Source organism: Dermacentor albipictus, chromosome 7 (genome assembly GCF_038994185.2).
Source record: "Dermacentor albipictus isolate Rhodes 1998 colony chromosome 7, USDA_Dalb.pri_finalv2, whole genome shotgun sequence".
Lineage (NCBI taxonomy): Eukaryota > Metazoa > Arthropoda > Arachnida > Ixodida > Ixodidae > Dermacentor > Dermacentor albipictus.
Window position 1 is genome coordinate 60575673 of NC_091827.1, and position 120945 is coordinate 60696617.

Genomic DNA, 120945 nt, shown 5'->3' on the forward strand with positions numbered 1-120945 from the left:
TGTTTACATACCCAGTGCCAAATGTCCAATCGCGCAAACCTAGTTGCCCCAAGGTTCAGGCATGTAGCTGATACTGATTAGCTGATGTAGCTGATGCTGATTCAGGCATGTAGAGATACTCAGCGGAATTTATTCAGTGATACATAGCCAGTAACCCAAGTTTTATATTCGGCAAGAAACTCTGCACAGTAACGCACGCCCAACCCCGGGTCGGTAGGAATTGGCGATGCAACTTTCGGTTTACAAAAAAAAACGAAATAATTGTTTTGTCTCAGGTTGCTCAGGCCAGAGAAGAACGTGCCTGCGTTTCGTCTTCCCAGGCCACGACCCTACTGTCGCAGTCCAAAGTGTGGAAGAAGCTTACCTGGTTGCTGCTCAACGCCGACTTGACGGACTCCACGAAACGCTGTCTCAAGTCGGGGCCCTTTGAACGCGTCAAAGAATTCAGCTCCTTTCACTACCTGCACACGCAGATGACTAAGCATTAGCCACACGCGCTGCTGATGCGACAAATGCGCAATGACGTTCTGGTGTCGCACTTATTGCGCACGGTCATGAAACCTGACCATGGGACGGAGTTCATTTGCTTGCCCCATGGAACCAGGTCGAACAATAAAAACGTTTTGTTATTTTTACCTAGGTTGCAGTCCTCTCACGCATGCGATAAAAAAAAGGAAAACATTTGCGGTCAAACTGTTTTTACCTTTCTGTTCATACATTTAACACCTTTTTTCTGTTGGCCTTGTTAAAAACTTCCTCGAAAAAACCATCAGTTTGTCAGCCTAAAACTAAACATCCACCTAATCAACGAAAGCCTCAGTAAAATGCTCTCAAACACGTGATCTTTTACTCGGGTGCAAACCTTGTCCTGCAATCCTGGTCGCAATCTCACGTTATTTTGTGAAGGCGCTCATTATGGCTAGGTGTCGTTAAACATCCACAACGATGACGTTAGGCACACTTGATGCTTGTGAGCTTTTCAAGGGACATGACAGCGCATCGGTCGCTGTGGCAGCTGTGTTTGCAACACCTAACACTGTGCGCTAGTTATTTGTCGCGATTTGTCTCCACGTTTTGGTACTTTGAAGCATTAGTGTTGTCAATACCGAGATACCATGATGCCTCTGAAAATACAAACAGCGAAAGTAAGCACCTAGTTCACAGTTAAGAATGCCACCTTTGGTGGCACAAGCCATTAAGACCGCTGGAAGAATTGCCCCATCCTTAAAAACAACGAAATGTACTCCCGTCTACTCCGAAAGGTTCTCGAACTGAAGACAGCAATAATTCTGAATTCTGAACAGGAGCTCACATTCACGTCTTTAGTGCCTATTTGATAAAATAATCGCATTGACAAGTAAGCATGGAGGAGCGCTGGGGTGTCCACGCTGCAAACATGAGTGTGAGCTCCAGCAGCCAACTGTAGCTGGGCTCGCCGCCGCATTGTTTGCGGAGGAATTTGCGGTTCGGTAAGCGAGGTAAGACATGCGAGAAAATAGGCAGCGGAAAAATGATAGGCGTTGCGTTAAGGGAGCGCGTTTTGTAGCTGATACTCCTACTCTCTTTAGGGGAAATGGGCACCCGTCGGCGACAGCTCGGTGGCTATGGCATTGCGCTGCTGAGTTGGAGATTGATGGTTCAATTCCGGACATGGTGGGGGCATTCAGATTGCAAAAAGAAAAGAAAATGCTCGCGTATTGAGATAATTATGATGATGATAGCCTTCAAGCTTTTAGTACGTACCTGCTCACGCTGGGAGATTGGCGAAGAATTGGGCTGATTTCAGAAATCAGTTAGGGCTATACATTTGACTATTTAACAATTAAGATATGTGAAACGCGAATAAAGTATCGAGATCATTTTGTAAACTTCCGCTGCAATTGAAAACACACCTGCTGGTCAAAATTAATCCGGAGTCTCCACTACGGCATTCTTCTAAATTAGATTGGGTTACTGGCACGTTAACCTTCAGACTTTAACTTAATTTTAAAATCTGAAGGTTAGGTTGCTTTGAAACCAAGTATGTCGTCAAATACAATTCTAATAGTATTTACTGTTTTTCTATGGGAATGATCTCGCCTATCTGAACTTTTAATGGCTCTAGTTGTGCTTGGACGAAAAGAACCTGCAGATTGTATCAACGGGACCATGTTTCTTCAAAGAACGCAGGTTTTTCCGTAATAAACACGCGCTGCCATCGTCTCAATGAAGATGCGTAAATGTTTAAGTCGTTGTTTACTGTAAGCATGCGGAATCTGCAAACAAGTTTCGGCGACGGGGTTTCTCGATAGAATACATTATAAGTGACTAATTTGGAATAATTTGGGATAGACAAATCTGGAATGCTTCTGGCTCAAGAAGAACAACGGGGTTATTATTTTGTGCTGGCCCACCAGACAATTAAACGAACTCAAATTCCAATATGGGTCGAACATACACGCGATAAATAATAACGAGAATGTGCCTGCGTAGCCCAGAGTTTTTGGTTATCCAGTTTGCGCATCATGCCAACAGCGCGCACTGCCTTAGGCGTCACGTGTTCAATGTGGTTGCACCATCTAAGTTTTGGATCATTTATAACGCCTAGATACTTAATAAAGTCACGCTGAGGGATTATTTCTTCATGGTATTGAAAGAAGACTTTAACGGGTATAGTTAAGGGAAATCCAAGAAAGGCACTCTTGGTGACGTTTAATGACATACGAAGATCCTCAAGCCACTCTGCAAGCATGGATAAATATGATTGTAATATTATCTGCAATGAGTGAATATCACTCGCTGACGGGAATAATGCAACGTCGTCCGCGTAAACATACACTTGTACATCATCGCACAGTGTAATTGAACTCATTACAACATTAAAGAAAATAGGTGAAAGAACGGAGCCTTGTGGAACTTATCTGGACTGATTATCTTTTCTGGACGTCGAAACACTGCCTTGGGAGCATTAGAATTTGCTATCTCTTAGGAATTCATCAATCCCCTTTGTAATACATGGAGGAAAATTCATGCCATTTAGGATATTCAGGAGAATGGCCTGCTCTTCACTGTTGTGTGGCTTAGCATTATCAATAGCCACCGACGCTGCGTACAGCTGCCTATGTCGAGCAAGCTTAATGAGCCCATCCAAATCAGCATACGCGCACAAAATCGAGCATCCCGGTCGAAATCCGGTCGGACATGAGCTCAGTATTGTGTTATTAGTTTAGAACCTCAGTATATGGATATATAACACTCTTTCTGTTGGTTTCATAAATTAGATATTGATGCAAAGGGCCTTATGGTCTTCATATGCAATCCCGCTCCTTGATTCGTGAACAGGGGGAGAATCTTGGCAAGCCTCTAGTCTGGAGAAATTCTTATGTTCTGAAGGGAGTAGTTGACGGTATTAAGTAGCTCCTGTGGAGATACGTCAAGTAATATTTTTGTCATGCTCGTTGTGATACCATTTCGACCTGCAACTGAGGCATGTAGGTGTTGTTTGTTGTTTTTGCCTTAAACCATGACTCTTACCCACGAGGGGGATTTTCCACACAGGATGGACTGAAACGTGCACTTAACCACTTAGCAAAAGGGGCAAAGGCGAAAATTTAGAATGAATCAGTGGCCATTTAAGTGGTAAAACATCTTTTTAGAGTACCTATACATAAACAACATACATAAAAATAAAATTAAACTGAAAAACTAAATAATAATAATACTAAAATAACATTTCCCACGGTTGGTACTCTATCAGAGTAACCTTCCGGACGCTTCAATGAACATGTGCAGGCACTATGGCTTGTGCCTAATTGACAGGCACCAAAAGACAAAATGTTTTTTGTTGTAAGTGCTAAACCCAGTTTACTAGTTGGAAAAGTGAGGAGCATTCAGCGGGTGGAGGTAGCAGTCTCGCAGCGTGCGCAAGCACTTCGTTACATTTTAATAATTTATCCCAGGATGCAAGTCTGACAAAATACAATTGTAACTGAGCTGTAAAACGCTCATATATTCCAGTGGAATTTTTCTCCAATGATTCTCATAATTCCTGAAGCGATAGCATTACCGAATCAATATTTACGGGAGTTGGCATAGCCTTGCGAAAGCGAAGAAATGCCTGCAACGAGCGTCACCGGGCCGAAAATTTTCTGGAACTTCATTTACTTCTGCCATTGCTTGCCACATGACATGTCTGCTGTACCTGCTGCGAAGGGTGCTAGAAAAAAATTACGAAGGTTACCACAGCATTGACTGGTCAGGTTGTTTTACTCCACATACACAGCGCGCTGCAGTAAATTCTGTGCAATGTTGAGCTATGCGGTAAGGAATTAAAGGTTACCTGTGGTGTGTGAAATTGAGTACTACATGTGAATGTATACAAACTTGCCAATATTCATGTTTTCTAGTGGAACAATTTTATATTTGGCATAGAGGCTCAAACACTCTTGAATCGAAAATTTTGTTGTTTCTTTCAGAGTTCTTGTGGCGCTACCGTTTGTTTCGTTACTCGTGTAGCGACTAGACGATCATATGAATCGTAGGGCAGCAGTGTTAGGCTGAACACATTGCGCATTAGTTACAGAGCTGCACCCAAGGAGCTATCCTTTGGCTTGTTATGAAAAAAAATGGCAACAAATATTTTGTAACTTTCGTTCAATGCTCTGTCTTGCGCCGTATGAGCCTGGGTTTCACTTCATTGTGATGTGGTGGTTAAAGCAGCTACAAATTTATAAAGGCAAAGAACAAACAACTTGCATCAACCTTTCCGCACAACATGAGATGGCTGAGCTCCTTGCGAAGCGCAGTCCGTTGATAATCTTGGGTTTTTTTTTCAGAAAAATACAGGTAGTGGACACTTTTTTATGTTATGCTATGCACATTCCTTAAATGTAAGCTGCGCGTTCACTAGCAAGGTAATCATCATCATCGTTAGTACATGAACACTGAGCCCATTGCCCGAATCAGTCAAAGAACCTGAGTAGAGCTTACAATAGTTCGCTGGTCATGCGCATCCTGTGCAAGCATATTGTTTATATAGCGGAAATTAATCAAATAAGTACACGCATGGATGCAGCTCACCACACCAAATGGCCTCAAGTCAATGATTCATATTGCTTGTCACCATGGCTGAGAGAAGGAGCACGCCTGCTGAGTACTGCTTAATTTTTGTGCACTTCAGTAATGTGTCGTATATTACTTAAGTACTGAATAAGGTTCGCCTAAGTAGTGAAGGGGCAGCAGATTGGCCACCAAGGCTAGCAAAAAAGAATATAAGAGGTTTCGAAATAAGTTGTATTGTCAGCAGTATAATTTATGCACTTTGAAATACTCTCCTTGAAAACATCTGATGAGTATTTCCGCATTAGGTACCCATTATAAACACATATTGCTTTTATGTGAGTCATAACACTCACACTGCTTGACCGTCACTTCCTCACTGCATCAATTTAACTACTTTCGCGCAACATTTTAACACACTGTGTGGGAACTTCAGCTATGGCTGAGCACTGCTCTTCATTTCCTACTTAAGTTGAGGTTTCATACTACTTGGAAAGTTTACAAGCAGGAAGCATTAAATTTCTAAAAGGCCGGTTTCATGCCTCACTTCATCTTTGGTGCTCTCATATATATATAGGCAAAAAGAAAACAAAGGCAGTTCACGCATCAAAGTATGTTCTGTACTCTTAAAATTGGCATACTAAAAAATCATGATCAAAGCACTGCAAGCAAATCAGCAAACTGTATACTCGCACCCGCCGTGGTTGCTCAGTGGCTATGGTGTTGGGCTACTGAGCACGAGATCGCGGCACCGAATCGCGGCCATGGCGGCCACATTTCGATCGGGGCGAAATGCGAAAACACGCGTGTGCTTAGATTTAGGTGCACGTTAAAGAACCTCAGGTGGTCTAAATTTCCGGAGTCCTCCACTACGGCGTGAGTGAGTGAGTGAGTGAAACAACTTCATTTTGTCCACTATAGGTGTAAGTAAACTCCACGCCACCAGGCTAGGCCCACTCGGGGACCATCAGGTGGAACCTGACGGCCCTGTCGCGAGCCCTCTGGACTGCCAGGATTTGAGAGGTCGGATCCTGGGCCATAATTAGCTTCATAATTTCCTCGTGAGTGAAAGGGGGACCGGCAGAGGCGCAGCCCCACAGGACATGTTCGAAGTCCGCATAATCACCACACAGACGGCAGTCCGGGCTTGGGAACTGTTCGGGGTAAATTGTGTGCAGCGCCGCGGGGCTCGGGTAAGTGCTTGTTTGTAGAAGTCTGAGAGTGACTGCCTGGGCCCGGCACAGCGAGGAGTGCGGCGAAGGTAGGTAGGACTCTTCTTGACAGATAATTGTATTTGCAGATTTCGTTGTACGAGCAGAGAGGCTCGGGTCGCCCAGGAGAGGACGCGTTGCCCGGCGCACGGTCAGTCAAACCTCGTGCAGCCGAGTGCGCCTCCTCTACGGCGTGCCTAATAATCAGAAAGCGGTTTTGGCACGTAAAAGTCCATAATATTTAAGCTGTATACTCGAAGCTGCACACGCGTGCTCAGAAATAAATAGGGATGACTTGTCACGCAATAAAGCTGTACTCCGCGACAGTTCTGCGTGCAGACGTGTGTGGCGTGCTCTTGCGAAATTGCAGTAGCATTTATTACATAAAGTGCGTCATCGTGCCGAAAATAGCCGAGCGTAGAGAGCCCTAAATGGGTCGGCATTCTCTGACGAATCCCTTGCGGCGTTGCCATCGCTTTCACGTGGCGTTGTACGCCACACACATTGAACGATGCGAGAGGTTCCGCTCAACGAGCCAATTCAGCGCGCACTGAAAGTGATCGTCCGAGAATGCGTACCATGCCGCGAACATGATGCGATTGCAATACATATTTTTTCTTGCAAAGGTAACGCTTTCAAAAGTGTTTCAAAAGCAGGTAAGATGAATATGCAGACCTTCGAACGGGGATGAACCGCGTCAATGCAACAGATTCGTTGCAACACATTTCGGTTCACACTGGGCCCGCAGATGCAGCGTAAACCATGATCTGCGCACCAGTGCGTGACGTGTGCAGTTTTTTCCGCACGGCGAAGAGGCGTGTGGCTCGAGCCCAAATGTGCCACGAGAACAGCGTTTTCACCGTGACGCGATTACTGGAACTCGAATCGAAAAAAAAAAAATGCCCGTGTCGTTCGCTGTTGGCCATAGTTGCCAACCTCGAACACGCTTACTCCGCCGAACTATGCTCGGCTCTCAACAGATCGCGCCATCCTATTGGAGATTGCGCGCGATCCGCTCGTGCGGGGTCGGCGTGTACACCAAATTTTAAGGCACGACACCACCTTGAAGGCGTACGCAGCCATTTGCACCCATCCGCACGCAGGAACGCAGGGCGGATTCCCGAAGTTCAGGCCGTAATGGCGTCGCGCAGTGGCTACTACGCTGCGCGCAAAGAACCGTGCCAGCAAAATCCCGTCATTGTTTTCGGGTTTCATCACTGATTATTGTTGTGCACGATTAACATTCAGGCAGTCTAACAGTATTTAATATAAAAGGCTTACGCTGTGAATGTTATTTTTCGCAGCTTTTCTTGTGCGCAGCTGTTCTCGGAATCCTGAGGAATAATTTAGTCAATACCGTAAGACATGGTTTGAGCAACTTTGATGGCTGAATAGTTTAGCAACATAACCCGCAAGCACCTCGTGGTTAAACAAATATTCTTCTTGGTACGCAGCTTTGTCGACGGCAAAAATTTGCTTGGTGTTTGCATATAATTACTGTCGCAGTAAAAGTAATGGGTGCGAGATAACGATGAGCCTCGTTTGGTCCATTCCCCAATTGAGTAGTGGAGATTGTTTGAACATCGACTAGCACGTATTAACACTAAAGCGTTAAAGGACCTCCGTGATTCGGTGGATTAAAGTTGATGGGGTATGAGTGGTTCGAAATCCGAACCACGGATACTCAAACCACTTCTCTACCACCAAAGTTGCTCTCACCTTGTCTTTCATTCTTTGCAACGCTATTCCTCGGAATCTTCAGAACGGCAACGTGCAAACAAATGTGTTGAAAAATAAACACAGACAGCGCATATCCTTTATGTTAGCTCTTCTCAGACTCAAATATTAAAAGTGCTAAACAATAGCAGGAGGTCGACCCACGCAAGAGGCCGCGTTTCTAGCAGAAAGCTTGCCTTCGTGCATAGCGTTCGCAGGCAGCGTATCCCGGTAAACGTCACGGTTACATACGCTGCAGTTGCCGGGTAGGGTCGTTGAATGCTATCGCGTTCCACTCTTAAAGGCGAAGCGTAAGCGTCCTCAAAATGGTTGGTTTCCCTATGTGATGAATAAGTTATAATTACTTACTCTGAACAACGCACAAAAAAAAAACAGAGGCATCCCCCTATACATATAATGGAGCAGGTGGAGCGACACATTGGTAATAATTTAACGGAGTATGCACCCCTCCTATCCCGGAGTTTGGTCTCGTTTCGCTCTCCGGTTCTCCTCCCTACAAGACGCGTCCTTTAGCTGCTTAGGACTGGAAGTGTTTCACTTGACGTCGGGCTGCATAAGTTTCTAGCTAACTTGTGACTCACCTGGAAGCACGTCCTTCTCGGAGATGGCTTTCAGACTGCTTTGTCTGCAAACATTCTAAGCCTACATAATAGGTACGGTCCGAGTAAATGATTGCCAACCCTATTTCTCAGCCCCCTCGTTCCTTACCTTCAATATTCTGGTTTCCATAGACAACATAGACAACATTCCTCTGCGGCAAAGTGACCTGACCGTAAATGCTATTTTCCGGTTATCTTAAGGGAGCATTCACTTTTGGGACACACACATCCACAAGCGTCTATACTATGCTGGTATACAAGTACATACAAGTAAAACATCTTTATAAATATAAGCTAACACTAGTCTTCCAACGCTAAGTACTTGAAAATGGAATGTTTCTACGCGACTTATCATCCCTAAAAGAGAATATTTCCGTACACATTACCCGTCACAAACAAAAATGGAATGTCATAACTCCTCGGGCTAGCTACTTCACAGAGAAACTGTCCTTCACCCTGCCACCTCTCCTGAATAATTATAACAGAAAGTACCACTCACATTTTAAGAATAACTAATGCTGAAATACGACAACACTATGTATAAGGTATCTAGTGTTTCTGATTGGATTATTTTTGTGTTCATTCCTTGTGTCCGTTTCGGTGCCTACGTATGTTTTCGGCGTTCCTTCCTGTAACCTTTTTCACTGCCACCTTGTAGAGTGGGCTGCGGACCCATGTCAACTGCTGTTTGTTCGTGCAGCTTTTACCTGCAGCCTCCTCCATCTTTCTTGATTGGAAATCATCATCATCATCATCATTATTATTATTATTATTATTATTATTATTATTATTATTATTATTATTATTATTATTATTATTATTATTATTATTATTATTATTATTATTATTATTATTATTATTATTATTATCACGAATATTCTTTGTACCTTCCACTGGCTAATATCATCAAATTTATTGTTCACTAATACATTTATTTATTGTCTCACTTGGGTAGTTTTCTTAATTGCATTATTTTCAAAGGGAAAAGCTTGGCAAACTAGCTAACTAGCCCACTTGTAATATGTCGCTCTAGAATGCAAAAAAAAAACAGTGCTCTTTAACTTCATAGCCAATGCTGGGCTGAATCGATCCTACGTCACCCGGGTTCCTCAAGGACAGCAATTTGATGTTTTAGCAGACTGGGTCAGAAATGGACTGGGTAAAGGCCGCTTTTCAATGAACGCCTGTCATGCCACCGCTTTAGCGGGCTACGCTACGAATGCGTTAGGTATGTGCTGCTCTTAAATGAACCTCTCGCCTAGTTGGTTTAGTGAGTATGTGCTACTGAGTGTACAGCAAGCCAGGGAGCAATTCTACGCTTTAGCACGCAACCGTGCACCAGGCTCCTCATCTAGGGGGCCATACGCAGACTCGTCCAGAAAGAAGCGCAATGGTTGCTACACCACGCGTTTCTCGGGGGCCATGTATTCCGGAGACCACGTGCAGGCTTCGAGAGGACGGCGGTAGATGGTGCCGTGGGTTCTTAGAGAAGTGTGCAAGAGGATCCCCGCTGTAGTACACACCGCATACATACCTCGTTTTTACTGTGGCAGTGCGTCGTGTCCCTGTATTCATTCTATGCTAACACATTACCGTCGGAAGTGATCGTAAAATGGGTCCTGTCACAAGTTTACTGTACTCATCTCGTCACCCCACTAAAGTCGGCTATTATTAATCTGCTGCACATTCGGCAAAAATTGTTTTTCAATATGCCCATCCTGAAGGATAATTCTGACCTCCGCACTTGCAATATGGTGTAAATATTTGATACAACGTGAACGGGTTCGGCTTACCACGTTGGTCGTAACCACGTGGAAAGGAAAGGGAACGTTGAGAACGTTATTTAGAACTACACAAATGAAGACGTCTCCAAGACCTATAGCACTAGGAGAAAGTTCAGGATTCTCTTTCTTCGCACAGACAACCTTCTCATCCCATAAGTCTCAGTGCATGCTGGGGACTTCTGAGAATGATGGATGCGTGTAGCCTGCATATTTTCTTGCGCTGGTGCTTGGTCAATCCTACGCCCTCTAACACCAGATGAAAGAAATATGCTCCCTTAAAATTTTCAGTCGTTCACTTCGAACAGCTTGGTGCAGGTGTCTCTTAATTATTCAGTAGAACCAGACATCTTCCGCCTTGGAAAGCAGTGCCAGCCTCGCAGATGTGAGAACCGTGCCCGTCCTTACCACCCACTCATTGACCGTCTTGGAAGTCGAGGCATACTCCATCTTTATCACTACATAGCAGGCCTCACACATTCGGTGAATGGCTGACAGACGACCTACGTGAGCACGAAAGCGGATCATGGATGGATGAATTAACGGATGGGTGGTTGTATGTAAGTATCTTTCCCAGTGAGCAGAAATTTTCCTGGCTGATGGGTGACTGCCCCAGGTGCTGGACCATGCCTGTAGCGCCGGTGGCTGTATAACGACACGGTCTTTGTGTTTTCGTGTAGTGACCTGTTCGTATGTTCTGTACTAGTTGATATATTTTGCTTGCTTTTTTAGAGCGCAGCTCTTTGGCGTCCGTTCCTGGGTTTCGCGTCGTCGTCGGCGTTGTCGTCGGCCTCGTAACCAGCTCCGCCCCCCTTTCATCCCCCCAGCGCTAGCAGCGACCGACTGATACCGCTGGATGCCGCTGAAGCCGCTAGAGAGTCAAGATAACGTGACTGCATAGAACACCGTCGCCGCCATGCAGAAAGAGGAGGAAAGGGTCCCCCCTCCCTGTTCTTGTGTGGCGGATAGGGTGCTCTTCAGTTGCCGACGCGCCGGTTATTTCACGTAGGCCCCGGCACGTCGACGAATACGTGACCACCTTCCCACGGCTAGACCTGGTTCTTAGCGCTGCGGAAGCGAGGGTATCATATTGTTTGTGTCGGCATCGGCGGCGTTGTCCCTGAAACCAACTCCGCAGCTGGGGTTGACTCACTATCGGCGTCAGCGGCATCAGTCAGTCGCTCCTATCTCTTCCCTCCTCCCTTTATCGTGTTGTCCGCTTGCTGCGCGCACTTCTGCCCCCATCGTTTGCCGCTGGGGGTACACGTCGCCCCTCTCCCCCCTCTTCCTGCGAGTCTCCGGTTGTCAAAGCGCCGGCTCGAACTTAATTCCTTTCATCGCTCCTCCTCCAATGCAACCCCTGTGCGGTGGCAATCAGAGAGCCAGATCGGTGGTGGCGGATCTGTATATGTGCACCGCCCGAGCAGAAATTGCCGCTGCCATTCGCCACTGCGAAATTATCTGCCAGTTCTTTCTGAGCCATGAGCGGGACGACCGATGGAAGTCCTCCGTCTGCTGCTGCTGCTGCTGCTGCTAAACGAGCTGCCAGAGCAGAGGCCCAGCGCCGTCGCCGTCAGAATCCAGAGGTGCGTGCCGCCGAAGCAGAAGCTTACCGTCGCCGCCGTCGAGATGATCCAGGAGTACGCGTCGCCGAAGCAGAGGCTAAGCGCCGCCGCCGAGAAGACCCTGCCGTTCGCACCGCCGAAGCGGAGGCTCATCGCCGCCGTCGAGAGCAACCAGCAGTAAGCGAGGCTGAAGCAGAAGCTCATCGCCGCCGCCGAGAAGACCCTGCAGTTCGCGCCGCCGAAGCGGAGGCTTATCGCCGCCGTCGAGAGCAACCAGCAGTAAGCGAGGCTGAAGCAGAAGCTCATCGCCGCCGCCGAGAAGACCCTGCCGTTCGCACCGCCGAAGCGGAGGCTCATCGCCGCCGTCGAGAGCAACCAGCAGTAAGCGAGGCTGAAGCAGAAGCTCATCGCCGTCGCAGAGAAGACTCTACCGTTCGCGCGGCCGAGGCCGAGGCCAAACGCAAACAAAGGCTCGCAAACAGTCAGGGTGCAACAAATGCTTTCCGGCGACAGTTTACAGACAATCCGTTTGGAAGTTTGTGTTCAGTGTGTGATCGGCTCTGGTTCCAAAATGACGTGAAACCGCTTCCGAATACGTGCCGTGAGAATCTCCGGTGTGCGTTTCCCAACTCGGACTTGTGTCAATTCAGACTGTGTTCTTCATGCATGCATTATTTGCTGCGCTCAAATTTCGCATTAGGAAGTAACGTAATCGTCGGTAAATTTTTTAATGTATTGTGTATTCTTGTCTGAGCAATGCATTTTGGACATTGGAGTAACCTTCTCTAAAGAAGTCATACTTCCCATTGCTTGTTGTTATGGCTCATGCCATTAAGATCTGGCACATACTCAGGAGTGCGGTTCGGCCGAGGTTGACAAGGTCATCATAACGCAAGTGCTTGCGTCCTGTTACCTTCCTGGTCGATGCTACCCATATTTATCTAAGAATGGTTATAAACTCAAAACAAAATGTACTTGAAAATCATCATGATAATTTTTGACATTTCACTAAGTAGAAAAAATCACGTGTAGTCATCGTCGTCGTCACCGTCGTCGTTGTCATCATAGTGATCATCACCATCATTATCGTTTATACTGCTAGAAAACGACATCTCGCAGCAATCTGGAATTACCCTTGCCATGCACCAGCTGACAACATCTTCTGTCTGCAAATTTCCTCATTTCTTCACACCACCTAATCCTCTGATGCACTCGATTGCGCTTTCCTTCCATTGGAACCCATTCTGTAGCTGCAACAGACCACCGGTTATCTTCTCTACGCACTACTTGCTGCAACGGTGTACTCAATAACAAAGGAAGGAACCGAGCTACATTTGCTCCTCAGTATAGTTCCAAATGTTTTGCAAAATTTTCAGCAGACCTTACATTCTTCGCTTTAATAATTTTATCTGCACTCTTCTATTTAACGGCCGCCTTCATTTTCGATACTCGGTAGTGGGTAAGCGCTATGGTTTGGGGCTCAAGCACCTCTCGTGCTTCACGAGACGCGTGCAAATTCCAAAATAAAAAGGCCACCACCGGATTCCTTTCAGTGTCCGCGACGGTTGACCCCCATCGAGTTCGACAGAGACCTTTGCCCGTCTGATTCATCAAGAAACCCGAGAACATGGGTAAGCATGCAAACGCGTTCACGCGTTCCTCGCTCTTGTGTAGCATTTTTTCCGTCCAATGTCGGGTAGAAATGCGTACACGATTCTAGGATGGACAATGGTTCGCCGTCTTGGACTACAGCGGCATCAATTGGTCTCGTGTCGTGCACTAACGACTTTAATTGGTGACTTAGGACTTTAAAAAAAAGAAACGAATTTTTCCCGATGTAACATCACCCAGCACATATATTAGAGGAGCTACACGATTCCCTCGCCTATTGTTTTCTATGCTTAACCAAATGAAGATCTTTACATAAGGAGCACAAATTGTTAGACACTGGCAATAAGGCTGATTGTGTATTTGCTCAAAATTAGTAAAATCTCCTCTTTTGACAACATAAAGGCTGGAAGAGGGGGTCCCGAAGTGCTCAATTGCATTGGCTATCTAAAAAGAAGTAAATTAGGAAAACTACGTTTATTACATTTTTAATCTCAAACCGCATTCAGAAGTTATCAGTCTGCTTGCACAATTAGCAATATTGAGCGCAGTCCGATGTATATTTCGCCATACTAAACAACAATGTGGGCCGATGAAGCGTAAAACTATTGCAATCTGCTTTTATCCCAAATCAGCCCTTAGACCTCCGTGATACGTCAGAATGATTCGAGTCGAGCCCATATGTGCGAGCGCCACTTCCATATGGGGAGAGCGCATAAAATTGTCGCCTATCACAGAGGGCTAATGGCCGGTTTGGGATAAAAACAGATTCGAATAGTTTTGCGTTAAAGAGGCTATGGTCAAGTCAAGGACGAACTCTGCAGAATGACATTGAATTGGGAGGCCCTGGCACGACGTTTTATTGTGTATGTGCTGGAAATATTTAAAATTTCAAAATTTTAAAAGTGTGGTAAAAGAACTTGGAAATGCTCAAATCGATTGAATATCTAGGAACAAGAAATTATTTTAGATAACTGCATTATTTACGTGCATTGTTACGAAACGTGCTCGTTACCTAGAGACTATGAATGTGCGTACTCAATTACCAAGCATAAGGTCAGCCCGATATAGGTGAAGATGTGTCGCTGTCTGTCAGACTCCTGTAGAAATACCATTCGGGTGGGCATTGCTCGTGGCCACGTCTGCCCGCTAGTAGTGTGTGGACGTGCGTGTATGACCTACGAGTCTTCACGTTGTCTGTTTATTCCTTCGTTCCAGTGCGCCCATACTTAGCTTGTCTGTCTTCTTCAGCATTGAGCAGAAGCAGCGAGTCTTTTAATAATTTCTCCGATTTTCTTCGCCGAGTGCAACTCGTGTTATATCTTGGCATCATCCGTTGGTCACAGACTATACAGATTTATTGCGATTAGCATCCTTTGGGAAATCCGCTCATTCTTCTACATACGTACGTACCTGACCGCTTTCATGCCAGGTTGGGTCACTGGGTCTGAATGGGTAGAGTGTCCAGCTGCTGTGCTGAGAAAAATTGAACTGGTCTGCAAACCAACCGGTCGACCAGCTTTGGTAACTGGGTATGCTCCGCTCTTCAACGACTCACAATGACGCCAACTTCGGTCACTGGATATGTGTCGCTGGGTAGGTAGTTGCTCTTCAATGAACACTTTGACGGCAGCCTGGGTTATGCGTAAGTGCCACCGGGTATGTGATACTCTTCAATGAACCTCTTCGAGGATGTACTTAAGCATTCTTATGCTTAGGCTTTTATAGTGCCGGGCCCTAAATCTTAGCTGCATATTGATCTCAAGATTATTGTTCATAATAGTTACGCGTCCAGCTTTAACTGTGTCTGACCCATTCTGTAGATGTGCCGGATGCAAGCTATAGAATTCGGTTGTGATGTCGCAGTAGATGATGTATTTTGTCTTGAGAAATTACTATAAGTGATTAGGCACGTTTGAAAAACTCACACAAGCCTGAAAAATGTGCATACGGAACATTCTTTCTTTTCCGCAGCATAATTTTCCTGTTTCCTAATAGTTCTTCAGAACATTATGCTTTCTTAATTGGAACATCTCACGATGGGGTGCACTATTTTACCATTTTACAACAGTCAGCCCGCTTCATTAGTGGAGTACCTGTCTAAATCACTAACAGCCAAACGTACGCCATCTTTAGATTGCCGCGCGTATACAGCGGTTCACCGTTGGAAATAATTTCAGCGATGGCGTTGCAGCATATTCTAGATCGCTCGAGGGCCTAACAGTGCCAACACACACACACACACACAAACACAAACACACACACACGCACACGCACACGCACACGCACACACACACACACGCAGAAACACACACACACAGTTGCGTTAAAGTCATTTTGGCAAGCGTCCCCACAGGTTATCGGGTATTGACCCAATTTGGTTGCGTCGTAAGTTTATCGGTAAGCTGGAGAAAGGCAGCTATGTATTTTAATGATCGCCGCATTGGTCCAAAGAACATGGACTAGCGGAAACCAGTTTCTGGTCGCTTCAGATCTATCAAATAGAAAAGATATGGTGCCATCGACTTTCTACCGTGCAGACCCCATATCCGTTTCCAGCGGCACTGAGCCTTCTCAAGAGTGAAGCCCGAGTGGGAGAGAGAGAGAGAGAGATTGCGCAAGCCAAGCGTTCAGCTGCTCCCAGATGAATCTGAGTACCCAAGTGGTCGAGATTCTATCGGACCTCGCTAGCGCTCCCAGATCGAGAGTGAGAGCGCCCACCGAGCGGCTTCCAGTTGGAGCACGGCGCTTTGGATGAACCGGACGAAATGTGTATATTCGAGTGCTCGATTTTGACCTGCCGAATGTAAGCAGCACAGCAAAAGTGCTCTGGAGCTCTGGAAACAGACCACTGCTCCATCTTTGCTTTGTACGCACTCGCGCTAACAACGTCTTTGCCTTCACTAAACTGTTTCTTTTTTGAGGAACCATGATGCTGTTCACTGAAGCAGCTGGTACCATTTGTAGTAACGCTATTCTTCGTACTCACAGCCTATTACCCAGAACAAGCGTACCCGGAAGCGTCGGCGTATCCGGAGTACTCTGCATTCCAGGAGTTTTCGGAGGTCGACGACCAGTACGGTAAGCGAGAAGTTAGGCGTTCGGAGGATCAGGCGCCGTATTAACAAAGCTCTTCATTGGGGAGCGCTTTCTGCCGCTGGCCTACTGCCTTTACCAGTAATATGTCTAGCCATCAGGATTCGGTGGAATTTTGTCTTACGAACATTATGAACGTAAGAACTTTTCCTGCGAGTACGGGCACGCAGCCTGTATTCACAGAATTCCGCGAGTCAACCAACCCCTTGGCGGCCCGTTGAGAGAACTTTCCTACACGCTTGATCTGTGCAACCAGCTAGCTTTTATATGAAACTGACTCGAACCAACTCTACTGGGTTCATCTAAACGTAACCAGGATGTTACAGACTTTTGTTCCGCTTCCATTTCGCCATCAGTGGTCCTTCAGCTGGCAAAGATTTTGTTTAGTGAACATTTCTTCGCGCAGTTCGATAATGTCGACAACTGACTTCAAAGTGCTCAATTGCATTACAGGCCTGAGTAGCTTCGTTATTTACGCGAATGTTCGTTATTTACGCATAATACTCCCTCTCTAAACGTTCACTATAATGATTGTCGATCGGTAAAAGTAACGTCACTATAATTTATTATCGTTGTGTCACTTTAATGGCTGTAATATTAGTATTTAGGTGCGGAAAGAAAAAAAAAGGGCCTCCTCTATTAGGCGCAAAGATGTATCTTACCGTTGTGCGTTTTTTACTCATCCTGCGCTTCTTCTTCTTCTTTTCTTTTTACATCAGGTGCTCCACAACTTTCGGAGTATCCCACATGTAAGGAATTAGTCTATAAATGATTGTGCAACACATTTCCGAATATTCGCTCTACATTGGGGGAAAGATACACTCACTCGATCACACGAAGAAATAAAGAAGGGCAAGGAGAAAAAAGAAAAAAAAGAGAAAACAGCCAAATTCAACAATTCCTTCGGCTCTGCACTCATTTCTGTGATAGCAGCATTGTCCCATGAAAAAAAAAGCAACACCTTATTCGTTTGTTAGTTTTTAATTGTCTGCTTCTTTGTCATAAAATAACGTCCACCGAATGTGCAACTAGAACAGATCCCAGTGGTTAGTGTGGTTTCTTAGTGCATACTATGTAAACCTATAGTTTAGGGCAACAATAAAAACCTAATATTTATTATAATATTTGAAAGGTAATCAAAATTTCTGACAATACAGAAAGGGTAGTGTGGAATAGATAATTTCTGACCTGTTCTTCTTTGTGACGCACGCATTAAGCTTCCTTTATAAGACAGTAATCCGGGTCGTTAAAAAATAGTACGTACTAGACGGACTTCGACATTCCGAGATGCCCTCGTCTACGGAGGCTATATTTATTTCAGTACAATACAAAGCCTCGTAAGAACGTTTTCTTGCACTTGTTTGGACAAATGCTTAAACCAACCTCGTTTATTTCTTTTTTTTTCTTTTTTTTGCCAAGGATGATTGGAGATTTGACAATTGAAACATTAATATCTGCTGAATGTGAGCTGCCGTACTCAATGAGATCACCTACACAGAGTGCCCCTGCCAACATTAGCCAAGCGGTTGAAAAAAAAGCAAAGGTTTAGAAAGGATGATGCAAAATAAGGTTATCACTTTTATATAAGTATTTTGGGACCTCCCTCTGTACTACCTTTCCTTTGTAATTATAGTAACGTCTAAGAATAATACGTTTAATTGACTGATTGATTGAAAACCTAGTGTGTTTGGTTTCCAGACGTTTGATGATAGAACCACCAGTCTTAAGACGTACCTTGCACCATGTTACCTCAATATTTTTTTTTTGTTTTGCATAGCTTGGATAACAGTAGCTTAGACTACGTATATATTTGGTCGGAATATTATTAACACTGTTTCTTTATTTCTGTTCCTTTTATGCAAAACAGCCAAAATTTTTTGTTTGCGTTGTGGAGTACATGCCACATGCTTGCCGTTACTGTGACATGATACTTCAGTTGACCTCCAAATTTGCAGTATAGCATTTTTTTCCATTCGTTTTTTTTTTGTGCATGACTGTGAAGGCCGCAAGCGAGAAGGCAGTTAATTTCTTAAAGGCTTCGTGCTTCTTAGGCACAATGAGTCATTTTGAATGTCCGGACTGAAACATTGAGATATAATCCGAGGCCGGGACTTCTACAGCGGACGTCAGGAGCGGAGTGAGGCAGCGCCACTTGCAAGATTTAAGTGAATTCATTTTCTCTGCACATTTGCAGTGCTATCACATAGGCACTTGGCACCTCAGAACACTGTGGGCTGTTGTGTAAATTAGGCGGGATTACCGTTGTGACGTCTTGGTTAGCATTAACGTTGCCCATGCTTTCTACGATGTTTTTCAAACAGCTCTTCTCGGCGCATTATTTATTGTGCGAATGTGCCAAGTTCGAGACTTCTCATCGTCATTGTCACGTAGACCTTATTGTGCCGCAGAAAGCTGGTTTCACGAATATCGCAAGGAATAAGTGCTCGCGAACATGCCAACATCTCGTTAAGAAGAATCGATGAGTGAGGCGATGGGCAGTGTAGCAAAAGCTACACTGGCCATGATCGTCGCAAGTGTAGTGCGACAGTGTAGACCCTAGCTAAACCGGCACTAGTAACTAGCAAAACACAACTAGGTCGTAACAGTGACCACCTCGGACACTTGCCGCACACCCAGGGAAAAGAAAAACTACACAAAGCAGGCCAAAGGCAAAAAAAAGACACAAAGAAGATAAATTAAACATTTAACATTCAAGTGAGCTTGGGATCTTTCAAGTTTCATTTCAAGGGTTTTTCAGATGAAATATTTTTACAGCAACAATGACAACCAGTTAGAGGCCTCTGGGTATAATATAAGGACGATCTTGAAGAAGCAAGCTCCATTATGCCTCGGCGATTATCTATATGCCAGTGAAGACGCGTTCAAAATATTTGTATCCTGACACTTCCTGTGCTCTGAAGGTTCCTTTTGTGCCAATAAGGCGTTCTCGCGGTCGCAAACGCAATAACAATGTGAGATAACCTGACACAGGTAAACTTAAACAAGTTAATGTTCATATTTACCGAATGGCGTTTGTTCATTTAGTGCTCTTTGGAGGCGTCATGCAGCAGCTTTATCCTCATAGATTATTCATGTAAGCCCTGAAATTATTTCGTAAACCGTCCTGAATCCAAAGATCAGGGAAGTAAGCATCATAGCAATTGTTTTCATTCTGTGTGTGAAATCTCGTAAAGGCACTAATCAATTTTACCTTTTTTCTTTCTTTCAAGCCAAACCTGAGTAAGTTCACTGCCACAATCGTATACGCAATAATATTGTTAGGCTCGTTATAGCAAAAAGATTGCGAGTGGGAATCCGTGTTTATGACTGCTTGAGAGAATTTGTAAAAGCAGCTTAAGAAAAACAGAAGCCACTCTATTTTTCCGCAACATGCTTTTAGAGGGTAGATGAATAGTAGAAAAATTTCCAAATATCGCGATTTTAACTGAAATTGGCCAAAGTACACTTATTCTTTAATTAAAAAACAGTCGTTTCTCTTTAGTTTCACCTTTTTTTCCTTTCTATGATCACCCGCACACTCCGCGGGGTTTCGTGAGATGATCAGCCACAAGAACAATCTGACAACATCTCTGATGACGTGACCATCAAATCGCTCTCGGCTTCTGAACACCGCGTTTCGAGCACCTAATATAGAAGCAAAACAAAAATAAATGTGGCATATATTGATTCATAGATTTCACCTCCTCGTCTTCAAAAAGGTAACTGAACGTTATGGCCTTTCCTCAAATTTTTGAATAATCTGCCTTCAGCTCATTGTAAATGGGAGCGCAGGACTTTGACGCGGAATACGCAAGAAATAAAATGCAAATTCATTTTCAGTTACAGTAATTGAAGAAGCAGCTACTAAATGCTTCTACATTTTGTAGCTGGAAGCAATTGCTGGCTCCCCCCCCCCCCTAGTGACGTGTGTATATGCGCGCTTCATTTTCACTCTATTTCGTTATAGCTTCCAGGACATGACGTGTAATGAGAAAGTGGTTACCGGTAGACAAGTGTGACACTAAGTGCCCGTGACACTTATCTCACTCTCTTGGTCGGTGTTCACTCGGTGCTACATGAATCAACGGGCCCGGTATTGAAGAAAAAAATCTCCAAAACTGGCGGTCACCAGTAACAGTCGGACTCATACTTGAAAAAAAAAAGAAAAGAATTTATTTGTCTCATATTTCGTTAGACCTTGAGCAAGGTGGTAATAAATTTGTAGATTGCTGAGCACTTTTGCTGAGTTATTTCTGTGAGGTTCCGTACCGCGGAACTAAAGCGCACCAACACAAGCCGACTCACGCACTTCCTTTTCCGCATTCGTGAGGGCAGTTGACATTGAACAGCGAAAGCAACAACAGCAAAAACAGAGTGAAGAAAAATACAGAAACACAGCGGGCTTGTGGGACCTTGCAGAATGGCAGCTCAACTTTGAGCGATGCTCTTTCTTTAGAGCAGCTGCATTTAAATTTACAGTTGCCTCAAATGAAACCGCATACGTTCGGACGCCGACCGCATATGGCTCGCCAATTTGGATTCTCGGGCGCATATATAACACACTTTCGAGCGATTTCTCAAGGAACTTGTTTGATGAGGCGATATCTTATCCACACTTATTTGCCATCGTAAACATGTTTCCCATTGCGTTCCCACTTTGATGGTTAAATTTGACTTCGATGACATTTATGTTTGTCTCATGATAGCGAATAAAATTGTGTGCTGCTTGTAAGGTACACCTATAACGCGCCAGATAGCTTGCATTCGTAGTTGATTTTGAAAGGCTGCGATAATCGAAAACTCTGCCTATGCAACACCCATCACCTGTCCCATATGTTTACACCAAAAGTAAACACGGTGCTTCGTTTATATATATATATATATATATATATATATATATATATATATATATATATATATATATATATATATATATATATATATATATATATAGTGTTTACTTTAGTTTTAGTTTTATTTAGTTTCAGGTTTATATTTGAGATGCTGAGTGCCAATCCCCTCTACCACGTGGCAAAAGGAAAGCAAATAAACAAAACCAAAGCACGATTCAGCAATTATTTACCGCGCTTCAATTTAAGCCCTATAAATGTTACTTTGCGAACACATTACACAACAGGTGCTCCTCATTTGCATCAAATGCAAACTCGGTGGACGTGACGCACAGGTATCTCGGGACATAGGGAAACTTATCTGATAACGCCAGTCTGGTGGTTTCAAACACTCGCTTAAGTAATAATTTGCAAAAACTGTGAATGACTGACACTCTCGACACTGGACACGTCTCCCGCATAAGATTCTCCCCATTTAAAAAAAAAGTTAAAAATTGTGGCACGATAAATTCTTTGAGAACACTGGGCAAACTTCATGCGGGGTTCCTAATAAGTGCTCCTGCATAAGTAATATTGTGCAAATAGTGTTGTTACCATTTACAATCCAAAGCCCCAATACATGTAACCCTGATATCCTCACCCCCTGACCCCGTTCTACGCAAATATGCAATTGCTACTTCCTTTGGTCCTCTAAGAACAGCGGGGAAACTGTCCAAACGTTTCATATAACACACCCAAAGAGGCAGAAATCCAAGGTTTATAAGTTTTTTCTCCCCTAATTATTGACCCCAATTCCTTGAAATTTGCCTTGCCATTGCCTTTATCATATTGCTATTATTGATGTTACGTATTGCTTATGTTGCGCTTTGTTATTGGTTCGTGTATGGGAAACGGAAAGCGTGTGGTTGATGTGCGGCCTTGGCTCCTTTGGTAAAAAATTATTTCAAAAAGTGCTCGAAAGCGTTATACGCTACTCAAGTGGCAAGCGAGTAAGTCGTATGCGGCAAAGTTTAAAAGTGTTATTTTTAAACAAAGACAACTAAACTTTCTCAAGCAGTAGCTCCGAAGAAACTGCTCCGATGGAAAGTGCGCTGCCTTAGGTCTAATAACTTTGCTGTCTTTCTCTTTTTTTTGCATTTGAAGTTTCACAACCGCGCGTACCTTGAAATTCTTACATTGAAAGGTGCAAATTATCATCCTCCAGACTTTAGCGTAAAGTTGCAATCGCTGCACGAAACTCTCTGGTTCACAACCCACCTTACGGTTTTCCGCAGAACACATTCGCCAGTCGATACTTTGTTTCGCATACCTCAGTGTGCAGCGACATCTCCCTTTCCACTCCTAGGGAAGAAGGCACGGGCATGAGGTACGTGCTCGGCGTGTGCGGCGTGATCATATTATTCGCACTCGCCACGGTTGCCGTGGTGTTCCTGTTGGCCTACCAGGGTGAGAGAAAGTATCCATGGTTCTAACTGATTTTGTGACAGCGCCAATAAAAACAGACTGTTGGAAATACATCATTCTAATGTACACACGCGTACAGAGCATTACGCCGTATAGGCAGTGCTAGAAACGTACACCTTTACTGAGAAGCTCCATTAGCCTATTAGCCTTCCATGATGTTTATTTCATTTCCTCACCCTCGATCGCTCACTACCTCTCAAAATTCACGGATCTTTGAAAACACAATGAAGTGAATATCTCTCGATAGCCCTTTATTATGTAATTTCTTGAGCCCAACTGCCACAAACCTGTGAACTGTTTGCAAAGGCCAGTTTCCGTGCCTAATTGTACGTTTGAAATTCGAGTGAATGGGTCTTGTAACGCTCGCAAAACAGACGCATTTTCTATACCAAAGCAAGAGAGAAATTGCAACGCCGCTCGCTGTTATCACTCGCCGGAAGTGACGCAATGGCCCGGAATGCGTGGCTACTCTGCATTTAGTTGGTCGCCGCCCATGGATGCCAGTGGCAACATACTGGATGCCGCGCAATAATAATAGAAAGAAAAACGGAGGTGATGTGCCGGGATGTGCGTCATATTAAGTGCATCATATTCAGTACTACAGTGAGATGGGCATATTAGGAAAAATAGACATAGGCGGTCTCTGTGGCTTTACCAAAATTGATTCAGTAGTATACACTACTCGCTTATAACCAATTTATGTAAACTACAAATTTATTGCATTTGTTCTTTAAGTGCGCCGTGACGCCATATTTTTACCAAAGAAACTCTCCATCGTGCCGCGTTCATCGTACAGAAAATGAAAACACTAGGCAAGATGAGTGAAATTCGGCGATATGCGGTCCCGAAATTTGAGACAAAATAATTTTGGCATTTTTGCTTCAATTCATGAAGGAAAAGCGTTTTCGTAAAAATGAAAGCAAACGAGACAGCGCATTTTTACGGAAGTATGAGCGCACGGTTATCTGAAAACTAGTTTTACAACTTCTAAATCCTTTCCGAATGTATGTGTGCCGAGAACTAGTTGACTTGCAGTATACACTTGTGCCTATGGCAATCTTGTGCCTTAGAATAATTAGTGAAATCAGTGATTAGTGATGTTTTGTTAATATGTCTAACAAATTGTTTTATTTTTCGTGCTAGCGATGCTTGCCTCACTGAGTAATTTAGGTTAATGAGTAGATCTGTGCTATATTTATAAGCTGATTTCTTTCAAAAATTCCGCAACCACTATAATGAAACACCAGGCATATGTGCATTTCGATTCCTAAAATTAGTCGTAAACAGACCAGGCGTTATGCGCCCATGTGTGTTTTGTGGCCGCCGTTTCGTGCTAGCAAGTTTGCTCTTAAAACGCCAAGTTGAACGGCAACGTGTCTTGAACATTGCTCAGTGAGACAAAAAACATGCTATAGTTGAGAAATATACGATAACACTCGCCGAACATGGGGTTTGCACTCAATCGAGCAGAGAGAGAGAAACAGAAAAGAAACTTTCCGGCACGTAATTAGTTCTTGGCGCGCAACCGTCATTGTTCACCTACGCCACGAACGTAAACAACGCCCAACAGTCAATACTTAACCAAGCACCTCGCAAAGATGCGGATAAGGTAACACATCGTCACGGCTGTTTTCTTTTTTTTTGTTTTTTTTTTTTCGCTAGGCTCCGAGGTGGATGACGCAGGCGGCAGCAACCGATCTGGCGGTGGTGACGCCCCGCCTCCCATGGAAGTCCCCGCCGTCGAACAGATAACTACCACTGTGAGTCATGGTGTCTACCACGAATCATACGGGACAGAACCCCGTGCTGCTGCAAGACAGCTCGCTTTAATTGTGACGCTTTCTCTGCTAACCTTAGCGGACTTTGTCGATCTCGATGGTTGCCGCTGCTACCGCTCACTGGCCGAATGTCTCGCACGTGGGACAGCGTTCATATAACAAATTCACTTAGCGTCAAGCGTGGTCGCGTGGGTCACGTGAGTGGCGTAATCCGGTTACCCGTGACATGCGACGCAGTCACATGTCATCACTGTGCTGCAAGACGCGATGCTGAAGGTGGAACAGTATTATGCATTGTATTTAGGCGTATTTAAACGCCATAATTTAGATTTAGATATTCGAATTCAGAGCTTTGAAAACTATTACGTACTGCTCTTCACTCATTTTGTCTGGAAAAGCTTTCAGCTTCCCTTTAGAGTTATCGCTTAACGCAAGACGCGCCTGCATGCACCAGAACATCGGAACATTCACGAATGTTACTGCCGTATCTACCTGCTACCCAGGTTGTCACCGACCCTTGTGTATTCTTGAGCAACGTCAGGGGTCTTGTACATTCCAGAACACACGCCTGCACCAGGAAGTATGCTGAAAGCCTCGCCGGGTCACATTATAAATAGACGACGCGCCTGACCCGAAAATCAGAGTTCGATGATCGATGCATGGGCCCGACTGTAACTAGGAAATTTGTGCGCACAAGTTCGCCCAATGAAGAGTCGCCACTGTGCCAGGGTCTGATTCTTCACCATCACGCCAACGAGAGAATATGTTGAAAAATAAAATTCAAATGAAAAAAAAAATCATTTATCCACACACACGCGCCCTCGCGACGTCACAAGTGTTTAAAGCACTTTTTGGAGTAACTTATTCGTTTTTTTTGTTCACTTTACATTCGTTTGAACTCAGAGTTCCGATTTTGCAATCGCGTACATAAGTTGTTCATTTTTACTGTTCGAGAGGGATACACGAGAGGGGTATACTGCAGGGAACTTTTCTTTTAAGAAGAATAATTACCATGTTTCCAAGGAGAAACTTGGAACTGCGACGCAGGTTGTGCTGCTGGCTGTTCTTGTGCAGTTGCAGTTCTTGTGCCAACTGCAACTGGTTGGAGCGCGTCCGTACGGGCCACATTTTCGTAGAACCAAATGCAAAAACGCTCGTTCACTTGTAGGTGCACGTTAAGGAACCTCAGGAGGTAAAACTTAATCCGGGAGTTACGGACAACCGCGTACCTCGTAGTGAGATAGTGATTCTGGCGCGAAAATTTGATGTATGTATGCATTTTTTTTTTCTTTACCAGGCACGCCACGTCACCCTGTGACGGCAAAAAAAAGGCAGTTGTAAAGGTCTCTTTAACAGCTTCGCTGTAGAAACTAGTTTCTCACAACTCCACATGTGTGCCCAAAAAAGTACCTGGCAGCGTACATTCTATTCGCCACCAGTGCCCTCACAGAGGAGTCCTGGACGGAGGCCGACTGCTCTTCAGCCCTTTCACACCCAAATTACGGAAAAAAGCACAACATTTCCCAACTCTCTTTTGTGTAGTCCCAGCTTTTTTATGTTATTTGGGTTCTCAAAATATGTTACTTGACTGACTTCCGTACAGAACTGACACAAAGATTAAAACAAGAAATGAAAGCTGCTCTCCAGGGCCGCTTTCCGTCAATGCCGACCGTAATTCGTCTTGGCAGTGGGAGCCGCACATCTGGCTAAACGATTGACTCGTGATTGGCGATACTGGTGCAACCTCCCATGGCGAATACAGTTCGATATCGGGGGGTTCCGGGGTTAATCGACTTAGCGGCAATAAGAAGCCCTTTTCTTTCTCTCTCTCTCTCTCCATTTCCAGCTTGTCCAGACTGCTCCCCTGCCCGGTACCACGCGCGCACGCACATCGCCATCGCCATCCACACCTAGACCGACGACGAGTAGGAGTACGGCGTCGAAGGCGTCGAAGGCGTTGACGGCGTCGACGACTCCCAGTACGAAGCCCGGCCCGAGTGAGTCGTTGAATCGAAAGCGCGGCTCTCTTCCACGCAGCGTCTGCGCAAAGCCACCGCTAAGGCAGCATGCCCGTGTACACCGTTAAATCGCGACATGCTGCATGCCCTGTAGTCGGTGGTCGTATTTAGCCGTTGCGTCCACGTGATAGGCAACACGCAGGAAAACATTCTCGCACCATTAGGATTGCTTGTTTGTCCCGTGGCTATAGCGTCCTTGTTCGCCAATACCCACCAACTGCAACGACATTTTTGGCCCACGTAAAAGCCATACTTTCAGATAGGGTAGATATAGTTGGGCTGCCGTGAAAAATTTCACGTTTGAATTGCAAGCGGGAGCGTCACGGAGACATCAGAGGTAATGACCGTTTTTTGATAACGAAACTCGAAAGAACGCCGCCGTTACTGCTCGTTTCGCAACTGACGCAAGACCTGAAGCGCGCGGCTTCTTGGTGTGACCTCCGAGATAACTCGGCGTTTGCGACTGCCCGCGTCGTGCTGAAAAAAAATTCGCAGGCAGCGTGCTGGGACTTAATTCGTAGCGACAACCAGCAGCTGCACGCATCGTCTGCGTATGTGCTGTTTAAATACTGCTAACAACAAAACTATATGCAATTATCAGCCATGGAGCTTCGCCAGGATTGCTTTAGTGGTACTGTCTGTACTCATCGTAATAACAAAATCAGCCAAAGTGAAAATTCGTTGCAGTTGGCTCCGCATTTGGGGAAATACTGGTCCTGGTCCAGTATTCCAACCCACGGCCTAAGCCTTTCTAGGGTGGTCATTGTACCATCTCAGCTAACCAGCGGATGGCAGATCGCACCGCGAAGGCAAATTAATTGGCCACTCGAAGCACCGGGACATTGAATATATCTAGTGGCAGAACTGATTGAACTTAATAAATATGTCTACCATCAGAAAAAAAATGGCCCTTGGACATCTCCACACTGGTACCTGCCAAAGCTAAGCGGAACGTTCTCGCTTACATTGTCACATAATGGAAAAAACATACTTCGCTGTTTTGTTGATCAGATTTAGATGTTTAACAAATTCAGAGGCAACCTCGGAAGGTGACCTAATACACCTTTTGCAATCTGGTATTTGGTGTGGCACTGACTTCAGCGTTGTAACTGCACCCAACCTGTGGTACGAAGATTGCTGTTTCATTAAAATGCAACTACCACGGCAGGAAGAAGTACGCTCGTACCAACATGAAATTGCTGAAGGTGACAACATACACTACGAGTATCATTAAGTTTGTTAGACAAAGCCATGACTAGATACATCCGCCTTTTTTGAGCGAGAAGCAAAACATATCCTACCACTTGCTTTGATTCGAATTGGTCTTATTGTGTTGGGCTGCTAAGCACGAGGTCGCAGGCTCGAATCCCGGCGACAACGGTCGCATTTCGACGGGGGCGAAATGCGAAAACGCCAGTGTACTAAGATTTAGGTGCACGTTAAAGAACGCCACGTGGTTCAAATTTCCGGAGTCTCCCACTACGGGGTGCCTCAAAGTCAGATCCTGGTTTCGGCACGTAAATCCCCATGTATTATTTTTTTTAGAATTACTCATTTCTTGTGATGGTATCCAACCCTGCTGCATTTCACGGTCATCAATAATGCGGAACTCGCTGCACCTTTTAATTCGTTTGCTATAGAAGTGCCAATGCAAAAAAAAGAAAACGTATGTGCGTGAAGTGTGAAAAGCGGGTCACGTGTTGTAGGTGTATACGACACATTGCAACTGACGGTCTTCTGCTCTGGACAACAGTCAGTTGAACTTCACTTCTCGAAGAGGTGGGACGCGTGTCGAGCGAGCATCTGAACTAAACATTGCGATTGGCACGAAAGTGGTTCAAATCTCGGATACGTCGCCTCGGAGAGGTGCGACGTAATCGTTCTGCTTGCTGCGCTACACTATTGTAGAAAAGACAAAAAATAAAACAGACGCACATGTGTGTGTCTGTGTTTTTTGTCCGTTGTATAACAGTGTAGCGCAGCAACCAGAAGGATGCCATATCAACAAGCTCCAGTCGAAGCGTTATTGCTACGTAACGCTTACGGATTTTCTCTAGCAATTACCGCTAAACCACCACCACCACCATTTTTCTCTTTCTTGTTTCAGTGACGGTGACGACCCCGCCCCCACCGCTGCTGTGCTCGGTGGGCGCGACGCCGACCGCCTTGCGGCCGCTCCTCCCGCCGGACAGAACGTGCGACATCCTCGTCTACGCGCACGTCCGGTTCTTCAACCACACGCTGCGACCGGTGATCAGCGAGATGAGCTTCCACACGTTCAGGAACGTCTGCGAATCCTACGCTCACACCACCTGCGGCGTGTCCTTCGACGCGAGGTGCGTTTTGGAGTGGCGGGCCGTGCCGTGTTATCTTTTTTATGCGAAGCATATTACTAGAGCTCAACCTAGCTCCTCAGGCGCGGCGGTGTCGCCTTCAATGACCTTTGACCCCATGCCATACCACGTGGCACCGTGATGTCACGACAGAGGAGAAACGGGGCTCCAACTCGCGCCGTCGCTCGCGGCGTCGCGGCCTTATATAAGCAGCTGCGCTTGTTTCTAGGTGGCTTTGGCTCAACTCTTGCAAGATGGGCTGGGTGGGAATCGAACCAGGGTCTCCGGAGTGTGAGACGGAGACGCTACCACGGAGCCACGAGTACGATGCTTCAAAGCGGTACAAAAGCGCCTCTTGTGAATGCGGTGTTGCCTTAGAAACGAGCTGTTTCTAAGGCTGAGGCGTGCGTCGCTTGCTCAGGCGCACATTTCGTTGCCGCGCCGAACGCTGTGTTGCTCGACCCTCACCGCGTCCAATGCGGGGCGCGTAGTCGCTGCGCCGTAGCCCATTGTCTTACACCCCTTGGCGGGTCGATGGGAACGCTGTCGCGTTCCACTCTTGAAGGCGAAGCAGAGTAATGCATGAGTTGTTTCTTCGTCTAGCCGAACCAAATATAGCCAAGCAACAGCAGTTCATCAGGCTAAACAGTGGTTCAACAACTGAAATAAAGGCTAGTATGCTTCGCATCCTGGGCTTAACCTTAGCTAAGCCACAGCCATTTTTTCCGTACGCGTAGCAGTGTTCATTTCGAAGTTGCTCGATAACGAGGCTGATACGTAGGCTCTATTCACACTTCACTTCACTTCACATTCACAACCACATTCACACTTTTAGCCGTGTTCGAACGCGCATCACCCGCAATTACAACGCGTTTGCCGAGCAGCGTGAAATGAACGCGTCCGTGCCCGCCTGGTGGCGGGGCAGAGGCTTCGGAAGAGGTATTCGGAAGTTGGGGGTGAAGAGGGGCTAATACCGGTGTCACACGTACACTTCCGATCGCGATCGGTACCGATACGGATCGAAATTCTCTACGGCTATCTCACGTATTTTGTGCAAGCGAGCCAATCACGACCGCGAAATTCGATCCGGATCGGGCTTGATCGCGATCAAAACTGCACCGTGTGACACCGCTATAAGACCCCCCCCCCCCCCCCCCCCGTTTGCAGGACAAGGAAGGGCACCTAGGAAACGAGACATCTAATTGTTCTGGGTTTAAGCGGGTGTCGTTCCTTTGTGGCGCGATCACACGAATCTTGGGGCTGAATATCGGGTTTGTCCTGCTTAAGGATGCGCTAGCTCAAACTTGGGTAAAAGGGTCTCCGCCCCCTGTTTTCGAGGAACGCGGAGGAGCGAGCGCTTAAGCCTGTTCTGGTGTCGCGCTTCCGAACCCGTTGTACCGCGTGAGGTACCGTTGAAACCACGTCGGAGATGCATCACATGTATAGTTGCAGCATGGAACAAAAGCCGTGAACGTTCGCAACTCGATTTCAGAATGTTTTCATCATCGCGTCCCTACGCGTTAGCGACGTCCATACTTACACCAGGTGTTGGCAAAAATGTTACAACAGTGATTTATCCCGCCCCGGGCGTCTCTTTAGAGAATGTCGGAACTCTAGCAAAGTCGTGTTACTGCGTGTCAGCCTATGGAGTAAATCCATGAAGACGAGGACATGAATGCCGTCGCTACTAGCGCCATCTTGTCACGGTAAATTCGACATGCATAAGCAAAACTACTGCTTAAAAAAGTTGGGCCACGCAGTTTCTCGGCTGTTGGTGTAAAGTCGTCGGCAACGAAACACGAATTGTGGCTCTTTCTGTGTTCTCGTATAAGTTTAGGTCTTTGTACATGCTGAGTTTTCTTTTTTCAAGCTGGATTTATTCCTGCAAGGATAAGCTGTTCTCATGCTTTAGTTGATACGGGTCTTCTATAGGAATTCATGCAAATATGAGTTGTTGTTGTTTTCTGTTATCTGTCAGTATATTCTCTTCCATATTTTCCATGTTGATGCTCTTTATCCGGTCAGTTGCATGTACGCGAGTTGCTATTGTATACCGGTGTTTGAAAATACCACCTTTTGTATACCTAAAAAAATAAAGCGGATCTTATTTTTTTATCCTTCGTAACATATAGGCAAAGTACAAATATTTCTAACAAGTCGTTTCTAACAAACATTTATAACAAGATATTGCTACTAGGGATGTTGCTGCCACTCGAAACTCCTGCATTCAAGTATTCCGCAAACTGTAATATGCACATGGAATGGTTGAAGCTCTATAATGCTTCGAAGGCACTCTACTCTGCATCCAATATCGGCGAACGTACGAAACAAGTTTATGCCACCATTGCAACACTGTTTCATGAACAGCGGTGCCTCAGGCGGGTGAGCACAGAGATTTATTGCACCCGTTTACACCCCTACACAATTAACGGAGCATCGAATGCCTCAGACCTAAATGGGACCAGCAGCTCTTATGACGCCGTATAATGACGCTTAGTTAAAACAGAGTTATTTGAGGAGTACACGCTGCTTGACTGCTGGCGTTAAAGAGTGTGGGCTGCAAATTATGTACAGTGGCTCTCGTCCGGGGACAGGGTAGGTCCTATTCTAGCCATGCATTTTAAGCTATGTTCGTGACCCTTTTTCTCGTGATCTGCTGGGGTTAGAAAAATAATCTTGGTGTCATTGTAATCATTAATGTTAGGTAGTGTTACTGAACCAGGATTATTTCTTTTTAGAAATATAATTTTTTGTTTTCATTTTTTTACTGGACCCACCAAATTTTAGAGCCAAAATCTGCAGTAAATAGCCTGTAAACAAAACTCCCCTGCAAGAATATTTAAACTCCTGGTTCAGTAGACTTTCTGTAATGTTTGCTCAATATCTGGAAAATGTTATCGCCCTAGCCCTTGTAGTTTCTGAAAAAAAGGGTCAAACGCAGCAAAATTCGGTGTTTTGAGATAATTGGCTTTGAAGTGGAAGAAAGAGCTTTATTGCAATATAGGACAATAGAAACAAATTCTGGCACATTTTTTCAATAGCCACCAGCCTGGTAGCCCCCTCTATCGTCAACACTTCTTTTCTGTGCTAGCTGCCTTGTTTTCCGGGCCTCTTTAGTTACCAGTCGTGTAGCCCTCTCTGCAAAGTACAGTCGCCGCCGGTCAACTTCGCGCAACCGCTGGACTGTGAACCGGTCCTGGAGAAACTCCGAATGACCTCAAAATGTCGGCTCGAGCAATGCTGCGGTCATTAAAAGTTAGCACAGCATCCATTGTCGCTATTTTCAGCGTGTTGAGGCCAAGAAAGACATTCTTCGGGGCGGCGCGCTCCCATACAATCTTGTTCAATGCCTCATCCGCGTTCTGAGTTTTTCCATGGCGACATATCTGGAGAAGCTAAGGCTTTGAGAGCTGCTGAAACACCCGCGTTCTGCTTAGAGCGTTCCGCCGAGCGCGAAAGCTTCGATGCAGACGCTCATGTGGTGGCCGCGGCGCCCACTCCTGGTTTGTGTTGCGGAGAATTGGCGTCATTGGAGGTCGACTTATGCCGGTTTCCGTGGAAGAGACGTTTTTTAAAGCACTTCTTTGGCTTCGTCATTGCATTACCGCTAAATAACCAGCACCAAAGTATAAATAAATTCGATTGTCCGCGAAAACACGCCAAAGCACGAGCAAAACGCCCCGCGTTGCCAGTAATCCAGCTGCGTCTTAGGAATCGTTTGGCTAAGTCAAATATGCTAGCTAGGTTTTCACTGTTGCCAGATGAGTGACAGCCATTCCGCCAAACGTGGCAAAAAATTGGCGGTGAAAAAAAATTTTTTTTCAGTTTAGGAGAGGCAAAGATCCAGAGCATGTGTCAAAGGGGGCGTGGCTCTATACTGCCTAGGTTTCGAAAAATGTTGATTTTGAGGTAAATATTTCGCGTACGCGCAAATGAAACACTGGGCCATGTTAAGGAAAGAATAGATATTTTAAATTACACAAAAACAAAAAATTGATTTTTTTCGGAAAATTTGCTTACCCTGTTCCCTTAACAGAAGCTTTCTTTTCCTCTTACTTCAACTTTTTGTGGTTTTAACTCACCATCGGGCACGTAATTATTTTTTTAACTATGACCTATTCGGCAAGGCCGTAGCGGCCCCCTACAGCCACGTTCAGGAAAGTGCTCACAGAAAAACATTCGCAAAAAAGGAAGTGGGCGAGAGGATAGGCGAGAACACGTGATCTGGCTTTGCAGGACAAGGGACAAAGGACAAGACTCGCGCCGCGCCCAAGGGATCACAGCCGCAGCACGCGCAGCTAGAGCAGCGCGCGGATGATTACCTTGGTTACGACGAAGGACAACGGCGAGGCCGATGGTGACGGCAACGCGCCGTCGCCGTCGCCAACAAATAGCTGCGCTCTAGAACGCCGATAGCGCCGTATTTCCTACGAAGGCGATGTGAACTATAATGCGCCCCAGGCATCATGGCGTGTGTTTTAGCCCCGGTGCAACATCTTCCACCCATCTCTCTGCCTCAACGTCATCTTCGATTCACGCCCCCATTTTCGGACGCGCCGCTCGCGCGTGCTTCATTCGACGATACCTTCACTTACTTGGAGAGTTGTAGTTAAACGTTGTTCTTCTTCGTTACCTAGCCTCGTCTGTGACTGGGCCAACTGCGCTGATTGATCATGTCAGGGTTCAGGCAGACACTCACTAGAAAGTGCTTTCTGGTTTGATAAAAAAGGCACTGCAGGACTCCTCAAGGCCTGTGCGATCTGCTGCATTCACGAGTGTTTCATTTGCTCTCCAGCGAAGGACAGTGCTGGACAGTTACACTGCGGTCAGGAGTACTTTTCTTGCCTTTATCCTCCTTTACATATTTCCCTTTACTAACAACAAATTTTTGCCCGTAAAAATCATCTTAAGTCCAAGCTTCCTCGGTCGCCATTACTTTTCATTCGCAGGCACATTCCGCCACCGACGTTTGCATCAATTGAATTCGAGGAAACCTTGGAAGAACTTAAGGGAAAGTTCCATATCGATCACTATGGTATTCTCAACATCTATGGTTCGGAAGACTTCGTCGACAGCGTATCCAAGAAAGATGCACCCAGAGTTCTAACCGTAAGTAACACTTGTACCTGTACGCGTGCCAAAGCAAGAACCATTTTCAAAAGCAGGCTTGATTAGAACGACACGGACGTGTCGTGGATACGTGTCCATTGAGACGCCTTGGTGAGGGCTTGGACATGGCAGAGCATCGTTATAATACTCCACTAAAACCTAAGCTTTGTTGTAATAAAGCTCATGCTTGATTTAAGAGGAAGCTTTAGCTCGGGCCCAACTACGACGCGGCCTTTTCAAATGCATGTAAAAACGTAAAAACGTTTTTCTGAGATAGCCACTGGACGGATTTTAACGAAAATTGTTGCGTTTGAGGAGAGAGCAAGATAAATTCTAGTGACTATTTGTCTCGGATTTTCTATTTAGGTCCTGACTTTTGTTAAAACAATTTTCAAAAATTCGAAAGTTTGAAAAAACATAGAAGCACGAAGTTTACAGATTCATAGCGCTGCATAAAAAACAGATACCTCGGGTATGTATACGGGATCCATTAGATTATTGAAAGCGGACAAATTCGGTACGTCATATTATATCTTACGCGAATTGTTTACGTTGTTTAAATTGGTTCTGCAAAAGCTATATTTCCATATTACTACATTTTTTGAAATTCATGTGTAACATATCAATTTTGTCCGCTTTAGATGTACTATTAAATGTATTTCACAGAATTGTATTATCAATTTTCCTTGCTGAGTTACGGAGTTGTAAACTTGATAGTTTCGTTTTCTGAAGATTTTCAATTTTTGCCAATTTTTAATAATAAATTGACGACCTATATTGAAAATGCGAAACCAACAGTCACTAGATTTTAAGTTTTCTTTTGAATGCGACAAATCTTGTCAAATTTCGTGCAGTGGTTGCCGAGAAAAATGAATGCCCTTTTTTTAAGTGTATTTAGACAGGAGCACCTGAGCTAAAGCTTCCTCTTAAGGCTAAATTACCTTTGCACACACGAAAACCAAACCAACGAGAGGTCTAATGAATGCCACTAATACAGATGAACGGGAAAAAAAGGCGACCGAGGAGCCCGATTTTTTATTAGTCATATCACATAAATACAACAATGATAACGAGGACAGCATAGGGGAAATTATATGCAGTTCTTGATTGAGTCAAACAACTGATGAATAAACGGAAATGAAAGTGCATGAAAAATCAACAGGCCGCAAGTGGGATACGAACCTGCTTTCGTGATTACGTTTGTGATGCTGTTACCAATTGAGCTACCGCGGCACCGTTTTTCTATCCACTTTCTGGGGCATTTAGGTTTATCTGCTAGAACTAACCCCAAAGGCACATACACACTAGTTGAAAAACGCAGTTGGGGCAGAGCGGCCACACCAACTGGCGGCGAGCCGCTGCGGCCGTCACGTGACAGGATGAAAATCTCGTCTCTTTTGCTCAGCATGCGTGTAGGTGCGAGATGTCGCCCGCTTTTTACTACGTCTGCTGACAGATCGGTGCAGTGTTTAAGTTCTTCGTCCGTCGTTCTTAACGCGAGTCATGTCTGACGAAGATGACGACGTCGTTGCCGCTAATCATAATCACATTCGTGCGCTCCCTTCTGTTGTGGCGCTGCCGCGTTCGAAAGACAAGGAGAATGAGGTATTGGGTTTCGCTTCCACATCCGTGTCGTGAGGGTCCGTCTTGTCGTACAGAAACGAATATGGAGTGCTGCCTCCAAAAACTGTTCAACCGGGTCATCTTGCTTTAGAATCACCATTGTAAAAAGCATCGCAAACCATGGCACTCGTACCAAGCGCGAACGTGACCAAGCCAAGCAAACCAAAACAAGCGGAAGCGAGAACTGACGAGAGCAGATGATAGAATACGGAACTAGTCGTCCGGCTGACGCTACATAAGGGAACGGATCGGGCGGTCGGGTGGGTCCGCATGTCACCAGTTTCTCCCGCGCAAGTCACTGAAGGGACTGCTCTCATTGGTCTCGGGCGTTCGCGGCTCTTTTACCGCCACGCAAAGCAAGGAAAAATAGGACCAGTACCTATCCCTCCCGGGACCCCAAAGAGCTGCCCCGAGGTAGCTGTCACAGCACGCGTTTTTCCGATATTGCGTATGCATCCTAATAGTATTAGCGAGTACCACCCCTAATGGCCTTGGCGACGGATCTGGAACTTCCTTTCTGACGCAGGCGTCACATATACTCGCACTTATTGGGTGATGGCAAATGGCCAATTAATCCACACATGCTACCTGAAGTAGTAATAAAAATCCGGCCCGTGTGTTTCGTTTTCTCTCGTTCATTACATAGCGAGGGTGTCGAATCCGGCAGATTTGATGCCTCCAGGTAGCATGCGAGGATTAATTGACCAGTTGGCTTCATCCACAAAATTCACGTAGACGTGACGCCAAGACTTGCCGCGTGACTGACCTCTCGAGGCTCCTTGCGTGAATTTGCGGGCTTCTTTCACGCTCGGAAAAACACTTTTATGCAGCGCGTATTGAGCAAGAAAAAGCTGTATCAAGAGTTTCCCATGTGGCTCCACAATTTTGCCATTGCCGTTTTACGTTTAATTAGGCTACTCGAAAATGTGAATAATTATTTAAGACTAACTGCATAATTAGGCGAATTGTAAAAAAAATATAATGTATCTCCAAGCGACGGCACACAACAATACCTCGGTTGTGTCTGGCCACGTGGCCCTTGCACATTTTTAATTGTTGGTGCGTGGTAGTTGGGACACCAAATATATATATATATATATATATATATATATATATATATATATATATGTATATATATACACACTTGCGGTTAGTTGTGTTTTTTTTCACCCACACTCATTTCCATTGATCATTATTTCTCTAATTCAATTATTAACTACATTTAAGTGCAATTAATTTCCCCAATGCTACTCTTGGTGTCTTTGTTGGCTTCTTATAATATGGCTAATAAAATCGGGCCCCTCAGTTTTTTTTCTTCTCCTATATATAAGATTGTGTTGTTGAGGAAATTGAACGCGATATACTGTGCATAAAACTGCGGAAACTGCCGAGCTTCCCTGCATGCTTTTGCTTTTGCTCCGATAAGCAGTGAATAAAATGAGACATCCAATGACGAGTACGAAAATTCATAGGTAAAAATGCCAATGTACTTTTGAATTTACCTGATTCACCCCTTGTCTATAGCGCTCGCCCAATTGATTCATGAAAGTACCCTTTTCCCTTTTTTTTTTTGCACAAAGCACAGCACACATGTGACGGAATACAAATTTCGGAGTTGTGCGACGGCTGTCGGAAAAGTAATACCCGAATGTAGATCCTTAGCGAGCGGTTCACTCAATATATTCACGCCATTTGCTGTTACGGTAACAACGGTGTCTCCAGCACAGATGATTTTGTCGGAAATACCAGATCCAAAATAAACGGGTTGCTTGGAGCGCACGCAGAGCGACATTGGTGACTACATTTAGCACAAGATTTCGACCTCTTCGCCATTTTTTTCTAATTACAACGAAATTGATAGACTAAGTTGAAGCGTAGAAAGATTGACTGTCGTGCAATTACCGACACAGTTTCAAACACGTACAGTCATAAAGGCATATATGCGAATCTGAAAGACATTATGCAAATGAGTCAGCATATTTAAGTAGAGTCTTAGATCAGTGAAAAACATTGAGATGCACATAATATGGCAAATAAATGCTAGAGTATATTCCACGCTGCAGTGCTCTTTGAATGAAAGTGAGACGACGTTAGTGCCATAAATTTAAGTACGTAAGTTTTTTCCTCTACTTATATGTGTATTTGTGCTTCATTTGCTGTTTCTTTAGTGCGGTTAAGCGCGTACTGGTTCCCGCGTAAGGTAGTTCTTTTTCTTATACTGGTTTTAGTTATGCGATTTCAAGACGCTTTGAGAGTCTTATTTCGAAATTTCATACACTCTTGACTGTACCCTAATGCGGCAGCCACATGAAGCGTATTTCCGACGTATTTCCGGCGCTTCAGTGTCTAGCGTCGCAGCACCAACTCAGTGACGCGTGACAGCGTCGTTGCTACTAGCCCTCAAAGCGTTCCAGGGGACTTGTTTTAATCTTTAAAAACACCATACGACTTAGCCGGAATGAGCAGTAAGCTTTCGCTCAAGCTAATTCCAATCTCCCCATTAATGATACGCATGAAACGCAGAGGCGCACTCCCGACGAACCGTCGCGAATTGATTTGACTGAAAGGTATTTCAGGAAATATTTAAAAAATGTATCTACATATAAAAAGCATTTTTAGAGGGGTCTCTCGCGTTTATAAAATTTCGTAACTAAGTGAGATTTGAAGAAAACATTCAAACCAAATAGTGACTAACAAAAATAATGAAATATCGACTTCTTATAGCAACACACACACACACACACACACACACACACACACACACACACACACACACACACACACACACACACACACACACACGCACGCACGCACGCACACACACACACACACACACACACACACGCACAAACACACACACACACAACACACACACACACACACAAACAAACAAGCCGATGTCGCCGACTCCATAAACGTCATCGATTACAGCGCCTTAAAGGGGACATATACACTATGTGATACTCTGGTTATTTACTCAGACTTGTTTCGTTGTTCACGGAATGAACGTGGTATTCGTGAATGATGCTGATTTCCTAGTGGTGTAAGATGTATTAGTTTCGTGCGTTTTAATTTATGATGATCATAGTTTCGCTGACATCTGTGTTTATTGTGCAGTTACAGGGTTGCAAACTTGACGCTTTTTTTATAATTAGTTATTTTCGGAAAGTTGGTAAAAGAACACAAGCTTAAATAAAGAAGATGTACTCGCAGCAGACGGTAGATTTTAGCTTTTGTCTTTCGATGCCAAGAAACTCCATGAAAACTAACTAGGTGGACGCCTAGCCCAAAACGACTTCTCAAACCTCGTTCATTTAAACGGGATTCCTTGAAGTAAGGCTTTCTTTTAAATGAATATAAAAATCGGTGTCGCTTACTCAAAAATTGTTTGGAAATGTGTTTCCTATAGTCGCATTTGAGCGCTCGAATATTATGATTGGTTCTGTATGGGTTGGCGCATGCTCTGAGTATCCTGCAGGCGAAGCCTGGTCTGCCTCCCTAGTAGTTAAGTACAAAACAAACACGGCACTCTTATTGTAGCTATACCTTAGCAATCGTTGTGTAGAATTCAATGCCGCATGATTGTATAAGGAACTCGTCTCTATCATCGTTCAAAATGTTAGTTTGTCGCCATTTATTTGTTTGGCGACTATTGGGCCATTTCAAAATTACGTTTATGTAATGATTTTGGCTTCCGAATGTTCACATTATAAAAATATGCGACTGATTTTTGCGTATTCGTATCAAATTGATTTATTCTTGCGCATTTGTGGGATCGGATATTTTATCCGTGTACTAACGTATTCAGCTAACCCATAATCCTGTAAAAGATAGAATCTTGAGCAGTTGCTTTCATCGCTATGAATGCTCACTACATGTTATTGAGTTTTGTACCCACGTACTCACGTCACTGTGCTTCTTGGCACGCACATTGCTCGCAATGCGGAGGCTTCATTTTGGGAATGGTTTCAATCAATCAATCAATCAATCAATCAATCAATCAATCAATCAATCAAAGTTTAGTTCAGCATCAAATACGTTTGGTGGGTACAGACAAAAAGCCAGACAGACCATGTATACTTAGATTGATTTGATTGCTTTTGGCCATGTCAGGACAACAAAGCTCCGATTTTCAAAACTTCAGGCACTGCGACGACTCTTGGGAGAAGACGACCGGGAGAGGCACAAGGTCTTCGTCGGAGTCGGCTACCGCTACTACAACGCCACGAACGCCTGGAAGTCTCTGACATACGCAGCCTCGAACTTGGCGTCGTGAGTTAAACGTGTCACTAATAGCAATGGTATACATATATGTGAAAACTCGGTTTAAAAGAACCAGTTCTTAGGAAAAAATTGATTTCACGCAGGACGTTTGATTTACGGTGAATATAACTTTGATAGAGTCCAATACATCGCAAACTTCGAAGAAACGAACACCGTCTCGCCCAATTTAAGGGCATATTGGGGAAAATATAGGTGGTGGCTTCTGTGGTATTACGCGCCACGACCACGATTTTATTATGAGGCACGCCGTAGTGAAGGACACCGGTATAATTATGACCGCCAGGGAATCTTTAACGTGCCCCCAATGCACGGAACACGGGCGTTTCTACCATTCTCCCCCAAATATATGGGTAAACTATAAGAAAAATATAGGTATACATGGGTACAGTTTAGGTAAAGAACGCCAGGAATTTTAAAGTGCGTCTTTTTCTTCTATGACGGAGTACATGACCTGCTCAACTAATAATTGTCCATTTCGGCATAAATTATATCTCCCTCTTGCTCTTGAATAAATAAGTTGTTCTCATGAACGTTTCGAGTGTCGTACACTTGTTGAAGTTCTGATTTTAACAAAATAATCTTTGACTCTCGAAGACTTCACTAAATTGAAGCGAAATTGTGTTTATCGAGAGAACGAGAGATACAATACCCAAACGCGAGCGTCACAGTTCTACTATCTTTAGGTTAAAATAAATACAGACGGAGACCAACCGAACACTTGGCTAGTGAAACGTATGAACGGACGAGTGCGAAGATTAAAAGCCGAAATGGGGGCTTACAATTATTACACATGAAAGCGATGAAGTCCACGCTTATAGCTCGCCAGAATTATAAATATGAGGGTATCTAAATGACAGCTGTGAAGCTTGTTTCTATATGTAAGTTTGCTGTATCTATCTCCCGCAATTAATGGTTCCGTCAAATAGTGTATAACTACCGAAATCACGAAAAACTAATTTGAAATACCATTTTTTGTACTCTTTACTCAGAAAGAAGCACTTGATTCCTCCTCATCACTGTAGCTCTTACCAACGAGACATATACTTATTTCGACTATGGTTATGCACTATCGCCCTGCTTTGTACAAACACATTCACTTGAATTTGTTTTCTGTTCACTTACAATGCGGGACTTCAATTGTATAGACTTCAGAGTTCCCTTAAAATGTGAACTTTTTCTTGCTCATTTCGATAATGCTCATGCTGAATTGATCTTTGCGACGCCCCTGCTATACTTGAACAGTGGTAGCGCAGCATAATAAATAATATGATCGGTATTTTCTTCTGTACAAGTATTTATATCTTTGTTACCTCTCTTTTACCTTCTACGTGGCTCCTGAATACCTAAACATAGTAGCAGTTAAATCGCATTCAGACACGAATTAGAGAATGGAAAACAGAAGTAACAAAGCCATATATATTGCTACGGAAGAGTATTGGCGATCAAGAAGGCGAGCAGTGTGAAGACGATGACGATGATGAGAGGCTAGCGCGGGCTGTTGCCTCTTGGCCAAGTGCGGCGTATTTCCTTGTAAATATACTTCTATATAGCTTTTTGTCCGCGTCTTTCTATGTAACCATATATATATATATATATATATATATATATATATATATATATATATATATATATATATATGTGCTCTCTTTTCCCTTGCCTAATAGGTGCCGGCTTGCAATTGAACATCTACTATATTTAGGTATTTATGAACCACTGCAGCGTATGAAGAGTTCTTGAACGGGAATTGATGCAGGTTATTTTTGCGTTCAGTCATTCCTGTCACAGCAGTATAGTTGAAAGTAAGAGCCCCTCTCTCTCCTTCTTTCTGTTCTCCTCTTCATGCATTTACAGTGCCGATACTATCATTCGCCAGCTGCCATTGTAAATACGCTAGTTTCAACCGGTTACTGTTCATGCAAGCCGCTCTGGTGTATAAACTGCTAAGTTAATAAGAACACTGACGTTCTTTCTCGTCTCGTTCTTTCTTTTTTTTCATTTCGAATACACTTGTCCTTTTCATGTGCTGTCCAACACTTCTTCCTGCCTACAGGAAGGACTTGGATATATTGGTCATAATCACCAGTTTTCTGACGCTGGGCGACCGGCATGAGTGCATCACACTTCCTGTCAATGCCATGAAGAGCCCGAACCGCTTCGTTCCCACTCTGGTAAGCATGTCAGTGAAAGGGCTCTTCAACGCTATATAAACGGAGCGTGCGAGTGTCTAATCCCTCATGCACACGCGCGCCATGTTTCCTTCGAGCAAAGGCAATGGTCCTCTGAAGATATTCCTTAAATTTTTGTGCCTAGTGTGACCAACGGACACGGTGATTTTGAGGCGTAATTATTAATCGTCGCGACCACACTGTACTATCGCCAGGATCAAGAACGCAGCCGTGGAGCCATCTGTTGGCACGGTCGGCTTGAGATAAGCGAATGGCGAAATTGACCAGGAGGTGATAAGCGCTGATGAACACGCAAGACATGTACGAAGGGGTGCTGAAAAGTTCCTGGCTTTCCCACCTTGCATTTAAAATTCGAACATAAACATGGCACCATATAGAAGCTTGATATCTTGTTAAGCGATGGTGAAAATGAGAGATGTTTCTTGTTTTCGTGCCTATTTTAATTTCACATAGAACCTGAGGTGGCAGAGGCACACGCAAGTTTCACGTCTGTGGAGTTACGGGGCGTGATGAATTTTTTTTTTTTTTTGTCTCCACTGAAAGTCTGCAAAGGACATTCGCACTGAAGCATGACAAACATTAGGGGAGAAGTGTCCTTCCTGGAGCACAGTAAAGACCTGGGTTTCTCGTCTCAAAGACAGGGCATTTTACCATCGAAGTTGAACTTCGCGCTGGGCGCCTCACATCCTCAACAGACGCGGCCACAAGCGATACTGTCCATAAGCTGATTCTTGAGCATAGGCGAATATCCACCAAAAAGATAGCACAGTCACTGTACACCTGCCGAGAGCGCGTTCGTTTCATTACTACCAATATCCTGCGCATGCGTAAGCTATCAGCCAAGTGGGTGCCAAAATCTTTGAACAGTGAGCAGAAAGTGGTACTAGTTGGGGCATCCAGAGCTATTGTGGGCCATTTCGATGACGCCAAGAATTTTTCGGATAGGTGAGTGACCGGAGATGAAACCTGGCTGCACATTTATGAACCAGAAACCAAGGAACAGTCGCAGGAATGGCGTCACTGCGAGTGCCCCCAACCGAAAAAGTACCTATTGTACAGCAATGTTCAGCTTGAGAGTGAAACGACTATTGGGTTTACTCGACATGATGCAGGGTGGTGCGGGCAATGGCGCCTTTGTGAAATGCAGGCGCTTGTGCGAGTAGTTTTTTTCCGCACGACGGCTTTCCATAACACTCACGAAACACCCGACATGCGTAACAAACGTTACGTAAGTGGCCTGCTGCCATTTCTTTGCAGCGCGACTCCTGTACGCTAAATATAGTTTTCTTACAACAGCATATATTCTTCTAATAATATTTGGGGTTTTACGTGCCAAAACCACTTTCTGATTATGAGGCACGCCGTAGTGGAGGACTCCGGAAATTTTGACCACCTGGGGTTCTTTAACGTGCACCTAAATCTAAGCACACGGGTGTTTTCGCATTTCGCCCCCATCGATATGCGGCCGCCGTGGCCGGGATTCGATCCCGCGACCTCGTGCTCAGCAGCCCAACACCATAGCCACTGAGCAACCACGGCGGGTATATATTCTTCTGGCTTCATATTATCACACAGAATGCGGCGTCTCGATCCTGCGGAATAATTTTCGAATAACTTCGTCTTTCCACACGAATCGAACAATATTATGCAAGTTGAAGCTTAAATTGTGTACGTGGAAGGTATAAATAAAATGTGACTGTTTCTTTCACCATCTGTGACTCTGCTCATAATTGGAAGCTTTCGTAATTGAGAACCCCTAAAAAATTGTAATGCAATCGTATAATTCTGCTATGTCACAGCAATGACATTACAGAGACAAGAATGCCACCACTGATAACATTGCTTATTTCACGGAGAGATGCAGGAGTGTGTGCGTTATATGTGGAGGTTGGACATAAAGTTTATGTAGTATTTTACCATGTGGTGGAGTTGTACAATAACAAAAATTCCGCATGCCAGTAGTTCGCACGGAATGCATAGGTATAACTTGGAGGTTGCACAGAAAAGCAGGACCCGTCATTCAACGACCCCAAGTTGTGGTGCGAAGAATGAAATTACACTCTCTTGATGCTTGCTCGATAGTAGTTTCCTTAGGCAAGAAGCAATGCCTCCTGTGGCACAACTTATACAACAGAGGTTGCGCGAATGACTCAATTGTAACATGCTATCTGGCTTTAACAAATATTCGACAATAGTGAGAGAGAACAAGTATTTTATGAAAGGCAGAGATAATTATCAAAATTAATGGTCCAATTGGCAGCTGTGCTCTGAGGGGAAGCGGAAATAGTACAGAAGAGATCAAAGCAAAAAAGTGTCATTTCTTGCCGCAAGAAGGTTGGCATTTGGAAAAGAAAATCTTGCTCGTTTCATGGATTGAACTCACATACTGCGGCAGTAAAATTATGATTAGCCTGCAGTCCCTCAAAGCTGCCGTTAGTTGCGGAGTTACCTTTTTCTTCATCCTATACAAAAGTAAACACGATGTCACAACACTTGCTTTTTGTAAATTTGATGAATGAACACCGTCTAAAGAAAATATTTTGTGAACTGTAGAACAAGCATAAGATAGAGAAAAAAGATAGTCATTCTAATTGCCGCCAGTTTTTATATTTTGTACACAAACAATCTTAGACGGTAGCTCGCGTAACTTGAATACATGCGGCTAAGCTGACCCGGTGGTGGGGATCCGCAGGACGCGGCGTCTGTTATGGCCAAGGCGGCATTCGCGAGGCCCTCGATCGTCGTGGCGTTCACCTTCCAGATGGGCGTGCCGTACTACGTCCTGACGAAGGAGTACAACCCCATCATCGAAGCCATGTACGAGCCCTGCACTTTGTTCGGCATCAGCGACTACTCCCAGGCACGTCGCAATTCTCACTGCAGCAGTATCTCGGTTGCCCGCCTTTAAATGAGTGGCAACATCATGTCTTTACTGTGTTGGCATTAGTGAAGTGGGAAATGAATATGGGGGCGAAGTGCGGGAAGTCAGTCAAGGAGTATGTATGCAAATATATATACATAATGAAGAAAAACAGTACCACGTACCTTGCATAAGCACAGTATATTGTACTAACGTCCCGGCTAGTGAACCAGCTTTTCAGTGCAACTTAGTGCAAGGTACTGTGCTTATTGAACGTACGCCGTACTCTTTTTCTTCATTTTGCTACAGGGGCCAGCGTGATTCCCTCAGCCATATATATATATATATATATATATATATATATATATATATATATATATATATATATATATATATATATATATATATATATATATATATATGGCTTCTATCTATTTATAATTTGAGTTATTTCAAATAACAGCTACAGATGAGTTACCCCATGCTGTCCTTGGTGTGTGTTTCTGGGCTTGTTATGATATGTTATTAAACATTGGGCCCCCTCAATTTCCTTTCTTTCCTGCTCACTATATCCGGCAGCTTCGTTTCCTTCGGGTAGCATGCGTGAATTTATTGACCTATCGCTTTAACCCAAGAATGTTCACGTAGACGTGACGCTGGCGGCAGAAAGGGTGCTCCACATCCTCCGCCAGGGACATGAGTGGTGGCACTGGCTAACACTGCCAAGGCTTTTTTTTTTGTAGAGAAACATAAATACACCAGAAAGGAGATTCCAAAGCAGTGCCTCTGTAGCTGAATTGGCAAGCGTAGACTTGGGTTCGTCGCACCTGTGGCCAGTGGTTTTTCATCTGATTTACACACACACACGCACACACACACACACACACGCACACACACACACACACACACACACACACACACACACACATATATATATATATATATATTGAGGGCATTGTGCGCTTCATCTGCTGTACATTATCATCATCATGTGTTTGCTCTTCGTTTTCATCGCGTGGTTAGTCGCATCACCATAGTGGACTGGGCCAAGAGTCCTTCGCTGCGTGTCTCAGGCTCAGTGAAGGTCCGCCCTTAACTGTGACGTCACAAGTGGTGGAGGAGCTTCTTGGTCTCCCGTCCTCTGCACGTCTGGCATACTCCCTGGAGCTTCGTTCAGGTCGCCGCTTGTGCCGACTGTCCACCAGCATGTCGCAGGACGAGCAGCCTGGCGCTGTAACCATCTCTCTAACCTTCTCTGATCATCAGTGGCCACCAGCGGAATCCCCATCTGTTCGCTGGTCTTCGCGGTGAAGATGTTGAGGACTGGTTGAACGATTACGAGCGCATAAACTCTGCTAATCATTCGGATAACCCACTCAACCTCCGCCAGGTCTCGTTCTATCTGACGGGTGTGGCGAAGACCTGGTTTTTCAACCATGATATTGATTTCTCCAATTGGACCACCTTCAAGCGGCAGCTTCGGCAATTACTTGGAACACCGGCGGTTCGCTCCGCCCTTGCGAAGAAAACTCTGGATGCTCGCAAACACTCCGGTGAGTCCCACACATCGTATATCGAGGAGGTGCTTGCACTCTGTCGCGGTGTCAGTGATGCTATGGCTGAGTCCGACAGGGTGCGTCATTTTCTTAAAGGCATTGGGACTGTGTCCCTCAACGCGCTAGCCGTCAGGAACCCGGCTACCGTCGCTAACATTGTCTTGACGTGCCAGCGCCTCGACTAGCCTGAGTTCGTACGCTTGCAGCCGGACTACGAACACCGTTCTACGGCTGACCCTGACCTGCGTGTAATTATTCGGGCGATTATCCGCGAGGAAATTTAATTTCTTGGCTTTTCATCTCCGTTTGTCCTTCCTCCTCAGCCTTCTGGTGCAGCGTTGCGCGACGTCATCAAGGAGGAGCTCGCGTCCATCACTTGCTCTTCGCATGTTGACCCTACGGCTCCTCGCCCCCTGCCAACATACGCCCAGGTAGCTACCACGCCTCCAACTAGCGTCCGTTCAACGTTGTCTCTACCGACATACGCGCCAGTTGGTGTCGCTCCTCCAGCCAGTGCCCCCTCAATGCCCCTTGAGCCTTCGTCGCACCATGTGACCGCACTATCTTCCAGCGTATCGAACGGCCTCTACAACCCGCCTTGGTGACCTTCTCACCGTATATGCGATTACTGTAGTTCTTGCGGCCACATATCACGTTTTTGCCACAAGCGCCAACAAGATGAGCGTTGCAGGTACGACATGAGAGAACGTGATGCGTATTATGGTGCGGCACCCTTCTCAAAACCGGCGTTATGCATCCCCTCCGCGCCGTTCTACATATCCACCTGCAACAACTGAGACATCGAATGTTTACCGCAGCACCAGACGCCGCTCCCCTTGGCCCTTCCGCCGCTCCTCGTCACCGCTCCGGCCTGCCACGTTCACCTGTGACCGTCACCCGGAAAACTAAGTAATGCAGTTTTCGGAGGAAAAAGGGGATTTACCGACAGTACTACAATTCGTCCAGTGCGCCCTTGTAATATGATGTCTGTGTTCGTTGAGCCTGTGCAAGTGGAAACTTTGCAGGACCCAAGTGCCACTTTATAAGTTAGACGTGCTAATTTGCGCAAGCGTCTCAGAAAAATTACAGCGCCTTAGGATAGACCATGCTGGTTGCAGCTCAAGGGGACTCTATCCGCCCTTTCGTGTTTTGTACTGTGCGTGTAATGATCGACGGCATTGACCAACGCATGTAGTTTGCTGTGGGATCACCATGCTCCGACCAGCTCATTTTAGGATAGCTTTGCTTGCCTCTGCTTCTGCTGCTATGAGTTGTGGGCAACGTGTCGTGCATATGACCGACACCGATTATTCGTTTGGCGTTGAACAGTACCAGCCACTTCGTCTGCTCGATGCAGAAGATACCGAGCTCCCTCCAGGCTCTCAGCAAACTCTGACCATCACGTCCGACGTCATCGACCATGGAAATGCATTAGTGTTACCATTTGCGTGTTGTTTCGCTAAAGGGATAGTCATTGTATCAGGCCTAGTTAGATTTAACAATCATTATGCGCTTCTCGCCGCAAGAAACACCACACCCGAGTAAATTCTCCTTCCTAAAGGCATCACTTTGGCTTGCGTTTTTGATACCGAGCCTGTGTGTGTCCTTCCCCTTAAGGCGGCTACTAATGAAATCAATTATGCTGGACATTCTCCCTCTACCTCAGCTCTTGCAGCCGTAATCCGCCCCGACTTGACCCCCTCGCAGAGGCAACAGTTACTTAGTTTGTTGAAGAGGCATGCGACTTCATTCGACGCCCATTCTTCGCCATTGGGCCATACGTCCGTCACAACGCATTGCATTCAGACTGACGTTAGATCCATCATACGTCACCGGCCGTAACGGGTGTCTCTAGCCGAGCGCAAGATTATTGAGGAAAACGTCACCGGCATGCTGCAACGTGAGATAATCCGACCCTCTGCTAGCTCTTGGTCGTCTCCCATCGTTTTGGTCAGAAAGAAAGACGGCTCCGTGCGATTTTTTGTCGATTACCGAGCGCTCAACAAGATTACGCGCAAGGATGTATGCCCTATACCTCGTATTGACGATGCCCTCAATTCTCTGTAAGGTGCCGAGTACTTCTCCAGCCTTGATCTGCGTTCAGGTTACTGGCAAATTTCGATGCACGAAGAGGACAATGAAAAGACAGCGTTTGCAACCCCAGATGGCCTTTACATGTTCAACGTCATGCCCTTCGGCCTATGCAATACTCCCGCAACTTTTGACCGCATGATTGACACTGTTCTGCGTGGCCTGAAGTGGAAAACATGCTTGCGCTACCTGAATGATATTGTTATTTTCTCATCGACATTTACCCAGCACCTGCAACCTCTGGACGAGGTTCTCACGTTACTCGCCAATGCTGGTCTTCAGCTCAACACCAAAAAGTGCCGTTTTGCAAGTAAGACGATCAAGGTGTTAGGTCACATTGTGAGCTAGGCTGGTATTCGCCCTGATCGCGACCAAATTTTGGCGGTGCTTTGCTTTCCTCGACCAGAAAAGACAAAAGAACTACACAGTTTCCTTCGCATCGCTTCCTATTTTCGCCAGTTTATACGCAACTTCGGCTCTATAGCTGCTCCTTTACACAACCTAATTCTTTCCGGTGCTCCCTTCGTTCCGTCACCGGAATGTGAATCTGCCTTTGACCAGCTGAAGGGCGCTTTCACATGTGAAGCTGTCTTGTGTCATTTTGATGAGACTGCACCCACATTCTTGCGCACGGCTGCTAGCGGCCATGGAATTGGTGTTGTTCTCTTCTAGCGAGACACCTCTTTGCGTGAGAGAGTCGTTGCGTATGCAAGCCACGTGCTCGCACCTGCCGAGAAGAACTATACCATCACCGAGCAGGAATACCTAGCTGTCCGTCCAGCAGTTTCGCCCTTATCTACATTGCCGCCATTTTACAATTGTTACGGTCCATCATGCCTTATCTTGGCTTTCAACACTCAAGAACTCAAGGATATCTTGGTCTCTGGATTCTTTGTCTGCAAGAATATGACTTTGAGATCATCAGCAAGTCTGGTAAAAAGCACCAAGACCCAGACGTTCTTTCTCGCTGCCCACTTCCTACAGCCGCACCCATCAATGACTCCGCAACCCCCTCCAGGGACGCAATCCCTGACGTCTCTTCCACGACGATATTTTCCTTCGCCACACTTAACCATCTCACTTCGGAAGGCCATGAATCATTTTCGTCAGAACAACTCACCGATTCATACTGTTGACGTATTGTAGACCGCCTTCGTGGAGCTTCGCGCCCGTCTAACGCCAGGCTCCGTCGACAGCTGAAACAATTCAAGCTACAAAACTCCGTGCTATACCAACATAGCCACCTTCCTGACGGACAACGCTGGGTGCCCGCACTGCCTCGCTGCCTTCGTGCTCGTGTCCTTCAGGCCTTTCATGATGATTTGACTGCGGGCCACCTTGACATCAGAAAATTTACGACCGCATAAGAGGCCGCTTCTACAGGCCTGGCCTGTTTACCACTGGGCGAGATACGTCTCTTCCTGTGTCATTTGTGAGCATCGGAAGCGGCCAATATCAGCTACTGCCGGCCAGCTACTACCGCTCTCGTGTCCTGCGGAACCGTTCGAGGTTGTTGGCATTGATCTGTATGGGCCACTTCCCATCACACCATTGGGTAGTCAATGGATAGTTACAGCCGTCGACCACCTTACGCGAGATGCCGAAACAGCTTGTGTCAGTTCTGCATCTTCTTCCAAAGTTGCTACCTTCATTCTTCAAGCCATAATCCTGCATCACGGCACCCCTCTTGTCCATCTGAGCGACCATGGAACAACATTTCTTTCCCAACTGGTAGGCGAAGTGCTCCGAGCCTCTGGCGCAACTCACAAGACTTCAAGTTCCAATCCTCACACTAATGGCCTGACTGAGCGGTTTCATCGTATGCTCTCTGACATGATAGCCGCCTGTATTCAACCATATCACAGAAACTTGGACGCAATTTTGCCATTCGCCACCTTCGCGTATAACACCACCGTTTAACACACAACCGGTTACTCGCAATTCTACCTTGTTTATGGCCGTTCGCCCAGTTCCTTTCTCGATGTTTTTTTTTTCTGCCCTTGTGAGTTCATCTCCATCTTCATGCGAAGAATATGTTTCCCGTCTTGACCATTGTCGCCAGCGTGCCCGCTTCAACACCACAGCCAAACAACAGGATCGCAAGGATAACTATGACGCATCTCATCGCGTTGTTTCCTACCAGCCTGGCGATGAAGTGCTGCTATGGACACCAGTTCGCACTCCTGGGTTGTGCGAGAAGTTTCAGTCCCTCTTTATTGGCCGAAACATGGTCCTGGCAATGATTTCTCCCGTTAATTATCCTGTCATCCCTGTTGTTTTTACAACTGAGTGCCGTTGCCGCTCTACCGAAGTGGTCCGCGTTTTTCGTATGAAGCTCTTCACCCGTACCTCTAGTTCTTTGTACCTCTAGGCTGCGGCTAGGATGGCGGCTCTCGCGGGGGGGGAAATAGCGTGGGCATTTATTGTGTACTTCTTCATCATCTGTACATTATAATCATCATGTGTGCGCTCCTCTTCTCCATCGTGTGGGTAGTCGCATCATCACGGTTGACTGGGCCGAGGGTCCTTTGCTGCGCCCGTCAGACTGAATAACGGTCGGCCCTGCACTGTGACGTCACAATATATATATATATATATATATATGTGCTCCTTGGGAGGCCCACGCCTGATCCATTTAGATTCTACAATTTAAGCAAGCAATCGGCAATCATGACCGACCACGGCGTGCGATATTTCCTGATATTGTTTCCCCATGTCTGCGGGTTGCATTTTTGCAGGCATGCCAGGCCGACTCAGCTGACCTCAGCCTCGAGAAGACAGTCATCGGCTTGAACAAACCGGAGTCAATCAAGTTACTTGGCAAAAAAATATTCCAGTCCCACGACACGCTGCACTACATGACAGAGAAGGTGACTCATTACGCTCTAGGAAACCTACTTCATATCTTACTGATGATTTCAAGTGATAGTATCAGCTGAAAGCACGGTAATGATGCCACGTGAGACCTGGCTCATAGTCACCTGCCTTTAGGTCGACTGCAGCTTGTGGGCTGAGGCTTGCGGCTGTTAGGAGAGAGTATACGAAAGCATCTGATGCCAAGGTCTCTGCTGATAACATACAATAATACCGCGTTCATATTGTTTCACAGGCCAGCGGTAGACCTGCGTGAATGCCTCACCAACACAGGCTATAGTAATTTGTAAGTGCGACTATTGGTGGGAGAAGAAAATGTAACATATTCTAAAGAAACGCCATTTAGCCAAAAAAACTTGAAAATAACATTTCACGGCTTTAAACACTCAGATAACATTTAAAGTTGGCTTCCTAACAAGACACACTAACAAAAAATTTATTTCCTAACATGTCTTGTTTGTTCTATAAAGTGGTTCATAAATTAAATCACTTAGAACAGTGCACAATGATTTAAACAAACAGAGAAATCGAAGGCTCTATTTTCTTCACTTGCTCATGATCACATGTTTTTCTTTTTGAATATATTAAGCGTGCATATGGCAATAAACAGGTGGCGATTGACTTCCTATCGCTTGTTATGTTGTGACGTATTTGCGAACAGCTGAGTCACCAATAGCGCGTTCGCTCAAGCGCAACAAATTGAGAGTCGCGGGAACTACAGCCTGGCTGCAAGTGTGTGCGCTAAACCTACGCCCACCTATTTCGTTTCCCCAGGCCAAGATCATCATGGAGAGGCCTGATACACGCGTCAACCTTTCGTGGTTCCTCTGGGACGTGCACCTGACGGACACCACGAGGACATGCCTCACAGGGGGACCTTTCGAACGGGTCAAGGGATTCAGGGACTTCTTTTATCGGCAGGCTCAAATGCCCAAGGGATAGGGTGGCACCGTTGTCTGCGCGGCTCTAGCGAAAACACGCTCTAGTGCGCCGGCTACTGTTTCTTTCGTTTGTTGTCTTCTTCTGATAGCGCATTTCTGCATCAGTCACGTGTATCCTTAGTACACCGTAGACCATGCAGTAACAAAAGAAATATGTGAAATGGAGCGCGCTGTCAGAATGACGTGGTCCGAGTGGTTTCCTATTATAGCAGACGCTTTGTACAAGCTACTCGTAAAGATTATGTTGCATTCCGACTTTGGTTTTAAACGATTAAAAATATAATTCAGTAATCGCTTTTCTTTTGCATTGCTTGCTTGCTTGCTTTTTTTAGCGGAAATAAATAATTAAAATAATGTGTGGAGCCCATTGAAGATGACTTAATTCAACAGCTTTGCGTCGCATTACCTCGCTACTCAAAACGAGTACACGCTGGTGCTCGGCTTCTTGCGTAATCCACGCTTAAAATTTTGAGGTATTACGGGACAGAACCTTGATGCTTATAAGACAGATCGTAGCGGAGTGGACAGCGACTCTAGAATTGTTTTGACTGAAACCGAATCCGATACTGGATTCACGCACTGGGCGTTCGTCTACCGGAGTACTAGGCAGATGAACCACATGCAGTCCTGCATGTGGGGAAAACGTTCCGAGCCCCTGGCCTATTACGAGACACTGCTCTAGCCAGAGGTGGGCACATTCGCCAGAACGACGGCCGGCATCTATGTAGCAGAGGGAGCCCGGCCTCGTTTTTTTTTCCACCCACCCACTGCCGCTCACCCTGAAGGATAGAGTCACCCAGAAGCTGCAACGGTTACAGCGAGAAGGAATGCTGATGCCCGCCAAGACGTCTGAGTGGGCTGTTGCCATCATTCCACTCCTCACGCGAGACGGCACTGTGAGTATCTGAGGGGATTTCAGGGTTACCGCCAATACCGTCGCTATCGTCGAGAAGTATATGCTGACCCGGATTCAAGATGTCCTATCGATGTTGTTTGGGGGACAGAAGTACACCAAGCTCGAATTCAGAGACGCTTACCAGCAGTTGGCGCTCCAGGATGCCTACTGGAAGTATGTCACGATGTCGACAGCTTTTGGGCTCTTCCAATACACGCGCTTAGCGCTGGGCTTGGCCTCAGCACCAGCCATTTTAACGCGAAAGCGTTGAGGAGCTCGTGTCGCAGAAAAGCCGGTGTTATTGGCGTCGGCGGCGTTGACCGTGAGCAAAAAATGGCGGAAGGCAATTCATAAATAAAAACAACTCGCAACGTGGGCTGAGTGGGAATCGAACCAGGGTCTCTGGAGTGTGAGACGGAGACGCTACTACTCAGCCATGAGTTCGAAGGGACAAAAGCGCCTCTAGTGAATTCGGTGTTGCGTTAGAAACGTGCCGCAGAAAGTTATACTGAGGTGTATATCGGTAATTATGAGATGGTAAATTACAGGAGTGGCAGTTAAACGAGCAGCGAAGCACGTTTCCGCTTCATTTCTTCTGCGCTTGGCGCAAACGCCGATACATTTAGCGGCAAACTCAGAATACCCCCTCCTCGCAACATACGGCGCTGCCCCGACAGGTGGCGCGCCACTCGTCCGCTTCTCCCCTTCGTCTCGTTTGAGCGCATTGGGGCCGTGCGGGGACCGGTGCGAGGATCCCCAATTCACTAGCGTTTAGTAAGTTTTCTCGCTCTCTCCTCTTCCAACTTCCTGCGTGCGTCACTCGAACACTCGTGTTTAGGTGACGCGCTCCTCTTTGCGCTCACAGCGCGATTCCTAGGTGCAGCGTCTGATGCGCGACGCCTGCGCTGCGCCGTAGCGCGTCTGGTGGGAAAGCGTCCCCTGAGATGTGTGCTTTGCTGCTGACGAAGAGTCATGCGTCTGTGTGGAGCTCCCAAGTGAGATAGAGGGCGATCCCATCGAGGTGTCAGGCCCATGATCACGTCCGCCTTCATGGCACGTCACGGCCCGGCTGTCTGTGCCGATCACGACGTTTGGCTCGCGTAGATCATTTCTCCCTCCACGACACCAAGTTCTTTGCTTCGTTCCGCTTGCTCAGGCGCACGTTTCGTTGCCGCGCTGAACGCTGCATTGCTCGGCGCTCACCGCGTGTCTTTGTTTGGCTCAAGAGCATGCCGAGTCAATGAGTGGGCGTTGCGAACGGGGTGCGATAACGCTATCGCGTTCTGCTCATGAAGGTGAAGCTTAAGCGTCCTTCAAATTTTCATAGGGATAGGGACAGCCTCTTCAGGGGCATGAGATACGTGGCGGTCACGGAGCAAGAAACATTTAGGAGTGGAAACTCCGCTATTTGCGGCGACCAGAAAAGGTCACAAGGCCGCGGAGCCGTTATCGTGCTGGCGGCGCCTGGCGGCCTGGAATTATATATACAGTGAAAGCTCGTTAATTCGAACTTCAATAATTCGAATTTATGGATAATTCGAACTATACGATTTGGTCCGGCCAAGCTCCACAGAAGTCTATGTATAAAAAAGTCCGTTAATTCGAACGCGAGAAGGTTTCCTCACGGATAATTCGAACTACGCTCGCCTGGCACACGGCCAGAGAAACGCGCCTACTGCCTACACACAAGGCTGTATTGCCTCCGAAACGGAGAGAATGGCGAGAGAAGGGAAAATCGGAAAAAAATTCTAACCGACGCGGAGTCAGCCAGAAGGCAGCGGCGGCTACCGCCTCTCCGTTCTACGTAACCTCCGAGACTTCTTGAACGTAGCGAATCTCGGAGGCTTTGCAAATCTTGTACAGCTGCTAATGTTGTGCGGAGATGGCACGGCAAGCGCCAAAACACAGCGAATCAAGTACGTCGCAGCTGCGCTTGTAATCAAGAACCAACGAATCAGGGCCTTCGCCACCTTCACATGTTCAGCGTGTTTTTCTCGGCAGTCTTCATCGGTTGTGCACCTCTGTTTTCAGCTTAGGAGGTATCGGCCGTGGCGATTCATTGTGATGGTGTTAAGCCTCGGCTAACGTTCGTTTCGGTGGACATCGGTGGTGTGGTACAGTCGGACCCAGAGCTTCGACTTGAAGATGGCGTGTGCCCGCGGCACACGCCATCACTTTCTGACACGCCAAATTTCTGACATGCCCTACTGCTTCCAAATCGCAGTGTACTGTTGCTCTCCTTCACTTTCGTTAGTTCGAACTTTCGTTATTTCGAACTGAACCGGCTTCCCCTTGCGGTTCGAATTAACGAGCTTTTACTGTATATATATATATATATATATATATATATATATATATATATATATATATATCGCCCTTCAGCGCCTTCGGCTGTGAGAGTTTTTCTGATACGCCGACTCAACGCCTAAGCTTGAGAGGTTTTATTGTTATTGGTATGTTTTTTATGGTTATATTGCGCTCGGTTTTACAGTGCCAATATTAAGCGAAGGACAGGACGTGGACGTACGTAGCGCAAAAGTTGGCGCTTCGTACGTCCATGTCCTGTCGATCACTCAATGTCGTCACTGTAAAACTAAGCCCTATATAACCATGAACGTTCGCCACCTAGCCCCCTTCATTGCTTTACTAAATGGTATGTTTTTGTTGTAGTTTTGTGCATGCGGCTATCGCGTCCAAGCACAAATCACATTACATATTGATTTCACGTTAATGGCATTTTGGTTTAAATGTTGACGCCGTCTTTCGTAGTTCTTCAGTGCGCGCCGTTTTTTCGTTCTGTTCCGAAGATGAAATAGCCACGAGTGCGCGACAACAAAGTCTAGAGGAATGTCAATAAAAGAAACCAGAGCTCTGCCTACAGACCAAAAACATCCCGCACGATAAAAGAACACTTCGGTGTGCTAGTTGGCGAGGATTCATACCCAATTTAGCAGCGCATTAGAACACAAAAAATAGAGAACAGACAGGAAACCGTATATCCTGTTGTTACACTTATTATAATGCTGTTAGCATTCCTTGAGTACTTCACACACTCTCCGGGGCTATCTCTCTGGGTATGTATGTTTGTGTCTAACCGGATTCCCACCTACTTGGGTCACAGGGCAGTGAATAGTCCAATCGGTAGCGCATCTGGCTGCTGTGGCGAGGCAACTGGTTTCGAAACCAATCATCAGACCTACCTCGGTCGCGGAGCGTGTGCCAATTTGTACTTAAGTGCCGCTCCTCAACGAACCTCTTTGAATCAGACATGGACTCCTGTAGATGCAGGACTAGATGGGCACTACTGTTCGAAGAAGCGCATTTCACGCCGACTTGACACTCAGTGTGTGCCGGTCTTCAGTGAACGCCTTTGACGCCAACTTTGCTAACTAGGTCACTAATGTGTCGCTCTAGAATGAAAAAAAAATAATGCCCACTTCATTGCCAATGCTCGGCGGAATCGATCCTAGCTCACACGTTTTCCTCAAGGACATCAATTTGATGTTTTAGCAGACTGCGCCACAAATGGACTGGGTATAGGGCGCGCTTCAATGAACGCCTTTCATGCCACCGCTTTAGCGGGCTGCGCCACAACTGCATTGGGTATATACTGCTCTTCAATGAACCTCTCGCCTAGGTGGGCTACTGAGGATATGTTACAGAGTGTGCGGCAATCGAGGGAACAATTCTACGCCTTCGCAGGCGCCTGTGCGCAACGCTCCTCTTCTCGGAGACCACCCGCGGGCTCGTCCAGAAATAAGCGCAATGGAGGAGCTCGGATGCTACACGGTGCGTTTCTCAGGCGCCATGTATTTCGGAGACCACGTGCAGGCTTCGAGGGGACAGCGGTAGATGGCGCCGTGTGTTCTTAGCGAATTGTGAAAGAGGATCCCCGCTGTAGTACACACCGCATACATACCTCGTTTTTACTGTGGCAGTGCGTCGTGTAACTGTATTCATTCTATGCTAACGCATTACCGTCGGAAGTGATCGTAAAATGGTCCTGTCACAATTTTTCTGTACTCATCTCGTCGCCCCACTAAGGTCGGCTATTAATATTCTGCTGCATATTCGGCAAAAATTGTTTTTCAATATGCCCACACTGAAGGATAATTCTGACCCCCGCACTTGGAATATGGTGTGAATATTTGATACAACGTGAATGGGTTCGACTTACCACGTTGGTCATAGCCACGTGAAAAGGAAAGGGAACTTTGATAATGTTATTTAGAACTACACAAATGAAGACGTCTCCAAGACCTATAGCACTAGGAGAGAGTACAGGATTCTCTTTCTTCACACAGACAACCTTCTCGTCCCATAAGTCTCAGTGCATACTGGAGACTTCGGAGAACGATGGATGTGTGTACCCTGCATATATTCTTGCGCCGGTGCTTGGTAAATTCTATGCCCTCTAACACCAGATGGAAGAAATAAGCTTCCTTAAAATTTTCAGTCGTTCATCCCGGCCACGGCGGCCGCATTTCGATGGGGGCGAAATGGGAAAACACCCATGTTCTTAGATTTAGGTGCACGTTAAAGAACCCCAGGTGGTCGCAATTTCCGTAGTCCTCAACTACGGCGTGCCTCATAATCAGAAATTGGTTTTGGCACGTAAAACCCCATTATTTGATTTAATTTTTTTTACTTCGAACAGCTTGGTGCAGGTGTCTTTTAATTCTTCAGTAGAACCAGACATCTTCCGCCTTGGAAAGCAGTGCCAGCCTCGCAGATGTTAGAACCATGCCCGTCCTTACCACACAATCATTGCCCTTCTTGGAAGTCGAGGCATACTGCATCTCTAGCGCTACATAAAAGGACTCACACATTAGGTGAATGGCTGACAAACGACCTAAGTTAGCGCAATAGCGCAGCATGGATGGATGAATGAACGTATGGGTGGCTGTATGGATGGATCTTTCCCAGTGATCTACACACAAATTTTCTTGGCTGATGGGTGACTGCCCCAGGTGCTGGACCATGCCTGTAGCGCCGGTGGCTGTATAACGACACTGTCTGCGTGTTTTCGTGTAGTGACCTACTCGTATGTTCTTTAGTAGTTGATATTTTTTTTGCTTGCTTTTTTATTAATATATCGCGTACTCTTGTCTGAGTAATGCATTTTGGACATTGTAGTAACCTTCTGTAAAGAAGTCATCCTTCCCATTGCTTGTTGCTATGGTTGATGCCATTGACAGGTTGACAAGGTCATCATAATGGAAGTCCTTGCGTCCTGTTAACTTGCTGGTCGATGCTACCAATATTTACCTAAGAATGGTTATATACTCAAAAGAAAAAGTACTTGAAAATCATCAAGTTAATTTTTGACATTTCGCTAAGCAGAAAAAAATCACGTGCAGTCGTCGTCGTCACGGTCATCGTTGTCATCATTGTGATCATCACCATCATTATCGCTTATACTGCAGGAAAACGACATCTCGCAGAAATCTGGAATTACCCTTGCCTTGCACGAGCTGACCACATCTTCTATATGCAAATTCCCTCCTTTCTTCACACCACCTAATCCTGTGATGCACTCGATTGCGCTTTCCTTCCATTGGAACCCATTCTGTAGCTGCAACAGACCACCGGTTATCTTCTCAACGCACAACTTGCTGCAATGACGTGCTCAATCATAAAGTAAGGAACCGAGCTTCATTTGCCCCTCATAAAGTTCCAAATTTTCTTCAAAATTTGCAGCAGACCTTCCCTTGCATTTTTCGTTTTAATGATTTTATCTGCACTCTTCCCTTCAACGGCCGACTTCATTTTCCATACTCGGTAGTGGGTAAGCGCTATGATTTGGGGACCAAGCGCCTCTCGTGCTTCACGAGATGCGTGCAAATTAGAAAATTTAAAGGGCACTACCAGATTCGTTTCAGTGTCCACGACGGTTGGCGCCCATCGAGTTCGTCAGAGACCTTTGCTCGTCTGATTCCTCAAGAAACCCGTGAACATGGGTAAGCATGCAAACGCGTTCACGCGTTCCTCACTCTTGTGTAGCATTTTTTTCTGCCCAGTGTCGGGTATGAATGCGTACACGATTCGACAATGGACAATAACCGTTATTAGTTCTCGCGTTCGCCGTCTTGGGTTACATCGGCATCAATTAGTCTCGTGTCGTGTACTAACGACTTTAATTGCCGACTTAGGGCTTTAAAAGAATAAAGAATTTGTTCCCGATGTTACATCACCCAGCACATATTTTGGAGGAGCTACACGATTCCCTCGCCTATTGTTTTCTATGTTTAACCGAATTCAAATCTTTACGTAAGGAGTATAAATTGTTAGACACTGGCAATAAGGTTGATTGCGTATTTGCTCAAAATTAGTAAAATCGCTTTTGACAACATAAAGGCTGGAAGAGGGGGTCTCGAAGTGCTCAAGAACTAAAATAGGAAAACTGCGTTTATTACATTTATATTAGTGAGCCGTATTCAAAAGTTATCAATCTGCTTGCACAATTAGCAAGATTGCGCGCAGTCCCATTTATATTCCGCCATATTAAACAAAAATGTGGGACGATATAGCGTAAAACTATTCCAATTCGCTTTTATTCCAAATTAGCCATTAGACCTCCGTGATAGGTCAGAATGATTCGAGTCCAGCCCATAAGCGCGAGGGCCACTTCTATATGGGGAGAGCCCGTAAAATTTTCGCCTATCACGGAGGGCTAATGGCCGATTTAGGATAAAAACAGATTGGCATAGTTTTGCGTCAAACAAGCTATGGTGAAGTCAAAGACGAGCTCTACAGATTGACATTGAGCTGGGAGGCGCTGGCACGAGGTTTTATTGTGTATGTGCTGGAAATATTTAAAATTTCACATTTTTAAAAGTGTGCTAAGAGAACTTCGAATGCGCGAATCGATTTACTATATAGGAACAAGTAATGAGTTCAGATAACTGCATTAATTACGTGCATAATTACGAAACGTACTCGTTACTTAGAGACTATCAATGTGCATACTCAATTACCAAGCATAAGGTCCGTCCGATATTAGTGAAGAGGTGTCGCTGTCTGTCAGATCGCTGTGGAACTATCATTCGGGTGGGCATTGCTCGTTTCCACGTCTGCCTGCTTGTAATGTGTGGATGTGCGTGTATGACCTACGAGTCTTCACGTTGTCTGTTTATTCCTTCGTTCCAGTGCGCCCATATTTAGCTTGTCTTTCTTCTTCGGCGTTGAGCAGAAGCAGCGAGTCTTTCAATAATTTTGCCAATTTTCCTTGCCGAGTTCAATCCGTGTTATATCTTGCCATCCTCCATTGGTTACAGACTGTCCAGATTTATTGCTATTAGCATTGTTTGGGAAATCCGCTCGTTCTTCTGCATACGTACGTACCTGACCACTTTCACGCCAGGTTGGGTCAATGGGTCTGAATGGGTAGAGTGTCCAGCTGCTGTGCTGAGAAAAATGGAACCGGTCTGCAAACGAACCGGTCGACCAACTTGGGTCACTAGGTATGGTCCGCCCTTCAACGACCCTCAATGGCGCCAACGTCGGTCATTGGATATGTGTCACTGGGTGGGTAGTTGCTCTTCAATGAACTTTTTGACTGGGTTATGCGTAAGTGCCACCGGGTATGTGCTACTCTTCAATGAACCTCTTCGAAGATGTACTTAAGCATTCTTATGCATAGCTTATGTATAGTTCAGGGCACTAGGTCTTAGCTGTATATTGATCTCAAGATCATATTCTCAAGTTCATAATGGTTACGCGCCCAGCTTTAACTGTGTCTGACCCATTCTGTAGATGTGTCGGACGCAAGTTATAGAATTCGGTTGCGATGGCGCAGTAGAGGATGTATCTTGTCTTGAAAAATTATTATAAGTCATTAGGCGCGCGTTTGAAAAACTCACACAAGCCTGAAAAAAGTGTCAATACAGAGCATTCTTTTTTTTGCGCAGCATAATTTCCCTGCTTCCTAACAGTTCTTCAGAACATTATGCTTTCTTAATTGGAACATCGCACGATGGGGTGCACTATTTTACCATTTTACAACAGTCAGCTTGTTTCATTAGTGGGGTATCTGTCTAAATCACTAACAGCCAAACGTACGCCATCATTAGATTGCCGTGTGTATAAAGCGGCCCACCTTTTGGAATAATTTCAGCGATAGTGTTGCAGCATATTCCAGATCGCTCTAGGGCCTAACAATGCCGACACACACACACATGACGCATCGACAGCGCTTACGTCAGCCGCATTCTTTTGAAGCATACTAAAAGAGAAGGATACCAAAAATTATCAAGCGACATTTGCTACTCTTTCAGTTGTGTGAAAGTCATTTTGACAAGCGTCCCCACAGGTTATCGGGTATTGACCAAATTTGGTTGCGTCGTAAATTTGTCGGGAAGCTGCAGAAAGGCAGCTATGTATTTTAATGATCACCGCATTGGTCCAAAGAACACGGACTAGCGGAAAGCAGTTTCTGGTCGCTTCAGATCTATCAAATATAACATATATGGTGCCATCGACTTTCTACCGTGCTCCATATCGAGTTCCAGCGGCACGGAGCCTTCTCGAGAGTGAAGCCTGAGAGAGAGAGAGAGAGATTGCGCAAGCCGAGCATTCAGCTGCTCCCAGATCAATCTGAGTACCCAAGTGATCGAGATTCTATCGGACCTCGCTAGGGCTCCCAACTCGAAAGGGAGGGCGCCCACCGAGCGGCTTCCAGTTGGAGCACGGCGCCCTGGATGGACCACACGAAATGTGTATCTGGAGTGCTCGATCTTGACCTGCCGAATGTAAGCCGCACAGAGCTCTTGAAACGGACCACTGCTCGATCTTTGCTGTGTACGGACTCGCGCTAACGACGTCTTTGCCTTCACTAAACTGTTTCTTTTTTGAGGACCCATGATGCTGTTCACTGAAGCAGCTGTTACCATTTGTAGTAACGCTCTTCTTCGTACTCACAGCCTATTACCCAGAACAAGCGTACCCGGAAGCATCGGCGTACCCGGAAGCGCCTGCGTACCCGGAGTTTTCGGAGGTCGACAGCCAGTACGGTAAGCGAGAAGTTAGGCGTTCGAAGGATCAGGCGCCGTATTGACAAAGCTCTTCATTGGGGAGCACTTTTTGCCGTTGGCCTACTGCCTTTACAAGTAATATGTCTATCCATAAGGATTCGGTGGAATTTTGTCTTACGAACAATATGAACGTAAGAAATTTTCCTGTAAGTACGGGCACGCAGCCTGTATTCACAGAATTCCACGAGTCAACCAAGCCCTTGGTGGCCCGTTGAGAGAACTTTCATACACGCTTGCTCTGTGCAACCAGCTAGCTTTTATATGAAACTGACTCGAGCCAACTTTACTGGGTTCATCTAAACGTAACTACGACGTTACAGACTATTTTTCCGCTTCCATTTCGCCATCGGCGATCCTTCGGATGGGAAAGATTTTGTTCAGTGAACATTTCTTCGCGCAGTTTGATAATGTCGACAACTGACTTCAAAGTGCTCATTTGCATTACGGGCCTGAGTAGCTTCGTTTTTACGCACATGTTCGTTATTTACGCATAATACTCCCTCTCTAAACGTTCACTATAATAATTGTCGATTGGTAAAAGTAACGCCACTATAATTTATTATCGTTGCGTCACTTTAATGGCTGTAATATTAGTATTTAGGTGCGGAAAGAAAAAAAAGGGCCTCCTCTATTAGGCGCAAAGATGTATCTTTCCGCAGTGCGTTTTTTACTCATCCTCTTCTTCTCCTTTTCTTTTTACATCAGGTGCTCCACAACTTTCGGACTATCCCACATGTAAGGAATTTGTCTATAAATGATTGTACAAAACATTCCGCAATAGTCGCTCTACATTGGCGGAACAATACCCTCACTAGATCACACGAAGAAATAAAGAAGGGCAGGGAGAAAAAAGAAAAAAAGTGAAAACAGCCGAAGTCAACGATTCCTTCAGCTCGGTACTCATTTCTGCGATAGCAGCATTGTCCCATGAAAGAAAAAAGCCGCACGTTATTCGTTTGCTAGTTTTGATTGTCTGCCTCATCATAAAATAACGTCCACCGAATGTGGAACTAGAACAGATCCGAGTGGTTATTGTAGTTTCTTAGTGCATACTATGTAAACCTATAGTTTAGGGCAACAATAAAAAGTTAATATTTAATATAACATTTGAAAGGTAATCAAAATTTGGGACAGTACAGAAAGGGTAGTGTGGAATAGATTATTTCTGACCTGTTCTTCTTTGTGACGTAACCATCCTTCTTTCTTCATAAGACAGTAATACGGGTCGTTAAAAGCTGAATACGTACTAGACCGACTTCGACATTCTGAGACCCCCCCGTCTACGGAGCCTATACTTATTTAAGTACAATACAAAGCCTCATAAGAACTTTTTTTGCACTTGTTTGGACAAATGCTTAAACCAACCTCGTTTATTTCTTTATTTTCTTTTTTTGCCAAGGATGATTGGAGATTTGACAATTAAAACATTAACATGTACTGAATGTGAGCTGCCGTACTAAGAATGAGATCACCTACGCAGACTGCCCCTACCAACATTAGCCAAGCGGTAAAAAAAAGCAAGAATTTAGAAAGCATGATGCGAAATACAGTTATTATTTTTATATAAGTTTTTTGGGACCTCCCTCTGTACTACCTTTCCTTTGTGATTATAGTAACGTCTAAGAATAATACATTTGATTGACTGATTGATTGAAAACTTAGTATGTTTGGTTTCCAGACGTTTGATGAGAACCACCAGTCTTAAGATTGTACCTTGCACCATGTTACCTCAATCTTTTATTGTTTTGTATAGCTTGGATAACAGTAGCTTAGACAACGTATATATTTGGTCGGAATATTATTAACACAGTTTCTTTATTTTTGTTTCTTTTATGCAAAACAGCCAAAATTTCTTGTTTGCGTTGTGAAGTAGGAAAACGTCCCACATGCTTGACGTTACTGTGACATGATACTTCAGTCCACCTTCAAATTTGAAGTATTGTATTTTTTTACATTCGTTTTATTTGTGTGTGCATGACTATGAAGGCCGCAAGTGAGAAGGCAGTTAATTTCTTAAAGGCTTCGTGCTTCTTAGGCACAATGAGTCATTTTGAATGTCCGGACTGAAACATTGAGATATAATCCGAGGCCGGGACTTCTACAGCTGACGTCAGGAGCGAAGTGAGGCAGTGCCACTTGCAAGATCTAAGTGAATTCATTTTCTCTGTAAATTTGAAGTACTATAGTGTGAACTGTTGTGTAAATCATGCGGCGTTGCCGTTATGACGTCTTGGTTGGCATTAATGTTGTCCATGCTTTCTACGTTGTTTTTGAGCAGCTATTCTCGGTGCATTATCTATTGTTGGAATGTGCCAAGTTTGGGACTTGTCATCGTCACGTACCCCTTATTGTGCCGCAGAAAGCTGGTTTCACGAGCATCACAAGGAAGAAGTGCTCGCGAACATGCCGGCATCTCGTTAAGAAGAACTTATGAGTGATGCGATGGGCAGTGTAGCAAAAGCTACACTGGCCATGATCGTCGCAAGTGTAGTGCGATAGTATAGACACTAGCTAAACCGGCACTAGTACCTAGCAAAACACGACTAGGTCGTAACAGCGACCACTTCGGACACTTGGCGCACACCCAGTGAAAAGAAAAACTGCACAAAGCAGGCCAAAGGCAGAAAAAGGAAGAAAGAAAATAAATTCGACTTTAAACACTCAAGTGAGCCAGGAATCTTTCAGGTTTCATTTCATGGGTTTTTTCGATGAAATATTTTTATAGCAACAATGAGAAGCAGTAAGAGATCTCTCGGTATACTATAAGGATTCTCTTGAAGAAGTAAGCTCCATTATGCCTCGGCGATTGTCTATATGCCAGCAAAGACGCGTTCAAAATATCTACATCCTGACTCTTCCTGTGCTCTGAAGGTTCTTTTTGTGTCAATAAGGCGTTCTCGTGGTTGCAAACGCGATAACAATCTGAGATAACCTGACACATGTGAACTCAAGCTAGTTAATATTCATAGTTACGGAATGCATTTGTTCATTTAGTGTTCTTTGGAGGCGTGACGCAGGAGCGTTATTCTCATTGATAATTGAAGTAGGCCCTCATTGTTTCGTAAACCGTCCTGAATCCAAAGGTCAGGGAAGTAAGCATCATAGTGATTGTTTTCATTCTGTATGTCAATTCTCGTAAACGCACTAAATTAATTTGACCTTTTTTTCTTTCTTTCCAGCTAAACCTGAGTAAGTTCACTGCCACAATCGTATACGCAATAATAATGTTAGGCTCGTTATAGCAAACATATTGCGAGTGGAAATGTTGTGGTACCCGTCATTATGACTGCTTGAGAGAATTTGTGGAGAACGGTTAGGAAAAATAGCTTAGGAAAAACCGAAGTCCTTCTACTTTTGCGCAACATACTTTTAGAGGCTAGACAAGTATTAGAAAGATTTCCAAATATGGCGATTTTACCTTGAACTAGGCGAAGTATAGTTATTGTTTAGTTAATCACAGTCGCTCTTTTTTTTAATTTCGCCCTTTCTTTTCTTTCAAATCACCCGGACACTCTGCCTCGTTTCGTGACATCATCAGCCACAACGGCAATCTGACAACAACTCTGCTGACGTCACGATCAAATCAGTCTCCGGCTTCTCAGCATCACGTTTCGAGCGCCTAATACAGAAGCAAAAAAAAATCATGTGGCATATGTTGATTCATAGATTTCACCTTCTCGTCTTCAAAAACACAACTGTGAACGTTATGGCCTTTCCCCACATTCTTAAATAATCAGGCTTCAACTCATGGTAAATGCGAGCGCAGGGCTGCCACACGGAATACGCAAGAAATAAAATGCAAATTCATTTTCAGTTACAATAATTGAAGAAGCAGCTACTGAATGCTTCTACATTTTGCAGCTGGAAGCAATTGCTGGCTTCCCCCCCCCCCCCTAGTGACGTGTATATATTCGCGCTTTATTTTCACTATATTTCGTTATAGCTTCCAGGACATGACGTGTAACGAGAAAGTGTTCTACAGGTAGAAAAGTGTGACACTAAGTACCCGTGACACTTATCTCGCTCTCTGGGCCGGTGTTCACTCGGGGCTACATGAATCAACGGGCCCAGCATTAAAGAAAAAAATCTCCAAAACTGGCGGTCACCAGCAGCAGTCGAACTGATACTTGAAAAAAAAAACAATCCATTTGGCTTATTTTTCGGAGAGCTTGAGCATAGTGGTAATAAATCTGTAGGCTGCTGAGCACTTCAGTTATTTCAGTGAGGTTCCGTAGCGCGGAACTAAAGCGCACCAACACAAGCCGACTCACGCACTTCCTTTTCCGCATTCGTGAGGGCAGTTGACATTGAACAGCGAAGCAACAACAGCAAAAACAGAGTGAAGAAAAATACAGGAACACAGCGGGCTTGTGGGACCTTGCAGAATCGCAGCTCAACTTTGAGCGATGCACCTTCTTTCGAGCAGCTGCATTTAAAACTAGAGTTGCCTCAAATAAAACCGCATACGTTCCGACGTCGCCCGCCTATGGCTCACCCACTTGAATCCTCGGGCGCATATAAAATGCACTTTCAAGCACTTTCTTAAGGAATTTGTTTGCAGAGGCGATATTTTATCCACACTCATTTGTCATCATAACCAGGATTCCCATTGCTTTCCCACTTTAATGGTTCAATTTGACTTCGATGGCATTTATATTTGTCTCATGATAGCGAATAAAATTGTGTGCTGCTTGTAAGATACACCTTATAACGCGCCAGATAGCTTGCATTCGTATTTGATATTAAAAGGCTGTGAATAATCAAAAACTCCGCCTAAGCATCATTAATAACCTGCCCCATTAGTTTTCACTAAAGTAAACAGGGTGCTTCGTTTAGTTCACGGATTATATCCGAGATACCTAGTGCGAATCTCGTATACCACGCAGCAAAAGGACAGCAAAAAACATAAACGAACAAGGTTCCGTGATTATTTGCCGCGCTTCAATTTATGCAATATAAACGTTACTTTGTTAACACATAACACAACACGTGCTCCTCATTTGCATCAAATGCAAACTCGGTGCACGTGATGCACCGTTATCTCGGGACATATGAAAACTTAGCCGATAAAGGCAGTGTGGTCCCTTCAAACACTTGCTTAAGTAATGATTTGCAAAAACTGTTAATAACTGACACTCTCGACAGTGGGCACGTATCCCGCATAGGATTCGCCCCGTTTCATAAAAAAAAGTTCAACATTCTGGCGCGTTAAATTCTTTCAGAACACTGGGCAAACTTCTTGCGCGGTTGGTAATAAGCACTTCTACATAACTAACATCGTATAAAGACTGTTGTTACCCGTAATATCTCCCCCCCCCCCTCCCCGTTCAATGTAAATATGAAATTGCTACTTACTTTGGTCTATTCAGAACAGCAGGCAACTGTCTAAACGTTTCATATAATGCATTCGAAAACGCAGAAATCTGCGGTTGATGACTTTTCTTTCAGCTACTTATCGACCTAGATTCCTTGAAATTTGCCTTGCCATTGCCTTTATCATACTGCTATTATTGATGTTACGTATTGCTTATATTCCGCATTGTTATTCCTTTGCGCACGTAAAACGGAAAACATGTGGTTGATGTGCGGCCTTGGCTCCTTTAGTCAAAAATTCTTTCAAAACGTGCTCGAAAGCGTTATATGCTGCTAAAGTTGCAAACGAGTAAGTCATGTGTGTGTGTGTGTGATAACTTTATTTGGAATCCGGCGATTGGGAGGCCCGGGCCTGGGGCCGCCTACATGGCCACTGGGAGCTGCTGCTCCCGTGCGGCTTCCTTGGCTCGCTGGACGGCCCAAAGTTGGTCTTGGAGTTCTGAGCTGAGCAGCACGGCCGACCACCGCGCCCGTAGATTTTCTGGGGAGACTGCCATTTTATTTTGGCATATTTCACATCCCCACAACATGTGTTGAAGGGTGGCTCTAACAGACCTGCATAGCTTGCACATATCGCTCTCGTATATATCGGGGTAGAAAGTTTTTAGTTGCACGGGACTCGTATAAGTTTTTGTTTGTAGTCGCCTCCAAGTAACGGACTCAGCTCTGATCAGTTTTGTGTGAGGCGGTGGTAATACTCGCCTCCGATTTTGATAGAATTTAATAATATCACTAAATCTTGTTAAGATATCTTTTTCTCTCTAGATTTCCTCCTCCGCGTTCTCCTGACCGATGGAAGTCACTCTTTGCTCAGCTCGGCGAGTAAGACCTCGAGCTTCGCGGTGTGCTACCTCTTTGAGGTTGACTGCGGGAATGTCTGGAGTCGTATGCGCTGGGAACCAGAGCAATTGCCTGCCGTTCTTCTCTGCATTGGAGAACTTTGCTTCATTGACTCTGATGATGTGCCATGCCTCAGGAGAGATCCTATCTTTTGCATAATTTCTAATGGCCGCTTGAGAATCGCTTATGATGTACTGAGCATTCGTGGAGACCAATGCTAGTGCAATGGCTACCTCCTCTGCGGTCTCGGAATGTTTGGTATTAACTGATACGCTTGTAAGGGGTTTTTGGGTGTGATCTACGATTACTGCTACATAGCTATGTCTGTCTGGGTATTCAGCCGCGTCTACAAAGGTTGCTCTGTCGTCTGACCCAAAGCTTCGGATAATTTTCTCTGCTCTACTCTTGCGTCTGCCGTCGTTGTAACCTGGATGCATGTTCTTGTGTATATTTGGTACTAGGAGTTTGCCACGAATTTCGCTCGTTATCGTCCTCTTTTCCCCGTATAAATTGTGATAATTCATTCCTAGTTTGCTTAGTATATGCCGTCCCGTTTTGGTTTTGGTTTGTCTCTCTGCCTGAGATATTTGTTGTGCTTCTATGAGTTCGCCTATTTGTCGGCAAAGTTTAAGAGTCTTATTTTCAAGCAAAGACAACTGAACTTTCTCACGCAGTAGCTCCGAAGAAACAGCTCCGATATAAAGTGCGCTGCCATAGGTCGAATAACTTTGCTGTCTTTCTTTTTTTTTTGCCCTGTTTCACAACCGTGCTTACTTTGACATTCTTAGTTTGAGATGTGCAAATTATCATCCTCCAGACTTTAGCGTAAAGTTGCAATCGCTGCACGAAACTCTCTGCTTCACAACCCACCTTACGGTTTTCAGCAGAACACATTCGCCAGTCGATACTTTGTTTCGCATACCTCAGTGTGCAACGACATCTCTCTTTCCACTCCCAGGGAAGAAGGCACGGGCATGAGATACGTGATCATCGTGTGTGGCCTCATCATAATATTCGCACTCGCAACAGCTACCATGATTTTCCTGTTGGCCTACCAGGGTGACAGTAAGTATCCCTGGTTCTAACTGATTTTGTAACAGCGCCAATAAAAACCCACCGTTGGAAATACATCATTCTAATATAGACACGCGTACAGAGCATTACGCCAATAGGCAGTGCTAGAAACGTACACCTTTACTGAAAAGCTCTATTAGCCCATTAGCCTTCCATGATGTTTATTTCATTTCCTCACCCTCGATCGCTCACTACCTCTCAAAATTTACGGATCTTTGAAAACACAATAAAGTGAATATCTCTCGATAGCCCTTTATTATGTAATTCTTTGAGCCCAACTGCCACAATACTGTGAACTGTTTGCAAAGGTCAGTTTCCATGCTTAATTGTACGGTTGAAATTCGAGTGAATAGGTCTTGTAACGCTCGCAAAACAGACGCATTTTTTATACCAAAGCAACAGAGAAATTGCAACGCCGCTCGCTATTATCACTCGCCTCAACGCCGCTCACTATTATCACTCGCCGGAAGTGACGCAATGGCCCGGAATGCGTGGCTACTCTGCATTAACTTTAGTTGGTCGCCGCCCACGGATGACAGTGGCAACATTCTGGGTGCCGCACAATAATTACAAAAACAAAACACGGAGGCGATGTGCCGGGGTCGGCGTCATATTCAGTGCATCATATTCGGTACTATAATGAGATGGGTATATTAGGAGAATTAAAGATACACGGGTTCTGCGGCTTCACCAAAATTGATTCAATAGTATACACTACTCGCTTATAACCGCTTTATGTAAACTACAAATTCATTGCATTTGTTCTTTAAATGCGCTGTGACGCCATATTTTACCAAAACGATTCTCCATCGTGCCGCGTACCTCGTACAGAAAATGAAAACACTCGTTTAAGCAAGATGAGTGAAATTCATGCTTTCGATATGCCGAAAGTAATCTCTTTTTACGTTGTTGCTATTGTTTTGAATTTATTTGTTAAAACATTGTAGTCTGGCGACTGGAATTTTTGAAGCTGCTGGCGTAACAATGCGAACGTTTCTTTAGCTGTAGCTGCATAGAAGGTGAGGCCACCCGCTCGCTTAGTCTGCTGTTTCGTAGACTATGTGATTTGAAGGTAGAGTCTGCGAATTGGTGGAACGAAATATGGTGTTCTATTTTAAGGTTAACACATTTAAACAACTGCTAGCCACACGAAGGACAATTCCACTCCTTCAGCGGAATTAATTCGATAAACAGAAAGTGTTTGCTCGTGAATTCGAAATCTGGGGCGCTATAACGTAAAACTATTCCAAACTTTTCTATTCCAATTCTGCTATCAACCCTCCACGATTGGTCAAAAACTTTTTTCGACCACCCCCACTTCACCTGTCTGTCACGCGACGTCACGAAAACCGCGATACCTCCCCATCTGATATGATGTGTACACACTGATTATGCATGATTTGACAGAAAAAGAAATACAGTTATTTCTGATTCCACCCCTTTTCGCCATTAGCCCTCGGCTATTGGTAAAAAGTTTTCGGGCTTCGCCCATTTCACCTGCCTGTCACGCGACGTCACAAAACCGCAAGAACTCACCGCGTCAAAGTGACGTGTACGCGATAAAGATGCATTATTATGCCGAACAAAACTGAATTTTCTTCAGAATAGCCGCAGGCTGCCCCGTTCCGAAAGGAATAGAAGATGGCTACCGCCGATCACTCAGATGCTGGCTACTCGCACCTGCCGGAGAGCATGGGTGTATTTGCGTGTAATAAAACTTCTTGCGTGGCCGTGTAACGTTTTCGAGCACTTTCGGCACGTTTACTCCCTCATTCTGCCAACTCTTCTTTGCTGAGGGTCCGGTTTAGCGTCATTCTTGAGCTTCCGTTGCATGCCGGAGCGATTTTCGACCAGCCACCGCAAGCTAAGTAAGGGAAAGCCGACCAATCGTAGACGCCTGTACCACCCTCTTCATCCAGTTATCGACGTTCAGTGCAGTGGCTCGGCCCCATCGAATTCCTCTCCGCCTGAGCGTTCTCCTCGCCTCTTGTCAGCCAATTAGATACGACAAGCCGTTCAGTGCAGGCAATGTTACTCGTTTTTCAAGCAAACGAAAGTGACCTCCTATTAACGAGGAGAGCGTTTGATTGGTCTGTTCAGACAACCCTGCGGGTGACCGCCCGGTGCTTGCGTCGGTGGTTACGCAAATTTGACGTCAGGAAATTGGAATAGAAACATATTGGAATAGTTTTACGTTATAGGGCCCCTGCACTTTTAATTATTAGAAGAGTTTAGCTAAATAAATTTTAGACTTGTATTTGCACGGCACCTCTTGTAGTTTACAAATTGTAGCCGATGAATCCGTAAGCCATGTTCAATGGGAACAAATTCAGACTACGACGTCAGTTTCGAGATATGCGTTCCTAAAGTCTGGGACGAAATACATTTGGTGTTCAATTTACTTTGCTTCAAGTCATAAAAGAGCGGTTTGCATAAAGAAAGCAAATTAAACAGTGCATATATACGGAAGTATGATTGCACGGATATATCAAAGCTAGTTTTATAACTTCTAAATCCTGTCCGAATGTATGTTCCCCGAGAACTCGTTGACTTGCAGTATGTGCTTGTACCTATGGCACTCTTGTGCCTTAGAATAATCAGTGAAACCGCTGATTAGTGATGTTTTGTGAATATGTCTAGCAAATAGTTTTATTTCTCGTGCTAGTGACGCTTGCCTCACTGAGTAATTTAGGTTAATGAGTACACCTATGCTATATTTATGAGCTGATTGGTTTTAAAAATTCCGCAGCCACTAAAATGAAACACCTGGCATATGTGCATTTCGATGCCTAAAATTAGTCGTAAACAGACCCTGCATTATGCGCCCATGTGTGTTATGGGGCCGCCGTTTCGTGCTGACTAACAAGTTTGCTCTTAAAACGGCAAGTTGAACGGCAACGTGTCTTGAACATTGCTCAGTGAGATAAAAAACATGCTATAGTTAAAAAATATACGATAACACTCGCCGAACATGGGGTTTGCACTCAATCGAGCAGAGGGAGAGAAACAGAAAAGAAACTTTCCGGCAGGCAATTTGTTCTTGGAGCGCAACCATCATTGTTCACCTACGCCCCGAACGTAAACAAAGCCCAACAGTCAATAATTAACCAAGCACCTCGCAAAGATGCCGATAAGGTAACACATCGTCACGGCTGTTTTCTTTTTTTTTTGTTTTTTGTTCGCTAGGCTCCGAGGCGGACGACTCAGTCGGCAGCAACCGATCTGGCGGTGGTGACGCACCGCCTCCCATGGAAGTCCCCGTCGTCGAAGAGATAACTACCACTGTGAGTCATGGCGTCTACCACGAATCATGCGGGACAGAACCCCGTGCTGCTGCAAGACAGCTCGCTTTAATTGTGACGCTTTCTCTGCTAACCTTAGCGGACTTTGTCGATCTCGATGGTTGCCGCTGCTAGCGCTGCCGGGCCGAATGTCTCACACGTGGGACAGCGTTCATATAACGAATTGACTTAGCGTCAAGCGTGGTCGCGTAGGTCACGTGAGTGGCGTAGTCCGGTTACCCGTGACATGTGACGCAGTCACATGTCATTACTGTGCTGCAAGACGCGATGCTGAAGGTGGAACAGTATTATGCATTGTATTTAAGCGGGGGCGTCACGAAACCTTCACTTGACATTGGCTCTTGCACGTGTATTGTACGTGCGTTTTTTTTTTCATTGCATTGGCATAGATTACGAGGTGTGACTTGCTCTGATTTGTCTGAAGTCGGCATCGCCACAGTGTCTGCCGCAAGCGAGTCACCCCGAGCGGGTTCGCGAAGTTACAATGGTCGTCTTAGCGACGACTGCATCTGAATGTGACAAAAATGTCTATTGTTGGAGACAATATTCTTACCGGTGATGGACATCAAAATTTGATAAATCATTGGAAATAAGTGGTTAGCAACGTAACCACCAGCTAATATATATTCGCTGAAACTTCTCTGGGTTACAGGCATTGCCTCCCGCACCAGTAGCTACGATTGCACAATATCATACATGCATGAATGCCGTAGTTATAATTGCATAACGACAAAGTAATAGTTTATATTTACCGTTTTAACTGGCTGGCTACTCTGTGTTGCTGCATAGGTATACTTGTGTTTGCAACAACTACCCACTTTTTTCACGCCTTCTCTCGTATTAGTAACCACTTCTGCCTGAAATGTCATTTGAATTTAATAAATTTCAAGTAAATAAAGAAGTTTATTGCCAAGTGCAGAAATGTCATATTTTGAACAGGATAGTAAGTGTGTATTCACAAAATGGCCACTAAGCGCTTTAAGTAGGTAATGAGAAGAGGTCTCACAAATGACTAACGTACTTGTTACAACTGGTTGTGACTATCACACCCATGCGACATTTATACCAATGCACTGTTCCAAGGTAACGGTAATGCTGTTACACAAAATCAACCAATCAATCAATTAATCAATCAATCATCAATCAATAAAGCAAGCAATCAAATGTGTTTGCTAAAGTGTCCGTGAACAACCTCGAGGGTCTTGGTGCTGGCACACTCGTCAAAACAATGCACAGAAAAAAATATTGCATACCCACAGACGGACACACGCACGCACACACACAGCATGAAAAAAAAAGTTCGCGAATACAGATTTCAAGAGTTCATAAAATGTGTACACCAACAGAATAAAAAATAAAAGCGGGGAAAGAACAAAGGATTACAGAATGGTGGGACAGAGAACAGACGAGAGTTTTTTGTCAGTTATTGAAATTCCTCTGCAGATCCTCTCAGGAAACTATTAAAATTAGGCATGAAGATATCTAAGAACTCTGAATGGGCGTTATATGTCGCCTGCACTCTAGATAGATGGTCACAAAAATTAGAAGGTCACAAAAATTGTAAGGCTGAAAAGCGCACTATTTCCTTGTGCTTTTCTGCGGTATGTAAAAGGGCACATTATAAAGCAAGTGCGAGCAGCACATTTTTCTATGTGCTAATTTGAGGAGAAAATTAACTTCCGATTTCCTTCGTCTACAGGTGAGGGCACATAACGTGAGTGTCAGTGTCAGCTCTACGGTGATGGAAGGCTTTCTACGGAATCGATGTTTAAATATAGATGTGAACAATTTTTGCACACTTTCGAGAAGCTCCCATTTTGACCTACAAGTGCCGCCAAAAACGACGGAGGCGTACTCAAGAACTGGAAAGCACACACTGTTATATAAATTTAAAAGTGTGCCAGGTTGTTGGAAGTCTCTCTTCAACCGACATAGTTTCCGGAGCGTTCGAGGGGCATGCTGTTCATCAGTTGAGTTTAGAGCAAGAGAGAGAGAGAGAGAAAAAACATTTATTAGAACCATCGAGGTGGTTGCTCTTGAGGTCGAGTGGGTGGTGTCCTCATTCCAGGACTCCACTGGCCATGGCTGCTCGACGTACTTGCTGGACGAGAGCTTCTTGTCCCGCCAGGGTATCGCCGGTCAGCTGTACTTCCCACCGCTCAAATTGCGTGCTAGGCGTCTTTAGGTGTTGAGGTTTGCCCCCGCACCCCCACGAGATGTGGAAGAGTGTAGGGCGTGTGTCGCCGCACCAGGGGCAGATGCCGCGATATGTATGTGGGAACATTTTACTGTATTTCTGTAGGTTAGGAAATGTGTTTGTCTGAATAAGTCGAAGAGCTACAGCATCTTCAGTGCTGAGCTTTCTGTGAGGCGGAGGATAAATCCTGCGGTTGAGTCGCTGGATCTCGAGTCGGTCGCAGTAATTGGACGGCAGGCAAAAACTCAGAGTCATCGAAGTACGCTCCAAGCTCCTTTGTTCCCTGAGTTCTTGGCAGGAGAACATTTTTTGACGCTATAGGAAAAAAAGTCCTGTTAGTCTTCCGCGTGAAGCTTGCAATTTTCGCTTTTGATGCGTTTATGACCAGCTTGTTTCCAGTGCACCATGACGCGAAATTCGCAATGTCCTTCGGACGAGCGGCGCAATCATTAAAATTTTTTACCGCTTTGAACAGTTTCGCGTCATCACCAGAAAACAAAACTGCAGTTTTCAATGACCCCAAAAATGTCGTTAATAAACGGTGAGAAAAGAAGAGGGCCGATGACAGACCCTTGAGGAATTCGCCTTTTAACCGCCTATGTGACGACTGACCATTTGCGCTAACGTTTCCGTACGGTTCGCATAGGTAGCTTCTTAGCGCTGTGACAGATTGGTGCAGATCAAGTTTTGTCAACTTTTGAAAGAGTCTTTTGTGGCATACAACCTCAAAACCCTTACTGAGGTCGAAAGAAATTACATCGAGTTGTACTTTCTTATACACAACTTGACACGCATGCATCATGAAGCTAACTAGGCAGTTAGTTGTGGAAAGTCCTGATGCGAAACCATGCTGCTGAGGACTGATAGTACCGAATGATAGCTGTAAAGTTAAGAGGCGTAAGTTGTACACAGCTTCGACGCTTAGCGTATGATTATACATGCTACATAACGACACCAAGTGCCGCAGTCAACGGTATTTGGGGTTCTTTCTCACTAAACGAATCTCTTGCACCCTTAAACACCACCCATCATCATCATCACTACACGAAAAATAAATAAAATCAAGGAAAAACAGTCTGACTGTAAGCTCTATACTTACGGCAGTAGCAAGTTCACTTTAGCTATTTAAAGGAATACGTACTTTTTGTTGATTGTAGTTGAAACATTGTACTGTCTCAGTGCAGCTGTCTCGTGTCACACTCATTCAGTCAAAAAAAAAATGGCGTGAATGAGTGATGCAGCGGAAATGGCCAGGAAATTTGGCTCTTTGCCAGCATTTATTTCCTTCAACCTCTCGTTTCTCGGTGTGTCAGAAAATTCGCAGTTCCGCGCCAAATGCGAAGCACCGATTGCGATAGCAAATTAGCAGATAGCTGTACGAAGTAAGGGTAGTAGTTTTATCTGCCGTATAAGCTTGTAAACATTCGCTTACTAACTAAACTAACAATGATAGAATATGTAGGCGTGACTCAACGACGACGTAGAAAGAAACAGACATACAAAGACAGCGCTGGCTTTGTGTGTGTGCTTGTTTCTACGTCCTTGTTCAGTCGCGCTTAATCATTCTATCATAGCTTCAAACCAACTAGCCCGTCAACGTGTTATAACTAAGCTATGCAGCGCGGTGTCACGAGCGCACAGGTAAACATGAACACATCTCGCTGGATGACAGCGGAAACTGTCTCTGAAAACGCTGGATTAAGGAATGGCGGCAGCAGCTCGCGAGCCAACTGACACCCATGTATCTGCCACTTCAAAACGAGCGAAACGTCGAAAGCACGGCCCATACGAAACTACCGGCACTACACGCACTCTCCAAACATCGCAGATCCCTTCAAGATGAGGCTCGCGCGGGCGCGCACTTTGACCACGTCGCAGATCGCGTACAAGACACACGAGCGCCGGCAACGAGTCCCTACCGCGTCCGCCAGAGGCGCCTACTTATACGGCTTCCGCGATTCGCGTGGCCAACGCCGCAGCATGCGCCGTGGTTGTCTCCACTCTGTACGGAGCGGCGGGCGAGGAGGCCATCGAGGTACCCTAGCAGCCGCCGGTGAAGGACGCCCCTCCTCCCGCGCCTGATCCCCCTGCCTCGCGCGCCACAGGAGAGGGCACACATCCGGGCTGCGTTCCTCACTCGCTCGCCCGAGATTGAACCGCGTTCGCCGGCTCACCCTCACACGCTTTCAGTCATGCGGTACTTCACGGCGACGGCGACGGCAGAAATGCGCCGGGAGTGTCCACATAATTGCTATCGCAAGAATTTGTCACGTTGCAAACAATGCCGCAGTTAATATGGTCACGTCATAATATCTCACGCTGCTGGGTCCCCATCCTCCCTCTAGCCCCTCCCGACAGCGCTACACACTCAACCTGTGAGACGAACGACACCTTCGATCTCTAGCACCGCGGCGACGATACCGATGGCGACGGTGACTGCGACGGTGCCGGCAAGCAGCACGGTGCCTACTACGCCCTCGGGTGAGTTTTCAGAAACATGTCATGCACGCTGTGATCGGGTCGCAGAAAGTGCCAACAAAAACGCGGTTGTCACAACGATACCAGGATGTCGCGATAGGTAGTGAGGTAGAAATTCTGCTTAGTTGACATATCATGAATATATAGCAGAAATCTAGCGTAGCCAAACTTCATAACTGTGTTATTTTACAGGAAGTGGAAGTATGTGGAAGAGGAGAAGAGGTGATAAAAAGAAGGTTGAGTATATTGCGGTGCCAGATGTTGTTGAGAGCCGCCCATGCTTCTCGAAGTAGTGGACGTACGCACTTATGCAAACACAAATGAGAAGGCAAGATTCGATACAGATTACAATGCAATCGGGCAACAAACAAATCGTTGTTCTAAACAGCCCACATACAACGTTCACTTGATTACATATCCGAACTCATACGTGAAGTATGCTATACAGAACAATACTAAAATACTAATAAACGCGGCTAAGTGTCGCGGGACCGTTGTACGCAAATTTGTGTTCAGGCTCATAAATGCAATGCGAACAAAATTACAAATAGGGCAATGACATAAAAAACGAAGCAGATAAAGCAAGGTAGCTTTATTTTTGTTCAATAAGAGCTGCTTGATCAAACAAAACACAAAAAAGTGTGGTTCCACACAATGAACGTCACTGCTGCGTCACCTCCACAAATACCCACAAGGATAAAAGAAACCAAACTACAAAGCAAACCCTCTGCTACCAGCTGCGCTGTAATTCTTTTCCGATAAAGAGTCTTGATGTCTCATACAAAACTGGTTGCTGGACTAGTTTGTTCATGGTATAACGTAAAATCGAAAGCGCGCAAATAGACACCGACAAGATGAACAGAATGAAGCGCTTGTAGTGTCGTCTTGTCTGTGTCTTTTTTTTTTGCACTCTTGCGATTTTATTGTATACAATGTCTGTAGTCTTCATAAATGTTTTAGGCAGTTCGATTTCAAGAACTTGTGAGTAACCTTCTCTCTCGTACTTGTCACACGTTCACGTAAGGCTTGCTGTATCATGTCTTCAGCAAACGGCATGCCTGTCCTTTTCTCTGCCGGCCCGTTCACTGTGTTTTTCGTCGTCGTTTCGTAGTGTTTTTTTTCTGCTGCCTTCTCCATTACAGTGATAAATATATGTACGAACGTTTGCCCAACAGGCGGTGCTTACGACTGCCTTCACTTTGAAAGCTGGTTTCTCCGCGCACACTATGGTGGCGTGATAATTTCACTGAACAGGCAAGAACGCAATGTCACTAAACAGAGGCAAAATGGCTATGACGCTATCATAACTGCCTGCATAAGACACCGCGCTACGCGACGATTATTGTATAGGTCCAAACTGCATGAAATGCCTTGAATGGACGGTGAATTGGTAAATCGTATACATCTGGTATAATTTAAGGTGAGCGGTGTATTAGTAAGCCGGAAAAATTCAAGAAGAAAAGGCGAGCAGAGACTTGCCATTTGAGAGGCCGCAATATCGCTACCTCACATAATTAATATTGAAGGCCTCTACCCTGGACTGAAATGGTGTTTATTTATGAGCAAGGATTACACTGTCTTCTCAAGTAATAAATCCTAGTTAGTTTTTCTCATTTCTGTACAAGACAAACAGCCCAAACATGCTTTTTTTACGGTGGTTCTTTATAAACGAACCACCGATGTGGTTCGAGCATGCGACCGACTGATAAAGAGCTGTCATGATTATTCTATTCAAACTCGAATGGAATAATAACAGCTCCTTGAAGCACATTTAACCTATTTATTTATGTCAAGTACGCGGGGTTGACGTAGATTATGAGCTGAAACTGCGCAGAAGAGTAAAAGCTGGTCTGGAGCGCAATCAGGCAGATGCTTCGAAGGGATGTATTGTAGATATGTTTGCCATACTTGGCAAAAAAGGCAAATCGATGCATTCTTGCAGTTATATGAGAGGGGAAATTTGAGGATAACACAGTCAAAATGAAGTCAAAGACCGCACAGCTCGTGATGGAATGAATAAATCATAGGCATAACCGTAAAGGATAACAGTGTATATCAGCATACCCATGGAGGTGGACATTGTTCTAGTTGAAACAGAAAGGAAGAAGTAACAGTTCGAAAATGATGTAATGCAAACACAGTATCAATCGTCTGTTATAGAGTAACTAAAGGGCTTAATGGGAAGTAAACAAGGTGGGAGGCAGTACAATGTTACATAGAGTTACGTAATTAGGAAGATTTCAGAAATAAAGTGAGAACAGCTTGTATAGATCAGGGGATATTGAAGATCTATTGTAAAGGTCTTCTCCCTCGTAGTGGTATCATGTCGCAGACACAAGTTCAATTTTATTGATCGCTCAATTTAACCCAGTTGAAAAAGACAACTGGAAGTTCTGTCACAACTACAGATATTTCTAACGCAACTACAGAAATTTCTGTCGGGACTACAGAAATTTCTGCCGTATGACAGACGTTCCTGACGTTTCTGTAGTTGCGACAGACATTTATGACGTCACGAGAGAAACTCTCACGTCGCAGCAGAAACGTTTTGTCGCGATTGCCAAGAGTTCGGAAGCCGTAGCAGAAAGCTTCTGTCGCTTCATCAAGAGGAAGTAGCAGCAATATTATTCAATCGCGACAGCGATTCTGACGTTACAACAAAAATTCGGAAGTTCGAAAGTCCAAACAGAATGTTTCTGTCGCGACGTCACAATTTTTGTTGTACAGAAACGTTCTGTCTCGACAACAAGATTTGTGAATTCGCAACAACTTTCTATCGCGACAGCAGTTCTGACGTCGAAACCGGAACTCTCTGGCGCGACGGCAGACACTTCCTGTCGTGGCGTTATAAGTGTGCCACTTTCTATCGCAACGACATAAGTTCTGACACCGCGACAGAAGCGCTTTCCATCGCGACGCTTTAAAATTGTATGGCAGTTTCACATCAGTGGTGCGCACTTTAGCGTGGTATCCAACAGTGCGTTCTCTGAATACAGCGATGTTGATATAGCATAGACACCAGCATTAAAGTCGACGCGGCCAATTGTGATAATTGTGCCTTGACTACGAGGCACCGGCCATGCACCCCCTTTACCGGCGTCCTCAGAATCGGCCACTCATCGAAATCATAGCGTCTGCGGGAACGGCTGCGTATCTATTTTGTTTCGTTTTGTAATATGTGGCACACAGACCTGTGGACTGACACGTGGTGTTCCACGTGTCAGTCCACAGGTCACGCTGACAGATTAGTCAATTTCCCAGAAATATTGCATAACTTTTGCTAAACGGAAAAGAAGTTTCGGGTTCAGCAAAGTTGCGTGCCAATCTTTCTTGCTCGCGTGTCGGTGTTCTCACACGAGCGCTGCCGTGAGAAACCGGTACACTGTCCTAACGACCATTTATTCATGAGTGTTTATGTAGCTGATTTGCTTCGAACACACGAATTATATGCGCGCTCAGAAGCGTAAAGAGCGAGAGACAGTTGGCGAAATTAGCAGTAACAACCCTAACAGTGTCCTCGGTCACCGTGGTCTATTTATGAATTTGTTAACTGGCATAAATATCGTAAAGCAAAGTTGATGTTCTAGCACTTCACGGAGTACTTGTCGATGGTAACACTTCTTATCTTTTAGAGAAGCCCCTGTTGACGTGGTGAAGTGAAAGCGCACCCATTGCTCTCTTAACATACAAATGCAAACAGCAGCCAGGAGAATGACTGTTGCTGTTGACATGGCTGAAATGTACCACTCTAACCACGTTCGGTGTAGTGCAGTGGTAAAATAATGGGATCAGGATCATCATGTCGGAAGTTCGGATGCCCGGTGAGGATTTTTTTCCACTTTTTACTTTTTTGCACTAACACATTTACGTAGCCCTAATGAGATGTCTGTCAATTTTTAATTAAATATTGCTGAAGAACTACAGAACGTCGGACTACAGAACGTCAGACTACAGAACGTCCCAAAATACGAGAGTTCGAAATTTCCTGTTCTGTTTTGCAGTCTGGGAAAGATCAGTAAACTGTGCGAGCCCCATCGCCTTCACTCTGCCGCGCTAATGCAGAAAGAGCCAACCAGGTACGCGGCTTCAAAAACGCCTTTCGTTCCATTCATTATCGAAAGCGAGCGCATGACTATGGCGTAAACAACACAAAAAAGAATGCCAGGGTCCTGAAACCTATGGCGACGACGACATAATACTGATAATGAGAGTGAGTATGCAGAGATTCTCCTTTATTGGTACAAGCAATGCTGATCCCTTAACTCTTGATGATGATGATGAAGATGATGATGATGATGATGATGATGATCTTAGAGTTTATATTGACATGCCTTTTAAGGGCATGTGTACTAAGGTGGTGTTCTGCTATCAATCAACTTCAATTGTTAAACAGCGCTCACCCGTACGTCCCTCTTTTCGTGTTTTTGTCGCCTTCAATGCTAATTTCATGCATAAGCTTACATACTTTGTGCCCTATTGGTCAGACTTAACATTAAGTACTGGCACTCTGTGGATATATACATGGCCCTTCCACCATAAAACGCCAGTTCATCATCGCGGATAAGTAGATCGGTGACAATCACGGGCCTCGCTTTCATTGGTTCTCGTAGCCCGATCGACGACGCCAACCCTGCCGCCACCCCCGCCGCTCATGTGCTCGGTGGGCACGACCGCGGCTGCCATGAAAACGCTGTTTCCGCCCGACAATGCGTGCGACATCCTGGTCTTCACTCACGTGCGGGTCTTCAACAGGACGGTGCGTGCGGTCCTCAGTCAGATGAGCTTCGAGGCGTTCAGGAACGTCTGCGCCGCCTATCGGCAGACAACATGCGGCCTCTCCTTCACCTCGAAGTGAGTCCACGTGACACTCCTGACAAGACGGTCGTGACGTGACCCGCCAACGGGTTGGGGGGTGGGCGACAGGGAAGGTCTCGGTGGCTGTGCTGGAGGTCGCTGGTTCGATTCCCTGCCCAAGCAGCTAATTATTTCTTCTCGCAGCCCCAGTGTTGCTTCAGGACGTTAAACCCCGTCGATCACTCGCGAGGTGTTCCTAAAATTTGCTTTTTGAGGCTGTGGTTTCGCGGCAGCAGAGAAGCGTTCATCAGGCGAGAAAAATTATCCAAAGTGGCGCACGAGGTCTAGGAATCGACTCCCGATCGCGGCGGCCTTGTTACAATCAAGGCTGAAATTTCAGAATTAAAAAAGAAAGCTAATTTACTGCAGAGAACCTCGGATAGTCATCCAAAATAGGCCGGAGATTTCTCGCATTAGCTTCATAACGTGTCAAACACTATAGGGTCACTCAGTCAAAATTCGTCCTTTTCAGTTGTTCCTTTATGAGCGCCGTTTTGGATTTATTATTGTATAAGATAAGCCTCAAAAGTCACACGCGAATGGGGCTGCTTTGGCAATAAGCAGTAAACATTTTCTCTACCATTCAAGGAACCGTGTACCAGTTAGATAGTAGCTCAAGCTCAGCGTGTCTATCGTTCTGGTGCGAATACAGGGGGACTTGCAGGAGCCCATATTCTAGTTTTCACAAGCTTGCCGCGAATAAGTTCTAATAAATCACTTCGTAGAGTTGGCCGAGCGAGAGAAAGCTAATAACTCTTTCCTTACGAAGCAGCCGCTTTGCTTCGATGACTCTCCGATCGAATATACGTGCGCTGATTTGCGTGATACGTGCGCTGAAGTAGGCAATGGCAATCACTAGAAAGAGCGGGGTCCTTTAATACTTTAGTTACGCATTCTATAGATGTATATAAAGCATATCGGCTTTTATGCGAAGCATATTACTAGAGCACAACCCAGCTCCTCAGGCGCGGCGGTGTCGCCTTCAATACCACGTGACACCGTGACGTCACGACAGAGGAGAAACGGGGCTCCAACTCGCGCCGTCGCTCGCGGCGTCGCGGCGGTATATAAGCAGCTGCGCTTGCCTCTGCTAGACACTCACGAGGTGAGATGCCTCCTGGAGAAAGAGCTGCTCGTTGGAATGGGAAGCGAAGGTTGCGGTGTGCTACAGAGACTGTTTCTAGGTGGCTTTGGCTCAACTCTTTCAAGATGGGCTGGGTGGGAATCGAACCAGGGTCTCCGGAGTGTGAGACAGAGACGCTACCATTGAGCCACGAGTACGATGCTTCAAAGCGGTACAAAAGCGCCTCTAGTGATTGCGGTGTGCCTTAGAAACGAGCTGTTTCTAAGGCGCAGGCGTGCGTCGCTTGCTCAGGCGCACATTTCGTTGCCGCGCCGAGCGCTGCGTTGCTCGCCGCTCACCGCGTCCAATGCGAGGCGCGTAGTCGCTGCGCCGTAGCCCATTGTCTTACACCCCTTGGCGGGTCGACGGGAACGCTGTCGCGTTCCACTCTTGAAGGCGAAGCAGAGCAACGCATGAGTTGTTTCTTCGTCTAGCCGAACCAAATATAGCCAAGCAGCAGCAGTTCACCAGGCTAAACAGTGGTTCAACAACTAAAATAAAGGCTAGTATGCTTCGCATTCTGCGCTTAACCTTAGATAAGCCACAGCCATTTTTTTTTGTTTTGACTATCGCAATTTTTAACAGTTGCTTCTACCAGATAGCGCGATAGCAACTGTTCATTTGAATTGCTCCAGGAAGCGGACAGTCCTTTACAATTCTACAAGATTTCAAGCACATATATTGCAATATACAACTTTAGTCGGGGTGCTTACAAGGCATGTTCCTTCGAACAAATTCTGAGCATGGCACTGGCTGCAGTAACATCGCCGTCAAACCTGTGGTTAAAGTGCAGTGTTGTTCTACTGACTTCACGAGAAAAAAAAAAGCGAAAAAGACTTCGTTTCATGCTTTCAAGCCTGAGAATAGCTAAATCGCCAATCAATTTCTTCCTCGCACACAGTGGGAATGAACATTTCGAAACGGGTGCCGTCATGAGAATTCCTTCCAAACGGATACGCCTTGCGAACTCACCGCCTATAGCTCGTAAAGTGCAAATTGTACAGCAAACTGATGGTTGAAAAATAAATTGCACAAATTTTGTTCACACATGCATTTTAATATCTTGTGCAAGTAATTAAGTTAAATGGCATACTGACTAGAGTTTTGCTATCTGGTACGCGCGATATGAAATACGCTGTATGCTCTAAGAAAACAACCTGTATATTATAGCGCTATTGTGTGAAATACCCATACTGTCCATTGAGAGCTTGTACACTTTTGCCCTTCCAGCGCTTGTCTACTATGGCCATTACCCCTCTTTGTGTGCCCTCTGGATTTCCCTCTACCGAGGTACCCTAAAGGAAATAAACTTCTTGACGATGTTTTCCCTGTGAGTGCGCAAGCAGTACATGTACACGGTTTAGTCAGATAAAGCCAAACGCGAATAAAGAGAGAAATTAATTCTGAGGTGTTACGGTGGCAAAACGACAATAGGAGTATGCGGCATGCCCCAGGGAAGATCACGGACTAAGTTTCCCCCACCTGGTTTTCTTAAACGTGCACCCTAAATGTAAATAAAGGAGCGCTTCTGTATTTCGCCATCATTTAAAGGCGGCTGCCGCGGCCGGGGCCGAACCCGCGACCTCACGCTCACCAGATGAATGCCATAGTGACTTTTAGTACGAGTCTAGTGTACTAAAAATTAAAGGCGTGCAAAATTTTTACGTAATATGCAGACAATCTAACTTGATTCTTGTTACGCTGGATTGTGGTGTAAACTCTGCAGAGTCTATATTCTCATGCAGGCGTGTTATTGCTCATTATCGGGTTTAGTGCGTTACCCTATATGTGTTCGCCTTTGCAAGATCTCTGATTTGAGCAATTCTCCATTATCTCTACGCTTACAAAACATTACCCCTACTGTTACGGCGTCTGTGGATGTTTACAGGATGCAATATGAAAGGAGTCATTCAAGAATTCACGCTTAGATTTTCTGAGCGAACACTCCCGGTGGGGAGGAGCACAATTGGGAAATTGTATTGGTTAAAAGAGTGAGCGCCGATTCAACGGATGCCGACGTATCCCACAACGAAGCTGATAGGGGCATGTGGCTGAGTTATCACGGCTGTAAATTTTCTTAGCCTCACAATGCTAACCAGTCTGGTGATGGCGCGCATTTTTCATCTCCGCCCGGTGCATCCGTAGAAGACGAATCAATGTGACATTCGGCCGAATTATTGTAACGGGACAGCTTTGCCCAAGCAACAACTTTCCTAAGTTGAACATAATCTTATTTCACGTGGTTATTACCATTTAATAACACCCTGTGCTCTATCTCTGGTAACAGCTAACTTCTGTTCGTTTCGGCCTCCAAACACGGCAAGACAACGCTGTAAGACACCTATGCGGCTGGACACTACAGAAACCGTTCCGCTCTTTTCTGTGAATAAATCACTTGAACATCGACACGCCATGCTCGTTTAGTCGAGACGCTTTTCAAATCATGTAAACAATTCATTTAGAATACTGCGTCAGAATCTGTTCATATATGTGCCCTGCAAACGGAAAAGTTTCGATAGCCATCTCCACTTAATCGCGCCTTACGTCATCTGACTCCGTTCTATGCTTTCGATTTCCTTCACTCACTTGCGAGTCTTGCGCTGTAGAAAAAGCAAGGTAAGCTCAGGTAAGTAGGTAATTAGGTGAGCTCAGGTAAGCTAAGTGAAATGCGATCGGCCTAAAACTAAACAACGTGGACGTGGCAAAATGTGTGCCATGACGCGAATGGTGTAGTTGCGCTCGCGCTGGCTTTGCAGTGAAGCCGAACACACTCGCAAGCCTGCAGAACACTGGGGAGAACAGAGCTTCTTACAATCACCGAGTGGAAAAACTGGAGCTGCCTGCTTGTTGCGTGCGTGGGAATATGGACATGTGGTGGCTTAAGGCTGACGTCTTTGTCGGAGAGACAATAATCGAGAAAGACCCATTCTGGCTAACAGCATTCCATCTTTCTCAATGACTAATTATTTACGAGTTTACAGCTTGTTAAAAAGTTAAAATTTTCAATTAGGATTTGTAACAGAACTTATTTGATTAAGCCACGGTGATTTGTGCTGAGTTGCACAGTTACGTCAAGCGGGAATGGAACCGGTGGCCGCTAAAGTTGAAAGAAAAACTACAAGGTCCCCGCTCACCTTTCTTCGCTTTTCTTAGTCTATTTTGGTTTCTTTACTTGCTTGTATTATTCCGGTGGTAATAGCTAAGCTTAAGCACGAGTGACATTAGAGGCCTGCCTCGCAGACTCGCATCTCCACATTGCCATGGTGGAACTGCCCTGGTGGAACAGCGCTTGTCTGCGTCGCCTTTTTTGTCCTCCGTCTATGTATGCGCTGTAAGTGACGATTTGTACCATGGAATACCAACTAGCCCGTACTCAAACCTTGCTTCAGTGGAACACACACCTGTAAAGAAACTCGTAAATGGGATGGTGGAACGAGATTTTCCTCCTAGGTATTATATGGTAAGAATTGTATAGTAACAAATTGCGTGAGAGAGAGCCTTGGTCACGCCATGAAGTTCACGTCCCGCCACGATTCGATTCGCTCGCAGGATGCTGGCGGACAACATGTTCAGCAACACGCAGATAAGGAGCCAGCTGAAGCAACTTCGGAGCGAGTCGCGAGTCCACCACTACGGCATCCTGGACATTTACGGCACAAGAGACAGCGTTCAGAATGTGTCCACAACGATAGTGCCAGGAGTACTTAGCGTAAGTGATGGTCCTGTCCGCGCAATTTTGCCACACACACGTACACCACACTGGCGTCAATGACCAGATACATTTTGTGCGCATATACTCTGGCGTTCTATTAGACAGATATTTACAGAATGCTAGGTTGCTGGAGCATGGTTGGGTGGATGGATAGATGCTATGAGCATCTCCTTTGAAAAAAAGTGGCGGCTTGCCCCAACAAACTACATATTTCTCACTTTGCTGAATCTCCTGCATGTCTTATTTTTTTAGAGATGATAAATGGCCTGCATCAAAATATCTGAGAAGCTATTGAGAACTTCGGTTTTGTACTCCTCTGTTGTTTTGCAATCTCCCCACTTTTTGGCCTTCAAATCTCCAAACCACCATTTATTAATCTAGGTTGTGGACATGTTTACCTTCCCCTTGCTATCCATGAACCCAACCCAGGGCTTCAAGGGGGCCACCGGAGCCTAAACCGACAGCCGGAGGGATGTCTTCACACTCAAAAAGAAAAAAAAAGGTTTCATCGTTTGCCTTGTCTTATCACAGAAAGCATATACTTCTCTTTTGTCTGCACCTCGCTATACAGCTACGCGTTTCAAGGTATCTTGATCTCGGTTCGAAAAGTTTAATTTCCCTTTTAGCTATCATAACATGTTTCCATCTGATTTCGTTTTTACTTCTTAGTTAGTTACTGTAGCCGGTTTCCTTTTTATTGCTGTCGCCTAGGAGATTGACTCTGCACCTCTCACTTTGTGTTTAACGTTCTTTGTTTCCATGTTGCTTACTATCCCGGCCACTTACTCGCTGGTAGGCTTTCTAGTTCTTTGCCTCTACTATGAGTCAATGCAACGCACATGTTACATCATTTCACACTTGATGCAACTACAACTTGTTTGAAAGGTTCTTGTGTTGCGTGAGTGTTCTCATCGAAAAAAAAAAAGAAGGCTCAACGTTAGCATTCAGGTCGCTTCCGACGCTTTATATCGGCGCTTAAGCAACGTATGGCTGCCCGGTGTAATAGTAAACCCTTGCTCTCTTTGTTTATAGTTTGCGGGTTCGACGGCGCAACCAACCCGGCTGCTCACGTAAACGTACCCGGAAGCTGTCCGTAAACGTGTTAACCTTCACGGAATATGGGGTTACGCAATACATGGGTGACTGAAAAATGTTGGTAGTGACACCTTGTGACGTTTTGCCCAAGATCAACATGTAAGACCAGTTTTTCTGTACCTGTGTGTTCTTGTCGAAGAAAAATAAAAAAGGCTGCATGTCAACGGTCACGTTACGGCCAGCACTTTATGCTAGCACCATAAACAGAATGTCATTTGTTACAGAAATAACAGGTCTTTAATCTCTGGCTAAAATCTGCGGCACCAGTTGACGCCACCAACCCGGTGGAGCAACGTACCACCCCATTCCAAAGGGCCCGCTCATTACATCCATCCATTCATCCATCCATCCATCCGTCCATCCGTCAGTGGCTGTGGTGTTGGGCTGCTGAGCACGAGGTCGCGGGATCAAGTCCCGGCCACGGCGGCCGCATTTCGATGGGGGCGAAATGCGAAAACACCCGTGTACTTAGATTTAGGTGCACGTTAAAGAACCCCAGGCGGTCGAAATTTCCGGAGTCGTCCACTACGGCGTGCCTCATAATCAGAAAGTGGTTTTGGCACGTAAAACCCCATAATTTAATTTTTTTAAATCTATCCATCCATACATTCATTCATCCATCCATCCATCCATTCGTGGCACCACAATTAATATAAAGTGGTATGCGGAACCTGGAGTGGAGTAATGGTGTCACCACTAACGTTCGCAAATGCCGTTCTGCCCCTAAAATCTGATATCTTGTCGGAGTTGGAAGTAAACGAAAAATCGCTAGGCCAGTTGGCTTTAGAAGCCCACGGTAAAATCACAAACGAGGCAATGCAGAGTGATATGGGTTAGGCCTGTTTTCAAGGCGCGGAAGCGCATAGCAAGGTTTTGAAGAAAGGCTCAGAAACATGATTGAATGTGAACAGACGGCTAAAGTGCACAAGTATCTGCGCTTGAAAAGCGAGGGCACAAAATGGAGGAATGGGCCAATAAGGTTGGCAGCCAAGGACAACGTAATCGAAAATGTAAATGGACAACCAGGAGTCATCAAAAAGAAGGTGGAAGAAACAGACTTAGGTGCAAATAATGGAGACCAAGAAGATCACGGAGATTTACGGGAATTGGATGAAATGAATTAGAAAAGAAAATGTGCATTCTGACACAAAGAGCAGTGCCTTGCTATATGAGGCTCGAGCTGGTTGTCTAAGGAAAAAAAACATAGCGGAGCAAATATTTGCAAGAATATGAGGCATGTTTCTACTACAGCGAAATATCCGGAGACCGCTTCGCACACCCTAATGCAATGCAGTGGTATTTACCCTGTGAGTAGGTAATGCACACCATTCAGAAACACTTGAATTTAAAGTAGACGGAAGCTCCAAGCAGTCAGCATACGAGATAAGCAAAAGTAGTTTAGAGTACTGATGGAAAAAAAGGAGGGAAGAGATTGATACGACGGGATTCGTTACAGGTATAGATAGCGGTAAAAGGCATGCAGATAAAGAATTTGTGAGGAAGAGAAAAAAAGAGATGAAGATGTACGCAAAAATGCTAGAATCAAAAGCATGTATAGCATGAATAAAGGGAAATTCAGACATCCAGCCGTTCGTAGCAATTGCTACAAAGTAATTGCTACAAATTCACAATTGCTACAAAGGAATTGCTACAATGGCATGTATAGCATGCCTGATTAAATTAAGAAGGTCTGGCGAATCTATCATCACCCCGTTTCAAAGGGGATGCCAAAGATAATCATCATCATCATTCACGGTTGCGTTACCGGTATCCCGGTACTTCGCAAAAAACAATACATTTACTCGTAAGATAAAGTCCCTCTTCCAAGCGTTATACGTACACTGATAAGCTAAGCGCACTCTGCAAAGATTAGTACCGTTACGGCCAAGCTAAAACTTCCTCTTAAAAATAAATAATATGCCTCTGTGAAGTGTAATATGCTTTTTACTGACAGGCGAACACTATCTTCCAGTTATATATATATATATATATATATATATATATATATATATATATATACACGGAAATTTTGAAGTTACGTGATTTTTACTGGTTGTTCTGGTAGTGGTCCTGGTCTAACAGGGTGTTCTTCAACTACTGCTATAAATTTTGCGTTCATCTGGCCATTTGCGACAACTTCGCCGATGATGTACTTTATGACACAATTCCCCGCGCACCGTGCAACCCTGATTTACATGTGCAGAGTGGAGATTGGCATATAGCACTACCAGACCACAACTATTTTTTTAATCAATTGTCTGACAGTATTATTAAGAAATATGCGTTATTTCTCCAGGTTTTTTTCTCCTTATACAAGAAATAAGTTATAATTATGTTCCTTTGCATGCTAGCAGGGTGCAAGAAGCAACAAGTAAATAGAACAAGGTCGTTGTTTATTGTGCATTTATGATGTATAGTTCAATGCACGCTGCAGTCACGAATAGGTTCCAAGTCCCCCAGTCACTAATTCTCTGTAACTATGCCTTCGTGGCTGTGGTAAGAGCATGCTTTGTTCCAATACTGATGGAATCTGTCAGATACTGTATCAAATATTGACAATGCCTTTAGCTTGGAAACGAAGCCAAAAGGTAGAGACTGCTGTCTATCTTTCTGAATGAACATAGAAGTGGGAGGAACACCGAATAGCAACGTCTAATGAAACTTGATGTATAGTCTGCAGCATAGTTTTTAACGTTAAAGGCTATGGCCTTCATTCTAGCCAGCGTTTCAGTAATATCTGACACCCTGTTCATGCGCAATTTCTGAAGCCATGTCGTGATGTAAAATCATGGCCTTGGAGCAAAAGCACCTCGATTCGCAGGTAACATACCTTTAAAAGCGTGTAGTCATCACCCGAACTTTACCATAAATTCTCGCACCTAGTGAATATCGTTCTTCTTTATAATTTGTGGCGTTTGAAACTTGTATTCGATGCTATATAATCGAATACGAAAGCTTGTAAAGCGGTGTTTGGTTATACATAAAAACACATTTCAGTTGCATAACAGAAGCAAATTAACTCTTTTTATTTTGCTGCCATAAAGTTGTTATTTGTATGGTGATGATGTACGTAATTGTGCCAAATTATATACTGAGCTACAACGTGAAAAACTGATACTGGGAGCACAGCCGCAAATGGAAAAACCCCCTGAAACAGAAGCTTGACTTCTCTGTCAAATGCTGTGAGCATTGTTTTCTGAACACGCACTCTAAGGTCATCGCAGTTAGGTGTGTATATGAATATATAATTAAATCAGGCATTCAGTAAGTCAGTCAATCAATCAATGAATCAATTACTCAAATATAAATGTCAGAAACAACATACAGATGGTTGCTGTGTGTACAATGTGCTTACACCTCTCAGGCAGTAGACAAAATATGAAATAAGGGTATGAACGGGTGTAACACAGACTGCCGGACCTAAATGGACTGCCCTTTCCTTTGCAGCGGATGCGGCAACTCCTGGGAAATGACACCAGCCGCCACAAGGTCATTGTCGGCATCGGGTACTACTACTACAACGACACCGATTCCTGGGAAAAACTAGCATACGCCGCCGAGAATGTCGCGTCGTGAGTACAACGATCACCGAATTTCGACTGCTCTCAGTGTACCCTTCTTAGGATAGGGAAAAGCTAACTGAATGTTTTAGGATGTCGAGGCGGATTCACTACTTCTACCTGAAGCTTGTCCCGGCACATTCCTTTGTGCCTACATTCCGTTACTCACAAAATACGCATCAAGCCCATTTAGTAATGGCTAGTGGGGAAGGATATGCAAAATATGCGTGACACGCGAAAATCTGCGTATAAACTGAATTCCTCAGTGGTGTGTTTTTTTTTCATTATCACATGAAATGAAGAAATATACGAGTGCCATGTATGACTGCAACATTACGTAAGAGCCGGCTTCTTTGTCGTAGTGTTAATACATGGAATGGTTCAGCAGAAATATTTGAGTGTTTTAATGATTTTTTTCCTGAATCGAGTAAACCGAGCCAGATGTATACGTTGTATCCAAGAGTGGTACGTAAGGACTCATAGTATCATTGTAAACGATTCATCGATAAAAAAAAATGGCAGAGCCCATATAACGATGACTATTGACGGTAATTTCGTTTAGCATTGAAGCCATATAGCAACACAATTACCGTATTGTCACCGTCGACACGCCCTGTGTATGAGGCACGTACTGCAGCAGGCTCCTTTCTCGGGCTTCCATATGAACACTGCGCCATCTGGCGACACCCCCGCGAAGCCTGCGAAAAGGATGGAACGCCAGTGCATGCGCTGAGAAAGGTATCGTGCGGCAGCCGGGATCCTTTCTTACGCGTCTTTCTGGATACGCTGCGCCATCCAGTGGCAATGCTGAGAAGCCCAAGCGTGGCTTCCGAGATATAGATGCGTAACGCGCTGGTGTATGATAACTCTTATTATTGTTCGCATACCCAGTGACTTATACTAGGTGACCCAAGTTCGCGAGAGGCTCATTGCTAGCTGCTTTGTGTAAATGGCATTGAAAGACGACTGGAAAACAGTGATCTAGGGTGTGAATTTCTTATCCGCGGAATGGGCCAATGGTGCAGCAGAACGTCCCTGGATTTAAGTGGGCGAATGACATAGTGCAACCAGCGGACAATGCAAGATGGTTACAGAGACTGGCCAACATGTGTGGCAATGCAGCGGCAAATCTAGGCCTTAGGTTTTGCGCACAGAAATCTGGAATGCGGAATTTTAATGAAAAAACGAAGCTGTATTGGGAACGCTATATTGACAGCTTTATTGTTATATTGATTGAATAAAGACACATACACGTACATTCGTGGCTTTTATCGCCTTTTTTTTGTCCCATTCGTTATCAGAGCGACCATAGCTTTGTGGTAGCTTTGGTTCAGCGCGATCGGTTGTATCGCTATGCTCGACACGTTCTTGCCAATAGTTAAACCTATGCACGACCGGTGACGCGTGGTCAGCATTTGGCGTCCGCGTAGCACTCATTTCCAAACCATTCCAACAGGAAGGATATAACGTACTTTCCATCGGGGCATGCTAGGTCGATGTAAATGTCGATGATTAGTAGGCACACTATTGCCTTTTATTACGCTTTTCGACTCTCCAAAGCGAGTGAACGAGCGCTGCCATCTCATGTTTTCGATATGGCCACGAAAGTCATGCGTCATAACATGTCGGTAGGACGACTAACTTAATAGCGACGGCCGCGACTTTTTCTTTTTTTCGCGCACGTGCATGGGGTTGCGCTGGAGGAGTTTTCGGCGTACAGGCGGCAGGCGGGCGGACGGATGGACGAATCGACTAGTCATATACAGCTTCACTGTAAAAACGAGTAATTGCGGGGTGTCATTCAACAGCATGTCACACCCATAGTGAAGCAATGTATTGAAACGTGTCGCCCGCTAAAGACAAGTACACACCTGCTTCTGGTGGAGATGCTTTTCGCCCATGTACCGGACGCGCCCGACAAGCCGTGATCCAAGCCCCGACCGTAAAGAGAGCACCAACGGAGTCCCGGACCATCGAGCAAGCCATTGTCTACAACACCTGCCCCTGCAGCACGGACTACTACCTGAGAAGACCGAGAAGATTGTGGCCAAGACAACCACAATGGCAACCCCAGCGTCACCCATCGTACTTCAACAACCAAGAGAGCCCCCTACCTTCCGTGGAGATACATCGGAGGACCCGGAAGCCTGGCTCGAAACCTTCGAAAGGATCTCGAGCTTCAACAACTGGACCTATGAGGATAAGCTACGACATGTGTACTTCTCCTTGGATGATGCCGCGAAGACTTGGTTCGAGAACGGGGAGTCCACCCTTGCAACATGGGACTTGTTCCGCAGTAACTTTCTGTGGACATTCACGAGCGTTGTCCGAAAAGAAAGGGCCGAAGTTCTGCTGGAAACCCGAGGCCAACTACCTAATGAGACCATCGCCATCTTCACAGAAGAGATCACCCGTCTTTTCCGGCACACCGACCTGGAAATGTCCGAAGAGAAAAAAAGTGCGCTTCTTGATGTGAGGCGTAAAGCAAGAACTTTTCGCAGGACTAATCCGAAACCCATCTAAGACCGTAGCTGAGTTCCTGACAGAGGCTACGACGATTGAGAAAACTTTAGAAATGCGCACTAGGGAATATAACCGCCAAGTGCTCACGCCTCAGTGCGCCATCCAAGCACTGGGATCTGGTAATCTCCAAGAGACCATCAGGGCCATTGTGCGCGAAGAATTGCGCAAGGTCTTGCCTTCGTCGGAGCCTCAAATAGCCTCCATCGCTGACATCGTGAAAGATGAGGTTCAGCGATCGCTCGAAGTTTCTGAGGTGCAACCTCAATTACCACATCCCCCGCCAGAAGCAATGACCTACGCCGCCATCGCACGCCGTCAAGGTCCCCGTCCGCGACCGCGCCAGGGCCCTGTAACGCCGCAATTTTGCCTTCCGCGCCGCCACCGCCAGCACGACCACCCATCGCCCAGCGCACCTACAGGAGGAAGAGGGACATTTGGCGCGCCCCCGACCACTGCCCGCTCTGCTACCATTGCGGCGAAGCCGGCAACGTCTACCACCGATGCCCATACCGGGAGACGGGACTGCGAGGGTTCGCCGTGAATGCGCCGCGACCACAGCTTGGTGAACGACCTCGCGATATCGCCGACTACCTCGGGACCACTGAGTGGAGCCCTCGACGACCGTCCCGTTCGTCGTCACCAGGCCACTACCTGTCGCCGTAGCGCCGACCATACACTGGCCCAGCCCGGGGCCGCTCTGCGACCCCATGTCCGGGAAACTAAAGGAAGCAACCAATGGCGGTGCGGTAGCTGTTCGTCCAACTGACGAAGATCCTCCGCCGCCGACGAAGACGCCGAAGAGAGGACCTCGACGACATAACAGCGACACGCCGCCATGCCAAAGAAGTCCGGAAGCAAAGAATACGCCGATGAAAGGCCACCTGGGGACGTCAAGTACCAGCCACAGGTCAACGCGACGCAGCCGTGATCCGACGCGAAGACCTAACTGTAACGCAAGACAAAGAACCACTGACCTCAACGTGCTTCTCGATAGACACGCAGTCGCCGCCTCAGTAGACACAGGAGCCGATTACTCCGTCATGAGTGGACCCATCGCCGCCCAGTTGAAGAAAGTTAAGACTGCATGGGAAGGCCCTCAAATTCGGACCGCTGGAGGACACCTCATCACGTCGGCTGGAATCTGCGCGGCAAGAATTATTGTTCATGACCGGACTTACCCTGCCACCTTTGTTATTCTCCAACAGTGTTCACGAGATGTCATTCTCGGCATGGACTTCCTGAACCAACACGGCGCAATCATCGACTTGAAGTCGAAGTCGATAACGCTGTCGGTAGATCGAGCAATACCTCCCGAAAGCTCTTGTAGTCACCATGCCTTGAGCGTGCTCGAAAGTCTACTCAGCATCCCGCCTCGCTCCAGCATTGTCATTTCCGTCGGCACGAAAACACCTGTCGACGTAGAAGACGTCATCGAGGGTGACCAACGTCTACTCCTAGACCATGAAATTTGCGTCGGAAGAGGGATCGCTCGACTGCACGGAGGCAAAACTGAAGTGTCGCTGACAAACTTCAGCCAGGATTTCAAGCACATCAACAAGGGCACGACGATCGCGTACATCGAGGAAATTCTGGAAACTAGTAATGCGTTTGTCCTCTCGGATTCCGCCGCATCTACCCTGATGACCATGGTTCCCGAACCAGACTACGACATTAATCCATGTCTCCCCATGATTAAGCAACAACAGCTCAGAAGTCGGCTCCGACGATGCAAAGGCTGCTTTTCGACGTCATCGAGGATTCGGCAAGCACCAGTCGCAAAGCATCGCATAATCACCGAGGATTCCGCTCGACCACTCTGCCAGAGCACTTACCGAGTTTCATCGCGAGAACGTGAAGCTATAAGAGAAGTCGACGAAATGCTGCGCTACGACATCATCCAGCCGTCGAAAAGCCCGTGGGCATCCCCTGTTGCCTTGGCGAAGACACAGGATGGAACCTAACGTTTCTGCGTCGATTATCGTCGACTGAACAAGATCACAAGGAAGGATGCATACCCCTACCACGAATAGACGACGCATTAGATCGGCTCTGCAAAGAAAAATACTTCTCATCGATGGATCTCAAGTCTGGCTACTGGCAAACAGCAGTCGACGAGAGAGATCGCGAAAAGACAGCCTTCATCACGCCAGACGGCCTCTACGAATTCACGGTCAGGCCAGTCGGACTGTGCTCGGCACCTGCAGCCTTCCAGCGCGTCATGTACATGGTGTTAGCAGGATTGAAGTGGCAGACCTGTCTTGTTTACTTGGATGACGTCGTCGCCTTCGCCGGAAATTTCGACGATCACCTTAGGCGGCTTGCGAGAGTACTAGAGGCCATCAAGTCATCAGGGCTCACTCTGAAGCCAGAAAAGTGCCGCTTCGCTTACGATGAGCTTCTGTTCTTAGGCCACGTCATCAACAAGTCTGGAGTCCACCCCGACCCGTAGAATACAGCTGCCACCGCAAAGTTCCTGCAGCCCATCGACAAGAAGGCAGTGCATAGATTCCTTGGCATGTGTGCCTACTACAGGCGCTTTATCAAGGACTTTTCACGCATCGCTGAGCCGCTGACACAGCTAACTAAATGTGAGATCGCGTTCAAGTGGGAAACGCCGCAGGTGGACGCATTTCAAGAACTCAAATGACGCACGCAGTCGCCACCAGTACTTGCGCACTTCGACGAGGACGCCGATACCGAAACCCACACTGACGCCAGTAGCCTAGGCCTCGGTGCCGTCCTAGTCCAGAAAAAAGATGGACATGAACATGTGATAGCTTACCCTAGCCGGTCATTGTCAAAAGCGGAAGGCAATTATTCTACAACTGAAAAGGAATGCCTCGCAATCATTTGGGCTGCAGCGAAATGGCGTCCTGCGATTGATGTTGTTCATATAGGAGGTTGTGGCCAAGTACTGCACCAGGGTGGCCAATCCTGCTCTGGTGAGGGAGTGTGTTACCGGTTCTGGTCGCCGGGATCACGCCACACTCCAGGCCTGTTTGTGCAGTTTTATCAACACGCGGACATTTTTTAAATCTGGTGGAAAATTGCCGGCACCGGGATTCGAACCATGGACCTCTTGCACATGAGGCGGGTGTTCTACCTCTACGCCACCGCTGCATCAAGAGGCGAATGATCTGATCAAGAAATGTTAATGTATGAAAGCTTCTAACCCTGCAGCTAGAATACAACTGGCAGAACTTTCGAAGTTAATCAACAAGCGTAAGACAGCTGACATAAGGAAGTATAATATGGATAGAATTGAACATGCTCTCAGGAACGGAGGAAGCCTAAAAACAGTGAAGAAGAAACTAGGAATTGGCAAGAATCAGATGTATACGTTAAGAGACAAAGCCGGCAATATCATTACTAATATGGATGAGATAGTTCAAGCGGCTGAGGAGTTCTATAGAGATTTATAAAGTACCAGTGGCACCCACGACGATATTGGAAGAGAAAATAGTCTAGAGGAATTCTAAATACCAAAGGTAACGCTGGAAGAAGTAAAGAAAGCCTTGGAAGATATGCAAAGGGGGAAGGCAGCTGGGGAGGATCAGGTAACAGTAGATTTGTTGAAGGATGGTGGACAGATTGTTCTGGAGAAACTGGCCACCCTGTATACGCAATGCCTCATGAACTCGAGCGTACCGGAATCTTGCAAGAATGCTAACATAATCCTAATCCATAAGAAAGGGGACGCCAAAGACTTGAAAAATTATAGACCGATCAGCTTACTGTCCGTTGCCTACAAAGTATTTACTAAGGTAATCGCATATAGAATCAGGAGCACCTTAGACTTCTTTCAAGCAAAGGATCAGGCAGGATTCCGTAAAGGCTACTCAACAACAGACCATATTCACACTATCAATCAAGTGATAGAGAAATGTGCAGAATATAACCAACCCTTATATATAGCTTCCATTGATTACGAGAAAGCGTTTGATTCAGTCGAAACCTCAGCAGTCATGGAGGCATTACGGAATCAGGGTGTAGATGAGCCATATGTAAAAATACTGGAAGATATCTATAGCGGCTCCACAGCCATCGTAGTCCTCCACAAAAAAGCAACAAAATCCCAATAAAGAAAGGCGTCAGACAGGGAGATACGATCTCTCCAATGCTATTCACCGCATGTTTACAAGAGGTATTCAGAGACCTGGAGTGGGAAGAATTGGGGATAAAAGTTAATGGAGAATACATTAGTAACTTGCGATTCGCTGATGATATTGCCTTGCTTAGTAACTCAGGCGACCAATTGCAATGCATGCTCACTGACCTGGAGAGGCAAAGCAGAAGGGTGGGTCTGAAAATAAATCTGCAGAAAACTAAAGTAATGTTTAACAGTCTCGGAAGATAACAGCAGTTTACGATAGGTAGCGAGGCACTGGAAGTGGTAAGGGAATACATCTACTTAGGGCAGGTAGTGACGGCGGATCCGGATCATGAGACGGAAATAATCAGAAGAATAAGAATGGGCTGGGGTGCCTTTGGCAGGCATTCTCAGATCATCAACAGCAGGTTGCCATTATCTCTCAAGAGAAAAGTATATAATAGCTGTGTCTTACCAGTACTCACCTACGGGGCGGAAACGTGGAGGCTTAGAAAAGGGTTCTACTCAAATTGGGTGAGGGAACAAACGCGGGTTAATGACATCTTAGTTGAAATTAAGAAAAAGAAATGGGCATGGGCAGGACATGTAATGAGGAGGGAAGATAACCGATGGTCATTAAGGGTTACGGACTGGATCCCAACGGAAGGGAAGCGTAGCAGGGGGCGGCAGAAAGTTAGGTGGGCGGATGAGATTAAGAAGTTTGCAGGGACGGCATGACCACAATTAGTACTTGACCGGGGTTGTTGGAGAAGTATGGGAGAGGCCTTTGCCCTGCAGTGGGGGTAACCAGGCTAATGATGATGATGATGATGATGATGATGATGATGAAATTCCGTCCTTACCATATGGCAGGCAATCCAAAGTTGTCAGCGACCATCATGCCTTGTGTTGGCTAGCTAACTTAAAGGATCCTTCAGGATGGCTGGCGTGGTGGAGCTTAAGACTGCGAGAATATGATATCACTGTAACCTACAAGTCCGGACGAAAGCACTCTCACGCCGATTGCCTATCGGGCGCGCCCATTGACTGGCCACCGCAAGATGACGAAGACGACAACGCCTTCCTTGGCATTTTAAGCGCGGAAGATTTCGCTGAACAGCAGCGAGCAGACCCGGAGTTGAAGAACCTCGTCGAGTATTTGGATGGGCACATCGACATTGTCCCCAGCGTATTTAAGTGAGGATTGCCATCGTTCTCGCTTCAAACAACCTACTCGTAAAGAAGACCCTCTGACCAGTGCGCGCCAACTACCTTCTTATTGTTCCGTCGGCGTTGCGCCCACAAGTATTGCACGCCCTGCATGACGATCCGACCACTGGACACCTCGGATTTTGCCGGACGCTATCGAGGATACAGGAAAGGTATTATAGGCCGCGCCTGACCGCCTACGTCGCCGGTTATGTCAGAACATGCCGAGACTGTCAGCCACGCAAGACACCACGGACAAGGACAGCGGGATTATTACAGCCAATAGAGCCTCCTTGCCGACCATTCCAGCAGATCGGGATGGACTTTTGGGACCCTTTCTGACGTCAACTACCGGAAATAAGTGGATCATCGTGGCGACGGACTACCTCACCCGCTTCGCTGAAACTAAAGCACTGCCGAAAGGTAGCGCAGCCGAAGTGGCAAAATTCTTTGTCCAAAACATCCTGCTGTGACATGGCGCCCCAGAAGTCCTCATCACCGACAGAGGAATGGCCTTTATAGCGGAGCTCACCCAAGCCATTCCGCAATACAGTCAGACAAGGCACAGGAGGACAACGGCCTACCACCCACAGACGAATGGGCTTACCGACGGTCTGAATAAGACCCTCGCTGACATGCTAGCAATGTACGTGGACGTCGAACACAAGACTTGGATGCCGTCCTGCTGTACGTAACATTCGCTTACAACACGTCGGTGCAAGAAACAACACAGATCACGCCGCCGTTTAAGCTGGTTTACGGTAGGAACCCGACCACGACGCTCGGCGCCATGCTGCTGCACGTCAGTGACGAGGAGAATCTTGACGTCGCTAGCTATCTCCAGCGCGCCGAAGAAGCTCGACAGCTCGCCCGCCTACAGATCAAGAACCAGCAGCGTACCGACAGCCGACACTATAACCTCTGACGACACTTCATCGAGTACCAGCCTGGCGACCGTGTTTGGGTATGGACTCCGATACGCCGCCGAGGACTGAGTGAGAAACTATTGCGACGCTATTTCGGACCCTACAATGTCATCCGACGTATGGCACGCTGGACTATGAGGTCGTGCCAGACGGCATTTTGCATTCACAGCGGCGCCGCGCACGATCTGAAGTGGTCCGCGTGGTGCGTCCTAAACCCTTTTAGGGACGCTGACGAACTTCCTTATTTTGTTTTCTTTTCTGCGAGTGCTTTTCTACGCTGCTTCTTAAGAGGAGGGTATTGACGCGTGTACTTTATCGGGCGACATGTTTCACCGCCTAACAAATGTTATTGCACAGCGCAGGACGCGCTTGCATGTGTCGGAAGTTTCTGGGATGTTATCGATGGTTCGATCTGCTGTATGTTGTCGCCGAAACTTGTGTAATCTGATTGCATGTATGCGCGATGCGAATGGTGTAGAACTTTTTGGAAAGCATGCGGGTCCCAGTGATTACACTCTTAGGCAAAGTTACACCCTTTGACCTGCCCTTTCTGCCACACAACGATAATCGTTATCAGCCTTGATGCGTTTCCTTTCTTTAACGCTGCGAGCCCGGTACTTTCCAGTAATGAACTGCACGCGCGTTATCAGCACAGAACAGTTTACACCCTTTGGAGTGCCCCTTCTGATAACGCGCGTGCCATTCGTTACTGTAAAGTTCCGGGCTCGCAGCGTTAAAGGAAGGAAACGCATCAAGGCAGATAAGGATTATTGTTGTGCGGCAGAAGGGCAAGCCAAAGGGTGTAACTTTGCCTAAGAGTGTACTCTGGAACATTCGACGACTGATGTATAAAAGCCGACGCCCTTGACCCACTGATCAGATTTTCAACGATCGCCGACTGTATTCGCCGCTATCGTTATGCTTTAGGTGTAGCCTGTTTTTGTGGGCACAGGTTCACCGCAATAAAAGCTAGTTTTGTCTTTCGCAGTATTGCTACTGTGTTCTTTAACGTCACTACCACGTGACAACATATAGCTTGGCGTTCGCATAAACGAAGGAAAGACTCATTCGAGCACCCGCCAAGATTAGCTGAATATGGGAAGCGGAATGCAGCAATAATGAAACATACAGCACTTTGGGGGCACAATACTTATGAGGTGGTGCGTAGCATTCGGGAAGGAGTAATGGTACCAGCGCGAGCGTTCGCAAATATCATTCTGTGCCTAAAATCAGGTAACTTATCTGGGTGAAAGTTCATCGAAGATTGGTTGGCCAGTTTGCTTTGGGAACACACGGCGAAATCACAAATGAGGCAGTGTAGGGTGACATGGGTTGGGCCTGTTCTGAAGTTAGAGGATCACCGAGCAAAAATAGTTTTGAAGAAAAAATCCGGGACATGCATCAAAATAAATGGGCGGCTAAAGTGCTCAAGCATCTGTAACTGAAAAGCATTGACACAAAATGGAGGAAGAGGTTAAGAAAGTTTGCAGCAAAGTACAGGGCCAATGAAAGAGTAAGTAGAGACCGAGCAATCCTCTAAAAGAAAGCGAGAGAAACAGTGATAGCGAAGTGGATGTGCGGAATGTAAGCAAAAAAGACCGTGGATATTTACAGAAATGGGTAGAAAGAAATAAGAAAGGTAAATCTGTACACAAAGGGCAGTGCCTTGGAATTGAAGGTAGAACTGGTTGCCTAAGGACGTAAACATACCGGAGGAAATATTCCCAACAAGAAGAGGCATGTGTATGCGGGAGTGAAAATAGGGAGACAACAGAGCCCATCCTAATGGTATACGAACGAATCCACACTGTGAGGCACGTTGCTAACGCACACCTTCGAAAAGCGCTTGGATTAAAAGTCGACGGAAGTATCATCTCGTCAGCAGTAGAAACAAGCAAGAAAGCTTTATAGTATTGGTGAAAAAAAAAGCAGGAAAGAAATTGATACGACCGGATCGCTTATAGGGATTCGTAGCAGTACACGGCCGATAGAGAAGTCTTGAGGAAGGGAAGATAGCTTAAGGAGATGTACACAAAAATGCTAGGATGAAAACCACGGGTAGCATACCTGATTACCTCAAGAATGCAGGCTAGCTGACTCTTTACCAAAGCGTCGTTTCAAAGGCCAAAAGGGATGCCAAGAAACCATTATATTTATTATTACCATCATCGATTCCCGAGAGGAGAGTCCCGCTCCGATAAACACCTCTTCCATAGGGAATTTTGGCGGTGGCCACATGTTTTGTCGCTTCATTTCTTCAATACTAACCGCATAATCGTCGACAGCCATCGGGAGATCGGCTCTTTCCAGTTTTCTTCTTTTTTGTCGATACAGTGTGGCACCGTTCCCTGTGGCAATTAACCTAATTACCCATGTAGTGGGCGTCAAAGACATTCATTAAAAGTGGCACACAGCTAGTGGCACTTACAAAGAGGTCATTGAAAAGACCAGCAAAGATCCTGTGGCTTCATGCATGGGGTGAAAGCGATTTATTCAAAACTGTACCTACCCATGCCATATACCCAGTCCCTGCATCCCCAGTGGCCCATGTAGCTGTCGAAGAGGTTCGTTGAAGAGCGGAACATCGGCAGACTGCTGCATACCTAGTGAACCAAGTTGGACCGACGGTTGGTTTTGAATCATGTTCCTTGAGCGCAGCAGCCCCGACGCGCTATCTATTACACCATGGAGTATGCAGAGGCCGAGGTTTAGGGGAAAGTGGTTGAAGTGGCAGGTAGTTAGATCTACAGTTAGCCCCCAAAAGGTTTTGAAGTGCAAGAATAACGCCAATTGCATTAGAGTGTTCTTATCAGCTTCTTCCTGTCAGGATCCACCCGGGTTCGTGAACAAGGGAGGGCTCGAGGCACCCTCCATTAGCCGGACGCTCCGCAGCGTGGCGGTGCTGAGCGACCGACCACCGAGCAGCTGCGCTCGTCGGTGTTTATTGCAATGCGGTGACCAATGTTGCCTGCCGAGCTTGGCAGGCCACAAAACCTGCCGGCGAACGAACATTATGCCTGAGGGGGTGTGACATGCTTGCTACACCCCCTTACCCCCAGTTTGTTAAATAAAAGAAACAAACGTTCATGTTCACAACAGAAGGCTCTGCCACCGTCCCAGCCAAGTCGACGGTGCCTGCTACCCAGGCGAGTAACGGTCCGGCGGCCTCCGCCGTTGCGTACTCCGCCTGGGCATCGGTGTTGATGGGTTGAGTGGGGCAACGCCGGGTGCTGCCTGAGGCAGCCTCGCTCCATCCGGAGCGCCCATAGTGGTCGGCCTTGTGAGTGGTGCCGGGCTCGACACCGGCCCAACGGGTGCCGCGCGACTGGCAATGGTTGCCGCCCCGAGGTGGGTGGTGCTCAGCTGGAAGCGACTGGTGCTGCCGCTAGTCCTCCTGCAGGCTGGAACTCAGAAGTGCCAGTCGAGGGTGCTGGCCAGGTCCCGAGGCGAGGCCTGACATTGTCGGCGTGTCTGTGCCACATGGCCCCATCTGGCATGCGGACTAGCAGTGATGAAGCGCTGGCAGGAGACACCACTCGTCGGGCAGACAAGGTGGGCCAGGACAGAAGTTCCTGGTGAAAACTGGAGGTCCCAACTCTGACAAAGGCCCGAGACAGCACCATTGGTCAGCAGCGAGCTTCTGCTTCAGCTGCTTCAAGAGCACCGAGGATCGGAGGTCAGGATGCAAGATGTACAGGGTGCACGGCCAGTGACATCGTGGGGCGTGGTCCGGTACTGAAACAGTATCCGGGCAATCTGCGTCCCGAAATCCACAGTCTCTTTCCCCAGTCTGAAATCCCCAGTCAGTGCCTGTTCTTGAGCTTGTCCGTGATGGTTTGAACCACCCGCTCGGCTGCACCATTTGAAGCAGCGTGATACGGCGCAATCATCATCCGGTGGATACCGTTCTTCGTCAGCCAGGCCAGGTACTCTCTGCTGGCGGAAGCAGGACCATTGTCGGACACGATGGCATGCGGCAGCCCCTGGGCGGCGAAAACCTATCGTAGCGCTGCAATGGTCGAGGCTGCTGATGAAGTGGTGACAGGTAAAACCTCTACTTACTTCGAAAAGTCCACCACCACTAGGAAGTAATGGCCCTTGAAGGGTCCCCAAAATCCACATGTAGTGGGACCAGGGTCTTTGTGGGAACGGCCATGGAGTGATTTCCACATAACGCGAGGCTTGCTGATGCTCCTGGCAGATTTGGCAGCTCTGCACCAAATGAGCGATGTCCTGGTCCAGGCGTGGCCACCAAACATGGGACCGGGCCACCATCGTGGTCTTATCTACGCCAGGATGAACCGCATACAGCAACTGCAGGACCCTGGACCGGAGACTTTGTGGGATCACCCCCCTAGAACCCCACAATAGGCAGCCCTGCTGCAAGCTCAGCTCAGCGGTCCTGTGGCTATAGGCCTGCTCCACCAATTCCTCTCCACGGGACACCACCTTGACCACTTGAGACAGGACTGGGGCCCGGCTGGTCGCTTCAGATACCGCAGATCTGAAGAGCACCTCCGGGTACGCGTGTTCCAGCATGAACACTTCAGGAGGTTCTGGAACAGCATCAGGCACGTCTGGCTGGGCCAGACGGCTCAGGGCATCAGCAGGTCCCAAGTCCTTTCCCGGACGGTAAACCAGCTGGTAACTGTAAGCTGCCGGCCTCAAGGCCCAGCGTACCACTCGAGGTGATGCCTGCACAGGAACTGCCTTGTCAGGCCCCTGACCATGACCAGGTCCATGTCCGCCTGACCCCTGACCCCTGACCAGGTACATGACCGCCTCAAAGTTCTGGCCCCACAGATACTGGTGGAAGCGTGCGACACTGAACATGTGGGCCGAACCTTCCTTGTCCAGCTTGCTGTAACGTTGCTCTGCAGCATGAAGCCGACGAGGAGCAAACGACACAGAGCGTTCCTGACAATCTTTGTCCTGGTGTGCCAGGACGGCTCCCACACCGTACGTCGACGCATCTACGGTAAGGAGAACAGGCTTAGCAGTGTCGAAGTGCACCAGCACTGGAGCCTTGGTCATTAGCTCCTTCCTGCCCTGGAAGGCCCAGTCCTGCTCCTTCTTCCAGACTCATTGCTGACCATCTCGAAGCAGAAGATGGAGCGGCTGCAGATGCTGCGACAGGTTCAGCAGAAAACTCCTGTAGAAGTTGATGAGGCCCAGGTAGCTCTTAAGCTCCTTCTTGTTCTGGAGCTTAGGTGCCTTGAGCACAGCATCAACTTTGCGGGGAGCCGGGGCTAGCCCTACCTGGGAAATGACGTGTCCCAAGCACTCAACGCTGGGGGCTAGGAAAACGCACTTTTCCAGCTTGAGCTTGAGGCCGGCGTCTTGCAGTCGTGCCAGGACATTGTGCAGGTTCTGCAGGTGGTCCCCGTCGTAGCTACCAGCAACCAGCATATCGTCCAAGTACACCGCCACGTTCCTCATGCCCCTGAAGAGATTGTCCATTTGCCTCTGGAATATGGCTGGGGCCGAGGCCACGCGAAACGGTAAGCGCGTGTATTAAAAGAGCCCCAAAGTTGTCGATATTGTGACATACTTCCGGGTGGCATCCTCTAGCACCAGCTGCTGGTAAGCATCGCTGAATCGAGCTTGGTATACTTCTATCCCCCGGACAATGCTGACCAGATATCTTCAATCCAGGGCAGCGGGTACTTCTCGACGGTAGCGACAGGGTTGATGGTAATCTTGAAAGCGCCGCAGATCCTGACACTGCCGTCTCGCTTGAGGACTGGTACGATGGGAGCGGCCCATTCAGATATCTTGACAGGTACCAGGATGCCCCCTCGCTGTAACGGTTGCAGCTGCTGGGTGACCCCGTCCTTCAGGGCGAACGGCAGTCTGCGAGGCTTGAAAAAACGTGGCCGGGCTCCCTCAGGTACATAGATGCCAGCTGTCATGCCGGCAAATCTGCCCACCCCTGGCTGGAAGAGGGACTTGAACTTGATCAGAAGGCTGGGAACGTCTTTCACCACATGCACGCTGGCTTCCTGGTACTCTGACACACAAACGCCCTGTGCATGAATCCAGTTTCGGCCCCGAAGCGCCGGCGACGACCCCTTCCTTAAGCAAAGGGTAAAGGTTGCCTCCCTGTCGCCAAAGCGAATGCTGACCTGTGCCTCACCCTGGACCTGGGAGAGTCGCCCGGAGTAGCTGCGCAGCATCACGCCCGAAGCCTCGACGGACACGCCGGGAAAAGTGTGCGTGAAGAGTTTCCCGGCCATTACTGACACGCTGGCCCCTGTGTCTAAGTCCATGGAAATGGGGTGCCCGCAGATTTGGACGGTCAACATGTACGGCGGCTTAGACGATGGTACAAAGCCTGTGTGCCACATGTCGAAAATCGGCGGGTTCTTGGCCACGACGGGGAGCCTGGCCGCGGAAGAACTTGAGCCTGCTTCCGCACGCCCCCACCGCATACCCTTGCGACGGCTACCCTGGCCGCGGGTTTGTGTGGTACTCGGCTTAAATCAGTCTGCTGCTTCTACTGCTGCTTGCTGTTCATCCTTCCCCTTCGGCATAGACGTGCCAGGTGGCCAGGTTTCCCGCACATAAAGCATTTTGCTTGGGAGAAGTGGCACTGTTTGGGGGAGTGGCCACCACCGCAGCGACCGCAGGTACTGCCCTTTGTCGCCAACTTGTTGACCGCCGCTTCTGCCGACGGTGATCCAGTCGCACGGGAAATCTCGCCGGCGTCCTTGGCGGAAGCTTCCATTGCCAGCGCTGCCTTCACGGCGTCGTCCAGCGAGGGGTCGGGAAGCTCCAGGAGTCGCGTCTGCATGGCGGGGTTGTTTATGCCGCCGACGAAAAGGTCCCGGAGCAGTGAGTCCAGCTGGTCTCCGAAAACGCAGGCACTCGCTAACCATCGTAGCGCAGCAACAAACTGCCCGAGGGTCTCTCCTTCCCGGCGGCGCCGGTTGTTGAAGCGGAAACGCTCCATTAGTATGGACGGTCGTGGGTTTAAATGCGAGCACAGTATTGCGAGCAGCTCACCCAGTGTCTTAACGTGCAGCGTGACTGGCTTGAGAAGGTCGAGCAAGAGGCTGAAGACGCGGATCCCACAGCTCGCAAGCAAAATGTCCCGCTGTTTGGCCTTGGGTGTGTTGTTTGCCCGGAAGAACACGCGGACTTGTTCCTCGTAAATTTGCCAGGCGGACCCATCTCCCTCGAACGGCTTGAGCCTTCCGTACAGCGGGATGGCGGCAGCAACGGGGGGCGGTGTTTCGCCGTGAGCGGCGGCGTGTGACGCTCCATTGGTACTCGTCGCCAGTGTCAAGACTATCCCAACCCCGTTGCCAGTGTCACGATCCACCTGGATTCATAAACAAGGGAGGGCTCGAGGCACCCTCCGTTATCCGGACGCTCCGCAGCTTGGCGGTGCTGAACAATGACTGACAGCCAATCAGCTGTGGTCGTCGGTGTTTATTGCAGGGCGGTGACCAATGTTGCCTGCCGTGCTTGGCAGGCCACCGAGCCTGGCGGCGAACGAACACTATGACTGAGGGGGCATCACATGCTTGCTACACTTCCTTTTTATTATAGCCGCCTGAGAGTCTTTCTTTGTTTTTATCACCAGGAGATGTTTTTTCAAGATCTCGGGTTGAGAAAGTGCCATTCCGCCTTTTAGGTTACATTGTATGAAGGTGCAGATACTATTTGCATGCTGCATGATGATACTCACATAGCTAGTTAAAAAATTCTACAATGTAACATAAATTCCAAATTATTGAAATAATTCCTAACTAACCGGTTTCATGACATCAACACCTCAATTTACAAACGGCTTGAATTCATCGTTGTCAGAGCAGCTATTCAGGTGACTGTGCAACTGCAGAGTGCGCAAATTTAAGCCAAACCAAAATAGGATAAAACAAAAACGACCTGATGTGCTCTACAGTGGAAAACCGGCTATCGTTGCTCACATTGCATTATATGTTCAGCGAGTGACCCGAAGAATCTAGAGGTTGTTTTTCTACTACTTATCGTTTCAATTCACTGTTCGCTGTTCAACGCTGTGCCGTTCAATGTAGCACTCTCCCGCAGGAAAGACGTCGACGTTCTGGTCATAATCACCACGATCATCACCATTCCTTCAATTTATGAATGCATCACACTGCCCGTGAACGCCCACAAGAGCCCAAAAGCGTACACTCCAACTCTGGTGAGTTTCCATCGAAATCTACGTACACCCCAGAACAAAAGCTGCCAGAGCACGGATTCTGCGACAAGGATAACACATGTCACAGCCTGGTCATTCAGCCTACAACTAATGTAACGCTGCAATTTCGAAGAGACACCTCAGAGGACCCTTAATTGGCTCGCCTGGTGAAATATATCCTCTGATTTATTAGAAAAGGGCAGGGGATTACTGGAGAAAAGGAAGGAAAATATTCCTTACTTTCATTTCCTACCCAAAACACCGCGGCGGCACTTTAATGTGACATCGCACATTTTGAAAACTAATTTCCGCAAGTGGCCTTTTTTCTTCGAGAAATGTTCTCAAAGCTCACTCCGATAAGTCTGCGCTTTTCTAATGGGCAATGTAATTTTTTTTATTTATCGATAATCTGTTATGCAATGTCGACAGATCGCCGTTCAAATACTGCCATGGTGTCTCACCGGTTATGGCGTTGGGCTGGTCAGGACGAGGTCGTGGGCTGAGTTCGTGTCCTCGGCGGCCACAGTTCGATGTGGGCTGAACGCAAAAACGCTCGCATACCAAGCATTGAATAGATGCAACGTAGAGTTCCAGGTAGTCAAAAAAATTTATCCTGAGGCTTCCACTATGGCGAACCTAATATCGTGGTTATGGGACCCAAGTCCCCGGAGTTTATCTATATTTATTTTCTCTGTTCAAATGCTCCGACGTGACGCTGAGCGTGCCAGAGAATTGAAACCCAGCTTTCCCTCCTGCGGCTTTTCTCTCTCATCCTAACTGTGTTCGCAGTATTACTGGCGCTTATGGGTCTCCAGAAGTATGCGTGACTTCTATTACTCTACACGTATTATTGCACTGTATTACTACGCACTGGCGGATGCATGGACGATCATCGAAGCAGAAAAACACCAGCTCTGGTGTTCATATATTGATTCACAAGTGCGCTACATTTACACGAATAACGGCCTATAAAAGAGCCCGCGAATATTACGTCAGCACGTTGCCAGTTCAGCTTCAAGCTCATCTCAACCTTATCAGAGCCGCTGAAGTACTAGTACGTTTCTGTGTTTTTGTCCTAACAAGTGCCTGTTAACATTTCTTTTGTCAGATAAAATATGAGGACTGCACCAAGAGAGCGGTTGCCGTTATCCGTGTAATATATATTTTTCATTTCTTCACCTTATAAAATGAGCGTAGAACCGTCAATTTTAAAAGGAATTATAGCTAGTTCCTATATAAGAAAATGCTGAAATGAACAGTTTCCTTGCCGTAGTTAGTTCGGACTTTGGGCAGGATGAGTTTTTTGTGAAGAGCAGATCATGTGATGTTAGTGTTCGCTAGTGAAGAATACGAATTGAAAGAAAAGGGAAATCGATTGTTCCTATTTTAAAGTACCCAGATACCTACGCAACATTTAATTATGTCGAACACTCTTTTTTTTGTCCGATAAAATATGAGGACCGCAGCAAGAGAGCGTTTGCTGCTATCCATGTAATATTTTTTTTCATTTCTTCACCTTACAAATGAGCATAGAAATGAGCCTAGGTGACGGCCAGCAGTGCGAGCATACCGCCAGGACCCACGAACTCCTGGCCGACCCCTAGGCGGGGCCTTTGGCCCTTCCCACCAACTCGCAGGGCACACAACAAAGTTACTTCCTCCTCGATCCTCATTTCTTCCCAACCAGAAGTTTTTTTTTGGGGGGGGGGGGGGCGGGGGGTATAGTGTTGACGTGCCAAAGCCACTTTCTGATTATGAGCCATGCCGTAGTGGAGGGCTCCGGAAATTTCGATCACCTAGGGTTCTTTAACGTGCACCTAAAGCTAAGTACACGAGTGTTTTCGCATTTCGCCCCCATCAAAATGCGGCCGCCGTGGCTGGGAATCGACCCCGTGATCTTGTGCTCAGCAGCCTAACACCATAGCCACTGAGTCACAACCAGGAGTAAACCGTTTTGTTCATTTTGTAATATCCTTGAAAAAAACCTGACGATTTCGCACAGATTAAACAGAAAAGGCTATTGATGATGATAGCTTTGCCGGCATTATTTTTTCTAGACCTGAATAAAGCCGTTCACGCTATGGGAATATTTGGTCCTGCCATTATCCGCCATCGTACCCCTTTCTACCGCCATAATGGAAAACAAGTTGTCGGTGTTTCCGGCACTCATTCAATGCAAAGGACAACTAATATAGGGGTAGCACTCTGGTTTTTCTGTTACCCACTTTTGTTCTTAATTTATAGTGGCAATCTACCTAATTTATTCGCACACTGCAATTGCCTGCCGTATGCTGACGATACCACAATATTTAATTCTGATAAAAGGATGAACTGCCCGCTCTAGTAGCTTCGTGCCGATCTTCTTATTATATTACACCGGTGTGACATAAATACACTCAAATATATTCAAGTTTAAACTAAACTCATTGTCTTCACATACATCAGAGATCTTCCTGCTTCTTCCACCTGGTTGCCAGGTACTCGATCTAGGCTAGCGATGATTGCATGTACTTGGGCGACTACATACATAAATTGTCATTGCCACATTTGAGACGTCACAGAAACGTCCAATGGTATACACAACTTCATTCGATCTCGCCCCTTTTTCTCCACGTACAATTATCTTATCATTGCATTATGCATTCATTCATTTCCATATCAACGAATCTATGATTAATTACATGCAGTACTTATATTGTGCCAATACACATTGTTCAGCAAAGAGCAATCAAAATAATAATGTTTAGCTCATGCTACACAACAGCCAAACAATTACTAAAGGCCAATGATATCATTAGACTGTTCGACATAGTTAAATGTTGTGTGTGTATTTGGTTACTTTAGAATAGGAACATTCGATTTGCCTTTTCTTTCAATCCATATTCTTCACTAGCGGACACTAACATAACATGTTCTGCTCTTCACAAAAACCTCATCTTGCTCAAAGTTTGAACTACTAGCGGCAAGGAAACTGTTCATATCAGCATGTTCTTATATAGGAACTAGTTACTATTTGTTTTAAAATTGATGGTTCTACGCTCATCTATTACATAATTCAGAAAGTTCACTTTGCACCTATCCAGCCCTACATAACATTTTTATGTATACTACATAATGTTTACATTAGCATTGTCATTGATAAATGCTGTAGTTCATTATATTATGCTTGTTGTTCGCGTATGAAATTGTTAAAACGTGCCGCTTCCTGTTCAATTTGTTCAAATTTATATATCTTGCTAATTGAGCTTCTGGTATGATTGTCTAGGTACGTGTTCTAGTATGTTTTGATAATTGCTGACACTCTAATTTGTCTTTACAGATATTTTTTACAGTAGCTGCTATAACTATGTTTACTTTTACTTTCATGTATACCACATACAGGAGGCGCCAATTCAGCCTCCGACTCCAGGACCCCCTCCTATATATTGCATTTTGTAGTAACTTTTCTATAGTAATAAAATTTATATAAATAATATTCTTTGCGCTGTGGGTGCGTCCCGTCCGACAGAACCCGCACTGAAAGAGTGAAGTGTCAGCTTAAGTTTTTAGACGGATGGCCTGCTGGCTACGCTGGGACTTTTTTTTGAACATTTATTCTGAAGAGATAATATGTGGTACATATCTCAAGCTCTGACACGTTTGAGTAGAGGTGTTGACAACTGAGGAAAATTTTCAAGCAACAAAGCTCGAATGGTTAATTATTTTCAATTATCTCAAGAATATTATTTATTGTCCCTAACATCCCTATATCCCCATTGTCCCTACATCCCTAAAATCACGCAATGATAAAACATGCGCAGTTACATGACGCTAGTAGTTGCCCCAGTCAACCTAAATGGCAAGTTCATTTGGAAAAGGTCACTGACAGGCCGAGAAACGAAGTTTGGAAACATCCGTACAATGTTCAATGATTCAATATTGGCTAGGTTACATGCAAGCGATGCGCGCAGATTTGAGCACCACAATCAGCCTGTGTAAAACGAAATTTAGGTATTAACTTTTTGTTGTGCTTAACCTGTCACTGAGCTTGCTATCTGAGTTAACGGGGGACGTGCCAGGCCAGGCACTGGTCATATAATGTCATTCTCTTGCCGCGCTCTTTACACAAGCTGAATATTGATTGATCGATCGATCAATTGATTGATTGATTGATTGATTGATTGATTGATTGATTGATTGATTGATTGATTGATTGATTGATTGATTGATTGATTGATTGATTGATTGATTGAAGAGAACACATATGCCTCTCGAACGGAAGTTCCTCATTGTGAACTTCTCTTGAGCCAACCGTGTGAGTTCTCGTCATTATCACGCTTAAGAGGAAGCTTCAGATCGGGTCAAACTCCGATACCACCTTGTACATGTAAAACGCACAATACGAAAAATACATACAGAATACAGAATACAGAATACATGTAAAACGCAGAAGCACTTTTCGGAGATAACCCTTAGACCAATTTAATGAAAGTTACTGCATTTTAGTGAAGAAAGGTAAGTGATAGTGACTTGCGAGCGTAGTTTCGATTTAGAGCCTGAATTCTTTTACAGGATTTTTTGAAAATTTATAAATTTGAAGAAAACAGAAGCACGAAGCTTACAACATTGTAGCTGCACACTAAGAATAGATATCGCATTTCTGTATACTGAACCCATTAGAGCATCCAAAGCGGACGAATTTTGTATGTCACTTGATATATTCCGTGAATTCGTTACATAATTTACAAGGGTTTTGCGAAAGCTACATTCACATATTACTCGTTTTTTTTATCCATGTGTAATATATCAATTTTATCCGCATGTGCTATTAAATGCAATGTACAAATCGTTTGTCTCGCTCAGTTAAGAGTTGTATCCAAGTTAGTTTTGTTTTCTGAGAATTTGAATTTTTTACCAATATTTAGAAATATATTGATGGCATCCATAAAAAATTCGCAACCAACAGTCATGAGACGTTAACATTTTTCTTTGAAATACAATAGATCTTATCAACTTTGATGCAATGGTTGCCGAAAAACGATTTCTGCTTTTCTGTGTATTTAGATAAGAGCACCTGAACTAAAGCTTCCTCCTAACTTAGGTTGATAAAAACCGCTGCAATTGGCTACTTTTACTTAATGAGGCGTTTCTCCTACAGTAGCTATTTACATCACCGTGTATCGATCCCTAGCTCCCCTGTTAGCCTTAGCCAACCATTGGCCCCGAAACTTTAGCTTTGTCTCTCGGCCGAATTCTGTCCCTACAGAGTGCCCTCCTTGCTTTTCAAGTCGTTTTCAAACAGCACGTAACAACAGTAGGGATCGCTTTTGCAAGTGTTGATTCATCTTGCTCTAACAGAACAACGCTACCGATCTCTGCCGTAAGATATATGGTATAGTGGCGGGACCGGGATGGTATTACCGCTCAACGCTTCTGTAACTGCCCATCAGCATTCACAGGTTAGCTGAATAAGAGTACCCCCAACTCACGTACTCAACTCGCCATTATTTTAGCAGGCTATGTACTCACTCACACTCATGTGCACTCACGCACGTCACTACTCACTCTAATTCCTACACTTACGCCCGCTCATGCACACAAAGGCTCACGCGCATTCACATAATTACTTCCATTCAAATTTACCCGCTACTATTCGCACTCGTACTCATATCCATTTGCATGCTTTCACAATCACAAACGATTGACTTTACGCCTGTGAATAGAGTGTGGAGAGCGTAAGATTCAGGCGAGCTCGTGAGTGAGCTTGCCGACCTATGGTTGTCACATCCCGCTATCCCTAAAATTGCAACCTGCGCTGACGGGATTCAAACTGACCACCTTGTCATTTGTGGGGAGCGTCTTTAACGTTAAGTACAGTGATCGGTTCGTGAGCTTAGCAAGAATACAGTATATCATAACCATCGCCAGATTTCGAGTGCTTTCCTTTCCTTGTTTTGCACCGCAAGACAATAGACCATATACTTGGTAAGAGCGCTCTTGGACGTTTGTTAGCGCAGGGTGAACACCGCGACAAAAGAAGGACGAAGTGCAACTCGTCGGTAGCCTGCACTACAAAGATCTAAGAACGCGTGCCAGAGTACACAAATATCCACCATTACGTCAAAAAGTGCGCTGCCTCCCGCTATTTGCAGGAGCATGCATTCCGGATGGCCAGGGAGGGCTTTGGGAGGCGTAGTCTCACCGTCGCCTTCTCATTCCAAATGGGCGTGGTCATGTACACACTGAAAAAGAATTACAGCCTCCCCATCAACGCCCTCTACGAGCCGTGCAGCTACTTCGCAATCACGGACTACTCGCAGGCAAGTGCCATTCTTGCTGTTCAACCACGCATCTTCTTCCTTTCAGCACCGGTACGTTTGGGAACCAATGGCGCTCCTCGTAGCGCGCGGCTATTGCCCAAGCGAAATCTAACATCGACCTGTCCCTTTACACTGTCATAAGGTGAAATAGACGTTGTCATGATATTGCGGTACCAGCTACTCATTGACTCCTTATTGGAAAGTATCGTATACTTGCGCGCATTCACACTTTAGCACACGAGATATTGTAGTGAAACGCGCACAGCAAAAGTTTAGAGCGCATCTCTTAGGTGCCCGTTTCTGCAGAGAGCGTCGGCGTTGGCGTCATCCGTGGTAATCGAGCGAACCAGCACGATGAAGGACAAAAAGCAAACGCGGAGCGCGGAGGGAGTTCAAGGACGGCGATAGCGTGGAGACCACGAGGAGAAAGCAGAGGGGGAGGGCGTTGCGAAAACGTGAGAAGAAAAGCATAGGGCCGCGCACGACGGCTTTTGTGGCGACAACAGCTACGAGATGGCGCCAGAGTAGCGGCGTCGTTTGCGGCGGCTAATATGAATGGCGCCGGCGCGTCACCCACGAGCTGCCTCTCGTGATTCCCTCGATTTGTGAGGCAGTCGGGCCATACTTCGCTCCGTTTGCAACCACCCGCACAAGACAGATTGTCCCCGCTAGCCAATATATGACGAAATGAAAGCACGTATACAGCTGCGCTCAAATTTTGCATTAGGGAGTATCGTAACTGTAAGTTAATTTTTTTGGACCTTTAAAGGTGCTAGTTTATCCCATGACCAACAAATTCACCCTTTGGGGACACGATTGATGCTTGCCTGGGGACAAATTGCTTTCTGTTACAGCGAAGCTATATAAAGCTAGCCAATAACTCCATCCGTCCGACCATCTGTCGGTCGCTTCTACGTTGAAAACTCATCTGGCGCAACACCATGTGCCTGCGCGACAAAAAAAAAAAGAAGGCGCGCGATTTGCCAACACCACATAGATAGCAAACGGCGTGCTTACTGCGATCGACGACGTCATGCTACCTGGTCCCAAATTTGTATTGACAAGGCTGGTGCGATGAAACCGGTGGCGTCAAAATCAATGTTGCCTACTCGGCAGCATCCCCTTTATATTACATGGCAGTGGGGCCAGGTAACATGATGTCATGGAATGGAATAAAAGGACCTGCTGTTATCTAGGTGATGTTAGATTAGCTCCGCCCGTAGTGACGTCGTTGCTTTCTGTCGCTGCCGAGTGCACCCACAGCAGTTTCTCTCCGGTTCCGAAATGGGTAGGTCATGCCTTAGGACTCCTTAGGACTCCTTAGGAGCGGACAGCTTTCGATCAGCAACGCCAGAAGGAGAACCGGGAACCAGCTCGTCTACGCCGTGCGGATGCTGCACCCGGGCACAACAACGGGCAAGTGCAGCCGAGCGCAAGCAGCAACTGCGTACCGAGGATCCGGTAGCCTAACAAACCGTCGTTGAATGAACAGTCGGGATTAACTCAGTGATAAACACCGAGGCTGCACGTTTCAGCTTCGCTGCTTAATTAACCATCTGTACGGAGTGCTTGGGCTGTGAGTTTTTCTGGCAACCTTTTGAAGCACATGAGTACGATTATATAGCTACGACGGACGATACGAAAAATTTACCGACGATTACGATATTCCCTAATGGGACATTTGAGCGCAGCTCCATATGTATTTCATTTCGCGATATACTGGCTGGCGCGGGCAATGTGTCACGCGGCACAATGCAAACGGAGCGAAGTGCGACGCGACTACCCCTCTCACCGCGAGATCGCAAGAGGCAGCTTGTTGGTGACGTACGGACGTGATTCACAGCAGCTGCTGCAGACAGGTCTCCGCTCAAGCAGTGCTTTGTTTCCGTGTCGACGACACGCGCTGTTCTGGCACCAGTTCGCAGCCATCGTCGCCGCATAGCCCGTCTTGTGCGGCAATGTGATTTTCTCCTCACACTTTCACCCTACCCTCCTTCTCTGCTCTCCACGTCACGGTTCTTGTGACCCCTCCTCCTCCGCTTACCTTATCTATCTCTCTGCTGTCGTTGTCTTTCATCTCCCGCTGCGCTCCGCTCTCGCTGCTGCATCCTTTAGTGTGCTCGTTCGCTCTTTTACGAGGGCCGCCCACGCTCGCTGCAGCAACGGGAGCCTAAAAATACATTTTCGTAGCAATTGCTATCAAAATCTCGTGCGAGACACGTGGGGGCGCACCAGGTCATCAGAATTCTTACGAGGTTTTCAACTGCGGGTGTAAATTAAGCTCCCTGTTGAGTGCAGCAAAATCTTACAGGCCTAACGCTAATGGTGTCAGCCGTGATAAAACCAGCCCTCCCACCCCCCAAAGGGTGCGATAATCTTTAGTGTGACTGTTACAATAAAATTATACACGAAACTACCACGTAAAATTAGTAGTTCTGGTAACGTTAAACCAAATCGGATTTATCTTTATAGGAAATTAGTTGTTGTGCTTGTTCGCCCTGTGACTTTTCAGTGCACATTGTTGATTTTAATTAAAGAGTTTTCCGCTGTAGCTTCTGCCAAGCTTGAGGACCTGTTCAAGAAAATTTATTTGCAATAGCACCTTTATGGACAGACCAGGGGAATTCTGCAGTCCCCATTGCCGCGGTGTTCCGTGTAAAGCCTTCGTGTGATTAGATTCCGGCCGTGCACCGGGTACTGTAGCTGCGATGGAAAGAGAAAGAGGTGGAGAGGGAAAGGGGAAAGTTGAAAGGGAAGGAGGTGAGGCGGATGCATGCCACTTCCTCCTGTGCGTAAGGGGGAAAATCGGGATCTGAGAGGTCGCTAGTAGAGGGGAGGGGAAGGAGTGCGGGGACGGTTGAGAATCTGGTACAGGCGACGCGTTGAAGCGGGAGGCATCCCGAAGAACATTTCCCTCGCCTCTGCCGCCGCTCTTCATCGCGACCGTATTGTCAAAGCGAGTGATCGCAGTCATACTTCGACATCTGCTTATGTTTGCACATTCAGGCACGTCACGATCTTGGTAACATAAATAGCAAGTGAATGTTCACTGACATTTATAGGACCAGTGGAACTATGTGCGTTGTTGCTTAAAACTTTGCTATCCCAGTCGTGTTCTGAAAAGCGGCGGAATGAGAAAACGTTCGTGTGCCGCTTATAGGGCCTAGTTCTAGGAGCCCTAAGTGGTGAAATTAATGCGGGGCATTCACTATGCTGCCCGTCATATCTAGGTTTGTGTGAGTAATCGTATTTTTCAATCAAATTGACTTTGTGATTCAATTCGTACTGGACTCGGGAATTAACTATTAAAGCTGGCGAATTATCGGTTTGATGTGCGACAGTCATTTCTTACCAATATTCTCATTCGATCAAATTTTGAAATTTCACTTTACGTACACCTCTACTGATTCACAACCCATTGTGCAGTTTGAGGACGTAACAGCTAACAATCTTTTCTTCAGGGTCACAGTGGCTTTGTTAGTATGCTAGGAAGGTTATCTGCTAATACGTCCTATACGTCCTAATTGTTATCTCTATTTAATTTCATTCGAAGCCCTTCGAACTACGCTCCGGAAGAGTATATAGGGGGCTTTGCAAATTCTCAGGGGACTATGCATTGCAAGGACATCAAGAAAATAGCAGTCACGGGATGGAACTGGTTGACACAGAACAAAACGTGATGGAAGCAGCTTCGAGCTGCAGTCAGTCGGGACGGGAGGACAAGGATGATTATGATAGTGACGATGGGGATGAGTTCTTACCTTGTGTGTGGCGATTTCTCCCGCTTCAATTTCGCAGGCATGCCAACCTGTCAAAGCTGAGCTCAACCTCGAGAAGTCGAACATCGGGTTCAACAATCCGTCTTCGCAGAACTTTCTCAAGAAGAACATCTTCCACACGTTCGACACAGTTTCCCAGATGCAGGATAAGGTGACTTCTGTCCACAATATTCAGAGTTACTCCGAAAGGGCGGCTTTGAAATGGTACAGGACAACATTAGGTTTAGGAATATTTGATGCTTGGACAAAAAGAAGGCGTGGTGCTACAGCGACGGAACTGCACTGTGGTGGACACAAAGTATATCATTTATGTTCATTTCTTTATAGCCTGCATTTTCGTTTGTGCGTGCGTGTAGTCGAACACCCACGTACTGCACCTGTAGAAGAACTAAGCACCACTCTTCGGTTGTGGGCTGGAAAGCAGGTGTTCCTCTCACGTCACATATTGCGGGTCTGGTAGTCTTGATGACGTCATTTAATTCAATACAACGCAGAATCATCTACTAGGTGGTCTAATGCATAAACAGATAGCGCCTCTTGATTGCCACCATTGTGTCAGCTTACGTAAATATCTCCATCATATATTAGTTATGGCATATCTCATGCTGTTTACTGAGTTTACGTCGGTGTTTTATAGCCAGGTGCTATACACCGATTCCTGCCGTGGAATTAAACCGCTTTGTTGTCATCCGCCACTTACAACTGGTACACCGCGGTGACATTCAATGACGAAGTCCCATTTAGGCAAAATGCCATTTACACCGACTCACGAGGCTATATACCGATCATGGACAAGCACAACTATGACGATCACAGACAAATTCAGTTTAGTTGTAGTTGTCCTCAATAACCCAACAAGGGAAAGAAAGATGAATCGACAGAAAAAAAACGAAATAAGGAAAAAAAGCTTACAATGTTTGAGAACAAATGCACATAAACTCCTATCTTGGTGCTTGTAATCTATAGGAAGAAAGAAAACCAAATGTTGTGCCCACTGTCTCGCCCTGCTTGTCAGGCGATGCTCATCATGGAGATGCCAGGCAGGCGAGCCAACTTCAGCTGGTTCCTCATCAACGTGCATCTGACGGACGTAACGCGGAGCTGCTTGCCCAAAGGACCCTTCCAGCGAGTCAAGGAATTCAAGGAGTTCTACTACAACCTGGCGCAGAAACCGGCCGGTTAGCCCGACGGGTTGTTTGCGCGCAACTCTGCTGGGAAGCCAGAAACTGCTTCATTTTTTTTTCCTAAGGAGAGTTTCTTAACCACGTCAGCCGATGCTTTTTGAAATAAATTATACCATGTGTTTGGCGTGTGATAGCCTGAGTTGCTTATGCGCCATAAAACCCAATACAATACAATACACTACAATACAATGCTTTATAGCCATCTTCGGAGCAAGCTATACAGTAAAATGGAGATGGGCACAGGCTGTGGGTATTTGAATGATTGTCTGCATGCACCATGGCATGTGCGGTAATCAAGCGGCTTTCAGGCATGCTTTACTGAATTTGAGAGGTTCACGCCTGAAGATGTTTACGTCGCCTACCGCTTTTTTTTTCTGTGTTTCTTTGTAATGAAGTAATAACGAAAATCGTGAAACGTGTTGTGGAAATCCTGACATAAAGCCAAGTCATTTCGTAAGCGCATGCATAAAAGCAAGCGAAACTTTCTTTGCATTCATCATGCTTGTGAAAGGTGTACTGTATAAATTTCCTTGAAATTTTGTGACCAGTGCGGAGGGTAATATGCATTACATGAAATGTCACGTTGCCGAAGATCAAAGTGAACATAATGGGGCGCCTGTAATTGAGTT

General features: G+C 46.0%; 2 protein-coding genes across 2 annotated transcripts; both read left to right on the top strand.

Annotated features, from left to right (window-relative positions):
• Positions 1-13551: 13551 nt before the first annotated feature.
• On the top strand, positions 13552-52861 carry LOC135904720 (uncharacterized). Its single transcript, XM_065435647.2, has 13 exons — positions 13552-13561; positions 16530-16619; positions 17354-17383; positions 22830-22930; positions 24611-24708; positions 26573-26723; positions 28852-29080; positions 34027-34186; positions 39954-40081; positions 42144-42261; positions 44972-45139; positions 51525-51656; positions 52435-52861. Coding segments are annotated over exons 3-13 (1455 nt in total). The 5' UTR covers positions 13552-13561; positions 16530-16619; positions 17354-17381; the 3' UTR covers positions 52603-52861.
• Positions 52862-59300: 6439 nt separating this feature from the next.
• On the top strand, positions 59301-120437 carry LOC135904775 (uncharacterized). Its single transcript, XM_065435753.2, has 14 exons — positions 59301-59456; positions 62418-62507; positions 63234-63263; positions 65708-65717; positions 69700-69806; positions 73002-73099; positions 77660-77795; positions 82403-82643; positions 87319-87478; positions 92024-92148; positions 108940-109057; positions 115186-115353; positions 119152-119283; positions 120148-120437. The coding sequence occupies exons 1-14, from the start codon at positions 59453-59455 to the stop codon at positions 120313-120315; spliced, it is 1587 nt and encodes a 528-aa protein (XP_065291825.2). The 5' UTR covers positions 59301-59452; the 3' UTR covers positions 120316-120437.
• Positions 120438-120945: the final 508 nt, after the last annotated feature.

Excerpts from the sequence above, each read along its gene's own strand:
- LOC135904720 (XM_065435647.2), top strand. Across the intron at positions 29,081-34,026 it reads GGCGTGTCCTTCGACGCGAG|GCACATTCCGCCACCGACGT; the intron begins GTGCGTTTTGGA and ends TTTCATTCGCAG. Across the intron at positions 42,262-44,971 it reads ACCGCTTCGTTCCCACTCTG|GACGCGGCGTCTGTTATGGC; the intron begins GTAAGCATGTCA and ends GGGGATCCGCAG.
- LOC135904775 (XM_065435753.2), top strand. Across the intron at positions 87,479-92,023 it reads TAGTGCCAGGAGTACTTAGC|CGGATGCGGCAACTCCTGGG; the intron begins GTAAGTGATGGT and ends TTTCCTTTGCAG. Across the intron at positions 109,058-115,185 it reads AAGCGTACACTCCAACTCTG|GAGCATGCATTCCGGATGGC; the intron begins GTGAGTTTCCAT and ends CGCTATTTGCAG.